Source organism: Populus trichocarpa, chromosome 1, assembly GCF_000002775.5.
Source record: "Populus trichocarpa isolate Nisqually-1 chromosome 1, P.trichocarpa_v4.1, whole genome shotgun sequence".
NCBI classification, from domain to species: Eukaryota; Viridiplantae; Streptophyta; class Magnoliopsida; order Malpighiales; family Salicaceae; genus Populus; species Populus trichocarpa.
Genome location: NC_037285.2, coordinates 33,271,646 through 33,413,221, shown reverse-complemented (window position 1 = coordinate 33,413,221; position 141,576 = coordinate 33,271,646). Strand labels below are relative to the sequence as shown.

The following is a 141,576-nucleotide window of genomic DNA, read 5'->3' as shown; positions in this document are numbered from 1 at the left end:
TATTCTTTTAAATATAATCCTTGCCATTTCAATGTGCATTTTTTCTCATTTCAACACAATTAAACACACGTCATCAAACTAAATATGTCAAATTAAACATCCTCCCTCTTTGATGCATAATAAAAACAACATATTACAATAAATTCAATAAGGAAAACCACAATTTCCCCTTTTTCTTCTTTGCTCTTCATATGGCTGGCTAACTTTTCTTGCCCCCACTCATATGACTAGCTTTTATATCAATCCGAGCAGTCCTTAGAAATTAAGATAACAAGTATAATAACATTATATAATTTTTTTCCGGCAACACTCATGACACCAGTCGTCATGTTTAATCCTGTTTTCACTCTCAAGTTTCTCATCCTTTACTATCATAAATCAATATACCACATAAACAAATAAAATTTTAGAATGTACTAATCTCTTCAAAATATAAAGACATGAGGTGGTAAACACCTATCTGTTCCTCTTAGTTGTCCTATTCTGCTAGCTTGAGGTTTCGCAGTCGATGCCTCTTCTAAAACTTGTAGACCTATTCTGTAAGAAGCATAACTTCTACATGGAGTGTTTGTTTTTAATCTCCACCTTTCAATCTAGACAACATCAGGACGAACAACATATCCAAACTATAGCCCAATCCAACGGTGGACGGAGGAGAAACGGTCGGCTATTGAGACTGTTCAAAAGTGTATTTTCACAGATATTTTTCTCCTATGATATCTCTCAAACAGGGACTGATATAAAAGATCCCTCTGGTGAAAATGTATAAAACATGGAGGAGAACAACATATCCAAATATCGTTTTGATCCAACGGTGGAAGGTGAAGTTATATCTGTTGAATTTTCTTCCATCAATATATCTTTTCTCTAGCCTCTCTCTAAACTCTCTAAACCACCCAAACATCTCTCTTTTATCACTTATTGACTCTTTTAACTACTCGAGGTTAACATTTTGGCGTGGATTTCATCAAGGAATGAGAAGAAAAGATCAAAGAACCCTAACCCTTCTCTTGCTCTTGCAAGTCACTGCAAGAGAGAAAATAAAATAGTATTTATAGTGTTATCTTCTTGTTAATTGCACCTTTACCCCCACCTCTTTTTATCATTTTTACATAAATCCCTAACCTTCTATTATTTGAATATTGACCTTTCATGGTCTTACGTATTTATTTTATCCCCACAAATTTTTTTTTAACAATTTAGTACTATATTCACTTTTCATTTCATTAATTTCATCATTTTTATCTTGATTTAAGTTTTTTTTTTAATTTAATTTAACTCATTTTACTATTGGTTAAATTTATCATATTTTAATAACCTAGAAAAATTATAACCGGGGATTTACACACCAGATGGACGTCCACCGCACTGCATAGTGGCTACGTAGGGAGCATGGGCTCAGACTCCTTACGCTAGCCCATATTTCTTAGGTATTTTTTGAGCTATTTTGTTTTTTGAAGAATTTTTTTGGGTTCGGTTTAGGAGATTTTTTGAAATCATTTTATTTGTATACGTCAATCAATCCCCACTTTGGATTATACACATTCTGCCTGGCAAAATATCTAATTAATATTAAAGCATGCATCGAGACAGGCAGCTAGCTAGCCAGAGTATCGATGGAAGAACAAATTACATGTTTTCATGACACAACGATAAGACGAAGATATTGTAGATTAAAGAGATAGGTAGATCATGGCCTTCCATTATATCGAATCTCACTATGAAATGTCAACTCCAAGGACAAGAAGCACCCACGACCTTGGCCTATCCTGTGAATGCCTTCGTTTGAAAGGCGTGTTTTTCCTAGAGAAATTAATGAACACTCGATTTGTTCAAACACGAATCTAAAGGTGTTGTGTTCTTCAAAATGAATTAATAATAATAAAAATCAATGCTTTTTTTTTCTTTCTTGATGATGGTTATTCATTATCATGGATACCATTTTACAATCACGACTTGTGCCCTGATTAAGAAATCATGATAGCTGTGTGTGTGCCTGACTCCATGCATGAATGATGACCGCTTTCTTGGCTTTTAGCCGGTCGTTTTGCGATGAAATTTGCTTTTGAATTTGAGCCCATGAGAGAGGGTGCGAGTAGGAGGGAGTAAAAAAACTGAAAAATTAATTAAATTAAGAAAATCAGAAAAAAATAACTGGAAAAACCGAATCATAAAAAAATCGATTAAACCGATTAAAATTTTAAAAAATCCGGCTGGTTCGGTTCGGTTTTGGTTTTATAAGTAAAAAACCGACAAAACCGAACTGAACCGAACCCAAACAGAAAAAATCGAGTCAAACCGAGCCAACTGGTTTGAACCGGTTTTTGTCCTAAAAACCGAACCGAAACCGGTCGGTTTGAACTGGTTTCGGTTTTTTTAAAAAAATATTTTAGTTTGGTTATTTTTTTTTTATAAAAACCGAATCAAATCGAAAATGATCACCCCTAGATATGCAAGTGGGAGAGAGATAAAAGCAGATAAACAATGTGATAATTTGGGTTATGCCCGAGAAAACTCCAGCCAAAATCATGCACTAAATTATTATTTTTTTAATATCAAACTTTAAAAGGGCTAAACTTTGATTTCATTTGAGTGATTAATCAGTCTTTTGCAAAGTCGATTTTTAAAAATCAAATCAAAATTTTGGTATAAATCAAATGCAAATAGCTCGTGTTTTGGTGATAATTTTAGAACACCACATGCCTCTTTGGGCACTAATTATTAAAGAAACAAAATCTTCTTGAACCAAAAGTCTAGTCCCAAATAACTGTTTCTTTCTTCAACTAAACATCACGAGCAAACCCTTCAAACACTCAAATGATCACGTCGGCAGAAATAACCCATAGGAAACGGCATGGATCTTAGACTCAGAAAAATAGTGAAAGCAAACCAACAAAATAAGTCTTTCGGGAGGAAACTTGATGTCAGTATACGGCCTTTGATCTTCAATATTAAAATAAAAAAAACAGCTAAAATCCCGTCTGCACACAAGTTCAAATTGATTTAACTTGAAGAGCAAGCCTAGGATCTTCGAAGGACCCACTTGAAAAATTGGTGGACTCTTCCTTTAATTTGATTTTGAATTTCTTGATCTTGCCTGCGCTCTTAGGTTACTTGGTCACATGGAGAGGCAGTACTACTACTGGGGAAGGTTAATTAATTTTCAGGGTAATGCAACATTAAGAAATACACACACACACACGCTAAGAAAAGGTTTTAAAAATACTCATTATTAAACCATATATTAATTTTAAAGTGAGATTCAATTACAAGTCTTGCTAATCTAATAGCTCACATGTGTTTTTTTTTTTTAATTTTTTTCTTAATATTTAGGATTACTCTGATTCATAATATTTAACCACCCTCTTCAATCAACACGCCTCTTTCATTTTATTTATTTTTTGGTTAAACTTATGAATTGAGATTATATTTTGGTTTTCGGAGGTTATTAAGAAAGTATACAAGGTAGATTACTTTTTTTTTTGTAAAATAATAATCCTTTCATTCCAAAAAAGAAAACCCAAAAATAATTACCCCTAAGAAAAACTTGTTTCACTCCAGACCCAAAAATAATTACCTCAAAAATAGGTTTGGGGGAAACAAATTTTCTTGCAGTAATATATATTTAGAAATTGCCATTCAGTTTATGTATTACAAATCCCATTGTTCATCTTCGTTTAACTCATAAATCAGATTAAAAGTACCATGCGTTATCAATTAATAAAATCCAAGTTCTATCGTACAAGGAGGGTCTTTAACAAAATAAAATCAAATAAATAATCAAATCAAATAAAAGGGACGGCGTGTTTTTTATTGGGTATTAGTAATAGTATACCTTCATATCATGAACTGTGCCCTATCTCCTTTTTGTTTGGTCTGATTTCCTAGCTACAGTCTGACGACCAGAGGCGAGCCTAGGAATTTTGGGTCGGGTCGTGGGTTTACTAGGGGAAAAAACAGAACAAAGTAGTTGATGTTGAACCACGTACGTCCGAATCGTGTCCACTAGATTATTTGTTTTTTAGTGATTTATGCGTTTGATTGCATAAAGGTCAGTGTTTTAATCTCTTGGATTTCCTCGTCTTGTGCAGGCCAGCTCTTCTCAACGTGCCAAACGTGGGTCTCAAGCACAGTATACGAGCGTGTGCTTCTTGACCGAAAGCACTGGTGTGTTTGTTGGCCATTGCCCTTTAGGGGTTTTCTTCATGTCCTTCTCTTTCTTGTACACGTACGCTTGTTTGCGAGTTGTGAGAGAGATGACACGTCAAAATAAAGCAAGGGTGTTTTTCTCAAGTCAAGGATGGAGGTTCCAGTAACGTAATTAGCTAGTTAGATTGGGAATTGGAAACAACTAAGGAATTTTCTTTCCTTGATCACCTCCATAAAGCCATTTATATAAATAAATGACCTTTGTCTCTCCTTGCCCTAGCCTACAAAGACAAACCAAGGCCACCACAAGTCTTCTTTGCCCTTTCTTTCATCTTGGTTTACCCTCCCTCCCCCTCTCTCCCCCTCCAGCTCTTGTTTGCATGATTTGGTATATTACAACAAGTTAGCTTTAACCTTGTTGAGTGAATGATCATCCAAGTCTTGGCTCAACTTGGTTAGGGAACTTGATTTGGAGAGCGTGTGAGAGAGATTGAGATAGGAAATGGAAAGGCCAAACTTTGTTGAGAATGGAGGGCTCAGATTGCCTATTGGATATAGGTTTCATCCAACGGATGAAGAGCTTGTTGTTCATTACCTGAAGCGAAAGGTCCTTGGTCTTCCATTGCCAGCTGCTGTCATTCCTGAGTTTGATGTATTCCAAACTGATCCTTGGAGCTTGCCAGGTTAGTCAAAAACCCATTCTCTTGAACTTGTAAGTCGGGGTATTATTTAGTGCTTACAAGTCTTCTATTAGTTTTGTTTTGAGAGAACTGGATTTTCTTAACTAAGTTGGACTATATCCTGCTTTCAAGATTTTTGAAGACTTTAGATTCATGCTCTATTTAAGCTCATAAAAGAAAGCCCTCTGAGTTTTGACCATGTTTGAGAGATCCTGAGATGGTTTAAACCTCATAATTTGTTCTGGTTCTAGGTAATTTGAAGGAAAAGAGGTACTTCTTTAGCCAAAAGAAGTTGAATGACTTTGGAACAAAATGCAAGAGATCCGCTGGTTATATACCTTCTGGTTACTGGAAACCCGTTGGGAAAGGCAAGCAAATTGTAGCTTCTGGTAGCAACCAAGCAGTTGGAATAAGGAAAACGCTGGTTTTCAGAGAAAGAAATCATTCTAGTAAGACTAGAACTCAATGGGTGATGCATGAATATTGCCTTGTAGGCTTGCCAACAGACCCCAAAACCACCCAGGTAAAAATATGAAGCAGTTCCAGTGATACTGCGTGCATATGGCACGCAGTCGCAACATTGTTTTTTTCTATGCAATTAATGGATTTTGTTTATGATACTCTCATGTGCAGATGAAAGTGGGAGATTGGGTTGCTAACAGTATATTTCACAGGAAGAGGAAACCTAAAAACCATGTGGTCATGATTTCCAACCCTTCAAACATTAACAAGAGGCAAAATGTCGAGATTATTAGTCCTAGTTTCATGGATTTTATGATGGAACAAAGCTCTGATGAAGCTGGTGCTCCTTCACAATGTTCAAGTGGAGTCACCGAGGTGTCTTCTAATGAGTTTGATCAGGAAGAAATCAGTTCCTTCATTAGCCTGTTTACTTATCCTTGTAAGAGGAAGAGGACTTGAAATTTCCTCCGAAGGAAACTCTGTATCAGATGAATCAGATATTGTACGTGCAACAGTGATCAGAATGACTAAAAATGAAAAGAAAAGGCATCCAATTTGTCCATGGACTTTACATATATTCAGGCCTGTCTATCTAATTCATGAAATTGCTTGTGGTGTTATTTCTTCCCTGTAACTGTGCATGCAGTACATGAAATTTAATATCACATTGATGATTCAGATGGAATAGTTGTAACAATGCAGGACCATTTATCATTATCATTTCTGTCAATAAAGCTCTGAAAAGGTTGTCTAATTTAAGCAATTTACTATCAAAAGGTGAACCATTTTCTGAGAAGAATGATGCAAAGTAGGCATAGAAGAGAGGAATCCAAAGTAAAAAGAAAGGTTCTACGCTATCTAAATAATAACTTCGTTAGAAAAGTCGATCCCTTATGGACAAGCACATAGAACCATCGATGCCAAAAGATTTATGGTGAAGAAAGGGCATATCTACACATGGGGCTGGATTCTCGTGCGTATGCAATAAGAGAGTGACATAGCTCCCTCCTAAAATATGATTCTCTTGATGGTGTTCTCATGACTTTTGTGTTCACTTACAATGTTTTGAATTACCAGGCCAAAGATTTAAATTAACGAAGAGATTCTCTCATTATTTCATGCTTTTGAATAGTAACTACATTCAAATCAATATGTTGTTCTCCCTCTCGTCAAGAGTGGTGTTTGTTGTGTTGGGAAAGGGAACAAGGCACAAGGCACAAATTTTCTATTCTAAATACTTCCAGCCTTGGACGACGCAACCTCTCATGGGGTGATGTGAACAAGATTCCTTGTGTCACCCAGTGAAAGCCAAAAGAAGAGAGACAATTGTGATTATTTTACCATTTCCAATTCCATATTCTAGAATACAATACCTCTCCACATGAGGTTATGCACATATAAAATATACATTTCTCCCACTTTATGGTAAGAGGGAAAAATAAAGTGATCACTAGAGGGTAGAGATTATGGATCAATTGGTTAGATATGATGCCACAACTTTGATTAGATTATAACAGGCGTGTGATCTTTAAAGAGGGATCACTATGTTTGTAGGAGTGTAGGGAGTAGGGACTCCCTCTAAGTTGGGTCAAAGACACTTCACATGTCACCACATGTAATGTGTATTCACAGGAATGCAATAAAATATTTTGAACAATATTTTTGTGATTAATTATAATAGTTTTATTAATTATTGGGGTAGCCCAAATTGTTTTATTTTTTTAATTGAAATTAAGACTTATCGTTTAAAAACTTAAATTAATTATACATGAAACAGTGGGACTCAGTCAAGTCATAATACAAGATCAAATATAATCTTACTGAGGTTTAGTGACAATCCAATCATCTCTAGCCATAAAATTTTTGGATAATTCAAAATTTGCTAATCAATTTGTAGCCGTGTTACCTTCGTAAAACACATGTTAAATCTTAACCACTTATCATCGAGACATTAACTCTTTAGCTCTGGTTATCAGAGCAAAGTTTGCATCAACCTTGCATATTACTGAGGTATGAGATTAACCGAAATTGTTAATCTTATGCTGTATTGATGGAGGATTGACTATCTTAAAGACAACTGTTTCGGTGATGCATGAAGCTTCATTGAAGTGATGCACAAGTAAATATCATATCATTGTCATAAATTGCAGTATCAAGTAAGAGATTAATGTTGGAAAGGATCTACAACGTATGGATGTAGGACATCAGCATCACACTTATCTACCCAATTCTTTCCCAAAACCAAAGAGTCAGCAAAATACATCCCGCTATATCTCCTTGCCTCAATCACGGGGCAATTAGTTCTTCAAATTTAGAGCTTTTCTTCTCAAGGGGAATTCAAGCGAATAGATTTTGTGTTCAAGTCCTACATTTTTGTATTGATGAACTGATTGAGACAAATATCTTTCCTTGTTCAGTCATGTAATTTTCACCTTAGATGTAGACTACCTACATTTAGACTAAATAGTATGGCCTCATCACATCATTATGGGTTCAGCTGAAAAGTGTGCGATGTTATGCTACAAAGTTTGATAAAGTAGATCTCATTTGAAAACAACAACAACAAAATGTCTTGCTTTTGTCAAAGAATATCCATCCTTGTAACCAAAATTAAATTTGCCCTAAGGGGAAAAGGAAAGGAGTTGCTTTTTTTTTTTTTTTTTTTAGTTTAACGTGGGTGTCCGGGCTAGCTTGCGCGCACCTCGACTAATCCCACGGGCCCTGAAGTTAACGATCATGTAAACCTCCAGTGGTCATCATATGAACAACCACAGAGCTCGAACCTGAGATCACAAAGAGAGCAAACCTCTTGATATCAAGTTTTTACTACTAGACCACTCCCTAGATGGTTGAGGTGCTTGTTTTTTTGTGTGTGTGTGCGTGTGGTGGAGAGGGAGTTGGCGGAGGAAGAAAATTGCCGACCGACCAAGGTTGCTTGTAGAAGAGGTTGAAGAATCATCCATTCATCAAAGCAATGAACATTCTGCACGTCACCTACTATTTAAGAAACAGAGGTTGAGCAAGTGAAAATGGTTTGCAGATGTACATTGCTGACTTTGATGTCTCTATGTTTTGTCAATAAAGTAGGCCTGGTCGTGTAGGTAGGCTACAACCAATTCGTAACACTAATCATTTGTACCTTTTTTCCCCGTGAAAGTCAATCATACCAAGAGATCCTAGTATTTGTTTTTTCAAAGAAAGAAAGAAAGAAATCTTAATGTAAGTTTCAGGATGATAGTAGGTTTATATGAGGACAAAGTACGTGCGTTTGTTGATGATAATATTAATACCTTATTCCAGAAGTAATAATATGAGAGCCCCCGCAGCCTGCTCTGGGGCCTTTATGGTTAAAAGAGGACAAAGGAATAAAAACGATCGAAGAGATTTTCGGCTTGCAGTTTTTGGATCCCAATCCTGATCGAACCTAAACAAAACTGGAAGAGAAGAGAGGACGAATGCTTGTCGGCCCTAAAACGAAATACCAACCCAGCAATTTTCACCATCTCATTAACCCTAGAGCAAACTAAAAGAAAAGGTCTTTGAAAAGATAACATGAAAGAACTTGGTGCACTTCATATCCTAGTTATAAGACGTAACTCAAAGGTCACCTCGGCCCAAGGCTGTGTCGTGGGTTAATCTATGAATCAACAAGTCATCATAAACTATGATTTAAAAAAAATTGAAATAAAATCATTTTGATAAATAAATAAAACCTAGTTCAAAGTCAAAACCTTGCTCAACATGTCAGGCCTATGACTACGCTTCATACCCAGCTGGCCAGCAGTACTTAATTCATGGTGTATTGCTAGAACACTGAAACCATACTGGAAGTACGTGATACCACGAGGGATCTGAGAAATGAAATGAGGTTAGTGTTCCAGGATAGGTGGTAACTGGTAATTGAAGTTTCCATTTCCTAGACATACAAGGATCACCTCGTATCCTTTTTAAGATCATCTTGACAATCTGGTTTTACTACTACATTTGCAATGCCAAGCCTTGAAAATAATATCCTTCCACATTCAAATTGTTGGTACAAAAGACACGGGATTCACGATACAATAGTCCTCAGTTTTTGGATCTCTATTATTCACGAAATTGGCTGGGAGGGTAGAGACGGCACATATTTTTGCCAGGCAAAGAAGAGGCCTAAGAGATAACCAACAGCAATAGCCACCCAGCAGTTTTCAGCTTTCACAACTTCGTTAAAACTAGAGCAAACTAAGAACGGTGTTAAAAGAATCACCTGAAAGAAAGTGCAGGGCATCGTACCTGGCTAGTGCAGCACCGTACGTCCCTTATCTCTCTCAGGAAATGCCTAGAGTTAAGCCATCACAAAATTCTTAGATGTATACAATAGGGTTCTATAACACATAATGACTAGCAGATAAGGAACTTGAACCATCATAGGAAAACTGAATGATCGTGGACCAACCACACTGAAAGTACAGTATGGAAAGCAATTAAAATATGATGCCAAAAGAAGGGATCAGGAACTGCAATTAGATCTCCTCTAAAGGCTAAAGCAGTTCCCAGATTCTTTTATAGGTGGATAACTCCAGTTCCTGTTTCCTATGATAAAATGGTCCACCATTGGCAGATAACAGACTCTGGTTTTCCAACACAAATCTCCCGACAAATCCTTGAAAATAATCTCCTTTCACATTCACAGTGCTATATCGCATCACTAAATCAACACCTCAACATGGAACATAAAAGACATGCTCATTTAAGTCGTTATAAACTCACACAGTTACATGGTCCCCTGAGCAACCTTCTTGCTAAAAAGGTAAACAATATCGAGGAGCGATCTAAAAGCAAGGGAGCCACGTGTAATAAATAGCATGCACTGGATCAAACATGCCATCAGCATGCATAGAAAATACAAAAAGAGCAATCACATTATATGTTGAAAAATCTTTACAAAGTGAAGAAACCATTTCAGTTGTTACATGGAAGTGATTGGACGAACTCAAAATATTACCTAAGCATAAATAGACCTAGCAAGACAGCACAGACCAAAAAATGCTTAAAAAAACTTGCAATCACAAGCAGCCTTGAGAGTATCTTATGTTCTATCTCACTCATTTCAAAGTCAGCTTGCAGTGTTGAGGCCCTCTTTTTCGTCAACTCCAGAAGCACCAGCTGCAGACATTTTGGAAGGTTGCGATTGAGAACATGCCTTCAGGACAGCTTCATTCTGTGTAAAAGCATGATTCAAGAGACAAGATATGAATATTTACCAAAAGGATTTAAAGGATTCAATGGCATTCATTAAAAATTAAACAAGAAAGAAATAGTACAAAAGCATGCGATGCTTCAGATTTGAGTTTGAAAGAGCACAGCAGTAGCAAGTTGTGCTTTTAAAAATATGTCTGTCATTTGTGGAAGCAAGCGCTAATGTTAAGCTCTAAACTAATCCAAAAGCATCTCAAACACAATAAATGCATCAGCATGTTGAATTTGAAAAACAAACTTCAAGTAAGAATAACACAGATGAAATGATGTGTAATTGTGTAAAAATAGAAAAAGTATCTGTATGAACACGGCCTAGTTTTAAGAATACAGAAGCCATATATATATTTGTTTTATTGATTTAAATGACATGGCTGAAGAAACTAAATTCATGAGTTACATCACGAGGCTCTGGCAGAGAATTGATAGGAAAATGTATAAAGAAGAGAAGAAAGCTCAACTTGGTCTTTGTAGATAGAAAAGGCATGTAATAAAGTATTCGGAAGAACTTTACAGTAAATCATGGAGAAGAAACAGTCTCCATACAATACATAAAATTTATAACTGAATACTTTTATTTGACAAAACAAGAATTTGTGGATAGAAAGAAACAAACACACAAAGCTAGAGTGGAGAACAAGACATCCTTCAAATGAAAAAAATAAAATTAATGACAATATCCCAAATAAAAATAAATAAAAGAACACGCAAAATCCCTCTGAATATTAGAAATGCCTCTAAAAGCACTAGCCACATTAAACCAAAAACATGAAGGAAAACTATCCTATCCTATAAATCAAGTAAAAGGACCACAAAACGGTATTCCTTGCAATCATTCTCCGCGCCGATGTCCATTAAATATAGAAAAAACATTAACCAGAAATGGGGAAAACCAAAAGTTAGATTTGGGGATCAACGATAACAACAACAACAACAACAAGCGAGTCGAGGTTTTTACGCATTTTTAACTCTACTGAAGCTATGAATAAGAGTATTAAGTGTGAATAGATTCAATTAATCAAGACTTGTCACTTTAAGTACCTACCTACCTGGGTTCGGTTAAAATTCAGTGAAATAATCTATGTTAATGAGAGTTTTATGACAAAAAAAAATTAGGAAACTGAAGCGAAAATTGAAAACTCTAAGAACATATTAAAACCCTAGGAGTGAACATGCGATTTGATTTTTCTTAGAGAGATAAAAAGAAAGACCTGCCAAACCCTAAGGAGGCGTTTCTTGGCGTTGGCCTTACGAGTGGTGGTGAGTTTAATTCGTTTCCAAACGAGACCACCAGAGTCATGCTTCTTCACTATCTCCATCACTCTTGTCCCCCAAAATGCCCCCGCCCCTACCATTCCTGTCTCTCTCTCTGCTTTCTCTTTCTCTTTTTGCTAAGCTACGCAGTTTCTTTCTCTGCTTGCTTTGTGTGCTCGTCCGCCCAGCTGCGCTACACCTAGAGGAGCATGCGAGAGGGAAACGCCGTCGTTCCAGTTAAATGTGGCTATTTTTTTTTTTTACAGGTTTTCTTTTTTACTACTGTCTTTTCTTTTCTTTGTATTTTGTTTGTAAATTATATATATAGCCTATGCTATGCTGGGGTCGATTTAATTTTTTTTTAATAAAAAACAAAATCAAAGCAATGCAAGTGTTAAAAAAAAGCTAAAAAAATTAAAACTGAGGTTATTAACTTGATAGGATTTAATAAACCCTATTAATTTAAATAATATAAATAAAAAAATACAACGACAATAAATAAAAAATTTGATAAAAAAAAGATAAAAAAATCAAGTTCATCCAAGTTAGCATGTTGAATCCATGACCTGATCATGATTTCAGGGTAACCTAATCGAAAATAAATTAAATAAAATCATGAATCTCAATTATAAAATAATTTAATATTCAAAGGTGAAATCTGGAAAAAATAAAATAAAAAAGCAATGAAAAAAATAAAATTGTGTCAACCTAAGTTAATTTGCTTAAGTTAACCCGCCAACCACGTAGAAAGGAAAGCAAGAAAAAAAAACATGAAAAATCAATTCTCAATTAATCAAATATTCAATGATGAAATAGAAAAAAATCAAATTAAAAAAAAAACCTCCAAAACATATCAAAATCAACCCATGTTAGCTTAAAAAACCTGTGACAACCAGTCATGAGCCTGAAATTCTAAAATATGAATTAAAAACAATATATCATAAAAAAAACCCTCAAGAACAAAATAAATGACAATTAAAATAATGTAAACTAAATTTAATACAAAAATAATATGATATAAAATGTTGATTGGTGGAATTAAAAACAAAATTCAATCACGAAAGTGATAAAAATAAAAAAATAAAAGAATAGGGATCAAATTTTAAATTTAAATAAAATCAAACCAAATGATGAGGGATGAAATAAAAAAGAAAAATTAATAAAAAAAAATAAAAACAATCCAAATAAAAAAAAAAAGGATTAAATTGTATAAAAAAAATGAAAGTACACATGTATTCTTTGACTAGGAGAAAAGAGAGAAAAGAGGTAGGAGAAGAAAAAAATCAACCAGGACCCAACCATTGATCCAACCACCACATGCACAGCACTGCTAGAAAAACCATGATGAGACGATTCTAACTTTGCCCAGGAAGATGTTATTTGGACACTGAATGATGTTGCACGCGTTACTCAAAGAACATGAGCATCATCCACACACGTGCCAATAATTTTTTTAAATTAATATTTAAATTATTAAAAAAACCAAACTATCCCAACTCAGTATGTTAATTACAAAAAAAAAAAAAAACAACATGAAAAGATGTCAATACCCTTGGTTGCAAGGTTTAAATTTTTTGATTTAAAGGATATGAATGTATTTATATTGTTTATAAATATGTTAAAAGATCATATTGATCTCGAAGAACCTATTAATTATAAAAAAAACTAACATGAAAATATGCAAACACCCCTGCCTGTTAGTTTATTGATTTATTTTTGCTTTTAAGTATATGAAAATCTTTACACTATTCCAAAAAAATATAAAAAGATCAAATTAACCTTGTCAAACCTTTAAATAAATTTTACTTTTAAGAACGATGTATATTGTATTAATAACAGGTTAAAAGATTAAATTATCCAAAACAAATTGAATAATAACTAATGAATCCTTAAGAAACAATATATATATATATATATATATGTTAAGTTAAATTGTTATTGAAATAAAAATAATTTGGTTTGTAAAAGTGGAACTTATTTTTTCAGCAAATGGAAAAAAATAGATGACGGTAAAATTATTAGAATTTTTGTTACTCCTTTCGTTCCAGTTTTATTGGCCCTCGTCAGTTTTGAAAAGTCAAGAAATTGACTTCGGTTAATATTTTTAAATTGGTTTTAATAATTAATATTTTCAAAATTTATGTTTCAGAAAGATTAAATTTCTATTTCTTAAAATTTTTAGCCAAGATAAAGTTTTTTTAAAAAAAAAACATGTAAAAACCGGAAGAAAAAAAAAGCAGTTAGAAATAGATTGTATAAATATAGCAATTGAAAATAAAGGTGATAGTCAAGCAATAAGAAAACCCAGGTTTTGCATTACACTGCAATTCTCTCTGCTTCTTCTCCTATCCTCTTTTCTTGCTTTCTTCTCAAATTACACTTCTTTTGTTAAGAGAATTCTTAACAATTGATACCAGAGTCAACTTTTTCTGGCCAAAAGAAAGCTGATACTATTAAACAATTAACAATGGTGAAGAATAATCGAATTAAAGCTTTAGAGCATGGAAGGAAGGTTGATGAACAAATGCAACCTATACACGAGAAACTTCAAGAAATGACAGAGGATCATAATAAGAAGTTGGATCATGTCAATTTATAGTTGGAGACTATAATGGTTACTCTCAGGCAATCATAGGAGGCCAATAAGTTGATAGAGAAGGAAGGACTAACACAGTTCCCAGGAGGTTAATCTCCAACCATAGGATGAATCAACCAGGTGAAGGCATGGGAAATCAAGAAGTAGCAAGAGTACGGTACAATGTAGCATTGCCTAAGGTGAAGTTGCCAACTTTTCATGGAGAGAATTTAATAAGGGATATTTAGCAGGGTGGTAGCGAGTGTTTTTCGTTTAGAAATAAATTAAAATAATAGGTATAATACCAATGCTTAAAATTTTCAAGTCTATAGAAGCTTTGATCAAACTAAATGATAAGAGAAATTCAATAACATCATGGCAAAAAAGAAAACATATTCAACCCAAGAACTGTTTTTTCATAGAATAACAACCAGGTGAACCTCCTTCAAAGACTACTAGCCATTCTAAAATGAAAATGCTTCGTAGTTCAAGGCAAACCCTTGAAAATTTACATGAGCAAAAAGAAGATTGGAACAATGTTTTAGATGAGGGAAGAAGTATGCACATGATAAAATTACAGCTGAAGAAGTTAAGGTTATAAGTATGGAAGAGCACATTAATCAATTTCATGATCTTTGCCTAGATTCATGAGATCACTTCGATTAATCGTGTGGAGCAAAGATTGAAAGAAGTTAGCAACCTTGTTTACGAACAAGAGAAGGCAACAATCAGCAATACCAGTAACAGGAAGCAGCACTTAGCAGTTAGAAGGGAATCAAACGTGGCAAGGAGTTAGTTAGCAGTTGGAATGCAATTAGAAGTTAGTTAATGGTTAGTTACTCTTGTGAGTGGGAAAGAGGAGAATGGATTGTATAAGTAGAGCAATTATAAAATAAATAAAAAAAAAATCCAGTTTTTGCATTAGACTGCAATTATCTCTACTTCTTCTCTTATTTGCTTCTCAAATTACACTTCTTTTATTAGGAGAATTCTTAACATCAAATTGTACATAATTGCAATTTTGATTGTTTAAAGAAGACACGTCCTTTGGGGTATTGCTTTCTAAGTATAACTTGGACGTTTTAGCTCGTGAAATTATGATTTAGCTGGTGAAGCCATGTTTTAATTAAGGGTGCTCCTGACACCGTTTGGGAATGCGGTGTAAATCGCGTTCCTTAAAAATTTAATTTTTTTTTGCTAAAATTTAATATGTTTTATATGTTTTGAATTGTTTTGATGTGCTGATATCAAAAATGATTTTAAAAAAATAAAAAAAAATCATTAGCATGCATTTTAACACGAAAAGTTATTTGAAAAGCAACCGCAACCGCACTGCCAAACAAATTTTGACTTGTTATTTATGAAAGTTAATTTTTTAAAAAAATCATATTGAAATTAACTTTATTGAAAAACAATTTAATCCGTGATTAAAATTTAATATGATTTTTAAAAAAAAAATATTATTTAAAACAATGTTAAAATATTATTATTTTATATTCATTTAATTTACTTTTATTTTTTATTATTATTAACATGAATGTTTAGATCAGTTTGTACACACCTCGACTAATCCCATAAGCTCTAATTCACCTCTAATCTTTAATTATGCATTATGTTAGGTTTAATAACAATATTGTATATATGTACAGATATAAGCTTACCGCATACATGATACATGGCACATTAATTTTATCTAATCATACCTGAGTCTAAAGAAATAACGGGGAAACATCATACAAGATCTGGATTCTAATATTAATTTGATTTCATAAAGTTAAAAGAAAAGAACATATCTCCTTAATCACCGATCATTACATCTTGTCAATAACAAGATTCAGTTAACATGACCTAATCTAATCAAACAAGATCCCGACATGGAGGATTGCGAAACGGGCAACATCACAGCAAGGAACACCGACAAAACAGAGAATTCCATAACAGCTTCAACCAACAACTTCATATGCGATTATAATGTAAAACTGAAACTCATTGCTTACAGGGCACACATTATTACCAGATTTTGGAAGTTACACTTCCTCAAATGATAGGATTATTAATCTTTTTGTTGGTAAAGAATATCCCTTTATTTACAGAGATTTTTTTAACTAAAAAACGAGTTCATTACACTCTTTCCCCCCGTAACCCTTGTTGAATTCTCTATTAATCTCTCGTTTCTCTAGAGTTATATATCCACATTACTTTTGGAACCGTCAGGGGAAAGAAGAAGAAGAAGAAGAAACTAAGAACATTATCTTAATGGAGCCTCTAGCTTAGCGAAGGAGACCATTGGTAATTCCTTAACTTCCTAATGTTGTTCAAGTGGCCTTTGTTTTGTTTCCGTCCATGTTCTAGTTCCTCTCCCCCCACGGGCCGTGAAATACAACAGGAGGAGGCTGCAGGGCCAACATGTGAAAATGTTGGATCCATTTATGATGATAAAGGTGGCTGCAAAGATGAAGAAACCAATTCTTCAGCTAGCCGTAGTCGGAAAAGCTTTTCCAGCTTTGCAATTGAAAGAGGTTTCTTGAAGTGGGTTCTTCGTTCTAATGATAAAGATAGAGGTTTATACAGGGAAAGAGAGCCTGTCCATAAGGGACGAAAAGATGTCTCTGATTCACCAAAAATGGAAAGGGAACCAGAAGCAGCTAATGTTGTTCAAGAAGCAAAACATGTGAAGACGGTCAATTCTAAGGTCATGGCGGAGGAGAAAATCATAAGGCGATGGAACCCTAGTAAGGGGGCTGGAGACAATGAGGTGATGGAGGGGGCTGCTAGCAATGGTAAGGAAAATGTAAAGGAGGACAACACATTATATTTTCAAGAACCTCCTAGTTTCAGGATATACTGTGTTCATAATGTCTCCGTCGATGGTGATAGTAATGGAGGTGAGATTTTAATCAAAAGATAATTAATTAATTAGGATTATTCCACAGAATCAACATGCCTTTCGTTTATTTTTCAGGGTGAAAAGATCTCCTGTAATTTTTAGATGCTCAAATATTAGAAAATCAAGGCAAGATGATCCTGAACTTTTTTATTCATAATTTTCTGAGAAATATATATATCTGCGAACCATTTTCTTTCCGAGACTTTGGGTTTATGAGTTTCTTTGTGGAGGGTTCTTGTTGATATGAAAACACGGAGCTCCAATTCTGAATCTTTATGGCTATATATAAATGATGCACAAATATGTGTTCTCAAAATTAAGCATGCAAGAATAAATGTTAATGCATTTTAATTCTCGAGTTTTTCCTTTCCAAACCAAACACAGGTAGGACTAATTACCTTCTGGGTTTCCTAATTATGTGATTTGTTTTCTTTTTCATACAATTTATTGAGATTAATAGGCTCTCCAGTTATCTATTTCAATAGAATTATGCACCTGATAGTTAACAACATTGCCCTTTAGCACTGCCGCTAATAAAGTCAGCTGAAACCATTCTGATCTGTATACATAGCTGCAATCCAATACTTGAAATGATTGTCTTTCCTAATGCAAGACTAAGAGCTTAACCCAACATTTCTGGCATTTTGCATGTATACGCTTACAGTACTTAATCACATCCTTCAAGCCTAAGCAGTGTGTGCATGTTGTTGAAACGGGTTCTTTGCAGAATTGATATTTACCATTTCTCTTCTTTGGGCAGGGATCAGAGAGCCAGGCAGTGGAAAGAAGAAGAAAAGTAAAATCTAGGACTGCTTTACGAAATGGTAGACCTGCAGCAAGAATGAAAAGCTTCCTGCTTCTCTCTTGCAGCTGTCCCAATCCTTCAACTCCTCAGGATAAGTGTCCATAAATCGGTTGGATAAGTTGTCTATCTACATGAGATAAAGGCGATCTTTCATTCACTGCCTTCGATTTTTTTCCCTTCGAATTCTTAAGTTCCAAAGGCAACGTTCTTATTGGAGAGAGCTCCATCTTCCCGGCTTTGGGAAGTAATATTGGGTAAACATCATCATCTTTGAGCCCCCCTCCCCCATCCCTCTCTGTAGCTGCAGTTCTGCTTCTGTTTAGAAAAGGGATTTGGTCAAGTCAGAATTACTGTTAATTGACTCTTTTGACCTGTGCGCTCCATTTGTAATGTTCAAAGGTTTTCTCTCCGCTGTATATAGGACGTTGTGCAAATAAATGCAAGTAACGTTTCTGAAAAACATCTATGCAGTTCAACTGATAGATTTTAGATTTATTTCTTAGAGGTTATTGATTCGAGTTCCACTAATCTCAGGATCATTGGAGGCTTACATGATCGTTAACTTCAGAACCCGTAAGATTAGTCGAGATACACGCATGCTGGCCGAACACCCACATTAATTAAAAAAAAAAGCACACAGAATTCCCCACCTGTAAAAGAAAAAACTATTCAGATTGAGACTAATTGCCCCGAATTGGGCTGCTGGGCACATGAAGTATAATTGTGCATAATTAGCTATCGCAGCATGCATGTCAACATCATGCGTGACTTTTCCTCCCAAATCAGCCCATAAACAAAGAAACTAGCTATCTTGGCTTGCTCCTGGACCAAGAAAATAATCTTTGAACGTGATCAGATATTCTTAAAAGTCAGAGACAAACAATAATAGATAGAAGGTCATCATGTATAGTCGCAGTAATGATGGAGTAAAGAGGAGTAAATTTCCTCGTTATCTTATCAGAAATACGCAGGCCAAATATATTCTTGCTGGAATGGTCTTAGCAGAATAGAACCGCAGCCTACACATCAAATCAAAAGGCAACATGGATTGCGAAAACGCCATCCTTTGGTCTCTCTCTTAGGCTTCAAGCAACAAACCTCTTTGACCGCATAAAATCAACGTTCAAATGACCGCGTATCTTCCATCTTTTTCTGTCCCTGTCACGCCCTATGATTCTCCTGGACATGGCTGGACCTTGCATTTACAAAATAATAATCCCTCTTTAGGCCATAAAGTAGAAAAGAAAAACAGTGAAATGATGAGCAGATTGTATATGTCTGTCTTAAATTAAATGGAAGCCTTTATTACTTTTAGGTATTAAAAGAGAATCATGTGTTCATACTTTTGCAAAGAAGGCAACTTCCTCAGCACTGGGAGAGCTCCATTCCTCTTTTTTTTTTTTTTTTTCTCTTTTTCTCAGGATATTTTTGGTCAAGGTACGCAACATCTCACGCTTCTTTATGAAGTTTGTAATCAAAGATTTAGTTGGACCGGTATGAGCCTTTTTTTAGTTAAAGATTCTCTAACCTTTAAACAGGCCTTAATTAGGTTGGATGGATTTGATTACTCCCTTTAAAATGAATATGTCTTTAACGTTTGAAAATCTATCATAAAAATAAATTTATTTTTATTTTTTTAATTAAATATATTTATGTTATCATAATCTTCACCTCTACTTTCTCCGGACAATAATCATATTCTAAAAAAACAAAAAAAAAATTATTCATCATTCTATAGAAATAAAAAAAAGGATAATTGTTGCCAATATTTTTAACAATCCCAATCCGTGGGAGGATTAGTTTAAAATTCCCATGGTTTAATTTTGTAAAATTTTATTACAAAACATCATGTTCAAATCTTGAAAAATACCTACGAATAATTGTATTAGAATGACTATGTAAATAGAAAAATTGTTCAGTATATCAGAAATTATATTTCTCTCTCTCACGTCATGATAAGATCCATGTATAACTTTTATGACAAATTTCAACCTTTTTAAAGATAATTACAACTTTTAACATATTAAATAATTTCTCGTCCACAATGCCGTATCTTGAATATTGTCTACACACACACAGATGCATCAATGCTAATATTATTGTGATGACACTACCATACTGCTAATCTATTTGAGATGGTAATAATTGTTGTGATTTAAAATATTTTTTATTTAAAAATATATTAAAATAATATTTTTTATTTTTAAAAGTTATTTTTAAGATCAACATATTAAAATGATCTAAAAATATAAAAAAAATTAACAAAAAATTTAAAAATTTTAAAAAATACAATTTGGATAACGTTTTTAAAAGAGATAAAAACGATTTTGGAGTCTTCGAGTCAAATTTATCATGTGAAAGAAACGGAAGGAAACCTTACTAGCGTCGTAGTATTGCATCACCTGAATAATTAAAGAAAATAAAAATCTTGTAAGTAGTCGGCCAAACTTGTCATGCTTGAAGAAGTGAACTTAATAAAAAATTTCAATCTAATATTTGTTTAATTAAGGTCTAAATCTTGCCTTTTACTTGTTAGACTGGTCTTTTAATTTTTTCTTTCTTTCTTTAGAATGTGTTTGGATGAGGTCATAACCTTCCTTGGCACCTTTTTTTATTTTTTTTTAATTTTGTTTTCCCCTCAAAAAGGGCATTGTAACACTGTTCTGGTGCTAGGGCAAAAATGAGTTTTTTTAAAATAAATGTTTCCTTGGCACATGATTTTCTTTTTTATTTTTATTTTATTAATGTAGGTGTTCGGGTCAGTTTACGCGCACCTCGACTAATTTCACGAGCCATGAAAGTTAACAACCATATAAGCCTTCAGTGGTCTTGTGGTTTGTGAAACTCGAACCGGTGATCTCTAGGGAGCAAATCTAGAAATTGACCAGTTAAACTATATTCCTCAGTGTTTTCTTCTTGTTTTTTTTTTATAGGGGCACATTATATAAATTTGTCAGGATTACTTCAATGAAAGATCTTCAAAATTATATGTAACTTCATCTTAGAAAAGAAAATTAATGGAGTAATTTTGATTTTTGAATCCATCAATATGGATGTGGCTTTCATAATATATTTGATAAAATAAAGTTCAAAATAAATTTGGTATTCTTTGATACCATTTCAATTTTAGATCAATTATAATATAACAAATTTGATTAAAATATAATTCATGAGCTAAAAAAATATATCATCATAGAAAAAGTTTGGATTTTTTCTTAGAATTTAAAAGTTTCAGCCTAAAATTTTAAAAGAGAGAGAGAGAGAGTAAAATTAGCTCAATAAACAACCCATAAAGATACCTCTAGTTGAAATTAAGATTGTATATTATTAAATTCATCAGTACAATAAAATACAATAGAATTTAGAGTAACACCAGATGGGAATGTACACTGCGCTGTAGGCCGATTCGATATTTTTAAAGTAAAAAAAAATATTCGTGCGACAATAGTGTTTTGAAAAAAAAAAAAAACTTAATACTCATACTATTAACTTGACTATATCTAATAAAATTAATTAATTTAATAATTTAATTTAAATTAAAAACAACAATAATAAATAAACCATGAAAAAATATAGCAATATTTAACTAAAAGAATAAGCTATTGATATCTCATATATATATATATATATATAAATGAAAAAAAATTATTAAAAACTCACCGTGACATAAAAAAATTGCATGAATCGTTAGAGAAATGTCCTTGAATAGTAAATTGAACAAAACGTAATGAAGTAAGTATCTATTTATATTTAATTAATTAATTTTATTTGATTTAAAAATACAATTTTTTTTAAAAAATAAATTTAACAAAAAAAACTCCAAATAACTAAACCAAATAAAAACACAAAAGACGGAAAAAGCATATATATATATATATATATATATATATATATATATATATATATTGACTTCAAATAAGAATTGCCCAAGCCACCAAATCCAAAATATCTTAACAAATAAGGATTAAAATGGTAAATACAGAAACTGAAGATCTGCCCAAATTCATTATCGGTCAAAACGAACGATGGTTTTAGTTTCTAGAACTCTTTGCTTCTCTTTCTTTCCTTGTCAGCAATATCTGACTTTGACTAGCCTCCTTCCTACAACCAAAACCACATACTACCCCATGAATCTCCCACGCGTCACAGTCTCAAATCACCTCATTCCCATTGAATTACCAAACTACCCAGATACTAGCACGTGCCGCCCAATAAACTGTAGCTCTCAATGCCTGCGAGAGGCATTATAAAAACCCCCTATTTCTTTGAAAAACAGCTTTATTTGCTCGTTTTCTAAATTTTAATCAGTTACAAGTCGTTTTTGACCAAAACAGTTTTTTTCCTCTCTTTCCTTTGTTTTTCTCCTCCCTCAATGTCGTTGAGACTATCGAATTGAATCTCTCTCTCTCTCTCTACCTAATTCACTCTCTTTCTAAAATCCGCTGAATTCGAATTCTCTCTGCTTCGCTTTGTGAATCTTTCACTGTAATTAGGGTTTTGAGGAAAATGAAGTCCAAACTGAGAGGATTTAGACTCAGAAGAAGCGAACCGAAGGACAAAATTGACTTCTTACCTCCTGCTCAGTTAGATGAGCTCGCTCAAGCTGCTCAGGTACTCTTTTCCTCTCTTTTCTATGTTTTTGGTGTTGATCCTTTTCTTTTTCTTTAGCTCGACCAGTTAATACTCTCTCTTTAAGCTCCTCTAAACTCTTGTTAATCTTGATTACTAATTTTTAACATTAATTCCTTTTTTTTTCCGTTCAATTTGCGAGAAAAATTAACTCCGGAAGACGTAATTTATTTTATTTTATTAAATAATTGAAATATCTGATTTTTTTTTTGTTAATTAGAAATTTAGATCGTTTTAGGTGTTAAGTTTTGGGGATTGAATTTTCCTTGAATTTTTACTATTTTTTTTGGCTGTCTCTAATTTTGATTTTTATTGTTTTTTTGCAGGATATGAAAGACATGAAGAATTGCTATGATAGTTTACTTTCTGCAGCTGCAGCAACAGCAAACAGTGCATATGGTATAAAACTACTAGTCTTTGTAGCTTTTGTTATTCGGCCGTTTCCAATTAGAATTTGTTTTGGGTTCAAATAGTGAGCTTAATTTTGAACTATTTGATTTATTTTGAGTCTGAAAATGTTGCTGGTTTTCATTAATAATATCAGAATTTACACTGTTGAAAATAATTTTTTATAACTTTACCTACAATAGTGTTCCTGTACTTTGTCATCTGGTATTACGTTTACTCTCGGTGGCTATATTGACTTTTCCTTGTTAAAGCATTGCTTATGTAATCGTGTGATTGTTTATGTTAACTGGTTTCGTTAAATTAAACTATGATATATGCATGTGGTAGTTTACATGTCATGTATAACTTGAATTATTTTATACATGGTTTGGCAATCTTTTTTATCCTTTTTTTTTGTGTCGAAGAATTCTCCAATTTGACTCCATCTGCACTTTCAGAATTCTCAGAGTCATTGCGGGAAATGGGTTCATGTCTGTCGGAGAAAACAGCATTACATGATGATGAAGGAAGTGGTAAGTGAAATGTGAAAGAGTGAAACAAGATAAATTAAGATGCAGGTTGTCCTTCAAATTTTTTGAGATGCATTCCATGTCATGGCATGCTTTCTAAATTGTAGCCTGGAATTTTATAGTTAACACCTTGTCATTGAAAGTCACACTTTTCATCAATCTGGAAAAGATATACTGTACCAATACATGCTCTTTCAAATTTACCTTGGAACGAGTTTGAACATAATGAAACAAAAATATGGACTTTGGCTTTCTCTCAAATACATGGCATTTTCTTTTTTGCAAATAAAGTTGCTGATTGCAAATGTGGGATGAGAGGGTCTATTAATTCAGTCATCCAAGTGGTCTGTAGTTGTTTTACTTCAAATTGAATGTATTTTTATACACCTGACAATCTGTCCCCTTAATAATGGTCATGTTTGTGAGCTTATGAGTGATTATTCCTTTAGTTTGAGCTGATTAGTTATTAGCTCGTCATTAATAAAATCATGTGCCATTTTTTTTCTTTTGTATTTGAGTCAGATAACATTCAACTCTAAGACATGTACATATGCCCGCAAGCAAAACTTATCAGCTAAAAATCTCTCTTTTCATTTGTGCAAATAGACATTCCAATTTTGTGGATGTGACTGTTAGTTTTGTTTAGATAGGCTGTTGTCATATTTACAAGTATCATATCAAATTTTTTATTTTGTTGGTGGTGAGGTACCTATTCAGGCAATCCATCTGTGTTTGCTCGTGGACCTTAATTTGTGTTTCTCTTTTTCCTTTTCCTTTATTTTGGACGGGGAGATTGCTTTCTCTTAGTTCAATTCTAGAACTAAGCATGTTGTCGTGATTTTAAATTTTTTCTGCAGGTAGGGTTTTGCTAATGTTGGGGAAAGTGCAGTTTGAACTTCAAAAACTTCTTGATAGTTATGTGAGTGGTTATATATTTATATTATTGATACTTTTTGATATTGTTATGGATAACACCTTCCATTCATCCTTTTATTAATTTACTGCAACATGTATTTCAGCGGTCTCATATATTCCTGACGATTACAAATCCATCAGAATCCTTGCTCAATGAACTTCGGACAGTTGAGGTTTGTTCATTTCGATATCTTAGTTGTTTGCTCTATTAATAGAGAACCCCCCCCCCCCCCCCCCAGAATCATGAAGTCTTTTATTTTTAAATCATGGAGGTCTCTAGTTATGTAGAAATTCTAAAAGTGTGTTTCTTTTAGCAGAAATACAACTTGTTTGACCTCGTGGTTGATTGTTGTTGGAAACAGTATTCTTTAGATTAAAAGCAGTCAAAAGCTTATTTCAAAGTGTTAATGGGACTAAATGGTCAAAGCAGTTCGGAAGCACCACAAGCTTTTAACTAAAGTGTCTAAGTGGTGCTTTTGCCAAAAGCATCTGCAACCAAGACCCAGAAAGGGCCTTAGACTATAGAAATCACTAAAACAAGAAAAGAAGAGCAAGGCATCTACACAATAAAAATGGAAAGAAAATCACAACACTAGGGTGCATAGGTCTTTGTGAATCTTAGCTTAGTAGACACCTCTAGAGAACCTTGAAGTAGTTCCTGAAGAGTCTTAAAAGAACTATTCTACACACCAGTTTTATTGACAGATAGTGATTGTTAGAAAATAGAATATCTTGGATCCTTCTCCACCCAAAATTCACCAAATGTCTGCAAACATGGCTTGTAACTGCAGGAACATAAAAGTTTTTCTTATTGTTGCTTATGCAGCATAATGCAGTTTAAGAAGGTGAATGTGTTTCCAACTTTGTGTGGGCCAATCAGAATATGATTTTCTCCTCATTTTGCTTTTGTCCATGTAATTTAATTCAAAATGTAATAAAATGCTGCGGCTGCTGTTCAACTTTGATGGTGTTTTCCCACTCTTACCCCTGATCTTTTGGATGAAAACAAGAAATACATGCAACCTTGTTCTTGCTTAGTTTTTTAAATAAGATATCTGAGCTCTTAGTTTGTGCATAGTCAACTTTTGTGAATATAATGGACATTCAAGCTCTGTCAACCAATTACTGGCATGGATGATAAGCTGGTAATTTAGGTTTTGAATAGAAAGTTAGATTTGCAAGAACTGGAATAAAGAGAGATTTTAGGTAGAAGTTCTGATGATGAAGGTTTAGACTTTAGCAATTTAATTAAAGAAGCCTTCTCTTTTAATATTTTGCTACTGAAGTTTTGCCTTTCCAAAGAAGGTCGCTCACACCTTTGTATCTCCTAGGCTCATTGACTCACTGGCATGTAAGCATTGTACTAAATTTTGCGTGGTGACCTTTTCTTGCTGTGTGTTGCAGGATATGAAGCGACAATGTGATGAAAAAAGGTTCGTCCTTATCTATTTAATCGTACTTTGATTTCCTCAAAGTAAAAATGTCTTCTGAATTTGGCATGTAATGTTCAGAAATGTCTATGAATACATGGTGGCACAACAGAAGGACAAAGGAAGGTCAAAAGGTGGGAAGGATGAAAGTATTACTTTGCAGCAATTGCAAACAGCTCGTGAAGAATATGACGAAGAGGCAACCTTGTGTGTTTTTCGGTTGAAATCTCTGAAACAGGGACAGTCTCGAAGTCTTCTAACACAGGCAGCTCGTCATCACGCTGCTCAGGTTTTTTTGTACATCCTTGAAAGTTTATATTTCAAATACATTCCATATCGTTTTTCACCTAGGCAGTTCAGGTTGAATTTTTATTTTTCAATTTTCTTATATTGTTGATGATGATATGCTCTTCTTTATGCTTTCAACGCAGTTGAATTTCTTTCAGAAGGGACTTAAATCACTTGAGACAGTTGAGCCACATGTTAGACTGGTTACAGAACATCAACACATTGACTACCATTTCAGTGGGCTTGAAAGTGATGGTAGAGAAGACGGCGAGGATGATGGCGAGGATGGCGGTGATACAAATGAACGCAGGGAACTGAGTTTTGATTACAGAGAAAATAATCAGGGGAATGCTGTTGTTTCTGCAGCAAGGGGTTCTATGGAGGTAAGTATATGATACTAATCAGAAAGTTTTAGTGTTAGAAGAATAATGTCCCACATTGAGATATTCACTGGATCAGGGGATGGCTTCCCTTTCCAGTTATGTTGAAGATGGAATCCATTTTGAGTGCAAGATATGTGCTCTGAGTTCCCTATTCATGGCATGTTCATGCCATCAAAATGATATAATATGTGGCCTGGTCTTCACACTGAATTTTCATTCCAAGTGTTCAGAGTGCAATCAGATCTGCTAATAAATGGATGAGGAAACCTAGTTTCCATAACCCTTTTACTCTATGTCTTGCAATAAGCCGTGGACCTTTTGTTATCTTGAGTGGGATCTTTCCATATTGGGTATAGAGGTCTTGCATGAAGGGGTTGATATAGGGGCGTTGTAGGATGGAGTGGACTATCTTTTCAAGGCAATCCAATTTCTCTCATGATTTTTATGGATGCATTGTAGGAATTAACATCCTTTTCTTTTTGTGGATAAGGATGGGCCTTCTCTGGTTTTTACTTGGAATGTTTATGGTGGTGGGGCAACAAAGGAAAAAAATCTTATTTTCTTTTGGACTTAAACCTTGCTAATTTTAAAAGATACTCTTCTGATGATGGGTAAACATGTATTGTATGAAAGGGAGTTCATGTTTAAGACAGCATGTTCTTTGCGGATTTAATTGAACTAGAGAGTCCACTCTTTTTATTCAAAGGATGAGACACATTCCCTAATTCACACTGAGACACCGTTGACTTTTTTTTTCTCAAAAAACTTTTAAAAAGCTATGTTTTTCTGCTCATGACATGGCTACTTGTTGTCCAGGTGGATGAAGAGGACCTTTCATTCCAAGTTCCAGCAGCAGAAAATGTAGAGGTACAATTAACACTTGTTTTGGTTAGGAGATTTGCTTCTGCTGATTGTATTTGTATTTAACCAAAAATAATAATCCATCACTTAATTCTGGTTATAGATATATGCATGTCGCTTGATCAACTTAACTGATAAAATTTTTGGATAAAGACTTCAGCTTCATATGCGTACTTTTAGCTTGGTGCAAAACCATCATAATTATTTTTGTTTATTGCCAGCTGCTTTTACTTGTCGGCTCTGATGATTCTATGAATTAAGGTCAGAGGTGCAAGCTATTTGGCATTTAAAATTTGTATCTTTCTGCAGTTAAACCCAGACAAAAACCATGGTGGTTTCCAGTTCCCAAGCAGAGAACCAAGAGGAGGCAGCCATTCAGCACCAATAGTTCCAGAAAGAAAACCTGATCCAGTTGAAAGAATAAGACAAATGCAGCAAGCATCAAGGAAGTCCAACACATATGTGCTGCCCACACCTATTGATGCAAAGGGTGCAATCTCTTCAAGAACAAGTTGTTCAGTTCCCAACACAAGGCAAACAGACATCAGTGGACGCGCTCACAATTTGTGGCATTCTTCCCCATTGGAACAGAAGAAGAATGAGAAAGATTCTGGTGATGGTCACCTGTCAGATTTCACTGCTTTAAAAGCACGCTCAGGACATAAAGAGAGCAACAATCCTAATGCCTCCACCCAATTACCCCCACCTTTAGTTGGTGGAATCTCATATCCGCAGCTTGATGTACACAATGCATCCGATTACAAAAAAAATAAATGGCAATCCTTCTCTGGTCCAATAACCAGTAAGCCATGGTCAATGAAGCCTTTATCATCCAGTGGTCCCATTTCCTCAACTGAACTTTCACAACAAGTTTCTGGAATGCTATCTCGTGGGGCAAATCCTCAACCTTCTTCATCCCCCAAAGTATCCCCAAGTACATCACCTCCTCTTGTTTCTTCACCCAAGATAAGTGAGCTTCATGAACTTCCAAGGCCACCAGGTAATTTAGCTGCCAAAGCTGCAAAACCTTCAGTGCTGATTGGACACTCTGCTCCATTGTCGAGAAATCCCGAGCTTGCTGGAACAAGCAAGATTTCTACAGGGGCAGCAAATTTGGCATCACCTCTTCCTCCCCCACCCTTGATAGTCCCACGTAGTTTCTCAATACCCTCGAGTAGTCAGAGAGCCATGACAGTGCACGTTTCTAAGCTTTTGGATTCTTCTCAAGTATCATATAAACCTGGGGAAGTCGATTCTCCTCCATTAACACCCATGTCCCTCGCAAATATGAGGCCAGCACCTGCCATTTCTGAACCAGTACCGCATTCTGGTCAAATTAGAGGTAACAAGACATCATGTTCATTAATTTTCTGATGCTGAGAGTCAAGCTAGCAATACTTTTTTGTCAGCTAAGAGTTGAGCATATCCCATCTTAATTTTTTCTTTCTATTTTTATGGAGTATTCCCTTGTTTTGTTTTGTTAGAATTTGTATTATATGGCAGGAAAAAAAATGCTCTTATTAGTGGATGCTCTTATTAGTGGATGCTCTTATTAGTTTCAACTTTGAACTAGGAATATTTTCTAACCTGTTCAATGTGAACCGTGCTGCATGAACAGCTAATTCATTCAATTGTGTCTATAGAATGGTTCAAGAAATGGTCCCTTATTGTATCACTTGCAGGTAACATTGAATGTGCTAGAGGACTGTTCCTTAATGTGTTATTAAGTTGTTTTTGTGATGCTTATTATGTTTTGACTAAAGACGATGAGTAGTGTTATCGAAGGTTTTATTTGGTATTTGCCAAGTGGACATGCAATTTTGACATTCTTCCCTTCTGGTGTTAATAATAAATTCTTTTCAGCATTGACACTCTGTTTTTGGTTGCCGGGTCATAAACAATCTAACCAATCTCCAGCACATGAAATAATCTCAAGGACTATAAAATCAACTTCTGAATTATTTTCAAGTAGGGCATTTTCTGCCAGTAAAGATTGATAAAGAGGGCTCAACAGATGAATTATTGGGTCAGGTTTGGTGTGGAATGTTGTTTTGACGAACATCAGTTAAACACCATTCTGGAAACACCTATCTGCCCTGCTTGTCTTGCTTTATTATCTTTTGTTTATATTTTAAGGTTCAGATTTTGGTTCTGATTGCAAACTTGCTGGATGCAGGTGGGAGCTGATAATTTGTTATGCACACTAGCTGAAAAACTTCGATTTTTTGGAGTTCTCCTGACTATTTTTTGGATATCGTCATCTACAAGCTCTGGGTACTGTAAATATAATTACTCTATGCATTGTTTAGTTTCTCATCCCAATTTCTGTTCATCGTGTGATTTATAATGATGAGAACTAAGCTCTTCATAATTGTGCCATCATTACACATCTTGTATATCTTCCAGTCGAGCAATTTTATTTTTTATTTTTTCTTTTCTTTTATGATTCTTCCCCACCAAAGAAAAATCCCAAACAAGGGTAAATTTTGATTTTCCACGAGTGATCTCGGGATTATTACTTTTCTTATCTAATTCTTCTTTATGTGTTGACTGTTGATGTTATCAAATGGTTTTGAGAGGGCGCTTTTCAATCCTTACTTTATTTTTATCTGCTTTGAGAGTTCAAATCTCTGTTCTACCTGTAATTAAGGGGGGGAGGAATGGCAAGATAATCAATGACTCCTTGTCTTACAAATTCATATCAAGTTGATGACGCCATGGGGTTTTTCCAAGGTCCAACAATACTGTAGTTTTGAACGACCTACTGTTTGTTTGTTGTTTTTGTTTTAGAAGTTTTTCTGAAAAAAAATTGATATTTTATTTTATTTTAAATTAATATTTTTAAATTGATATGTGAATATTAAAAATAATTTTTAAAAAATAACAAAAAATATTACTTTAATATATTTTCAAATAAAAAATATTTTAAAACACTATAATAATTATATTTTCAACCACCTTCTAAACTAGGTACGTAACCTCCATCTCCATGATGTAATTACCCCTTCTACTAATTTCAAGAATACAAATTGTTTTTCCCTTTTTAACCCCGAGAGGAGAAAATCCATTGTTTGACTTTGACTGATTGCAATGAATATGAGTGTGAGGCCACCGCAATGTCATAAAAATGACTGCAAGAATTTCTTAACGTTTTTTTAACGGGTAGTAGGGTGCTGATGTGGTTCAATGTGATTGATCACTTGAAATTTCGGGTACAAGGATACAGACCAGAATGAAGATTCGAATAGGGTATTTAACTAAAATAGCATAATTTGATAAAATATTTTGGGATATAATACAAGAAAAAAAATAAAATAAAAAATAGCATAATTTGACTAACTGTTGTTATAATAGGAATATCATTTATAAATAACAGTTAATAACAATAGCGGTTGTGAACAGATATTATACAACCATTAATAATAATTGTAATTGTGTTAAGTTGTCCGTTTCAATCTTAATTTTTACATAAAACAAAATCTAAATCACCACAACTGAAGTTCAAACAAGACTTAATTATCAAATAATTAAAAATGTGATATTTTAACATCAATTTTATTTATTAATAATAATCTCAAATTAATACAGGTGTTTTTTAAATATTATTTTATTTATATGTATTTTTTATGTTGTTAATGTATGATTTGAAATTTTAAACAACTTGTGCACATATTTACATGTTAATTAATAATTTTAAATCATGCTTATATAAAATAAGTATGAAATGCATGATTTTAAAATAAACATGATAATTAGTTAAAAAAATATTATAAAAATAATAAAAATAAAAATAACTTTTAACTAAAAAATAACACAATATAATAACATATCTGAGCCTATTTATGTTTTTTGCGACGAGTGAATGGACCAACTTCATCAATAACATGACTTTCACATGTCTGTGTAGTCTTATCCTCTAAGACAATATCATCTAGGCTCAATGTCTTTCCTAACAGGTTAAGCGTAGTACAACATGTCTGGAACCAAGAAGATGCATAATAGCAAGCAAGTCTATCATCATCATCATCATCATCATCGAGATCACGAAGATTAGTCGCAACACGTTGATCATCATATAACAACTATCTAACCTACTATGAAGAAAATAGAAATTATTAATCCATAGATAAAATGCAACAGTTTTGTCGAAGCCTATAAAAAGTTACAAATACTTTAATATTTTGAATCTGAAGTGCATGTGACTCATACTCCATCTCTTCGCGTGGAGGAACCTATACTGAGTTTGGTGTAATGATTCAACGTGTTATACTCAAGTACTTATCCATGTATTCCTTATTGAAAATTACAAGATGCACCTCTTTAAAAATAAAATTTTTTCATGCATCCCACATCGATATACTTTAGAGATGGTTAATCATCCAATTATAATCAGTGTGCCTACCCGAAAGACTAATAGAATGCAACTGATCGCTCGTATATATGTCAGACGAGATGTGCTGCTTAAAGCTAAATTGTCGCATTACACGGTTTAGGTAATACATCTCAACAAACTCAAAAAAATATGAGGGGTACAATTGATGTCTATAAGTCTATGATCAATGTGTAATAATAGGAGCAACTGTCATATCATCTTCTGAATAAGGATTCCACACAACCTATTAAAACATCAATAATGCAATTATTTTCCATCATTTATCAACATCAACCTATGCAATTATTTGTCATAACAACATAAAATTTCTACATCAACAATGCAATTATTTATCATCATTTACCAACATCAACACAAACAATATTTTCTCATAATTTACTAACATCAACACAAGCAATTATTTATCATCATTTACTAATATCAACATAATCAATTTTTTCTAAAACATTTACCAATATCAATGCAAACAATTATTTCATCTATGTGTAAATATACAAAAAATCAAGAATCAATGCAGGAAAATAATTCTCATCATTTACCAACATCAACACAATCAATATTTTTTGGAACATTTACCAATATCAACGCAAACAATTATTTTCCAATATTTAATCAATATCTAAAAATTAAACATCAACACAAGTAATTAATTCTCATCATTTACCAACATCATCACAAGCAATATTTTCTTATCATTTACCAACATTAATGCAAGCAATTATTTCTTTATTATAATTTACTAACGTACCTGATTTGATCATTATCTATCTAACTCACTATGATAAAATGACAGAAAATGGGTTGGATTATTTTCAAAATATATACTCTCACACTATTTGTTAATAAATAAGTATTGAAACTTATTAAATAAGGTTTCCATGAAAAATATTCTTAATCTAAACAATATAATTTGTATATTCAATAACATAGTACTTGTATCCTAATGAAAGTTCTAGATCAACCTCCAAAACCTGTATAGATATAACAGGTTTAGACTCCATTCGTTGTCGCTCCAAGTGTAAATGCTCCCACAACCATAACTTTGTGTACAAAAAAACATACAAAAAACAATCTAGGTAACTTTTCAAATGAGTCCTCATGCGTTCCATAAAGTTCCTTAAGTATCTTTTGTTTTGCAACTCATGCTTTATAGTAAGAAATTTTAAACTTGTAGTGCAATTTAATTTCTTCTCCTATGCTAGAAACAATATATGCGAGGTTATCTTGAATAAGAGTTGCAACCGCTGATGCAATAAATTTAACATCAAAACTTTGCTATCTCTAAAGGAATTTGACTTTTTTATGGTATCCCCCATATAAGTACCATTAACATTCAGGTGAGTGAACACATTATAATTAAATAAATATTTGATTTGAATGTTAAAACTTAAACACGATATTCAAGTGAATGTGCAATGTGTCACTGCTTAACAACATTGACCAAATCATCTTTAGTTATGAAATCTTGTCTAATAATCAAATCACCATTGCCAATGATTTTTTACAATAAATAGACCAATCATTACAAACGATATCATCAACTCCAATATCATGACGAAAATCTAGAACAAGAGGCCTCATCATCATCATCTAATGTTTCAACTAAACTCACAACACCCTCATCTTCATTATCACTAAGATCGGAGGAGTCATACCTACATTGATCATAATATATAGTTTTAATGCTATTTTCATCACAAATTCTCATAACCTTATCTTACAATGTCCTAGATGTATCGGCACCAGCTAAATGTAATAATTGTCTAAATGACCGAGCAAATATGGGTATAGATATATTAGTATCTCCATGCTCCACATTCTATGAGCTACTAGGTTTAGGTTGGCTACTCATAAAACTCCATCATGTTCATTCCACCTTGGACGAACATTTTCATTATATTTCTAAAATCCATATCACATGCAATCGATATCAAAAAATAATGATATTTCCCAACAAGACACCTCTAAGTAATATCTATTTCAACATCATTATAATTCAAGTTAAGTCTTCCACATATATATTTTTTGGTATCTTCAAATGACATGTCTCTAGTACCATTCAAGAACATAATATTTCCGCAAATATAAGTGCTACAATTATTCGTATCAGGAACAATAATACCACTATAATGACACAACATAAAGAAATTTAAAGATATATTTTGTAAAATAAAAATACTCATTTCATCATAAACAAATTATCTCACAATTAAATGCAAACAATAATTGCTATTATTTTGACCATAATAGTAGTAAATTAATTAATTAATTGCAAAAATTCAATTACGATATTTCTTACAAAATATCAGTTGAAAATTTTTTACAATTAAAAATATCAAGTATGATAGTTGAATATCAATTTTTACAATTAAAAATTCAATTGCAAATTAATTATAATTTTCGCACAAGTATAAAGATTTTCTTCTCTCTTTACTTTTGTCTTTTCTTTTTCAAAATTTCTCGAAAGATAGTTATTATTGTAAATTTAATACATGAGTTTAAGCGAAGGAGTCATCGATATATTAAAAAAGAGGAAATTCGCTTATAAACTTAAAAACATTCTAGGGATTGAGTATGCTCCTTCATTAGCTTTATAATTCTTAAATTATATTATAAGAAATAAAATTTACATAAATTTCTTGATTTTCATATAAATAAAAAGTCTTGAATAGAATAAAAATTAAACTCTGAATCCTTGCACAAATGAGCACCGATCACATGATCATGAAATCAAAATAACCAAATAAATCAAAATAGCAAACAACCCATGTTAAATTAAAGGGCTAATCTCAATGTTATTAAACTTGATTTGGATTAGATCATCATATTATTAGCATATTGTTGGATCACCAATATTATAATATTTTCATATTTTGTATCATATGAAGCATAAATAAAGTAAAGTGGTAAATGCATAATTTTAAAAAATAGAAAGTTACAAGTTCAAATTCCATATACTTTTTTCCTTGAAAAAAAAACTAGGTTGATCAACCAATTTAACCAACTAGTTTTAATTAGGTCTCTTACATATCCAATTTTTATTATTAACCCAAACTAGTAGGGTCATGTTTCTAATCAAACCATTCAATTCACTTTAGATCAAATAACGTTGGATAATCTATACAAACACATTTGTATTATAGGTTTTTTTATTGTCATCCCTTGAATTATTGTTTTTTTCTTTTCACAATTCAGAAGTGTTTGTTTTTATGGTCGAACCTGATTTTCAAAGTGATTTTTGCCTAAAAAGATGTCAAATTGATATTTTAGGTGTTTTTAAATTGTTTTGATATGTTGATGTCAAAAATTAAAAAAGACATCATGCACCCGCATTATCAAACAGACTTCAACTTCTAAATCATATAGCATTTTGATTAATATCTCATTTGTGGCATTTCTTCCATTTTCCCATTAAATAACATTTGATGTTTATATGTTCCATTACAAAATATTAAAAGATCATATAAAAATGGTAAGAAAAATTAAAATATTAACATACATCAATATTATGATAAAAACATCATTCATGATGAAATTATCTTAAGAAAAAATCCAGTGACTTTTCTTTTAGATTTTTAGGAAAACTTGCAACATACATATGATAAATAACAACTAAATGTAACATCATATAATAAGAAGGGAGATTATATTATATTATATTATACTAACAATTAAAATAAGTTGAGAGTCAGTTTAACATCAAACCGAGTTAATATATATTTTAATCATTTTAAATTAAATTTGTGTTGTAATTCAATGATTAACGCGTGGAAGTAATGTAAGATTACGGGTCCAAAACTTGGAGGTGCTATATTATTTTCCCAAAAAACAAAAAAAGGTTAATATATTATTTTATGTGTTCTAAAACAAAATGGTGTCTTAGTTCAATTGGTTAAAGCACGCGAAGCACCTACAAAGTTGTTGGTTTGAATTGTGCCAGATGAACAACTTGATTTAAAAAAAACATAAATGACTTGATGTCTATTTTTTTTTGTTTTTTTAAAAAGGGTGGACGACCCTTTATACAAAGCAAAAGAAAAAAGGATGGGTCAGACGTGTGGGCCTCCTTCAAGCCCATGCGTTTGGCTCTTTAGGCTAAGCCCAGCCTAATATGGCCGAACTTTTTTCCTTAATTATTTTTTTGTTTTTTTTAATCTTTTTTTTCTTCAAGTCCATCATGTAGAGGAGGGATTTTTATTCAATTTTATCTTTTAGCATTAAGTTGATGGTAAATAGCTTTTATATTTTTTGTTGTATAATAAAATAAAAAATTAAATCAACCAAGTGGAGTCCATAACTTGGGTTACGAGTTTAGCAAATTGACTAAATATTAATCAAAGAGTCGGGTTGAAATTTGAATTTCATAATTTATTTTGATTTATTTTTTATGAGGTTATTATGGTCTCATGACCTGACAAGTGGATTGGCAGGTTATTCCCGGTTGATCTGAATTAATTCAATATATTTTTGTCTCAATATTTATAAAAAAGATCTCATCATGAATATTTATTTTGAGTCAAACTATGTTTTTACTAGTTATCCAAATTGTCTTTGAACCCACTAAGTCGATAGGGTCAATCTTTACATGATTTTGTTTTTCAATTAGAAAAAACATTAGCAACATCTAGATATTTTTTCTTATATTTAAAAAAATTATCCAACTCTCAATGTAAAACATACCAAAAATCTAGTTGCAAATCTAAATTATTATGGCTTAAAGAGTGCATGCTAATTCCTATAGCCAAAGCTAAAATACATACACTAATGCTACCATCACCACCCACCCGGAACAAAATGTGCTAATTATTGGACTTCTACCGTAGAGACATGTCCAGCTTAAAAGAATAGTATTGTTTCTAGGATTCTCTTTGATATTGTATTAGCTTTTTTTTTATTATTTATTTTGCATGCAAAAACCTATCTCACAATAATTTTAATTAAATACATTTTTTAAATCTATTTTTTTTAAAATCATAACTAATGTTGTTATCCATTTTAGGGGCCCACATAAAAAAAAGGAAAAGAAAATACAAAAATCAAAACATGCTGGAAGAAAATAAAATATATATATATATATATATATATATATATATATATATATATATATATATATATATATATATCAGTGGGAAGAATATACCAGAATGCTTAGGAAAATGCCAAAGACTGGTTGACGAGGATTAAAATATATAAAATTAAAAAATTTGACAGTATATTTTCTACTAATGAAGACCTTATTAAGAAAGGAAAATTCAAAATTGTATGTTTAAGGGCTGAATTTGATTTTTTTTCAAGGTTTAATTGAAATTATTAAGGGTTTGATTGCAAAAAAAATTAATTTTTGAAGTTAATTCAAGTTTTAATTAGAAGAATTTATAGTCTAGGGGTCAAATTGTAATTTTTAAGGGTTAATTTGATCAAATCAGGGGCTTAATTGCATAAATATTAAAGTTTGATGGATAATTAGGGACTTGATTGAAGAAATCTAAAACCAAAGACCAACTTGTAAGAAGTGAGGGACTTCAGGGTTTGAAATTGGTGAAATCATGGGCCATATTAAAAAAAATTGAAAGTTTGATGGTCAATTAGGGGTCCAATTAACAAATTGAAAACCAAGGACTAGTTATGAAAGGCATTTAACTTTGGGTCTAGAAATCGAGTTTAACAGGGGTTAAACTGCATAAAATTAAGAGTTCAAGAGACAATTACAAGTAAAATTAAAATAAATTGGAAAAGGATGGATTAAATTGAAAATTTCCAAATTAAAAATTCTAATTTGTAAGGTTTATCCTAGACGACGCATTGTTCGACTGCTATGTATCTTATTCTTTGACAATTTTGACTAATCGAGTAGGCACTTTCAGACGAAGACATGTGACATTTCCGATCACCTCTAAGGCTATAACCACCATTATTCAACTGAGAAACACCCACTCTACAACCTTATTTCCATGAAATTAAACGTTTACATCCTATTTTCTCTAATGATCTCAACAACATCCTATCTCCGATCAACTATCATTACATTTTCAGACTTTTATGTTGATCAGGTTAACACCTTTAATGAATAAATATGGAACCATAGACCTCCAAATTAAGTAATAATGGATCCAATATAAAAGTATGCACCCCCTCTACCAAGTTTATGTGATATCAAGCAACAATGACGCCGGAGTTGCTCTGACGAAGTCATGAAAGTGGTCAACTCAGTCAGCCTTAATTGAGACACTCATTTGCACAAAACCACCCTACTTTTTTTGTGTTAACATTTAAAAACTCCTAGAGGGTTTTTATCAAAGTCTGAAAACACTTATCTCGAGATCAAAGGGCTAAAACACTTCACTTTAGCCTCCAAATTTTATCAAAACCACCTAGATCCAAAACCAATTATCCTATGATGAAACAAGCCTAGTTTTAGTTTGTTAGAACCCTAACAAACTCATTTAAAAGCCCTGAATCAACCTATCAAAAAAGAGGAAATCGTACCTAAAATGAGAGAAAAAAAGGGGATAAATTTGGTTAAGGTCTAAGGGATTTAATATTGAGTTCAAGAGCTCAAAAAAGGTTCAAGGGTTTGGTTTTGCTGTTTTAAAGAAAGGAGAAAGAAAAGCAGCAACAAAAATCTACTCGCATTAAAGATTTCAAGCTTAGAAGGTGTCTTTTACAAACTTTGAATGTGGCGTCCATGAGGACTGTTGGATCCTCTTTTTATTGTTTAATGCAATTTTTTAAAATGTATTGACGTAAAGATTGGTGTCTTAGTATGTTAAGATTGCATTTTAGTTTTATTTGAAATCTGCCAAATATGACAACATGATATTGATGTTTTTCTGTTTGGTTAATACATGGTTCCATACTCTCAAGCTTTGGTTTAGTCCTATGGAATGTTAAAATGTCAATTTTGAATCCTAGATTGGTTAAGCATGCTTGCTGTTTTGATTTGGCAATTTTGGAAAATGAAACTTAATGCATATTTATGACGATTTGTTGTTTTTGTTTGTTTCTTTTGTTTCAACTATGCTTGGCATTGATAATATGATTGTTGGAATTAAGAAAGCATGTTTTAGAGACTTAAAATGATCATTTTAGGTTTGACAGTAGCTGGCTTTTTTCTAGGCGAGTTTTGGGTTTCTAAGGCAATGTTCTTCGTGTTTTTTGAAAGAACATTATTTTAACTCTATGATTTGGACCGTTTATTTGCACTAAAACCTTCAAACAACTTGATTAGAAAATAATCTAGATTTAAAATGCATCAATACCACATATTCATGTATTAAGATTCTAGGTTTCTTTCGATTGTGTAAAATATATTTTGATCAAATTGTGGCTTTTGAGTGATAATTGATGGTTTTCTATGCTTGATTCTTGATCTATGCATGCTTGCGAATGAAACCATGGTCTTTTTTTCCTTTAAATCTGGTTTGGTTTAGGTTACACATTGCTGGATTTAAGCTTGAATGTTGTTCATGTTCTTCATTTATTTTATATTTGATCCATTTTATCCAATAAATTTTGAATTTTTATGTTCTTCTTATGTTTAATATGTTTTGACTTTAGGTCATTGTTTTTTGTTTGTTTTCAGGTCAACCCGGTCGGGTTAAAATCGGGTCAGATATTTAAGATTTTGTTTGGTTTGCTACTTTTTTTTATAAAAGGATTTCTGGCCTATGGAGATGTTTGACAAACACACCCTTAAACTTGTTTTTGGTAGTTTTTCTAAGAAAAAAATGGGTCTTGCCAAACATGGCCTTACAAAAATATAAAATAAAATAACAAAAATAGCAATATAAAAAAAATAATTTTTGTTTGTTGCATTCAACCCAATTCTTATAAAAATTGTATTTTTTAAAAAAAGGAAAAAAAATACCTATATAATTTTTTGCTTTTTTTAAAAAAAGTTACAACAAATTTATAAAATTCCTCAAGGATTTGACTAATATTTCAATAACCCCTAAAATTTTTAAATCATGAGAATTAATAGTCAATATTCTAGTATAAATATTGGACCTATAAGTAAGCTAGTATTTAAATATTAGGAATTGACTAGAAAATTATCATAATTATTCTTAATATTCACCAATTTTAATTGGAGGTATTTTTTTTTCCACAATATAGAGTTGTAGAAAACTCTTTCGCCTTCCAGGATAGGTGAACCCTGTCAGGGCACCTACATGAACCCTTTTATATAAGAATTTATTTGGGCTTACGAACCCATGATAAATTTGAAATGTCAGATTTATTCATAAGAGTAATTTGTTTTTCCTGAGCCATAAACAAACCACCAATTAGAAACCCATCAAAACATTTAAATCATATCTAGACCACACAATGCAGCCTATCCCAGGTAAGGTGCGCTGAAGGTATTAATATCTTCTTTAGCCACAACTAGTCTCTTGCCCTTGAAATTTTTGATAAAAACTAGTATACTTGTCGGCTCTTCTATCGACCCTGAATCAAATAACTTGATGGTAACTTCCTGACCCCTGAAGTTGCGCAACCACATATGACAACTAAAAATATATTTTTTTAAATTACAATCATGAAAACTACAATAATATTAAACGAATATTTTGTGTCAATGGGCAGCATAAAAAGCTGAAGGAGTACATCGCCGCAAATAAAATGTAATTCAATTGCTATTATTATTCACTATCTCGAAAAAATAAGTCTTGAATTTGAGCAAATTATTATTTTAGCTAATATTCACTTAAAAAAAGAAGAAAAAAAGGTGCGAAACCAAGACAAGCAGACGGGGGATGTGACCATCATTAGCTGCCACGTACTTGCTAAAATAAACAGATCAATGCAACGTGGTAGCTTCTCATCTCTCTTGATGTTGATGAAAAAGGAGCAGGACAGTTTCAAGTAATGCAATATGAAAACGACCACAATTTTAGCCTCCCACCGCTGATAATATGAGGTGCTGCCTCAACATAATTCATGTATTTTGTTTTTGATTCAACACCATTCTTGTATTCTACAAGACGAGACGGCCATAGCATGCCTCATATCTTAAAGGATAATAAAAAATAAATAAAAAGAAAAAAGAAAAAAGATCTAATCATAGTAGGTTTGGTGTGATTGAACATTTGGAGGGGTCAAAATCCACTCGATCCAGATATTGATGATTGATGACAGGCATGGGATGGGGTAAGTGGTGACTTCCACCAACTTGTTTGTTGGGTTTTTGTTTCCAAGGGTCTCCCCTTTCGGTGTTATTGAATCTTGAACGACCAGGCTATTGGAGAACTTTATTTATTTATTTATTATTGTGTCATAGACATAAACTAGGTTATTGTTTCGTATATCTCATGGGTCGGAATAAATATTTTTAACAAAAAAAAAAAAAACTAGATGATTAAAAGAATCTAAATATATGAATTTAATTTTTTTTTTGACATGATGATGTATTAAATCAATCTGGATCAATCATAATTAACATATCCAACATGCGACTTGAGTTTTGAAACTGTGATAACCATTTAAAAAACAAATTGAGACCAATTCATCATTCAGAAACCGAAACAAAAATTAAATGAAAAAAAAGACAACAATATATTGGATTGACCCGATTTTCGTAGCTTAAATCCAACGAATCCATTATTTAGGTCATGGACTTCATTAGGTCTAATAATTTTATTTTTAAAATTTTATTTTCTAGCTAAATATATGGTAACAAAAATAAAGAAAATATTTTTCATAAAAAAAGTTAAAGAATGTAATTGGAAGGAAAAAAAATTGTAGGACAAAAAAATAAATAACTAAAAGGCTAGGTGCGCAAGCCTTGCCTGGTTGGCCTAGGGCTTAAGCTCTTCTTTTTTTTGTAAAGGGCGGATAACTTATCATCCGCACCTTTTTTTTTTTTTAAGGATAGATGATTGTCATTTGCTCTTACCTAGAGTTTGGTTGATTTAAAAAAAAAAACTAATTTATCAAGCTAAAAAAATCCAAGATACGTTCTAAGAACACAAGATAGCGGAGTAAAATTGAACTTCTCTTATCGAATCAAACTTGTTGACACCAAAATTAATCTTTTTAGTGCTTATAAACGATGTCAACCGATGACTTTCTCTCTCCTTGCCGGAATCCAATGAATTTTTCTCTTCTATCTTAAACCTAACAACCGAGAAAAAATGAAATTAAACTTTTGGATCAAAGTTTAATTTTTGGTAATTATAGGGATTGTGACGGTTGAAAAGAGAAAGTAGGAGGATAAAAATGAATTTTTGAATTAAAATTTTGATTGGTAATGAATTTTTTCTAATATATATATTAATTTCAATTACATCCTTTAACATTATGTTTATTGGGGATTGAGCTATATAATATTTTTTTAATTTATTTTTTATTAGGTTATCACATACTCATGACTTGAACAACGAGTTTGATAGGTTAACTCTAGTATTTTTTTTCTTTTTCTAATTGATTTTTTTTTTGCTATCGATTTTATCATTCAACATTAAGCTAATAGCGAATTAGACTTTATGATTTATTTTGATCTACTTTCTATGAGGTTACCCTTATTTTATGACCTAAGTCACAGGTTTGACGAGTTAACCCTAATTAATCCTAGTTGTTTTTATTCCCTTTTTTAATCATTTTTTTTCAATTTTATCTTTCAGCATTAGATTGATTAAGAATTAGACTTCATAATTTGTTTCAATTTGTTTTCTATTAGGTTATCTCGGACTCATGACCCTGATCGGGAGTTTGACAAATTAACCTAAGTTGACTCAGATAATTTTTTTTTGTCTTTTTAATTTTTTTTTCCTGTTTCATCATTCAATATTGAGTTTATTAGAAATTGGTTTTGTAATTTGTTTTGATTTGCTTTTTATATGGTTATTATAATATCATGACTTGGTATGCAAATTAACAAGTTAACCCGGGTGGACTTGAATAGATCAAATATATTATCGTCTCAATGTTTATTAAAAGAAATTTCATTTTAAATATTTATTTTGAGTTAAACTATGTTTTTACCGGTTATTCAGGTTGTTTTTGGACCTATCAAGATGACTGAGTCGCATCAAATTAATTCCCATACAATTTTTTTCTATTAGAAAATGATTAATAACTCTAAGATATTTTTTTATATGAAAAAAATAATTCGACCACCACAGAACAATCATATATTAAGTTAATAGTGTTTAAGTTTTGAATAAGTAATGTAAAGTAGCATAGGTTAAGAAAAAAAAAGCATCTAAAGTAAGTTTCTTGCAAATTTTATGGCATAGGAAAGAAGTGGAAGTGAAGAAGAGGTGGCGCAAAGAGAGCTTAATTTTGAAATTACAGCCATGAAATTGAAATGAATTGAAAAGTAACAAAACGGAAGGTGGATTATGCTAATGTAATGACTCTTCTGTCTCTCTCTTTCTTGGGATTATAAACATGCCCCTAGGCATGGTTCTTCTGTTCCTTTCTTCTTCTTCTACAACTTCCTCACACCCACTTTCTCTCTATCAAAAACCCAATACAGAAAAGGGAAAAAAAAAAGTCACCAATAAATATACACTTCTCCTGTTTTAATTTTTATTTATCTGGAAATTCAGTTGCTTATAGCATATATATTGCTGATATGATCTGGACGGAGATTTTGATTTTATTGAATTATATGGAAGATCATCTTTGAAATTACTTATCTATCAGAATCCTTGCTCACCTTTTCTTTTGGTGGGTCTGTTAATCAGATTGCTGTGGCTTTCACATTCATGTGATTAAAATTTACTTAATTATGTTTTTGATAATTTTGATGATTAAACTCTGATTGGTCTCTAGGTTTTTCTTAATTTTTTTTAATAATACGCTGCTTTAACTTGAAACAATCATCAATTTTTATTTTATTTTTATTTTTTGCTTATTTGATGATTAAGCTTAAATTTTGTTCCGGGTTTGGTTATCTTTTTATGGGTTTTGATGATAAAATATGCTGCTTTAATTTAAAATAATAAATGTTGCTTGTGATGGATGGTTTCAGCTTGGGGTTGAAGTGAATGTGTGCCTTATAAGCAACCCTTTTGAGGTTTTTGTTTGTTGATCATGTCAAGGAATCAGTTTATGTGCTTTAAATATATTCTCTTTGCCTTGTTGGTTTTGCAACTCAAATCATTTCTTGTTGTTTGATCTTTTGGCTTAACTAGATTGTTGATGAGACTTTGCTTTGATTCTGGGATACTTTTGCTTTGTTGTTTTTGGTTATGGTTATGCTGCTTTAGACTACTAATGGATTACATTTGTTGTATGTCTTAGTAGTTTTGGTGTACTCGATGGTAGTTTTGTCCTTTTGGGTTCTTTCTTCTCTTATACTGGAGTTTACTATATTTGCAATTTGGATTAGATCATTAGTAGGTTATGGTGATCCGTGTTTGATCAATTAAGGATTCATTTTGTGGTCGTGCTTGAGAAATATTGGAAATTTATTTAGTTCATTGAAAATTCTGGTTTAAATCATATTGTTCAAGATAGACAACTAACTCTCTCTTTTTTTTCTTCTTCTTTTTTATCAGGCAGAGGCTATCACTCTGTTGGACTATGAATTCTAGTTGCTTCATTGCTTGCTGGTTGGGAGGTAAAAAAATCTGGGCTACCCGTTATGGTTGGATAGTGATGGTGTGTTTGGCTTTCGCTGCTCAGTCCCATAAAGGAGTTGTACGTGAAATGTGGTGGATGCCTTTGGTGGATGCATAGTACTTTCTCCTTTATAGTAAGGAAAAAGTTTGGTGGGATTCATTTACATTTGATTGTCATGCTCTTTCTGCTTTCGTTCAACTACATTGATAGGATTAGGAGTCTAGAATCTGTTTTCAGTAGTTAGTATAGAGGAGCAGTTTCTAATCTGTTAGCAAAGTTGAGCCGGTGGCAATTTATGTTGTGAAATTAAAATGCTGCTCTTGTAAAACAGAGAGAAGGGAGTGATAATTTATTCAGCTGTGCTGGATAAGTAGATATTAGTTTCTTTAAATTTTAGTTATGGGTTTGCCACAAGTTTCCTCTACTGATAGTGCTAATGAAGTTCCAGCAGCATCGTTGGGCACTTTTTTGCAAAGCCCGCCACGATATGCTGGCATAAGTGGATTGGATGGAGGAAATATTGGCCGAACAGTTGGGCATACTAGGACTTCCTCATTAGGAGATTTCCAGGGGAAACCCTCCTTGGATCTTTTGAAATATTCGGAGAATTCATTTGAATTTGGAAGGGCAGTGGATGTTGTTTCCAATTTTCATGGGTTGAAAACTGGTTCTGTGGATGAAGTTGGTCGTTGTACTCCTAAAAGTGGGAGGAATATTCCAATCCCTGCTTCTAGGATTGTGGGTTTTGAATCACATGGAATGAGTTTTTTAAATAATGGCTTTGAGATTCTTTCTGCTGATCATGTGTGTTCTTCTGCTGTTGATGGTGTCACGATTAATGAGGCTGAGTCAAGTGGATCACTTGTCAGGAAGCGGTTACTGTCATCACCTTTAAATGATATGCTTTCTGCAAAACAATTTTATGGTGAGTCTTTGGATATCAGCTGCAATACTTCTCGGATGAGTTGCCCTACTCATGCTGATCATTTCAAAAGTTCTGCATCACATGACTACAAGAAAGCAAATGTTGGCAGAAAAATTCATATCAGTGTGCCATCTCGATCCTTATCTGGCTGCTGGGAACAAAAGAATGTGCCATGTGACGATAGTGCTAGAAGGTCTGTTTGTTTGACTGATGGTCCATTATTGGAAAAAAATGATGCACTCTCTTGCATTAATTGTTTTTACTCTCCTGGACACAATCATTACCTAGAGTCTAAGGTATCCTCCCAAAAGGGATTTTCATCTCCACTCTCTCTGTCTCCTCTAGGTCCAAAGTCTTGTGTAAGTATGAAAACTGTAGGAGGATGCAGAGAGGTCAAGAGCCAATTTGAGGATTGCTATTTGAATTTAGAAAAAATAGGGCATTCATTTGACAGAAATGACTCGGGCATTAACTTTGCTTCTGAAGAAGCAGAGTTCAGGATCTCAAGCAGATCATTTGAAGATATTGGCTTCTGCAAAGGGTTTTGTCCATCTTCCTTGGAAGGCACTACTGACTCAGGTTGGTCACCTTTCTGTCGAGAATCTGCTCCAGCCCAATGCATAAGGCACCTGAGAAGTTTAGGTGGTCTTTCTGTTAGGAGGTCCTTGGTTGGTTCATTTGAGGAGTCACTACTGTCTGGACGGTTCTTTTGTGGAAAATTCACTCAGGTAAGTAGCAATGTGATGCTATATGTGTATTTTGGTGTTTGGTTTTTGTTTCATTTCTTGGAAAACATCTGATATTTTATTCTTTTGGATGGCATGTTCTACCTTCAGAGAATTGATGGCTTCCTAGCTGTGTTAAGCATTACTGGAGGGAACTTTTCACCGCAATCACAGAAGCTTCCATTTTCAGTGACCAGTGTAGATGGAGATTGCTATCTACTGTATTATGCATCCATAGATCTTAGTAGAAATTCATCATCAAACAAGTGTAGGGGACAAAAATTTAAAAGATGCCTAAGCAATGATGATTCTCAAATTGTCAGGAGTCGCTTGCATATACCCATGAAAGGTCGAATACAACTGGTACTTTATATCTCTCTGCAAACCTTTTTGGTGGTCCTGAGTTCCTTAGATAAACGATGATTTCTTAATTTCAAATTGTTTCTTCCACCTTTAATGTGGTTTTACATGTTTTGGCAGTCTTCTTTATGTTTATGCTCTTGATTTGTGGTGGAACCTTTTTCCACCTTAGTCACATTTAATGGAAGGGACCGTGATGAACCAATTTGATGAGAATGTCTTTCTTTCATCACATCTTTTAGGAGTTTGCTGTTCTAGGGGTCTATTGCTTATATTTTGTCTTTAGCAGTGAGAAGAGTAGTATTTATCTTTTATTTGTTTTACATTTTATTGGCATGTGGGTGTGCTGGTAAATCACAATATTAGACATCTTTGTTCTGTTTCATTCAAACTTTATGCAGCTGCAGATTTTTGTAGTTAATAGGTGGGTTGTTGATGTAAGAAATGTCTGTTATTTACTATCAAACTGGCTTGCTTTCTTCAGGTTATCAGCAATCCGGAGAAAACTCCTCTTCACACATTCTTTTGCAACTATGATCTGAGTGACATGCCTGCTGGCACCAAAGTAAGATGTAGTAGCACTTGGATCATTGTCTCTAGTACATTCAGGCGTAATAAGTATGATTTGCTGTTTAGCTTTATTTAAATACATATATTCTTGTATCTAGTATGAGAATTGATGCACCATGAGCAATTGGTTATTTGTTGGCATTCAGTTTCTTGAGGTTTCCTGATTGCTATCACCTTCCTAGATAATGAAATTTGTGAGTGACTAGAATGAGTTAAAATGAGTTCTTTTCCCAATCAAAAACTTTTTAAACAATTCTGTTAATTGATTGCTACCTATACTTTTGAAAATGAGCTAGACAATTTGATGGAGTTTTTTCAGAAACCAGAATCAGAAGGTTGAGCCTAATTTTTTTTCTTTTTTTACTAAGCTCCTCATTGTTCAAATTGAATATAGGGTTTTTGTTCTGATGTAACCAAAATCATGAAACAGGCTACCAGCAGCTGTTTTTTTTTTTTTTTTTTTGGGTTCTTGCATTGCCACATTCATACAAACCTAAAGGTTTATAGTTTGACCTAAATTTTTAACTTATTCTACCTCTTTCTTGTTGTTAATATCAACGCAGACGTTCCTGCGCCAGAAGGTCTCTTTGGCTTCTTCTGGACCAACTTCGACAGAACTGAAACAAGGACAGATGGGTTTGGACACAAAAGTGAAAGACAAGGTGTCACCAGTATCACAGAAAAGCCATCCTGTATACCCTGCAGCTTCTGATGGCCAGAAGAGTAAAATTAAAGGAAGTGAATCCTGTGATATACTGGATGTGGTTGATGCCAGGAGTTTCCCCAAGCAATCTCGAATTGTAGAAAAGGTGACTGTGGACTCTTTGATGCTCGAGGCCAACTGCAGTACTCCTAAATGCCAGAGGACTGCAGGGAAGGAGTCCGCTGGGGTGGAAACATGCAATAAAACTGACAGAAAACCAGCTCATTGTTGTTCAAAGATAAATGAAAATACTCCCGGTGGTGGTGCTCTTCGTTATGCACTTCATCTCCGTTTTCTATGCCCTTCACCGAAGAAGTCTTCTAAATCAGTTCAGAAATGCGTATCTGATCCTATAGCTATACCACAAAAGATGAGCTTAGGTGTGGAAGGGGAGCGTAGGTTCTACTTGTACAATGACTTGAGAGTTGTGTTCCCTCAACGCCATTCAGATGCTGATGAGGGCAAGGTATGTGATTTTAAATTCATGCAATATGTGGCTTCCAAGTGTCATCACTCCACTTAGCTGTGTGCACAAATAGTGAATGAATTGCCCCAATGTGTTGAAAGTTGAAACGGTACATATATAGGTTTGATGCTCATTTCTGGTAAATATTGATAGGGATGTTGAAGCAGCTGATTAAATTCCAGTTCTTAGGAATCATAATTGGTTGCTGGGCATCTGCAGCAAATATTATTGGCATCATTAAGACTGCTTAAATTTCTTTATTTTTTTTTCTTCTCCAAGTAGCATTGTTTTAGAGTTCAAGACATTTGGTAAATTGCACGTGCTTGATTTTATATCCTAGTTTAGTAATTCTGAATAGATAACCACGTGTGAAGAATTCTTTCAAGACTTTCTTCCATGACTTCCAAGTGAAGGTGTCCTTGTCGAGTTTCAATGGGGAAAAAGTTTAAAACTAACAAGAAACATGGGCAGTGCGTAAAAGGGGAAGTAAAAACTTGGCCACACAGTGCAACAGAAGTGGGAGAACCCCAGCAAGTTTTCCTTGTGAGTGGGAGTGAGACACACCAAGAAGCTAAAATGCTTGAGAGCAAGTTGTCTTCATTCTGAATGTGGGAGAATGCTGTAATGGACAATAAAAAAATATGTTACTATTTTCTTTCTGGTGTCTTACTAGAATTTGTTTTGCTTTCTTTGGCAGTTAAATGTAGATTACCATTTCCCGGAAGATCCAAGATACTTTGACATCAGCAACTGAAACATCTAATTCATCTCAATGGAGCTGGATTCTTTGCTGACACTGTACATGTTTCGTTTTAGTCATCTCATCTCGAAATGACTGACTGGCTGACGACTAGCCCCATACAAGCTGTAAATACCTCAATTCAATAATTAGTGGGTTAAAGTTTTACATTCTTAAGCTCTCGAGATGATTCCCATTTTTGCTCTTAGAGGTATTGAATATGCTTGATGAAGTCCTACCATACATGAAAGTGCAGACGCGATGCATGGCAATCCTGGTGATCGTCTCACGGTGCTGCATGTTGGACCACGTAATTTTGGCGGGTAGTGGTGGGTCCTTTGTTTAAAAATGAAATTTGGACTTTGTTGCAAGGAATGATCCATTGGGCCTGCCTAAGCCTAGTGCTTCTCATGGCCCCAGATGCCCAAATAAGCAATTCCCATTTGACATAAGAGGTCAGAGGTCAGAGTTTGGTAGCATCTTCATATATATGGATATATATTTAAAGAATGGATTTCAATAGCGGTTATTTTTTAAAATATTTTTTTTATTTGAAATTATATTAAAATAATTTTTTTTATTTTTTATACAAATATATCAAAACAATTCAAAATTATAATAAAATACTTTAAAGTAAAAAATTATAATAATAATTACATTAAAAAGAAAAAAAAAGAAATTATAATCAATCCTCTAACATGATGTTTATCGTTTTCTTTAACAACTTTATATATACGTTGCATTCCATTTCTTATATATTATTATTAGTTATATAAATTTTTAGTGTATATATATATATCCTAATTAAGCATGCAGCAGGATAATTAAACCTGTCACGGCACAAGTTAAAAAACAAATATAAAGTAATTTTATTTAAAAAAACAAAAATAAAATAACATTGTATTTTAACCCGGTGATTGTTAATCTAATTAGCCGAGTTCCGAGTTAGCCCACCAGCAAAGATATGCAACTCAAATGGAACTAATTAAAAAGAATTTATTTGGATGACTTACCAAGTTCGTGTTATAAATTGTAATGTCCTTCAATTAACTTCTCAACAGACTCTATTTTTTTGGCGTTGCATTGAACAGTAGTTTTGCAAAATTTTGAATTTTTTTCTGCTTTGAATTAATTAAATAAATTTTTTTTTTTTTTGATGTTATGACAAGCCAACCTAAAACAACCCATTACAGGAAACCCAATAATTCCCTGTCACATGATCAGCCATCAACCTTAAGAACCCCACTTTTTTTTTTTTTTTTTTTGGGGGGGGGGGGGGGGGTTGTTCTTGGGGGCTGAGCTAGTCACACCTCACCAGTCACTAACCGATGGAGTCACAGTACTGCAACTGCAATATTTCAGCCCATAATAATCACACCACACATCCACTCACTCAGTCTCTCAGACCTCAGTGTGGTTTAGCTGACGTGGCCCTTCATCGTTGAGAAGGGAATAATATCATTCTTCCTGCAAGTTTGAAATGTGATAAATTATATTAATAGATAAATACTATAGCTTTACTAAATATGCATGGCCACGTGTGTACATATATTTTGGCTTAACTAATTACTCATCTCGCTCTCTCTCTCTCTCTCTCTCTCTCTCTCTCTCACACACACACACACACACACACATATATATATATATATATATATATCAAATATGATAGTAAGCTATGTGAGGTGATGACCCGAAAGGGTCGAAACGCTCACCCTCGAGCTTGGATCGGTATCAAAGAATTAAGTCTAAAGATGATATATTTTATTCTGGTCAATCTAATAAGTTCACTTATCAAAACTCTATTAATTTAAAAAAAAACAATAATTTAAAATAATATTATTTTAATTATTTTAAAAAAATATTGACTTGGGTTAACTCACCGGCCATATATTAGGTTGATAACCTGAATAACTATGAAATATAACATTTTAATTTTAAAAGTTATATGTATTTAACATTCGGGTGAATACATGATTAAATTTAATAATTGGTAAGTTCAAAATCAAAATAAATAAAAAGATATAAGTACTAGGGTGGATTTATATACACATATACAAAGAGAAAATATATAAAAAAGTTTAAGCGGCGGTTTTCAAATGTGTTTGAAAGTATTTTTTTTTTAAAATGATTTGTTTATTTAAAATATTTATTTAATTTTTTTAAAAAAACAACCAATAACAAACTTTCAAATAACCTCTGAAACCCATTTTCCCCGTGTTGATTCGGCCATGGTCCCAGTCTCCCAGTCATTCCTCTCTCTCACACAGACAAAACTGTTTAGCAACTCCTTCGATGTTTGGCCTATTCAGTTTCCACCAATTTCATGTATCCGTGTGTGTGAGTCTGCTAGCTAGCTAGCATTTTGGCTCAGAAGCAGTGCCTGTTGTCATGTCTCTTAAAAAACTTATTATTTTTTATGTGCTCTTATGAAAATAAATCCTTAAAATAAATAAATAAATTTAATATATTTCAAAATAAAATATATTTTTGAAAAACAACCCATTATATATATATATATATATATATATATATATATATATAAACCCCGCATACATTGGGTAGAAATTTTGGTGATTTAGGGCTGCAGCACTGCTCAAGACTGACACTAAACACTCAATGCACTCAAGAAAGGGAGTAATAAGTACAAAGATATCAATCCTTTCCTTTTGATCCCATAATTTTTTCCTTCCAAAATAGTGTTCCCATTCTGCCCTTCTATCTCCTGCTAGCTAACCTAGGAAAATCTTTCAAAACTTTAAGATGTAGCTGTATGCATATGGTGGTACCTCTGTTGGTACATATTGATGTGTACCATCCATGGCCTATATAACTTTGTTAGTACACATCCATGGCATAGAATTGACTATTGTTACACTCTTAATTATATCATATTATTTATTTTTTTATTTCAAAAGTATTTTTAAAAAAATTTAATTTTTTTTTATTTTTTTTTTCAAATTAATATTTTTTGGTAATTTTAAATTATTTTGCTGCACTGATTTCAAAAATAATTTTTAAAAAATAAAAAAAATATTATTTTAATATATTTCTAAGTGAAAAACGCTTTAAAAAATTACTGCAATCACACTCCCAAACAGGCCCAACTCAAGCTGACCACATGCAAAGCATAAAGGATATTGTTTTTGTGTCCGATCATAGTACCATTATATTTGATTCTGCATTTCAAAAATATATTTTTTAAAAAATTAAATTTTATTTATTTATTTTAAATTAATTTTTTTATATTTTCATATTATTTTGATATATTTTAAATAAAAAAATACTTTAAAAAACAACGACTTCAACCATCACCTCAAACACTTCTTAAAACCCTAACACAAACTCAGTAGCTAACTCGTTCAACTTTTATTTTTCATTCTTTGTTAAAGCAGTTGAGAAGACGGCTAGAATGGTGGTACTTGACACTATAGTTTTTTTGTTTTTTTTAGGGTGTAGTAAGTGGTAACTACTGGCTAGCACTGCAAGAGTACACAGGAGGATTAAATAAAGAATAATAACTTCGCCACAATTCTCTCTTCAGTAGTTGTTGATGGGACAAAGAGACATTTTCTTCATGAATCAAAAAATCAAAGCCCATACACGCGTCAAATCATCATAGGTCATGTTGAGGTGATTACTAATTAATACTTTATTTTTTTTTGCCTTTATTTGTATATATACGGGTTGAGTCTAAGTTTCAAAATATTTTTTTTAAAAAATACATTATAAATATATATATTTTTTAATTTTTTAATATTAGCATTTAAAAAAAAATTCAAAAAATAATGAAATGACTGTTCAATTGTAACACCAAATATATTTAAAGATTCAACACATCGAACTTCAATCAATAAGGCAAATAGTTATGTTCAATGTAATCTAAACTTCGTTAAAAATTAAAAAAAAAAAACTATTATCAAAAGAAAAACATATTAGCCACTGCATAAATAGTTGAATTAATGACTAGTCATGATTTTTGTTTTGCTTAATTATGGGGGAAATGTTCATGTTAGCTAGCTAGACATGGAACCCGAATAAAATTAAACGAATTTTGGAATCTTTCTCACCCACTCTCGATATTCCATGCATGTCAAAATTTAATAGCATGCAACAATAATAAGCTTTAGTGCTGTGACCAATCATCACCAAATTTTAACTTTAATGTCAAGATTTATTGAAAATTGATAAAGTTTATAAGAAAAAAACATGACTAAACAATTATCAATCAACTATAATTATAAAATTTGGTGTTACTCGTGGATTCAAAGCTTATTTTTTTAAAAAAATGTTTGGGAATGTGGTTACGGTTGTTTTTCAAAATGCTTTTCACTCAGAAAAGTATCAAAATAATATTTTTTTTAAAAAATACATTATAAATATATATATTTTTTAATTTTTTAATATTAGCATTTAAAAAAAAAATCAAAAAAATAATGAAATGACTATTATCAAAAGATTCAACACATCGAACTTCAATCAATAAGGCAAATAGTTATGTTCAGTGTAATCTAAACTTCGTTAAAAATAAAAAAAAAACTATTATCAAAAGAAAAACATATTAGCCACTACATAAATAGTTGAATTAATGACTAGTCATGATTTTTGTTTTGCTTAATTATGGGGGAAATGTTCATGTTAGCTAGCTAGACATGGAACCCGAATAAAATTAAACGAATTTTGGAATCTTTCTCACCCACTCTCGATATTCCATGCATGTCAAAATTTAATAGCATGCAACAATAATAAGCTTTAGTGCTGTGACCAATCATCACCAAATTTTAACTTTAATGTCAAGATTTATTGAAAATTGATAAAGTTTATAAGAAAAAAACATGACTAAACAATTATCAATCAACTATAATTATAAAATTTGGTGTTACTCGTGGATTCAAAGCTTATTTTTTTCAAAAAATGTTTGGGAGTGTGGTTATGGTTGTTTTTCAAAATGCTTTTCACTCAGAAAAGTATCAAAATAATATTTTTTTTATTTTTAAAAAATTATTTTTGATATCAGCTCATCAAAATGATCTAAAAACAATAAAAAAATATTAATTTGAAGCAAAAAAAAATAAAAAAATTTAAATTATTTTAAAAATACTTTTGAAACATAAAAACAAAAGTTCGGAGTGGAGTTTACTTTGAAGCAATTTTTTATTTTATCAAAATAATATTATTTTAAGTTTTTTTAATAAAAAAATTATAATTTAGATTAATTTATCGGATCAACAAATTTAATTGTTGAGTTGAGATTTATACGTATCTTGTCAATAAATCAATAAATTAATGTCCATTATTTTTGTCTAACCTTATTTTCTTGTTTCTTTAATATCTATGTTTTTTTTCCTGGTAAAAATCATAATCTTAATTAGAAATCAGTTATGAACAACACCAATTGATCATCATCAACCCGATAAAGGTTCAAAACTACCCATATATGTGAAGACATAGAGGGGCATTTCCGTCCACTTGCTCACAACCAATCATATCCCTCCATTCTCTCTCTCCACATACAAACAAAAAACCTTAAACCCCATAAAAATCTCACTCCCTCACTGACCCTCACACTCTCATCCCCTTTTCTCTGAAAAATTAAACAATGGCAGACCCATCAATCTTCAACTTCCTCAACCATCAACACCAACAGTACCCTTCTTCTTCTTCTTCTTCAAAACCCACAAAGAAAAGCTCAACAAACCTACCCCAACCCTCCTCTTCTCGTCACTTTCCATGTCTGTACTGTCCTCGCAGGTTCTACACCTCTCAAGCTCTTGGTGGCCATCAAAATGCCCACAAACGTGAAAGAGCTGCTCTAAGAAGAAACAACACCACCCTCAACACTAGCATCTCAACAGACCCTTCTTTGATTATACCTTCATCATTTCTTAACCATAACCTCCCACCGCCAGCAAGTACTCCTGCAGTGCCCTTTTTTAACCAATACCACCGATATCATCAGCAGGCACTAGACCACCCCATGATGATTACCAACTACCAGTTTCCAGCACCACCCAGTACAAATGGTGTCTATGTTTCGGCTCCTCATTATGGTGGGCTTTATGGTGTCTCTGCAGCTGCTACTTCTCTTGATCATGATATTGGTAGTACTGGTAGTGGTTATGATCTTTCAACAAGTACTGATAATGATGATCCTAATGACCCTACAAATATTGACCTTACCCTCCGTTTATAAGCTATGATTAGTTTCTTGATGTTTGGGTTGATTATGGGCTCTTTGAAAGCGACGAGGTTTACAAAGTAATCAATGAGAATGGAGATGCCTTGTCTGGTGTTTCTTTTAGGGTTAAATATCATTTAGATTATCTTAAATTCCATGTTCTTGGAGTTTTAACTTAGTTAGCAGTGGTTTTCATGGGGATTAACTATTAGATTATCAGTAATTATGTGTACTGATGATGTTATTAGATGGTATCTTATAATTAATATGCATGATGTTAATGTTTCTTTATCTTGATATTCTCGCTGTCATGTTCTGATTAGGGCCCAGATAATATATGTTTTTTTTTTCTCAAGCGTGTTTTACTATCCCAAAAATGCCCTTCTGGTGACCGGAGTGGAATTTTCCGGTGGGGTTTGAGTACTAGAGAGGAACAAATAGATGCTAATCTCAGCTTGCAATTAATTATATATGTTTATCAATAGTAATCATAATTAATTAGTGTCTATACTTAATTAATAGAAATATTGGTTTACATCTTCATCTTTCATCTATCTTTTTTTCCCCTTAATTAACGGTGGCGATGTAGCTGGGTTTTCTCAAAGAAAGGTTTATGTCTAATTTACAGATCATTCCTTTCCATAGCCCAGCTGTAATTTAAATATTCTCTTCAATTTATTTTTTTCAGTTATCCTGTTTTGTTCTTTTCTGTTTTTGAAAAAAAAAAAAAACCCTAGAAGCTTTCAAGCACCTTATGATCACATGTAACAATTACTTGAAAAAAAGAAGAAATAATGTGATGTTTGGTGCGAATCCAATAGGAGTTTAAAAGAAATAATTTTTTTAAAATTTTAAATTAGTTTCATTTTAAAATTCTAATATCAAAAATAAAATTTAAAAAATAAAAGAAATATTATTTTTATATGTTTTTAAATAAAAATTACTTTAAAAAATAATAAAATGACATAGTTACTAATGTGGGTTTGGGTGTGTGTGAGTGTACACCAAAGTGATAACTCGGCTTTTGAGAATAATGGGGGCATGTTGTACTAAGTACAAGAGAGTCCCAAACCTCTTGGTGTGATTTTGAGAGCAGCTATGAGCTATCTATGTGATAGGCCTATAGCTACACGGACCACACTTCTATTCTCTGGAAAATAAGTTCTCCGCATGCATGCAGTGTACACACACACACACACACACACAAGGTATAATCTCAGCTACATGTACAGATAAGCTGGAAGAAAATGGTACAAAACAAAATGCTGCGGTGCCTATGGGATCTACGTGCTTGTGGCTGCTGCTGCTCATCTTACGAACCAATTTGATTTCCAATATTGCATGTATACACGTGTGCACTCTTTACGTGCCCTGTACGTACACATGCACACACACAATTGCATGCTCACCGTCCCAAGAGAGGGAAGCTAGCCCGAACAGAAAGAGGTGATCATAGATCGATCTTGCAGCGTTACTAAACTCCAGCAGGCTTGGTGGAACCGGCCGGGACCTAGTACAAATTAATATCGGGACAAGATTTAAATAAATAAATAAATCAGAGCTCACCAGTTAAACATTAATATATGATTTAACTAATCCGTCAAAATTATTTCTTATTTATATTCTTGAAATTAATATTTTTTTATTTTTAAAATTAAAATAATATCATTTTAATTAGTGGGTGGACATGGATTCATAACTCGGGCTTTTGTTGGAATGAAAGAGCTCAAGATTCAAGAAAGTATGATTGTTTTTATTTAAAAAACAAAAATTCATGTAGAACTAATTACGTACGGAGGAAGAAAAGATGGTGGCTGTGGGTTTTTGGCGCGCATTGGCATCCCCCAGACGATAGGTCGGTCTATCCTGCTTTAAAGTATATCTTTGCATTATGGTATTCTCGTTATTTTTTAAAATAATTTTATTTAAAATTATATTAAATAATAATTTTTAAAATTTATTGTTTATACCAATAAATCAAAATGAATTAAAAATAATTTAAAATAATTTAAAACAAAAAAAACACATTCCAATAATAAAAAAAAAAACCAAAGGGATTCTAACTGCAAGTCGTACGGCTTGACCCTCGTTGTTCAAGAAACACAAACGGCAAGTCATTGTTGGTACCCAAGAACGATAGGTCATTGGTCAAATTAAATCAAAATCAAATAACCATAGTAAGAGCGGTCAACCCATGCCCATTTTAAAATAAAACATGAAACGTTTTTCTATAAAAATAAAATAAAATAAAAAAACTCAAAATAACTTTGTTTTAATTAAAAAAAAAACAGATTTTTTTTACTAACATCTCAATTCGAGCTAGACCTTCCCAGTTCAATTTTGTCCTTTTCTTCCCAAAAACGAAGGTTGGAAAGAGAGCTTACCAGCTGGGAAGGATCAACGGCAAGGTGAACGACGTACCTTATCTACTTCATCTATCCTTTTAACTCTTTAGATGCCGTTCGGTAACTTGGTTGTGGGTGAACACGTTAATAAATGTTTAGTAATCAAAATAAAAGTACTTTCAGTGAGTAGGACCCACATAACACCGCAGGTTTCATCAACAGCGAACAGTGGAGCCATGCTCCACTGTAGCACTGTTCACTAAAGTGAACAGTTTTTTAAAAAATTTTTGAAAAACCAGTGCGAGTGAATTAATTCACTCGCACTGTTCACATGAAAAGTTTCACTGGTTTTGTTTTTTTTTTTGAAAAACCAGTGCAATTAAGTGATTTCACTCGCACTATTCACATGAATGTGAACAATATTTTTGATTTTTAAAAAAAATATTAGTTTAAGGTGAATTAAATTTACTCGTACTGTAATCTCAATTTTATTCCTGATAATATTTTACCTAATTTTATTGCATGCTCAAAAAATCATAAAAACTGTAGTTCTTGTCGAATGAATTTTGCACGTAATGAAATTGTAATTTTTTTTAAAAAATTGAGTTTTACTCGGAAAACTAGTATTTAATATTATTTAATAACACTACATAAATTAGAAGGATATCGCATGATGACGTAACATTTGTGGAATTTGATTGCAATTCCAATTATGTTCTTGCCGGGTCCGACCCAGTTAAAAAAAAATCAGTTTTTATTTTTATTTTAATTGTGTTTTATTCAAAAACAATTAGAAGGAGATCGCTTGATGACGTAACAAAACTTCAGTTTTTGTTGTTGCGCGCTTAAGAAACCATGTAAAATATAGTCCTTGTTGGATAGATTTCATATGTGATGACATTGCACATTGTTTAATGGAATAATAAAAAATATTTGATATCAATATTATTTATTTCATGATGTAATAACAGTAGTTAAATCTATAATATTTAAATTAAAAATCATATATATATTTTTTAATTATTTTATAACCTCAATTTGAAAAGCATTTTTTTAACCAAACACATTAAACTATTTTTTGTTCAACTTCAATTTCAACCACAGTTTTAACCAAACATATATTTTTCCAAACCAACCTCAACTAAAAGTACTTTTTATAAAACAACTTTTTTGAAAACACAACCATAACAGCAACCTCAATACCAAACACACTCTTAGTAGAGCACCCAGCCTTTCATTTTTTTAATTTATTATCTATTCTTGGCCTACAATTTTTTTTTCAGCACATTGAAATATTAAAAAATAATATAAATTATATTTTAAGACCTAACAGCTTAAGTTATTGAATTTAGATGGTTCTTTGATAAAATAAATCTAATTATCAATTGAATTCAACAACTGAATTAATATATATTTAATATTACAGAAGCTTTTGCTTTTATAGTTTTGAAAATAAATTTTAAAAAAATTATTTTTCTCGAGTAAAGTTTTAATATAAATTTTTCATTAAAAACCATGCAAAATTATAGTGTATTAATTAATAACATATTTTTAAAATCATATTTATAATAAAACACACTTTCCACCATGCTTCTAAATATAACCTTAATTATCAACTTAAAAGTTGTACCAATAAACAAAAAATTTTTAGCTAAAATAATATTAATATTAATGTCTTTTCTTTCAAAAAGCTGTGAACTTTTTCTTTATAATAAAAACAGCTAAAAAAATCCATCCATATTAAATTTCTGTTTGTGTTTTAAGAAAAATCCACCCATATTATAAAAATCTATCAAATCATGCTTTTGAAAACTTAAAAAAAATATTTTAGCTTCAAATTATTATTTTATATTTTTTAGATGGTTTTAATATTCTAATATCAAAAATAAATTTTTAAAAATAAAAAATATAAAAAAAATAAAAAAAATATATAAAAATTAACATCTATGGCATTCCGAACACTCCCTTCAAAGCAGGAAGCAATAAACTATTCTGAAGACTCCTCAAGAATTTGTGCATCTTAGAGCCATCAATGGTCATCGAATAATCAAAGAAACAATACAGCGTGTGAGAAATGAAATCTGTTTCTTTATCTTATTGTCTTTACGTGAAAGGAAAAGGGGATCACTCAAGGTTTTGCTTAATCCTCGTACGTACACGTGGCCACACAAGGAGGACTGATGCCAAAATCAAATCAGGTGGCTTGACTTGCAAGCTTTACAATTAGACTAGAAGGGCCTGCTAGCTTTATCCATTTATATAGGGTCCCATTCTTGTATCATAAATCTCCCTGTTAAGGCTGTAAGATAGGACTCCTGCACCTCACATCATCATGGAGATGACCGATGGAGCAGGTGTTCTGACCCAAAAGAATGATTATTCAGTGTGGGCGATTCCACCTGAAGATGTGAGAGAAAGGCTGAAGAAGTTGATGGGGGGTCTTAGATCAGAGTTCGGTGGGCCTGAGATATTCCAGCCACATATAACTGTTGTCGGTGCTATGAGCTTAACGGAGCAGGAAGCTTTGGAGAAGTTCAGGTCAGCTTGTGAAGGGCTCAAGCCTTATCATGCGAAGGCTGATAGTGTAGTTGCCGGGGCTTTTCCTTCTCAGTGCCTTTATTTGCTCTTTCAGTCAACGCCTGAGGTGGGTCTTTAAACATTCTTTAGAGTTTGATGGCAATGTTAATGCTCTTTTTCTTGATACTGTCCTCTCGATCTGATCTTGTTTTAGATGCATCAAGGTTCACATCCCTGTTTGCTCATAATTTCTTTAACCCTTCCAGGTCATGGATGCCAGTGCACACTGCTGTAGGCATTTTGGATACAAGAGGTCTAATCGTAAGTGTTCTTCACTTTCAATTGTACAACTTACAGTCATGACGTAAGAAAAAGGAAAGCTTGTATAGATGATCATGTTTTTCTACGTATATTTGATTATCCTTGTAGAGTACATGCCCCGTCTTAGCCTTCTTTACGGGACTCTAACAAAAGAAGAGAAGAAGAAGGCTCAAGAAAAAGCTTATCTTCTTGATGAGAGCATCAATGGCATGAACTTCCAGGTAAGTCGCCTGGCTTTGTGGATAACAGACCGTGAAGACAAAGGAAATTTGGAAACGTGGAAGCTGATTGCTGAGTGCAGCCTTAGCCCCAACTAGTTCTTCAATTCTTCTTTCTCAAGGCATATAGTTAGAATAAGACATACCACCAAGTGCTCTTCAGCTGTATGAGCACTTGGTTGGGTATGCAAATTTATTACCAGTGGACTTAGCTGGGCAGGAAATTTGCTTTTTTATGTACTAGAATGCTATATATCATGACTTTAATGAATACAGTATAGATTTATTCAGCAATCAGTGTATCCATCATCGATGTTGTATCAGTGTGAATAAATGAATCTAACATCACTAATTTCACTCGGCCAAAGCATCCAAACATGATGAATTATGATTATTTATATATAAATTGGAGGATGCAGCAACAGTTTGGATCATATCGTGAGGCTCCACGCGTAATATGCAATTTCCCGATCTTATTTGACAATCTGGATTGATTAGCAAACCAAACTGCAGTATGTATAATGCAGAAGAATCAAATTTCAAATGTTCGAACTCCGAGCGAACTTCACCAAAATCATCTTCTCCAACAGCACCAAATAGCACAGTTTTTGCTCCAAACCTTGCTGCCAATCTAACTAATTCAGATTGTTCTGGCCAGATGATTAACTTGTATTGTTCACTCTGAAAGTGGTATGCATGGAGAGTTGAGTTCAGCAAAGCTATTTATGCTGCACTGAACTCACTCTAGAAGATCAAGAATGAATGGCAGCCACCAGCTACTCACTAGCAACTAGCAGCCACCAGCCGCCTTCATACTGCCACTAACCACCATCATTCACACTTGAAACTTTGAATTTTTCATGTTGTCATCTCGTATATAAATAGACAGCTAGCTTATGGTTGTTTTACGTGGAAAAATAAAAAAAAAGAAACATTAGAGAGAAAGAAAGGGTAAGAGCATGAGGTTTTTTTTTTCAATATATGGAAGATTGTTTTTTTTTTTAATGAGAGAGAAAGCTTGTTTTATCTCCTCTAAGTGTTTGTAAGCCACTATTAGTAGTTTCTCCACGATGTAGGATCCTTCATTATGAACCCAACGATATTTTTAAGATACATCTGAATTTTCAAAGTTGTCCAAAACACAATTTGATAATTCCACGATGTAAGGTTCTTCATTACAAACCCAACGATGCAAATAATTGCCCTATCAGAGCCTGCGGTGAACCACATATGCAACCCGAAGATTCTGCCTTGTTCACCACGCGCAGTCCACACATTCCAAGGAAGAAGACGAGTGGAGTTCACGCGCTAAACCATAATCAAGTCGAGTTGCGCGCCAAATCCAGGATGCCAAGCCATTTAGTCGAGCTTGCAGTTGAGTTGATTTGCCAGCCAGAGACTATTCCTAGAATATTCCCGGATCAACACCAACGGACCTTCCTAATTCTAAAACCATTTTTTTGACCAATTCCACCCATTTTGACCCATTTCTAACCGAGTCAGACTGATTCCTTACTATTTGGACCAAAAAGATTTGAATCCAAACTTTGTGAGGTGAATTTGAATCATTGCAAATGAAGTCCTCAAAATCTATTTCTGATTATCATACAAGAATTATGGTGATAATCAATTAGATGAGAAGAAATGGAAAAGCCTTTACATATACTCGAATTACCAAGAAAATCTTAATATCTCTAGATCCAAGATTTGATTGTGTTGTTGTGGCTATTAAAAGGTCCAAAGAATTGGACAAGTTAATAATGGATTAGCTTTTAGGTTTTTTGCAAGCTCATGAACATAAGATTATGAAAAGAAATAGGGATAAATCAATAGAGCATGCCTTGAAATCAAAATTATCCCTCAAAGAAGACAAATACCAACAAGAAAGGACTTCAACAATTGGATATACCACTAGAAAAAGAGGTTAACAAGGATGATGAGGACTTCAATGATCTCAAGAAAGAGGATCTTGGAATATAGGATTTAGAGGCAGATATGGTAGAAACACCACTAGAGTAGGATGAGGTCAGCAAACATATGCTCCTAGAGGCATAAGAGGCAGTTACAATAAACACGACAAAAAGAATATTTAGTGTTATAGATGCAATTAGTTTAGGCTCTATAACACTGAATGCCAAAAAAAGCTCTATCAAATGTACATGAACAAGCCAATTATACAGAGAAAAAGAACACCATAAGAGGTCTTACTACATTATTTGTCCAACAAGGATTATGTGAGAACTAGTAGGATGTTTGGTATCTAGATTCTAGAGACAGTAATCACATATATGGATAACAAGAGTTGTTTGTTAATCTAGATGAGACTGTGCAAGGAAAAATTACTTTTAGAGATACCTCAAAAGTTCCAATAGAAAGTAAAGGTAACATCCCAACCAAGTAAGAATGGAGGTCATAACTACATCGCAGATACTTACTATATTTTAGCCATGAAGCACAAAATGTTGAGTTAGGCCAACTTTTAAAGAAAAGTTATACTCTTTTCATAAAGGATTAATCTTACAATTAAGAATGACAATGAGAGATTAATTGCCTATATGAAGATGTCTAAAAATAAGATGTTTCCTCTAAACATTCAATATGATACAACAAAGTATTTGAGAGTCATCACCAACACTGAAATGTGGTCCTGACACCTAAAACTTGGACATCTAAATTTCACAAGTTTGAAGATGCTAGTTTGGAAGAAGATTCCTATAGAGCCAATGTTAATTGGATATAATAAGTAATTCCTCACTTTCATTTATGACTATAGTAGTTTGATATGGGTGTACTTTTTAAAGAGGATGTCAAAAGTGTTGATAAATTTTTAAAGAATATAAAGCAATTGTTGAAAAGTAAAGTGGCTATAACATCAGAAACTTGAGATCTGATCAAGGTGAAGTATATGCATCAAATGACTCTAAAGTTTTATGTAAACAACAAGACATCAGACAACACTAGCCTATGCATCGTAACTGAATGGTGTTGTTGAGATAAATAATCGAACTATTCTTGATATGACAAGATGTCTACTCAAAGCAAAGAAGTTGTCTAAATAATATTGGGCTGGAGTTATATCATGTGTAGTGTATCTATTGATTCAATGCCCAACTAAAAGTCTGTAAGTTGTCACTCTAGAAAAACTATGGAGTGGCCATAAACCAAGTGGTACTCATCTTCGAGTCTTTTTTACGTGGCTTATGTAAAGATCCCAGAGGCAACAATGACCAAACATGATGATAAAAGCGAGAAATGTATCTTTGTCGAATATGGTGATAGAAAAATAGGATACAAGTTGTATAATCTCATAACAAAAAAGGTCATTATGAGTAGAGATGTTATCTTTAAAGAAGATATAACTTGGCAATGAAATGAGGATCAAGAATAAATCAAATAGATCGGTACTGGTATGATCCTTGAAGATAAAGAAAAAGTATTAATAATACTTACAAAAAGTCTAATAGTACCAACAAATGAGCCATAAACTTTGGTACACATATTCCCTGTATTTAACAAGAGAAACACATCAATATTAGGATCATCACCACCACCACCATCAGTATTCTTATTAGAAGAACCAAGAAGGATGAGAAACTTGGAAGATTTGTATGATGTTACTAAATTCATTAAAGATATGAATCTGTTTCGTTTCTTCATAAATAGTAACCCACTTAACTTCAATGAAGCTAATAGAAAAGAAATGGATATAAGCAATGGATAGAGAAATATATGCTATTAAAAAGAATGACACCTAGAAGCTTACTAATCTACCAGAAAGCAAGAAAATATTTGGTGTTAAATGGGTTTATAAGACAAATACAAAAGGCAAAGTATAAAGGTACAAAACAAGATTAGTGAAAAAATGCTACAAGTAGCGAAAAGGTGTTGATTATGAAGAAGTATTTACTTATATAGCCTGGCTAGATACAACCAGACTAATAATCTCACTAGTTGCACAATATAGATGGAAGATCTATCAATTTGATGTGAAGCCAACATTTCTAAATGACTTCTTAGAATAAGAGATATATGTTGAACAACCACTTAGATACGCTGAAGCTAGTAATGAAGACAAAGTATACAAGTTGAAGAAAGCCCTATATAGCTTAAAACAAGCTCTGCATGCTTGGAATACCAGAATTGACAGGTATTTCTACAAAAAATAAATTTGAAAAGTGTCCATATAAACACGCAATGTATATAAAGAAAGAAGTTGATGGAAGCATGCTATTTGCATGCTTATATGTCGATGATCTGATTTTTATCGGCAATAATCCTACCATGTTTAAGGATTTCAAAAAAATATGGTACAAGAGTTTGAGATGACAAACATTGGCTTGGTGACACTTTCTTGACCTAAAAGTGGTACATAAAGAAGATGAGATTTTTTGTGTCCTAGAGTGGTTATGCCAAAGACATTCTTAAATAAGTTCACTATGAAAAACTGCAATCCGATATTAACTCGAGTTGAGAGTGGATTGGAATTGATATATACCAAATTAGATATACTATATGGTGTAGGATTTATCAGCAGATATATGAAGACACTAGATTAGTCTCACTTGAATGTAGCCAAAAGAATTCTTTGTTTCATCAAAGAAATGATGAATAAAGGTATGTTCTATACTTCAAGCAAAAACTTCAACCTTATTAGCTACTCATATAGTGATTAGGGTAAAGAACTGAATGAAAGAAAAGCACAACAAAATTTATCTTTTTTATGAGAGATATATCATTCATATGGTCATCCAAGAAGCAATTGATAGTGATGCTATCAAGTTGTGAAGCCGAGTATGTTGCTGCCAACTCAGTTGTGTGCCATTTAACATGGTTAAGAAATATGCTGAAGCATTTGGGATTTCCTTAACAAAATCATACGAAGATTTATATTGATAATCAGTTGGCGATTGCATTGGCAAAAAACCCAGTGTATATATATATATAAGTTGAATTGATATCTTGCAAAATAAATAATCAAGTTGCAAATATTTTTACAAATCCATTAAAAGGTGAGGCATTTACCATATTGAAGTTCATGCTTGGAATCAAGGTTGTTAAAATCGCGATTTTGACACGGCACGGAAAATACAATACAAACTCGGATCGTAAAAACGGATCGTAAAATCGTAAGGAATTTTAAAATACATTAACAAAAAATTCATGTTTCAAATAAAAATTCATACATAGTTCAAGAACCTTAAAATACATGCTTTTGCCTCGTTTAGAATAATATTAATTTTTTTTGTTATTAGTAATTTACTATGAAAAAATTAATTTTTTAAAAAATATAATCGCACTTAAAAACATTTCTTTTCTTTTTAATATGTGTTTGGTATTTATAATGAGAACGTTTATTACTTAAAAATACATAAAAATAAATTTAGATTTTTTTATTTTTAATATTATGACATCAAAATTATTAAATAATACTAAAAAAATATTAATTTTATTTGTTTTTCATATCAAATGTAATTTTAAAATATATCCCAACACAATTTTAAACACAAAAATAAATTATCTTTAAAAATATGTTTTTTTGTTTAAAATACTTTTTAGAAAAAAAATTATTTTTTTATTTTAAAATTTTTAATATAATTTTTAATTATTTTAATATACTATATCAATATTCTTTGTGGTCCCTTTGGTAGGCAGGCTGCTACTTGTACCATGTATAGACTGAAGAGGGAAGAGTGAAGACAGTTGCTACTTGTACCATGTATAGACTGAAGAGGGAAGAGTGAAGACAGTCGTGTGACTGTGCAGCCAATTGGCGCATGACAGCTGGACCGGGGGATTTTGTTTCAGCACATCATTTTTGCACAATCGCAAAATCGGTCCTGAAATCGCGATTTTGCACGATTTCATCCGATTTTTGTGATTTCACCCGATTTCAACCCGATTTTACCCATTTTCGATTTTTTCAAGCGATTCAACCCGTAATGCATGTTTTGACTCGTAAAATCGTATGATTTTACAAGTCAAAACGCGATTTTAACAACTTTGCTTGGAATGACTTCCCTCGATTGAGTTTAAGGCATGAAATTTTTTATAATAAACTCACTCTAGAAGGTCAAGAATAATAACCACCAACCATTAACTAGCAGCTATCAGCCGCCTTCACACTACCACTAACCACCATCATTCACACTTGAAACTTTGATTTTTTTTCATGCTGTCATTTTGTGTATAAATAGGCAGTTAACTTATGGTTATTTTGTGTGGAAAATAAAAAGAAAAACACTAGAAAGAAAAAGAGAGTGAGAGTCTGAGAGTTGTTTTTCCAATATATGTAAGATTGTGTTTTTTATATAAAATAACTTGTTTTATCTTTCTTTAAGTGTTTCTAAGCCACCATTGGTAGTTTCTCCCACCAATAATTTAAACACTTTAAATATAAAATAAATTTCATCCTCATGGCAAAATCATCCTAGATCATATAATTTAGCTTCTACTTCTTGGATTTTAGCTTCTTGCTTGCGGTGCAGAATAAAAAGAATGGAAGGAGAGTACTGTTGGCAACATTGCTAGACAGATTTGTGATTTAAAGAAGCGTCTGGAGGATTTTCAGTAACTATCACAATCAGAATATAATGTACTTAAACAGAAAAATATTGAGAGGGAATTTAGAGGATTCATTGTGAAAAGAGGAGATGATGTGGTGCCAAAAATCACGGATATATTGGCTAAAAGAGGGGCACAAGAACATCTTTTTTTCGTACTAAAGCCTCAAATAGACAGAAGCGAAACAGAATAATGTGACTTGTCGAGAATTCATAAAGAGACTAAGTAGAGAAAGAGGACGAGATGACAGGTGCATTGGAGGACTATTTTAATAATCTTTTTACATTTTCAAGGCCTGATAATCTAGAGAGAGTGACAGATGCAATGGAAACAAGGGTGACAAGAGATATGTATAATTCGCTTACAAGGAAATTCTCACGAGAGGAGGTCCTTGCAGTAGCTCTTCACCAAAGCATCTGGTACTGAAGGTCATTTAGCTCTTAAACTAGACATGAGCAAAGCATATGATAGAGTAAAATGGTCCTTTTTAGAAGCTGCAATGTTGAAGGTGGCTTTTCATAATGATTGGGTATCTTTGATTATGAATTGTGTAACTACTGTATCCTATGTTGTTCTGCTTAACGAGTCTCTAGGGAAAACTTTTTCACTATCGAGGGGACTGAGGCAGGGGGATCCACTCTCTCAATATCTTCCTCCTCCTTTGTGTAGAAGGTTTTTCGGCACTACTCAGAAAGGCAGAACATGAAGGGAGATTGCATGGAGTTGTCACATGCAGACAAGCATCGACAGTTCCTTTTTTGGAGAATGATAGTCTTCTTTTTGCAAGAGACATGGTTCAAGAAACTGATACGATCGGTCAAACTTTGTAGTGTCATAAAGAGGTTCCAGGCCAGAGGATTAATTTTGATAAGTCAGCTCTCTTACATAGCCGAAATGTGCCACAATCTCAATGAACTTTAATCCAAGGGAGGATGCAAGTAAAGGCAGTTATGAGTAATGAAAATACTTGGTCCTATCGATTATAATAGGAAAGTCAAAGAAACGTGTGTTTTCGACGCTTTGTGATCGAGTTCTGAGGAAGTTGAAGGGGTGGAAAGAGAAGCTTCACCGGTGGCAGGAAAAAAAGTTTCAATCAAAGCTGTTGCGCAATTCAATGTCGACCCTATTTTATGAGTTGCTCTTTTGCTTCCCATGGGCCTATGTCAGGATTTGAAGTGGTTATTGCTAGGTTCTGGTGGGGACAAAAAATAAAGAGGAGAGTTCACTTGTGGAATGGAATAGTTTATGTTTGCATAAGAGTGTATTTGATATTGTGGTAGTTTTTATAATTATGATTTGAAAAAATTTATTTTATAAAAAATATTTTTGATTGAGGTTGGTTTGATATTTATATATATTTTGTTAAAACTATGGTTCAAATTGAAGTTGAACAAAAAGTAATTTCATGTGTTTGATTAAAAATACTTTTTAAATTGAGGTTATAACTAAAAAAGATATATATTAATATTGATGGTTTTTAATTTAAATATTGTAGATTTAACTACTGCTATTACATCAAGAAATAAATAATACTTTATATAAAATATTTTTTATTGTTCCATTTAACCATCTACAATTCCATCACGTACGAAATTCATCCGACAAGGACTACAATTTTCTTGGTTTTTTGAGCGTGCAACAAAATCAGGTAAAATATCATCAGTAACAAAATTGGAATTACGATTAAATTCTGCAAATGCTACGTCATCATGCAATCTCCTTCTAATTTATATAGTGTCATTAAATAATGTTAAACACTAGTTTTTCTAATAAAGCACAATTAAAAATAAAATAAAATCGAATTTTTTATTGTTCGCATTAACAGTGTAGAGTGAAAATTCACTCTGCACTATTCACTTTTATGTGTAGAGTGAATTATGAACAGTGCAAAGTTGTTCATAATTCACTCTGCAGTTCATAATTCACTCTGCACTGTTCACTTCTCAAAAGTTCATTTTATAATTCACTCTGCACTGTTCACTTCACAAGAATAAACAGTGCAGAGTGAAATAAAAATCAAGAAGTAGCTTAGAGCTGCTTTCGATTCACTTGCGTTTTAAACGTAAAGAATACCAGGTCCCACAAACAGTAAACCATATTTTATACTTTACAAAACACTAACTTTTCTGTGATTTGCTTCAATCGCATAAGCAACCACAAAAACAAACACACTAAAACAAAGGGAGGATTAGGATTTAGGATTTAGAGATTTTCATTCTTCCAACTTAGCTATGCTGGCAAAGCAAGGGAGGTGATTACTTCAAGGTCCCAATCTTCTGTTATATAGGATATTGTCTGCAAAATATTTTTCAAATTGCTCATTGGCAGATGCTAAACCTAAAGATCGTATGAGCTATACATGGAGGAGTTTGTTAGAGGGTAAAAGGATACTCGATGCAGGATGCAGATGACGAGCGGGAGATGGGAGTTGTATCAGAATTTGGGGTGATAAATGGTTACAAGAGCAACATGGTTTTCAAGTGTGGTCAGCACCTCAAACTCTTGCAAAGGTTCAGAGTCTGATTCATGTGAATGGTAGCTGGAATGATACTCTTATCGAGCAATTTTTCCTACCTTTTGAGGCAGCCCAGATTAAACAAAAGTCCGATCGGTATAAGAGGCATTGCAGATCGACGGGTATGGATGGCACTCTACTTCTTTCACTGTTAAGAGTGCTTATCAGGTGGCTTTGAATTTACAGCAAGGACATGAACCCGGCACAAGCAATTCTGGTGAGCGAACCAGAAAGATATGGAAGCGTGTGTGGTTACTGTCAATAACTCCAAAAATTAGACCCTTTCTACTTAAATGCTTGCATAATTCGTTGGCTACAAGAGAGAATCTGTTCAGACGCAGTATAGTGGGCTCGCCAGCTTGTTTTCGATGTGGAGCACCAATGGAGTACTCTCTTCACTTTCTCAGAGATTGCACTCTTTCTCGATCAGCCTGGAGTATTCTTCTCCCTTCTCTTTTAGCTGCCTCTACACATAATACTGATGTTATGAAATGGCTTGTTGATTCCATTTTAAGCGAAGATGATAATGTAGCTGAGTTTGGAAATATGATTACGTGGGCCTTGTGGTATTCCAGAAACGCTCGGCTGTTTCAACACCGAGATTGTGATGCAGCGGGTTCTATTCATATTGCTCAATCAACTTTGCAGCACTATAAAAAAGCTACTACTATGGTCTGGTCTTGCAATCAAGAGACGTCAACATGACAACCACCACCGGAAAACTTCATCAAAATCAACACTGACGCTGCCTTACTTGCCTCCTCATGTGGTTTAGGTATAATCATTCGAGACCATAACGGATAGGTTCTACTAAGTGCTTGCAGATCAATTCCTCTACAACAATCAATCCCTATTGGCGAAGCTCAAGAAGCAGGTTTCTCCCATATTAAGCTAGATATGGATTGCGAACCTCCTGAAAAAATGCAACTCTGATGATGATTGCCTCTCAGTTATCTTAGGGACATACTCTATATTGCAAATTCTTTCCATGAATTCCTTGTGGGCATAGTAGAAGAGGGTACAACAGACTAGATCATTCTTTAACTAATTTAGCCAAGTATGAAAGTCTGGCGACTACTAGTATGGAGGATGTACCTCCCTATTTGATAGACCTAGCGGACAGTAATGTACCTGTTTCTACTCTTTGAATGAAATTCAGAAAGTTGTCAACAAAAAGAAAAGGAAATGAGTAGGCGGTTGGGTTATTTAATCCTCATCGTCTCAGGTGTTGTTTCGGTAGCAACAACAATTAGTAACAGAAATCCAAACCAACTCCTCTTTCACTCCTATGATGGAGGACGCAATATATGACACGATACAACGATAAAAGAAGAGAAATATGTTTATATGAGATGATTGGTAAACTAGCATGCATACGGGATATCAACGAAGAGGGGTTTGAAAACTAGTATGCAATCCTATGAGACAATTGGTGTGACATTAAGGAAAGCAATCCTATCTATGAAATGGTAGCTTCATGGAACACAAGATCCATGTATAATGTGTGATGACCACTTAAATGTTGTGAAGCTACCAAACATTACTCAGTTGTGAGACAAAAAAAAATGGTGTTTAAAACGTTTAATCCAGAAAAATGGGAGACATTGATGAGTTCTTGTATTTTTTATTGAACAATTGTTTTTCCAACGTTGTATATTTTTGTATTTGTAAAGACTACATTAAACAGTGAAGATCCTCAAAGCTGCCAAAGAGCCTTTGGAGAATCTGTCCTTTGATCAAAATGTTATACAGATGGTGTTCATCCAAATACATACAGTACAAATTCATTCAGAAATCTGAGTTCCCCAATCAAGGCCTCTTGTTTGACTGTCATGGATGCGTATCAATGCGGAATCAATGAATGTAACATCATGGATTGTGTGATATACCATCTAATCAAGACATGGAATTATGATTATTTATTTATCAATTGGAGGGTACAACAATGATTTGGATCATACCGTGAGGCTCCAGTATGCCATTTTGCTGAGCTTATTTGAGAATCCAGCTTGAGTATCATATCAAAATGCATGTGTAGACTGCAGAAGAATCAAAGTTCAAATGTTGGAACTTCGGAATCAAACCCATGCGTAGACTGGTAAGCTAGCCGAGCCAATAAATTTCTATAAGGATCACTTTCTCTTTTCTCCTGCAAAAAAGCTAGGCATTTCTCCACCTCAGACTTGACTTGCATGTATAACTCGTGCGCATTGTCCTTGTCTCTTAATTCACTCATCCTTCCTGCGGAGCAGAATTTGTGATCGAAGTCAATCTTTTGTATATGAATTATCCAAACTTAAATGACCACTTTACATAATCAGTAATTCAAGCCAATCTACCAGTGCATGATTATATTTAATACAACAGGTTGTCCAAAGATCATACCTTCTGTTTCAATTGGTTTCCCAAAATAGTAATAAAACCTGCCTGGAAATTTTGGCAAGACTACCGGAGAATGAATATCTTGGTTCACCTCAGAATTCAATCCAGTCCTATAATAAAAAAGAGGTACGATAGTTTTTACTGAGAATAAGGAAAGTTAAAGGAAATAAATTTGGAAATACAAATAAATTAAAGTAACATAAATTGTGATTTAATAAAAGTCAAGCAAAGATAACGTACCTCACTGTGTCAGCCTCCTCCGACAGTGATTTAATAAAATCCTTAAGGAAAGGAATCTTCATTTGATCATCATAATCAAAAACTATCTGAGACAATAGACTCACAGTCATTCACCAGCATCAAGTCAAACCACTGTAACAGAAAGAGACTTTGACAAAAGTGGATCATATACAGCGTCTTTAAATGGTGTAGATGTCATGTTTGAGATCATAAGTCACAATTCATCCACGTTATTCATGTAAACACACAGACTGATGTTTATATCACTACCAACAACACTTTTCAGCCACACTGGCTGTGAGTCACAAAGCTATTGCTTCCTTCGTGATCATGCTTGTGGATCTTTATCATTATTAAATGCTTTGCACATGCTTAACGACATTTGCATGGTTACTATATCTATTCCCCCAAAATCTCATGTTTTGAACAAGTTTTGAGAGTGAGAAAATAACAAACCAGTGAACGTTCTACACAAAAATAAACTGAGGGAAAAACAATAAGAAAAAAAATGAATCACTCCAGACTTACTTCACCAAAATCATCTTCTCCAGCAACACCAAATGGTACAATTTTTGCTCCAAACCTTGCTGCCATTCTAACAAACTCAGATTGCTCTGGCCAGATTAACTTGTATTGTTCACCCTGAAAGGTACACATGAAGAGTTGAGTTCTGCAAAGCTATTTAAACACTTTGTATCTTCATGGCCACATAATATATAGAAATGAAGCCAAAGAAACTGAGTTTCCATCACGCTGTATAAATTAAAGCTAATTCCATGCGCCCTCCTCCATATTGAATTTCTAAAACAGTGGAAGGTAGTTCTCTTTGGTAACATATATCATGTTGGTGATATGACTTGAATTAATTGGTTATGTGCATGATTATTGATCAGCCTACACCAACCACACTAGTCCCTTGCTTAACTGGCTTTTCACATATAGTATCATACCTTGTTAAGAAAGGAAAGCTCTTTCTGTTTTCTTTTTTCCCCTCTATGACTGGACTTACTAGCTGACCTATGTCATAGTTTTCCTAATATTTTATACTATTGCGAAGAGGCAATTCTTGATATTCCCTCACCATCTGAATCTTCCGCAATGTTTTGTTTAATTTATTTGTTGGGGTTTGTATCATTGCCCCATATGTTCGACATTTACTCATATCAAGGAATTGAGCCACCTGCCACTTTATTTCAGACAATTCCCCCCTACAAAGCAAGTGGCATCCTTGCAACAATTAAAATCAAGATTCAATTTTCTTTATTTTGAACAGTATCGAGATTCAAATTTTTGACCAGTCTGAACGTTGAATTTACTACCAAATACGAAATGTTTATTATGGTAAAACATAACCATTCAAAGCATTACCTTTCGATGACAGGCCTCACGCAGGCCTCCTGGGTACAGTAGCACATGGGCCTTCGAAGATAGAAGTTTGTACAAATTGGTTCCAGAAACAGGAACTGCACCCATTGTTCTGTATGTGTCAAAACTTGATAATTCAGGTAAATAACCTTCTTTCTTTCTCGTAAACATCATTGGATGTGCCATCCCTCTCATAAGAATGTTTCTTTCCAACAAAAGGTTCATGACCATTGGCACCAATTCATATCCCAATAACATGTGATAACCAATGAACAAGACTGGTCCCTCCGAAGGAATTCCTGCAAGGCCCTTCACAATCTTCCCGTCTTCTAAAGTTGACAGCATTACAGGGCTGGTAGCACGCATAAACAACCTGAAACATGATAGTTATGAGAATATTATTCATAATAAATATGATTCTACTACAACTCAATTAATCTTAAGAATACGTTTGAGCTTTAGCCGCAGCTGCTAACCACTGACTGGTTATAGGTATTTTTAAGATAGTAAATAAGGCTACCTGTTTGATTCACATATATTTTTGATTTCAGAGGGGGTTGGAGGTATATAATCAAAAACGTAGTCATGGCATTTCCCACGGCGATAGAAACTAGCACCTTTGATGACAGTCACCAAATCAACTCCATCTTCCTGCACAATGGGGCTTAACTATAACATATATCAAAAGAAAACTTGCTATATAACAATTGAAACATAATATCTTTTTGATGTATATACAAAATATAGACAAGAAGAGAGTTTACTGTACCAAGAAGAGGTAATGACCGTTGTCATTAAACCTACGAATTTCACATTTTGGAAGTGCACGGCGAAGTCTTTTGCCTTCATCTTCACTTGGTAGTAACTGATCCCTACCACTAAAAACAACACAGCCAACTAAACCTCATCATTCTGGAAAAATCAAATTGAAAGCAGAAAACATTCTAACATCAAGCAGGAAAAATAATGTTGGCATTCCTTCAATAAAGATAACTCGTAAAAGTTCAAACCATGATAAGACAGTGCATGTAGATTTTTCATCAATTAAAGTTCAAGTGGATAATTCAGATCATAAAGCCAACTTCCTAGTCATATTGTCTTTTTATGCTTAAAGCTTTGAGATAAGAACTGTTTTTAGCATTGGGGAAGAAGAGAGAACTTCAATTAGTGAAATTGGAAACCTTTTTATTTAAAACTAGCTATCCATTAGGGGTTCATATTGTAGATCTAGAACAAGCTCCTATTTCTTTTCTTCTTTTTTGGGAGGAGGTGGAAGGGAAAGAATTCTTGTGCTTTTATTGTTGTTAAGCTATTGGGTGAAGTGACAGAAAAAATAAAAATAGTTCCATGATATCTATATCTACTCAAATGCTGACATGGGATAGATTATGCAAAGAGTAGGACCTGGTGAGAAGCAGTGTTTGAGCTTTCACAGCATGGAGGCGTGAATTGGCAAATGCTGAAGCTGATTTAAGCATCTTTAGCTTCCACAGAAGTGTTTCTTCGGGTAAGATATTAGCTAGAACCTGTGACATAAATTATCAATTTCTTTAGCTTCCACAGAAGTGTTTCTTCAGGTAAGATATTAGCTAGAACCTGTGACATAAATTATCAATTTCTTTTTTACGAGTTTTAAAAAAAACATGGCCTAGTATCAGCATCAAAACAAGGAGGTACAGGGCATCACTATCATCTCCACATAAACTTCAACAGACCACAAATTCCAACAGATGTCCAACATGATTATTTTTTCTGAGGTCTGGAGATGCATGGATCATAATAATGATAGATCTGTCATCATAAGAGAAGCTAAAGACAAGAGTTCTTGATATGTTGAAAAAAGTGTCTTTGACATCTTATGGATATGCATACTAGATTTCAGGAGTTAAATATGAATATAGTTATTTTAAATAACCTAACGTGGAATCTTAGTATCTTACATAGACATATGATGACATTGCAGCAACATCTTTCAATAATCCTTCGGCTGTTTGTTGTAAAGGAAGTCCCTTCATTACCTTGTCCATTGCCATCCTCAAAGGATCACCTAAACGCATGGAAAGGCCATAGCTGGTATCCGTTGGGGATAAAAATGTGTGTAATACTTAATTTGAAATGTTTTAGCATGCAAAATTCAAATATACCAGGGAACTGACCAGAAAAATAAATAGCAACGGAAAGGGATAAATTTACCATAATCCGTTCCTTGCAGCAATTTCAGTTTGAAGACTATGGCATCTTACTCGATTTCATTCTGACTTTTCAAATGCATACTATTTATTTTAAAAGGAGAAAAACGCCATTGGGCATCGACTTTGATTGATACCTTATAGTGTCATGAAAATCAACAACACAATGAACAGACCTCTCGTGCAAATTTCAAATAGGCATAGCATTGATCTCAAATCAAATGTTCAAGATCCGAAACCAAACCTATCATGATTCACTTGTGGAATCATATTGTGACAGTGATAAAAACCAGTGTAAAACGACAATAACATGCAATTACTTAACTATTTACACCCTCAATCTCTACCAAAGAGAATAACAAATGAAAAGAAAAAAATGGCCATGCAGAAATCAAATGGTTCATTATGCTTCTGGCAACATACCCAAACAACTAAGATCTGAAAGACTATCGTAAGTAAAGGATTAGGAAATAATCTTCTATCCGTAGAGTTGGAGATATTCACCAGGCAATTAACCGAAACTTCTTACAATATGCAGACTATAACATGGCTTTTACGCTCATTTATCACAGTCCAACTTTTTTATCACAATCTGACATAAAGAATTTTTAACTTCATTTTCTTATCAAATGTTTACAAACGAGTCAACATCATCCCCCTTTTAGAAGCAAGCTTGGCAGTGCCCAAGCATCGATGTAACCTAAGTTATTTGTTATAAGAAAAAATTCACGTAGTAGCAAATACTGTGGCTCTAGTAGACAATAAAGATGAACCTGTCATGGAGCTCAGCATATAAGAAAGGATAAGCTGGTACTGAACGGGTATGATTCCCAATAGATGTATGAGAGGTTGCAACTGTGACTTCTCAAAAGAAGTTCCTGCAATAAAATCTTGAACAAATTAGTGCAGAGACCTTCCAAAAGCACATTTATGTGGTTGTGAAAGTATATCTACGCATTTCATGAAATTCTAACAGAGGCTTGTGCAATAAATCCATCTCTTTGGTTCTCAAGTGTTAAACCAGCCTCTTGCATCAATTCATTTTTCAAAAAATTAGTGCTGCCGTTCCAAACGTTTGGATAGTCAAATGGACCATTGAAAAATCAGTATGATAAATACACATGTTTTTCATTTAAGTACTTGTATGGATTCTTGCTTTTAACTGAAAAATCTACTATAACATCCAAACACTCATAAGTAAGGACAATATCTGTCAAACTTTGTGTTTAGTTTTCAATGCGAAGCGTACCTGGATTGGCCAAAATAAGTGAAAGATCAATATCAGGGTTACGAACTGCAACGGCTAATGCAAGGCATGCTCCAAGAGATTCTCCAACAAGATATATGGGTCTATTGGGTGAATGACAGTTCTCTGATCTAACTGTTTGTTCTACCAACTTCACTAGGTCTGAACCAATAAGATTAAAAAAAAAAATACAAAGGCAAGGGTGTAATTATACTTGCTGTTGATTACATAAAATGAGCTAACTAGTGATAGAATGAGATAGAAAATGACCAATAAATGATGTTCTATCCTTAACTGGAATATGCAAGCACCATATGTCGAAAATCCTATTTTCAAAGGAAAAAAACATATTAGGTAGCAAGATTCTCATTGCTAAAATTATGGTACACTTGATCAGAATACTTACTCTCCCAGAGATTGATGATGCATAATAAGTCCTAGCCCAACACCATCTATCCCTGCAAAATTCAGATTTTTTCTAGATTAATATTGCAATAACCACGAAATTTTTTTTTAAAACTTGAAGTGACTACTGCAATTTATTCCCCTTCTGAAACAACAAACACAGCAAGAATTGAATCAGAAAATTAAGCTCAAGAAATTTTGCAAACTTCGTTTTTAGAGAAAGCGACAATCTACTTCTACATAATTGCCATTAGCAGAGAAAGTGCATCTGTACATGCCCCTTTGGAAGCCACATTTGTCCACATTGCAAAGGTTGCATACAAGTCAATGAACTCCTAAACGTAGCAAACAGGACAAACTTGTATGCTGATCATTCCACACTAAGAAAGACATCTTATCTTTCACTGGTTCACCTCCAATAAATACCATCTTCATAGAATGACAGGTTTTGCAAAATAACCACGGATATGCTAGTGAGAGGGCTAAATTTAAAAAAAAAAAATCAAAATTTTGAAGATTTAGTTGGAGAAAAAGGTTAACTTCGTGAATGCTAGTAAAATATAATCCACAAGTATAGTTTTAATTCCTTTGGAAGTGGATGTTATGAAGCCATCATAGATTCCTGGTAACATCTTTTTTTGCATTAATCATCCAAATTCAAACCTCACCATCCCCTCTTCATGCTACGTATCCCATGTATTCCTTACTGGGGTTTTTCTCTGGCACATATGTCATCGAAAAACACATTTACTACGTCCTTTTTTTTGTGTGTGTGTATTTTGTATAGTAGTGTAGAGTATCTTGTTAAAAGTGCATTCACTTAAAAAAAAATTTCAAAATAATTTTTTTTTAGATTAACACATCAAAATCATCAAAAACACTAAAAAATAATCAATTTGATATTTTCTATAAATGAAATGTACCCAAAAATAGAAGTTACTTCACTCTCAAACACTCACTAAAATCAAGCATTATAAAGGTTTTGCCGTAAGTTCATGTAATTTCAAAAAAAGAACTATAAGGAGAAAAGTCTCCATTATCTTCATCGCTTTTATATAACCAAACAAACTCAAATTAGGGATATTCGTGGATATAATGAATTGGGTTTTACTCCATAATTATATTCAATCCAATTTCTGATATTTTACAAAATATAAACCTAACTCATTTAATTTTTTTGAACCCGAGCAAGTTAGGCTAAAATTTGTATAGGTATTGCAAATATCCGTGGGTTGGGTATATTAATTCTTTTATTCTTTAAGGATCCTAAAAAATTATCGGGTTGTAACTGATGAAACTAGAAAAGACCTCTAAAATACATATATTATGGACAACATCAAAACTATAACAATTTTCACGTAAAAACAAAACAAGAATCACAGTCAAACATTTTATCAAACAATTAGAGAGCAATATGATATAAAAAAAAACTATTAAGAATAGACTATAAAGTACTTTTAAATTTGTGATTTAACTAAGAAAATAAAAGTTTAATCAAGATTCTTGAAATTTTCATTTTTTATCTCATGGTCTCTTGGTTACCGAAAAAAAATACTAGAATTATAAAATGCATTGTCACTATTTTAGATCAAATTTTAAAAGGAGCAACTATATTTTATGTAAAAGTGGGAAACATAGAGAAGAAAAAAAATAAGAAAATAAGAGACGGTTGTTACAACGAAGACTAGAGAGGAAAAAATGAAGAGAGAAAGGGAAAATTATTATTTATATCAACAACTTGAATTACTTGGGTTACTTACATTGGGTTATATAGGTTAGGTTGGGTCGGGTTGAATGAGTTTTAAAAATCTCAACCTGCATCGGACCCATTATATCTATTTATTAGGTTTTTTTTTCTATTATCATCTATAATATCTATAATATTTGACTTTAATCGGGTCAGATAATGTAAAAAATATAAATAAACTGGTTTTTTTTAACACACCTAACTTAATATTGCCAGTTAATTAAGAGAAAATAAATATTCGTCCGATAGATACAAACCAAGGTTGTCAAAAACGCTTTTTTTGACACGACACGAAATATACAATATAAACTCGGATCGTAAAATCGTAAAATCATAAGAAAAATATTTTAACTAATTATATATTGACAATTTCAGTCAAGTAGTAAATAATAATATAACACAATTAAAATAAAAGTGAATAAACAATACAAATGTCCAAACACCTTAAAATACATAATTCAAATAAAAATTCATACATGGTTTAAATAACTTAAAAATACGAAAAGAAAAAAAATAAGATTGAACAACTATGTTTTATTAATAGAGTTTCAGAATATTTTCTAGAGAACAGGTCTTGAAACACATTGCAGGCAACTAGTAAGATGATACAACATTCTAAGGTATATCACCAACTTCAAAAAAAAATTAACAGAGACCAATACAGTGAACCCGTGACAACGAGAACAAAAACGTATAAAATAACATCAATTTAATCTCATGCCACCTCACCTTCCACCTTTTTTATGTTAGTAACAAGTTCTAAAAATAATGTTCAAATATCCCACCAAGCAAGCCATGTATTTCAAGTTCTCTTTGAGTCTTTGTCGTCTCTCTTTGTAGTTAACAAATGGTTAGTCTAAAACACAGTATTTCTCTCTATATAAGTATTCCTATCTTTTATTTTACTCCTTTGATTCCTCACAATCTACCTCTGTTTTCCCGTGGTTTCGATCCTCCGATCATTCCTTCCCGACCTAAAATATAGTATAAGGCTTTCTCATACCCAAGATCCTCTAATGTTGGTGTTAGTCTGCTAAAATTGAAAATTTGAGATTTGGGCAACGGGTAAAGAGGAGACTGGGGAGTGGAGACTATATAGTGGAGTGTCAGGGGACTCGGACAGGGAGACAGTAAATTTTTTAACTTTTGCGGGTTAAAACTCGAAATCGGTCAAACTCGGTCAAAATCGATCAAACTCGTAAAATCGGTCCGATTTTACCGATTTTAACCGAGTTTGACCGATTTCGACCGAGTTTGACCCGATTTGACACGTTATATACATGTTGACTCGTAAAATCGTAAGATTTTAAGAGTCAACTCGCAATTTTAACAACCTTGATACAAACTAAATCGTAAGATTTTAAGAGTCAACTCGCAATTTTAACAACCTTGATACAAACTATATTTTTTGTAATAATAATTCTGACCAAAAATTAGTTTTTTTTAAAAAAAAAAACATTTTTACATAAATTAAATAGATTTCGAAGTAATAACATATAAGAACGCATTGTCATTAATAAAATTCTCCCGTGGAACCTATTATAAAATGTAGTTTAACCTATTAATGTGTGATTGATTAATTCTCAAATAATATATATTATTTATTAATGTGTGATTAACCGTTAATTTTGTGTGATTAGGACCGCAAATAGGAAAAGGTGGGGGTCTGTATCAGACCAAACATAAAAATAAAGAGAGAGTTATTATTACATCCTTTATATCTCTCACAACCAATCAAATCTCGTAAAAGCCAAGCTCGAAAAGATAAGTGAATCTACTAAAAGCTTAATTTTTTTAAATTAACAAAAAAATTAAAGAGAGAGAGAGACTGACGGACTGACCAGGCAAATAGAGGAGGAGAGGAGAATCGTCCAGGCGGGAACCACAGTCTAACGGAGAGAACCACCGAGGCGGACCACCACCACCACCACCTTCTGATCTGATCAAATCCTTTGACTCCTCAAAGTAATCTTTAAGGCTCTTTCTACTCCTATCTTCATCACTTTCATTTCTCTCTAACCCCAGCTCGTAAGGATTTTTTTGTTTCTCTTTTGTTACTCCCTCCCTCGCTTCTTCTTTGTGTTTCTCCTTGAAAATCCCGTTCTCTCCAAAACTAGTCGTTCTTTTTGTTTCACTTTTTCTAACTGTCTTCGTGAATTGACTCTCGCTGGAAACAGCAAATTGCCTTAGACTCGGATTCGGTCTCAAATTACCGGATGATGGTGACGGTGTTACTTGGCAGGAGCGAACCACCGTGGAAAAGGCAACACAACCACCGGTGGCCGCCATGAAGTTTTTGAGAGAATATGTGAAGGATGTTTTGTACTTTACTGATTATGACTTAATTTGTCCAAAAGAAAAAATGATTTGCTAATATATATAAATATAAGCACCTGAAATTATAATAATGCTATTAGATCTTTGGATTATTAAAAAAAGGCAAATAAGAGAATAAATAAATAAATATAAACGATTAAACCAAGGAGGAGGGGTTTTTGGAGTTTGAAAGAGGGCATAACAAGCTCGCAATCATGAGAGTGTGATGGTTAAAAAAAATCATTAGGAACAAGAAGGTTATAGCTTAATTTGAAGTCCTATTTTTTTAGTTTTTAAAGAAACATGATTAAAGCTTAAAAGTTTTTAGTTTTTGGTTGTGGAAAAAAAAAGACAATAAAATAAATATTAAAACTTGTTTAATTAAAAAATAAATAAATTTGTTTTTAGAATAGCTATAGAGCAAATAAAGAACTAGATAATTCCACTTAAAAAGCATTATAATTTTCACTTAAAAATATTAAAAGTAATTATTTTTTGAAGTAAAAGACAACTTATTTCAATTAAATCTTAATAAAATTATATAATGTTTATATTTATTAAAAAAAAAGACTGATGCTTTTTTATTTTTTATACTTATATTGTAAAAAAAAATCATTTTAATATTGAAAGGATTATTTTTTAAAATTAATTTATATTAATCTCTTGAAAATATTAAATTTAATCTATATAATGATGATTTACCTCAAACAAAATATAAATAAATTAGAGGTTAAACAAATTATAAAAAAAAATTCCAATAACACACTCCCTAAGCTTAGATTTAATTAGATTTAAATGTTAGGAACTCCTTAGCAGTAACCAATAAAATTACGATATAATATTGAAATTTTAAGTTATTAGTGGAATTTTAACACCAATTTTATATTAAACCATCAACAAACTGTTATTTTCTTTAATCAGATTGGTTCTGATAATTGCCTCTTTTTTTTTTTATAATGTGGTTGGAAAGACTTTCTTAAAATATTTTTTATCAAAGAGCATTTTCAATTATTTTACTAAATAATAACTTGATGTGTTTGGGTTCATTGGCAGATGGATTTCTGTTATATTTTATGTCTAAGATTAAGATTTTATTTGGGAACATTGTTGAAATCGCGTTCTCTTATATTTAAAAAAAAAATACTAATTTTTTTTAATGTTTTTAGATCATTTTTATGTGCTGGTCACAAAAAAAAATTTAAAAATAAAAAAAATATTATTTTAATACATTTCTAAACGAAAAGCAATTCGAACCATAATTTTTACTAAGGCAAGTTATTATTGATCGTTTACAAAAAAATTTAGAAATAAAATTTATTCATGTAAGTCATTCAATTATAACTAGCTTCGATGTTTGTGTTTTTCAACAAGACTAGAATATATATTTTTTTTTGTAAAAATTAATGTTTTGATGCCAAAATAAAATAAGAAAAGACAAAATAAAACTTGATCATGATAAACCTATAAGCCATGATAATCAGGGCCAAGCAAACCTGATATATCACGTCAAACTCTTGATAGAGATCATGAAATTAGAACAACTTAATAAAAAATAAAAAGAATTATAAAGTTTTTTTTTTAAAAAAGCATGTGTTAACTTTTTAAACCTGTAACCTGGGTCATTAGACCCAAAACATCCAATATAAAAAAACCATGAAGTCCAATTCTCAATCAATCAAAACTTGAAGGATGAAATTGAAAAAAAATTTCAATTATACAAAAGGTTTAAAAAATAACAATTAAAAAAAAAAGAATCATCAAAATTAAAATACAGAGAAAAACCATGTGTTAACTTTTTAAACCTGTGACCTGGGTCATTAGACCCAAAACACCCAATATAGAAAAACCATGAAGTCTAATTCTCAATCAATCAAAAGTTGAAGGATGAAATTGAAAAAAAAATTCAATTATACAAAAGGGTTTAAAAAATAACAATTAAAAAAAAGAGAATCAAAATTAAAATACAAAATAGATTTAATATCTGATTTAAGGGTGAAATTGAAAAGAAAAATCAATTTAATATAAGGACAAAAAACAATCAAAAGAATAAGGGTCAAAATTAATATATAAAAAATAAAAACAATATTTTGATTAAATATTAAAATTAAAAAGAATAATAACTTTTACAGAAGGCCCAAGAAAACAAATTAGAAATCAAAATAATGAGGACCAAATTGAAAAACATAATACCATTAATTTCAACTGAATGATGAAATTGAAAATCAATAAGACTTTTACAAAAGAACTAAAATAAAAAATAAAAAATCTAAAGAATGAAGATCAAGTTGGAGAATATGATATTTGATAATTTAGGATTGAAAGATAAAATTGAAAACAAATAAAACTTATACAAAATAGTCAATACCAAAAACAAGAAATTAAAAGAATAACAATTGAAATTGAAATATCAACAACTAAAAACGTCAAATTATAATTTTAAAGGGAAAAGAGAGAAAATTTATTAAAAAAAATACGGTGATGCTTTCACTAAGACAATAAAAAAAATATTTTTGAATGTTGAGAAGTACCGTAAGCATAGCTTAAGCATCTCCCATGTGCCTTTAGGTATACAACAAATGCATTTTAAACTAGATGACTCTTCATTCTAAACAAAAGTTATAAACCTTAGCTTAGTTCAATTCAATGGCTCTTCATTCTAGAGCTCGCATTTTAAACTAGATTTTTTTTTCTTTTTAAATAAAAGGATAGGTTGTTTTGATTAAAAAAAAAAAAACAATTGAGTTGACTCTACCTATAAACAATCCAAGCTTGAATCATATCTTGGTTTTGTAACTAAAATTTAAAGCAACAATCCAAATTGAACCATGCTATAAAATTTCTATATGCATCCTTGCAGTTGATTAATGTTCTATAACAAAAATATCAAATTTAAAAAGAGATATAAATGTGTATAATGAAAGATATATATATATATATATATATATATATATATATATATATATATATTAAATTTATCTTTTAAATATTTTAAAAATAAATTTATATATTTTTAAAGCATGGAGAACATTGAGACTTGTCTAATTTATTTGTCTGCTAAATAAATTAAATAAATGCTACCTCAACGTGTGCTATATTGGGCTTTAAATTATCTTTGCCTGATGTTCAAGTTAAGAAAATATTAGGAATAATAATAAATATTATTTTCTAAAATATTTTTTGTTTAAAAATATATTAAAATAATAAAATTTTTTATTTTTTAAAATTGATTTTTAATATTATCAGATCAAAATTATTTAAAAATATATATATAAAAATGTTTTTTTTAAAAAAATTAAAAATTAGCAAAACGGTGCAACCGCCGCTCAAAACAATTAACAATCTATTATACTCATGCCAATATATCATATTTGGTATTTCTTAACAGACACAGAAGCTAAAACCCTAAATCATCGGATGACAAACAAATTACAAAACCCTTTAAAACCCAACTCATATTTTTGATAAAAAAAAAAAAATGATAAGGAGAAGATTACTCTCTTCATTGCTCTCATCAACCCCACTCTTAACTCCCAAAACCACCTCAATTTCCACTTTCACTGCAATTCAAACTCTCAAAGACTCAAACTTTGCAAATGGGGCATCTGGATTTATGGGTTTTAGGGCTTATAGTTTGTTAAGTTTGAATGATTTGAGGGACAATGTGCCAAGGAAGCAGAAGACAAGAAAGGGTCGTGGTATTGGGTCTGGTAAAGGAAAGACGGCAGGGAGAGGTCATAAAGGACAGAAAGCTAGAGGGACTATGAAGTTTGGTTTTGAAGGTGGACAGACTCCAATGCGAAGGCGTTTGCCCAAAAGGGGGTTTAAGAACCCCTTTAGTCTCACTTTTCAGGTATATTTTCCTAGTCTCTAAGCTCCCCATTCTGTCTATTGTTTTGAATTGGAAAAAAAAAAGGGAACCTGGGGTCTGTTATCTATTGGTTTTTAGTTTTTATTTAGAGCAATGAAGCCTAATTTGCATTTGATATGAAAATGTAGCTGTGGTTAAGTGATTGGTAATTGCAGCTTGTCAAAATTCAATTTTTTGTTGTTTTGAGGATTCGCTGCTGAGATTGATTAGGAATGAAAGTCCTTTTTTTTTTCTTTTTCTTTTTCTTTGTAGGGATCATAACAGACACGAGGTTAGTCTAGGATTATATGCTAACCTGAAAGAATGCTTAATTAGACGCCCAGAAGAATTTTTGGAGTCGTGTTTTGAGTTTATAGTTGTGCTATTCTGTACTACGTTTAAAATGAGCTGTGCTTGCTTTATGGATGCTAGGATAAAATGTAGGGATAAAGAAAGTGAAATGGAAAAACTCTTCTTTGATGGGATGCAATCTACTGAAAATAGTTGTATTTTGCTGAGTTGATTAATGGCTGTTGTTTTCTCTGGTATTAGATAAAGAAAAACAATCCATAAACATTATTTCAAATTTGTTATATTTATTGACTGTTTGAATATTGCTATTGATTTCATCCCTTCTTGTAAGTATATTGTTAATGGTCTCCATTCTTTTGCTCATGCCTTGATCGTTTACTCCTGTGCTTTCTCTGGCAGCCAGTAGGTTTGGGAAAGATTGCAAAACTTATCAATGCAGGGAAGATAGATTCCCATGAATTAATCACAATGAAAATCCTCAAGGTATGTTAGTGTCCCTCTTTAGATCTCAAATCTAAGCCACTGTGCCATGGTTGGCCTTGGTCTGTGCTGATCATTACAATTATTCCAACAGGATACTGCGGCCATTGGGAAGCAGATAAAAGATGGAGTAAGACTGATGGGACGTGGCGCGGAGAAGATCCAATGGCCTATTCATCTAGAGGTAAATTTTATTTGAAAAGTTTCTGCATTTATACAAACTTGACTAGAAGCCTTGATTTCAAGTATTCTTGAGGCAATCCAAAGTGCCCTGAGTAATTTATAGTTTGTGTCCAAATCCTCTGGAATTTAGTTTTTGTTGGTTCAATGATGACAGCATCAAGTATGCAAGCAAGCTATTAAATAAAGAAACACTGGGGTTTTAGCTGCGGTGGCACTATAGGCATAACATTCCAGCAAACTGCTAGGTTTTCCCCTTGCACTTGAATTTTTTTCCCCTCTATTGTTATTGTTGTCTGAACTTAATGAACAAACAAATTTCTAGAAAGCTGTCAAAAATGTGCTGACTCACAGATTCTACTTCTTTTACTTGTTGTTCAAATAGGGGAAACAATTATCCAAATTATAAGAATCTGCATTTTACATTAATCAGAGTGTTTGAAACAGGCCACTTAAGCATATATCAATATTGTGTGATGGAAATTATATGTTTTACATTTTAAGTACAAGTTAAGATCCAGAATTCAGAGCTAAAACTATTAACTCCTTGGGGATGTGATACAATCCAATTATTGAGAAATTGGATTAGCTATAAACTATGCTAATTCCCAGGAGAGGAGATGGCTTGCTACCTGATTCTAACCATCTCCCCTTCCAAGATTACTAACTAACTAATTGAATCTTCTCACCTATACTGCTTTTCCTACTAACTATACCAATTTGTACTGTAACAATGCCCCCTGCTTAAAGAACCTTGTCCTCGAGGTTCATTCATTGCTCGAGTTCTGTTTATAGGTACATTCCATTCTATGATCATACATTTAGATCTTCGTCAATTGGATCCTTGATTTAAGTACTGAAACTCCAGCTTCAATGTCTTCAAGTTTCCAATCCACTTGGGGCTGGGCTGTTACTGCAATGTTGCCCCTGTTAGTGTAGACAGTAGCACAACAACCTTCGGGAAAAAAAACATTTGCAGCCATGATGTATGTTCTGTGATCAAATATTCTGCAGTTTCTTTTTCTAATCTTACAATTCCATTGAACCAATCTAGTGATTAAGAGGCTCCAAATTTTCAGGAACATTTCGTATTTTCCAAATATTTCAAGGCTTCCAACATAACAGTAAGGTTGTCGCTGCATAAACCCATGTTCTTGTCGAGCTATAACCCATTTGAAGATAAAGATTTATTGCTTGTTTATCACTGTCAATCGTCCAAAACAAACAAGCCTGCCTGATTTCCTTGATGTCCAAAAACAGTTGCTTTTGGAGTGTAAAGCAATTATGCAACCAGAACATTTCACAGAATTTCATTTTGACAACACAATTTGTCAGGGCTTGATGTCTGATAAAATAATTGATTGATATTCCAAGCAAGTCACTAGCCTCCAAAGTCCATGTTTCTACAACTTGCCATAGAATATGTATCGAATACCTGATACCATCCAATTCAATTTTCCCCTTTGTTGCAACCTTGAATACAAAAATGTTATGATTACATAGACAAGATCACAACCACCTTTTATGCCCGCAATCACTTTTCTGAAAGCATTCCCCATGTTGAATTCTTTCACAACAACAGTCGTTGATTCTTTCATAATTTTTATCCAAGCAATTCATCCACTTAGTTCCAGAACCAAGCTATCATTTTTTTTTCCAATAAATCTTCCAGCTGTAGCAGGTCACTGCCTAATACGGAATGCCTTGCACAATCAAATGTGTAAAAGCAGACATAAAATTCTTTTGATTTGGAAGAGAACCCATATGTGAATTGGTATACAAGGCTGTCATTGCTCACAAACAAAGAATCTGATGCTTCTTTTATACTCTTTTGTGCACATGCATAACTAGACATAGCCTCCACTTCTTCATGACAATCCCCGATTCTAACACCATTCCTTGTAAAATCTCCACCAAAAAACCCATCCTCCAAAAATTACATCCCTCAGAATACCACAAATTGAACCCCAAAATCATCACAATGCTGCCATTGATTCCTAATATCAGTTAAATGCTCTTGATTAGCTTTATCAATAGCATCAAGAACAAATTGACCTTATCTTGATTAATCACTACATTATCTTCGACGTTTTGACAAACTTGTAGCAACAAACCTTCACCAAATTATTCTCAATGGATAATTCAGTTTCCAGGCATTTCTTAAACTGAGTTTCAACAGTTTCTTTGATATCAGACCCGGTGCAGTCAGTTCCTAAAGAAATCCCATCCATGTTCTGATTTTTAGCAAAGAACTCAGAGCAATGATCATCTTTTATCCTGTATTTCATCAAGGCCCACAAAATTAATCGAATCAACAGCTGTAATATAGGACTTGGATTCAATCTGACCTGATTCTTGGGTATGCAAGGAAGGTTCTCATTCTCTAATCTCTGTTTCCTGTTGATTCATCAATGGCAGCATCTCCTTTTCATCTGTAGTGCTTTCATCTTGCAATAGCCTCTCCAAACTCTCAAGAATCTCATTCTTTAACTGATTAAGCTTCAAAGTCAATTCTTGAGTGGTCTGCTTCGAATCTTTATCGAACACTGCTGGGTTGCGAGACTTTGGTATGGTGCTTGCCATGGCTTGAATTCACTTCAACGCTTTCTAATTGTGTCTCCCCAAAACCAGGTTGCGAAATTTAATATCTAATATCTAATCTACAAAACCCATCATAAATGCACCTTCCATGAAGGGAAGTTGTAGCTGATAGTGCATTTTGAAAGGATTGAAAATAGACCAGAGAAAGCCCTTCAAACTCTTCAATTCAGGGCACACAACCATATGGATTAAAGACCTGATGCAGGACATCTCTTGTAATAATCTGGTAGTGAACCCTTACTGTAGGAACTTCCATTCTGGCCTTCAAGATTCAAGATTTATGGACAGTAGAGATGTTGAGATATGAATAAAAAGGAATTGAGCAATTAATGGCCAAGGATGAACTGCTCTGCTACCAATTGATACAATCCAATTATTGAGGAGTTGAATTAGCTATAAATATGTCCCAGAAGAGGGGAAGAGGAATATCAACCAATAATGGTAGGAAACAGGAAGAAATCTTATTGGTTGAAATAGAGAAAGTGACAGGAAAGAGAATTCAGAGAGAGGGAATCACAAATGCAAAAAGATACCTAGAACCCTAAGCTAAAGTCCTTTCAAGACATGTAGGACTTGATAGTTGATTCTAACCGTCTCCCCTTTCAAGACTACTAACTAACTAATTGAATCTTCCCATCAATACTATTCCTACCAGCTAACTATACCAATTTGTACTGTAACAGTGTCATGGAATTTCTTGACATGTTTGCTGAAATTGATTAAACTTATGCTCATAAATGATGTATACAGGTGTCAAGAGTTACTGTCAGGGCAAAGGAAGCAGTTGAAGCTGCTGGTGGATCCGTCAGACGAGTGCATTACAATAAGCTGGGTTTCCGGGCATTGCTTAAGCCTGAGTGGTTTGAAAAGAAGGGCAGGTTGTTGCCAAAGGCTGCCAGGCCTCCACCAAAGCTGAAAGATAAAGTTGATAGCATAGGCCGCTTGCCTGCCCCGACTAAACCTATTCCCTTTTACACTGAAGAAAAGGAGGCAGCCTCTGCTCCTACCTAGTTGATCAAACAATCATTTTGGGGTCACTTAAGAGTGTATTTTGATGAAGAAGTACTTCACAAGCATATTCTCTCCCCCACAAGGTCTTCAATAGCATTCTATTTTCACATGCTTTCCATGAATCATGCAGAGTGTTTAACAAGTGAATCCGTGGAAACTCCATTTTGATGAGCTCTTAAAGAAATAAGGGAGACTTTTTGCGATGTAATTCTAGTTTTGCAATCTTCTGGAACACAGATTTTTCATCCAAACAAGAGCAACTTGTGAATGGGTTGAAGTAGTCCATTGGTTCTTAAGTTATCATTTTGTGACAATTTTGACTGGTTTGTTTCAAAACCAAAGGGTCCATTGGCCTCTTGTTTTGCAATTTATTGTTTCTTTAAATCTTGCATCGAACATAACATAAAGGACACTAGAAATACAGAAAGTGCAATCCCATCTTCATTTGCTCGTCATATCAGCTGTTAACTTTTCTTTGGAGGGTATCAACAATTCAACATCCAATCCCCACCACCTCTCCACCCATATCTTGGTCATGTGACTAGCTAGCACCTTATCATCTTCAAACCGATCAGTCTATCGACTTCATGGTTTTACCAACCGCGCTGGCACATCAGTGGATGCATTATACTTTGGTCTAGCTGGAAAAAATGAATCATATAAGCTATGTGTATGTTCTGCTTCTTGCTCTTTCCAATCATTGAGTTCATTTACCATCCAAAATATGAAAAAAAAAAAAACCCCTCGTTTTCATTGATTTTCCGAACAATGCTGCGTAATTTCTTGTCATCAGCAAAAGAATTCCACCAAATTATCAATGAAAATGATTTCTTTTGTAGTTTAGAAGTTAAACAGGCTCCAACCACTAGCACACAATGATATATAACTAGACACCAAGTCGTTTAGGCAAATCGTTCTTCATAACAAGGACCAGACTCTTTATCTTGCAATCCTGTGATCTGTTTTTGTGCATAAATCCTGTGATCTGTTTTGGTGCATCTGTTTTCCAAAGAAATAATTTTATGTTCCCGTGGATTCAGGCGACTGGCCACCCAGAGTTTAGTTCAATGATCAAAGTCACTGTTAACTTATCCTGATTTAAATGCTTTGTCAAAGTCACCGTTTTGTAGCGTCTGTCCACGCTTCCAAAGTCCAAACACCTATAAATAGAGTTGTTCAAGAAGAAAAATCTATCAATTGAGAACTTGTTCCATTCCATGCATCGAAAAATAATATGCTTAGTGGTATGATAAAACTGAGTTCGTACTTGAGCTCACCAATTCCACCACCCCAAACTCAGCAGATGCAGCTTCATCAGGAGCTCACAGTGGAAGCATTTTCCCGTTTTGGGGATTGAAAAAGAGGTGAAGTTTCTTACTTTTCAATGCATAGGTAATGCGAACATTTTGACGTTGTAAATCCAAGCATCTTAAATGCTGCATACATAGTTTATCTACATAAACTTCAGTGCAGAAAAGGTTTCTGCCAATAATCAAATACACTTATCAGATACCTATGATCAATCTGAAGGGAATAAACTATAAGAATCATATGTAGCTTTGCTCGGCAAAGGCACCCAATAGGGAAATCAGAGTTTCATACTTTTTTCTCCTTTATTAGAGAGTGAAACATTTGCCAATGCTGAGACTGTAGTTTACACCATTCTGTGAGGTTTAGTGCCTTTATGCCCAGGGAAGATTTTCAATTTTCTTTGAGAACACGAGAGAAATTCAATCTTCAATGAGCAAGAATGAATACTCAAATATCAAATGTTGGAACTTCAGCATCAAAGCCATGAGAGGCCTGGTAAGCCAACCGGGCCAATATATTCCTGTAAGGATCACTTTCTCTTTTCTCCTTCAGAAAAGCAATGCAGTTTTCCACCTCAGATTTGACATGCAAGTATAATTCATGAGCTTTTTCCCGGTCTCTTAATTCCTGCTTCCTCCCTTCAGCACAAAATTGAGAATTCAAGTCAGTACTCCACTGGCATTAAGAATATGTATAAAAAAATATTGCAAAATTTCTACCACTGTTACTCAAATGCTGTTATTAATTGAACATTCTTGGACAAGTTCATAAAACAGTTTTAGCAGCTTTCTTTATAATTTTAGTTCAGAATAAGGCACTTTCATTACTCGGAGCTGATCTTGAACTTCTTGAGAAATGCGGACATGAAGCAGCAACAATAGTTGTGGGTAATGTTTTAGACATGATATTGGCAAGGTGCAGAAGCATATAATTAGGCTGGCTGGAAAGCCTTAGGTGTATAGTGTTGACACATGTTTTTTCTGCTACATCCATGATTATTATTACTATGCAGATAGTCAATGGTAACGAGTTGTCCAATGACCATACCTTCTGTTTCAATTGGTTTCCCAAAATAGTAATAGAACCTGCCTGGGAATTTTGGTACAATTCCTACCTGGTGCAGATCTTGTTGTCCCACCTCACCATCCGCTTCAGTCCTATCAGCAAAACAATATGAAAGATCTAAACATTGAAGCAGTCAAGTAAAAGAAAAAAAATTGGAGCCAAGAAGATAAACTCAATATGGGTGAGATTTAATGGAAGGAAATCAAGGAAAACAAAGATTCACATACCTCAAACTCACAACCTCTTCTGATAACCCTTTTATGTAATCCCTAAGGAAAGGAATCTTCATTTGATCATCATAATCAAATACCACCTGAAAAACCATGAATACAAGCAATCAATTACTATGAGACTAACCCAGCTTGATTTTAATTGACTGTAAGAGATTGCGTGTCTGATATGAGCCGAACACAAGGCTTAGTGTTAACATAGATACGCCAGAGAGGAGACAGCAAGAAAAAGTTCATGCACAGAATTTCTGCAAGCGCACACTAACTGATATTGAGAAATCTAGCCTTATACTACATTGTTATAAAACTTGTGAGTTCTAAAAAAAATTAGTGCTTTCTTTTTAATGTCTCCTTTGGGTTTCCCAAATAATAAGAAGTCAAACATGCTCTGAAGACAAATGCACACAAAAATATGCATGCCCTTAGTGTCAAGATTTTGAGTAAAGAGCATTCGTCACAGAGCAAGATATATTCCATTAGCAAGATAAAAATAAATAAATCATAATGTGGCGCATCTATATGCAAAAAAGTGATGTAAATCAATCAGATAGAAATGAAGTCCTTAAGACTTACTTCTCCAAAATCATCCTCTCCAACAACACCAAATGGCACAATTTTGGCTCCAAACCTAGATGCCATTCTGACAAACTCTGACTTTTCTGGCCAGAATAACTTGTATTCTTCACCCTGAATAGCATGAAGAGTCAATCATTTGCAGAGCTATTTCAATTTGTTTATATATATTAAGTCCGTTTTCTCTTAGTGGCCAAATGGACCATTGCCACTTCATTATATTTTCATAGTCTTTGAAACAAATTAGTTCTCTTTTTTTTCTTGGAAGGCAAGTAGAATAGTAGAAATATGTTACTTTATTCTTGTATAGTCTTGCGATTGTTAGATTCAAGATTCAAACTTAAAAGAATATAAAATTAAACTTCTTTTGAAATGTAAAACCACCTATCTCAGTAAAATGTATCTATCAGAAGCATTACCTTCCGATGATAGGCCTCCCGCATTCCTCCTGGGTATAATAGTGCATGAGCCTTTGAAGACATAAGTTTGTAGAAATTGCTTCCTGAAACAGGAACTGCACCCATAGTTCTGACCACATCGAATTGTTGCAATGGAGGCATCATCCCCTCTTTCTTCAATTTCACGTACAACATTGGATGTGTTATCCCTCTTATAAGAATATTTCTTTCCAACAAAAAGTTGGATATCAATGGGATCACTTCAAATCCCATTAGCATGTGATAACCAACATACAATACTGGTCCTTCTGAAGGAACTCCAGCAAGGCCCCTCACAATCTTCCCATCTTGAAAATATGAGAGCATCACAGGACTTGTGGCCAGCACAAACAATCTAAAACATAGTAATAATTATGAGAAATTGTAGTTAAAGCAAACATAATTTCAGGACTCATTTAATGATGAGGACTAAAGCAAATTTCAGGTTGGCTTTGACCATATACAAATCAATGTTGCATGATACATTGCACAAACCCTACCAAGAAGTGATCTTCAAATTAATCCTTGAGAAGAAGTTGATATAAGCATAGTATTTCCCATACCCACTAATGTCATGCCAACAATAGACTGATGAAGTTAGAGAAATTGTTTCCCTGTTCAACTGATAGAAAATATACCTTTAATATGTTAGACAGTAAAATAGGGCTACCTGTTCGAATCATATAATTTTTTGAATTCAAGAGGGGTTGGTGGTATGTAATCTGATATGTAGTCAAGATACTTTCCACGACGATAGCAACTAGCTCCCTTGATGATATTTGCCAAATCAACATCATGTTCCTGCCACAAATGGGTATAATTACAAGGAAACTTGAAAGATAACATATTGAAACATGATATCTTTTCAGTGCATAGCCAAGGATAGATGAGAGTGGGAGAAATTATCTTACCAAGAAGAGGAAATGACCACTGTCGTTAAACTTGCGAATCTCACATTTTGGGAGTGCAACATAAAGCCTTTGACCTTCTTCTTCACTTGGAAGAAGCTGATCTCTTCCACTGAGAAAAGGCAAACAACAAATCAGACTCTAAGCAGCAAAGGTGCTAGTATGCAGGAAACACAACGAAAATAAATTTATGGAAGTTAGAACTCCAATTCTAGAAGCAAATGTATTTGGATTTTCCATCGATTTAAATTCCAATGATATGGAAATGACAATGCCTAGTTACTGCGTATGATGTCATAGTTTATATTATAGACTTCATAAAGGAGAATTTTTTTATTGTTCTAATCGAAAATTTTATTATTCATGGATTAGCTAAATAAAGATGCATTTAGTAGAGTTAAAGCTGGGTGCTAAATAATAATTCTCGCCCTTTTGTTGCTATTTAGCTATTTAAACGAGTTTGAAAAAGAGTTGAAACATTTATACAACTGACATTTGATAAATTATGCATGAGAAACAGACCTAGAAAGGACAAGTGTTTGAGATTTCACAGCATGGAGGCGTGAATTGGCATATGCCGAAGCTGTTTTAAGCATCTGTAGCTTCCAAAGAAGCGTTTCTCTAGGTAATATATTAGCCAGAGCCTGCAACAGCTACGATCAGTTTCTTTCCACAAGAGTAACACCACATGACTTGGTGTAAGCACCAGCATAAGAAAAGTGAAGACGGGATGACACCATCATCTTACATAAACTTTTAAATGTCAGCTAGGCTATATATTTTGATTAATTTCTCTTTATGATCAATTAGAAATATGGCCTGTCAATGCCATGTTCATAAATATTACAGGAGACACTTAAGAGTTGATGAGAAGTCAAGTGAAACCAGTCTTTTATAGTTTCATTAAGACTGTACTATCGTTTTTCAAACAAGTGTAATTTATATCAATCAGGTTAACATGTCCTAAAGTGAAATCTTACGTTGAGGTAAGATGACATTGCAACCAAATCTTGTGATAATCCTCCAATTGTTTGTTCTAGAGGAAATCCCTTCACTGCATTGTCCATGGCCATCCTCAAAGAATCACCTAGATAGATGGAACATAATTGCTGGTGTAAGCAGGATAAAATATTGTATACACGACACTTTATTTTCCATGATTTATTGAGTTATCAATATTCAGATAATAACAAGCAAATGGGAAAAACAGAGGAAAATAAAAATCCACCAAAACTGCAAAACAAGACTGTAAACCACACTGTAAATCAAATTGAGCTTATTAAGCTTGATATTTAGCCCTGTATCTTTTTGGTGGATTCCATTGGGTGGTGAGCTATCCTAAACTCTAATCTCTGAGGTGATTATTTTTTCTGTATCTCTAAAGGGTTGAAAAAAAAACCTATCCTTCATTCATCCTTCCTCCACATTTTCATTTCCACCATGCAAACTAACCAGAAATTTGTTGGCACCGGCCTCTGAATTTTTTCGGTACCAGTAGAGAAGCATAATAATATAAAACTCTTCAGCTACACCTCCATGCCCAATTTTCAGCTCACTTCCAAGTAAACCCTCTTTGATTTATGGATTTACATAACTGAGCACCTACTCTCAAGTTTCAATCAATAGAGGACCATGTAAATTGTTTCCCAATTTTCATGATGAAATCGGATAAGGATAATGCAGGAAGCCAGAGCTACTAAGGGTGGATTGCAAGGTTATTTTCAGGAAAATCAAAAGATTCCCCCAATAAATCAAAAGATTAACAGACAAAATCTTATAGAACTAATCAGAAACTTGCATTGCAACTGACACCAAACATCAGTTCGTATGCAGAACAAAATATTGCATAAAACGTTTACTTTTCAAATATTTTGGTATGGTCAATATTACCCCTTTTCTAAAAAATAAACAGGTTGTTTTACCTCTTAGCATAATCAAATATCTATTTGAAGCAACAAAAAATATCAGGAAATATAACTCTAGTGGACAAGGTGAACCTGTCATCAAGCTCAACATATAAGGAATGGTAAGCTGGTGCTGGAAGGGTAAGACTTCCAATAAGGGTATTAGAGGCTGCAGCTGTGACTTCTCAAAAGACGTTGCTGCAATAAATCATCAAACAAAAATCATATGTAACTGAGCAAGGTGAACAACCTCTTCTAAAAGCATATGTGATTATTGGACTAAATCTAAGCTTTTCTTCTCATGATTTAACAGAGAGCTCTGCTTTACATTAATTATCCAAAGTTAAAGATCCATTTATGTTATTCATCGGCATAAAAAAAATCCATTTATTTGTTCTGTCACATAGGTCCTTGCTCATGTTGATTCTTCTATTACCTCATCCCATAGATATGGGGAAAGTACTGAATGTCTCAAATTTCATTCGATGATAGATAAGGTATCAATTTTTCACCTGGATTAGCCAAAACAAGTACAAGATCAACATCAGGGTTACGAGCTGCGACAGCCAGGGCAAGACATGCTCCAAGAGATTCTCCAGCAAGATATATAGGTCTATTTGGGAAACAGTAACTCTCTGATCTTACTGTCCTTTCAATAAGCTTCACTAGGCCTGAATCATGAGAATCCTTTTAAAAATTGCTTATACAAATACAAGAGCTCATCTCTATTACAAATAACACGTATCAAACAGGTTACAGGGTAAAAAAAACTACCTAGAAAGGATGTTCTGTCCTTAACTGGAATATGCAAGCACCATATGTCGAAAATCCTAGTTCAAGAAGAGAGAAAAATCATATATTAACCAGCATAGCCATTAACGTAAGGCAGAATATGTGGACAGGAAATAGAAAGTCATGTAATGATTATGTTGGTTTTGGATGATCCACAAAAAATAAAATAAAAATAAAAATAAAAATCTGATGTAATAGTGTCAAGGTATCTGAGGAAATACTTACTTCCCCAGAGTATTGTGCTGCTTGCTAAGTCCTAGTCCAATGCCATCAATCCCTGCAAGATTCAGAATCTTTTACTTAACAGTTAAAGTTTTTTTTTTTTGGAACAGCAACTGTAGAAGTTTGAACTGACTAATTTGAAAGTGAGAAATGAAAACCCAGTACAAACAGGCTGAAAACTTGAAAATGGAAGTGCCATCAACATTGCATAAACTTCACAGTCCTAATCTACAAAATTTTAAATTTAGATATAAAAAAGTGAAATTTCAAAAAACAAAAATAAAAATGATTGAGGACTAATATACAATCCAAGGTCCAGCAAACCTTATTAACTAAACCAGAGAAAAGAAAAAAGGTTTGCATCATTCAACAATCATTAAACCTTGTGTATTTTTGTAAACCAGAGTTAAGTCCATGTCTCCCATTACTTTTTTGTTCTTTTTTTCCCCCCGACAATATGGGGTATCATCTAACCAGCTTGTCCATCAACATCAACTGAAAATAAATTCTCTTTTCAAATAATTTTAAAGATGCGGTGATTAAGAGAGAGAGAGAGCAAAGCTCTCTTACCGTAATGAAAAGGAAACTATAAATCTTCTAAAAGGATGGCAATCGGATTTCTACTATATGTCTACCTTTTTCGTTTTAAAAAAAATAAAATATTAAGATTTAGGTATTCATATAATTATTCAAATATCATTTATATCCAATATAAAATAAAATAAAATAAAATAGTGATATCACCCACACACGTGATTTTAAATTAGGTTTGACAATACATATACTCTATCTATTTACCTATTAGCTAAGGTAATTATCTACAAAAAAAACCCCATCTATCAAGATCAATTTGAGTTGGCATCCGTTAGGTTTGAATTAAATTTACATTACTATCTTCCAGTAATTACTTTTATTAATAAAAAAAGGGTTAAATTGTTAAAAAAAAGCCTTGAATATTAGGGAAAAAAACAAAAACAAAACCCCTTAGAATAAAAACAAAATCATAATTTTTCATTTTCAACAAAATATATATATTTTAAAAAATACCTTTTGCATTTGAATTTTCATGGGCTTTTCCATCCATTTCTATTATTTAGGAGTAAATTAAAAAAAATTAAACATCATCAAAAATTAAATATCAACATTGAGAAATTGATGAGAAATTCTTAAAATTCTTCTAATCCCTCTCCTTTTCTCTATGAGAAAAAAATATTAAAATCTATTTTTAACTAAACATAATCAACATCAACCATTCAAATCAAAATTCAAATTAAACCAACAATCAATAAAAATAAATTATCTTTTCTTTTTTATTAGGAGTTGCAAAGAAAGACTAGATTATTTACCCATGGATCATTTTTTTTAAGTTAAGAAATATTCAAGCATTGATAACATGTTTTGAAAAAAAAAAAATAAACAATGTAAAGATCAATTCGATATGACTCGATCAATTTAGGTTTAACTTATCAAACCTGAATCATGAAACTGTGTGAATCTAATAGAAAAAAAATTAAAGCAAACTATGAAATTTAATTTTTAATTAATCTAACATTGAATGATGAAATTAAAAAAAATCAATTAAGAAAATAAAAAAACCCTGAATCAACTCGGTTTAACTGATCAAATTCATGACTCAAGTAATGAGACTAAAATAACCTAATAAAAAATAAATCAAAATAAATTATGAATTTTCCAATAACCCATCCCAAATAATAAAGAATGAAATTAAAAAAAGAATTAAAAAAAAGAATTGAAAAACCCTAAAACAAAAATAAAAAGAAAGAGAGGAGGGGAAGACATCTACTCAATTAGTTCTTGATGATTGTGGAATTAAGAGGAATGTTTTGGGCTTTTTCATCAATTTCTATTATTTAGAGGTAAATTCGAAGAATCATATTGTTTAGGATGAAAAATCAAGAATGGTTTTGGTTCAGCGAGATGTTCGTTTTTTAAATAAGTACGGTTCAGGGAGCATTTTACGATTTGACGAAGTTGTTATTCTTATAAAAGGAAACTTTCCACTTTCCAGTAAATTCGTGATCTACTTATGTAAATAAATATTACCTAATCTACTAAAATAATCAGATAATAAATTGGCAAAAAAGGACTGACCAGGCAAAAATAGAAGAAGAGGAGAGTTATCCAACCGGGATCCACACTCCAACGGAGAGAACCACCGTGGCGGGCCACCACCACCACCGTCTGATTTAGCAATAAAATTCTTCGACTCCTCAAAATAATCCTCCAGGCTTTTTCTACTACTTCTCAACTCCATCTCAGTTTTCTCTAACTCCAGTGCATACGGATTCTTTTGCTTCTCTTTCATTCCTTCTCCTTCTTCACTCTCCTTCAACCTTCCATTGCTTACATGATTCCTCATCGTCGTTTCATTTCTCTCCGTTGTCGTTTCAGTTGATATCGCTTGCTCTGTTGAAACAGCCAAACGACGAGCCGTATTTGATACATGGTTCAGTTTCAATCTACCGTTTGACAAAGGCGATGTGGACGGCGGTGCACAGCAACGGACTGACGGGAAAAAACTACCTACGGTGGTGACGGTTGACATGGTGTAGTACCTTCTTCTATCTTTCTCTGTTTCTCTTGTTTGGAGGTCATTACCTCTAAATTGGTGTGATGTTTTCACTAAAATTTTATATTTTTTCAGTTTGGTTTTTTTTTTGAATGATTTAATTTTAATTAAATAATAAATAATGATTCTTTAACTTAAATAATTATGTAAATTATACCATCTTGGTTTTTTAATGTTTTTTTAATTTTATTTTATTACAAAATTTTATTTTTATTATTTTTGTTATTCCTGGTTGAGAGAAATCGCTGAATTCCAGCGATAAAGAAAGAAATATATTGTGGACATCGATTTAGCTACCAAAATAAACGATATTTGTGTCAAATTGTTTCATTTGATGAAAGGAGTTCATATTAGGTATTTTTGTTTCTTAAAAGTTTGTGAAAAAACATATTTGAGTTAGGGTTGATTTTTGATTTCGAGTTGAATTCTTTTTTTGGAGAAGGTTTTTGAAGTCATAGATAAGTTTATCATAATTTCTAAGATGTTTTGGATAAAAACAGCTTGAAAAATGGGTTTTTAGGTTAAAAGAATATTGAGTTTGATTTTCCGGCTAGTGGCTGAAATTTGGACAAAATAGATGACATATCGTCTAATTTTTTTTCAAGAAAATGAGATGGGTGACATGTCATCCTCCCAGGTGCACTTAAAAATAAAAAGGCTCAATCATGCGGGTCCTAATGAAATGGTTAGTGGGTAGTTAGACCCAACAACGTCTAATCTTTTTTTTTTTTTAATTATTTTTTTTAAAAAAAAGACATAATTATATTTACATTGATACCTCTTCTCTATTTTATTTTGTTTGGAGAGTCTCTTTTAAATAATAATGATTTTTTGATTATGCGTTTAATTTTTAAAGAAGTTTTTCTGATTTATCTATTTTTTTTAATCTTTTGTACTGATGAGCTCTATTTTTAAAAATAAAAATATTTATTTTCAGATGATATTTCTAATACGTGTAGCTTTATATATTATTATTTTTTTATTTTATTTAATCATTTTAATATATTTGTTTATTTTTGTTTGATTAAATAAAAATATTTTAATAAATAAAAATTAGCAAACATGATCGGATAAATGTCTCGTTTTGCGAGATTAAATATTTTGATCTATATCTATCTCTCGGTTTTTTAAATTTTATTTTTAGATGTTATTAATGACTTTTTATTTATTTATTAGTGCATATAGTTTTTAGTTTATTTGATTACATGTGTGTATAAACCTTTTGATTTATTAGAGCGGAAGTCACATAACTAATTATTTAGCGAAGAGAAGGGCAAAATGGCGAAATAGTATAATAAAAAAGCCAAACTAATTATTTTATAATAAATAAAGTATCGCTGTATTTATTAGCAACTTAGAATTAAGTTGAAAACGTAGGCATGACAAATAAAACAAATTGTTTTTATTGATTTTGACACCCTTCATGCACTGATTTGATAACCCTGGTTTTCATTTAAAAATTGACCGTCTAGAATGAGTCGGGTTTAATAACCCTGGTTTTCATTTAAAAATTAATGGATGTGGCATCTACTAGTACAATTCATGACACGAGGAGAGCATTTGATATCACTTTTATTTTTTTTAATTATTATTTTTGGTTTCTTAAAAAGTGATGATACGTTAGATTGTTTGGTATTATAGTAATTTCTGTTTTTTTATCCAACAAAAAAAATTAGTTAGTTAGTCAAATAGTTTTTGTTTTTTATATTAAACCTCATATATAATTATGTTTCAGATCTTTATTTTGTAAAAACTAAAATAACATATTTTTTATTTATGAAAACCTAATTTTCATTTATTTTACATATAAAAATTCATTTCATATTAGTTTTAACTAAATACATATTTAAATAATTTTCTTTTCATTTTTATTTCTTGAAAAATAATGAACCAATGGATCACCTTGGCCCAATACATAGGTCTTCTAGATCGTACGGTGACACATGAGTCATTTTAGATCCCATTTGGTATTGCAATCTAGCTGTGCTTTAGAAATTTTATTTTTAGTTTCAAATTAATTTTTTTGGGTGTTTTTAAATTATTTTGATGTACTAGTTTTTAAAATAAATTTTAAAAAATAAAAATATTATCTTGATGTATTTTTAAATAAAAAATAATTTAAAAAATAACTTCTACCATTCTTTCAAATAGGTTTTAACCAAACTTAATATGTAGCATAATCAACAAGGCCCTTGCCAATACCTAGTCCCATCACGTAGATCAACTTTGGGGGCACATGGCTTCTAGTCTAGACCCTAAGTCCATCGGCAATATTCTTAATTGTCCCTAAATTGCTTGATTTTAGCTTAACTTTGGTTAGCGCTATGCTATATATTTATTAATTTTTTTTATTGTAGAAAAGATATTAAGATAATGTAAATATTTTTAAAAAATATATATAAAATTTTGATCATTGACTTGAGATAAAAAAATTAATAATTAAAGTTTTTTATTTAACATGAGCGAGTAAAGTTTTTGTGATTTAACAAAACTAGCTAATTCATCTTAATATTTTTAGAAGTTATATTTTTAATCCTTGTATTTTTGAATTGGTTTAAAGTTTTTATGCGGTCAATTTCATTTTTTTTAATTTACTTTGTTGTTTTCTTTCTTGAAAAATAGAAAAAAAGAAAAAAAAATTGATGTAATGAAAATATTTGATTACAAAATAAGGTATTTTTGAATAAGAAATTACTAAATTGATGATGATCAACATCAATCAAGGGACTATTTAATTATTTAAAATTCTATAAAAACTAATTAATTAGTTATAATTAGCTCATTAATTAATCCGAAGAAAATGAATCAAATGATCTAAGAAGGAAATAATCCTTATAAAACAATTATATTAAAGGTTAAAATCAATTTCAATCAGGCAAGAAGTAAATAACAAAAAAGTTGAGCATAAAGAGGTGTGGCAAGTTGAGGCAACTCCCAACACTTGATGCCTTCCTCGCTTTAAGATTCTAGAGATGAGTGGAATGGGTAACTGTAAACTATATAGGCAATGAGTTCTATAGTAGTAGCGGCAGTGTAGCAGTATTGTTTCCAGCACTAAAAGAATTCAGTCTGTTCGACATGGATGGTCTTGAAGAATGGATGGTATCAGGTGGAGAAGGTGATCAAGTATTTCCTTGTCTTGAAAAGTTGAGCATATGGAGGTGTGGCAAGTTGAAAAGCGTTCTGATATGTCGTCTTTCATCTCTTGTAGAATTTGAAATTGAAGATTGTGATGAACCGAGATGTTCATGTGGTGAATTTCATGGCTTCACGTCTCTTCAATTCTTGAGGATACGGTGGTGTAAGAAGCTGACATCCATTCCAAGCGTACAACACTGCACAGCTCTGGTGGAGTTGAGAATAGATTGCTGCCCTGAGTTGATCTTAATTCCTGGTGATTTCTGAGAATTTCTTAATGATATTTATTAAAAAATAATTTTAGATCAAATTATCATCAGATTAGATCGAGATATCATTTAATAAATAGATTAACGAGTTCAAAACATTATAGATTTTAATTCATAAAAAATGTATACCAGATCGGAGCCAATAGTGAAATTGAAAATTTGAAACTTCATTTTTTCTCCATAGGAGAAAGGAAATACATTTGTTCGTCACCAAGTATGATTTAGACCACGCATCTAGTTATCTTTATGCCAGTGAAAGCTCTTTGATCTTCTTTATAGAAAGCAAACTTTCTTTGAGCAGAGCAATCAAATCTCAAATGTTGGAACTTCAGAAGTAAAACCGTGCATGGCCTGGTAGGCTAACCTGGCCACTACGTTCCTGTACGGATCGCTTTCTCTTTTCTCCTTCAAAAAAGCAAGGTTTTTCTCCACCTCAGATTTGATTTGTAAGTACAGTTCTTGAGCTTTGTCCTTGTCCCTCAGTTCCAGCTCCCTGCCTTCAAAACATATCAATTATTCAAGTCAACACACTGCATTAGCTTCGACAAGATGAGGTATGTTCGTTTTGCCTACGTCCACAACTGTCTCTTCTATTAAAAGAAGATGTTTTTCTTGTGTGAAGATGGCCATACCTTCTGTTTCAATCGGTTTTCCAAAATAGTAATAGAACCTGCCAGGAAGTTTTGGTAGAATCCATGGATAATGCATATCTTCGTTTCCCAGCTCACCATTTATTTGAGCCCTGTCATCACAAGAAAGTGAAAAATCTGAAACAAGCTAACAACGTAAAGATAAACATTTAGAACGAGGACAAAGCTTTATTTATAAGGTAGTGGGATGTTCTGATTGAAGTAAAAAGAAATGAAAATGAAAAACTCAGCACCTCACTTTGATTCCCTCTTCTTCTGTGTATCTTCTAATGTCTTCTCTTAGGCAAGGAAACTTCATTTGATCATCATAATCAAAAATCACCTGAGATGATGAACATGCGATCAGTTATTCATTGAAGGGTAGAAATAAAGTAATGGAAAAGAATGAGACTAAGACTGACATTTAGCTCCCAGCAGGACTTACTTCACCAAAATCATCTTCTCCAACGACTCCAAATGGCACAATTTTGGCTCCAAATCTGGCAGCTGTCCTAACAAACTCAGAATGTTCTGGCCAGAATAACTTGTACTGTTCACCCTGAAAAGTATGAAAAAATTTGATTGTTCCATAATATAAAATGTTATAACCTTTTGAGCGTCAAGCACATAAAGTCTCAATGCCAGAAGATAGTCACAAAAGCTGCGAGCAAACTTTGGTTCCAATTTTACTATGTGTATGAATAAATGCTAAATCACTATATGGAGCTGGGATAACACAAATGTTGAAGCAACTATTTCACAATGTAGGAATGTTAATCGAGATGAAACCTTGAAAGCTAAGCTACCTTCCGATGAACAGCCTCGCGCGCTCCTCCTGGGTACAGTAGCACATGAGCCTTTGAAGATAGAAGTTTGAATAAGTTGGTTCCTGAAACTGGAACTGCACCCATAACCCTCACTGGATCAAAATCTGACAATGGAGGTAGCCTCCCTTCTTTCTTCTTCCTCATGAAAACAAGTGGATGAGCTAGCCCTCTCAGAAGAATATTTCTTTCCAACAACAACTGGGTTATCATAGGGGCCAGTTCATGTCCCATTAACATGTGATATCCAACGAAAAGGACGGGTCCATCTGAAGGAATTCCTGCAAGGCCTTTCACAACCTTCCCATCTTCCAGAGTTGAGAGCATGACAGAGCTTGTAGCTAATAAGAACAACCTAAAAACACAATAATTATTAGAAAACAATATTTATCGTAACATGATTCTGCTGCAATTTCAATCACCTCAACACCTATAATACTGGAGGATGTACTAAAGTAGTTGGCAGGCTGGTGTAAATATTGTCTACCATAACATAATTACAAATTAAGGTGGCAAATCACATTGGAAAAAGTCCATCGAATCTATATATTTCTTGAGAGGAAGTTGAAATAAGCATAATTTTTCCATTGCCCACAAATATTATGCCATTGATGGACAAGCTAAGTGATTAGAAGTTTTTTCATGACCTGATAATAGAAAATGATCACTTGTTCTTGTAAGAGAATAAGATAATGAACCTATTCGATTCGTATAACATTTTGAGTTCAGAAGGGGTCGGTGGTACATAATCTGAAACATAGTCATGGTACATTCCACGGCGATAGAAAGCAACGGAACCTTTGATGATTGTTGCCAAATCAATGCCATCTTCCTGCCACAAACAGGCACGGCCACTAAATGGAACATAATATATTTTATATGCAACACAAAGACACACAAAAGCTGAGAGAGATTATCTTACCAGAAAGAGGAAATGTCTACTGTCATTAAACTTACGATTCTCACATTTTGGGAATGCACGAAAAAGTCTTTGACCTTCCTCTTCACTTGGTAGAAACTGATCCTTTCCACTAAAAAAGACAAGCAACGAACCAATCATTTATACTTGGAGAAGCAAAACTCACAATTATCATGCAGGAAATAGTGTGGGCACTACTTGAACGAAAACAATTTGTAAGAGTTAAGACAATAATTCTTAATGCAATAATTGTTGATTCCCTGTAGTTATTTCAAATTCAAGTGCAACGCGAATGTCAATGCCAGATTACAGCTTTTGTTGTATGCTTTTGATTTTCTTTTTCTACCACGCAATGGATTCCAAAAGAGACAGACCTGGAAAGTACAAGCGTTTGAGCTTTTACAGCACTGAGTCGTGAATTGGCGAATTCTGAAGCTGGTCTAAGCATCTGTAGCTTCCAGAGGAGTGTTTCTCTAGGCAAGAGGGCAGCTAAATCCTGTGGCATAAACCATCAACTTCCATTAACAAGACCGACTACACATGACAAACCATGAATATCTCTAATAAAAGAATCAACTAAAGGCTTTTTGTTGATCTGACGTTGAGGTGAGAAGACATAGCAATAACATCTTTTGATAACCCTCCAATTATTTGATGCAGAGGAATTCCCTTTACTGCATTGTCCATTACCATCCTCAAAGAATCACCTAAATGTGTGCAACACAGTGGCTGGAGTCAATTGGGAAAAATAATGTATAGGTAGTTTACTAAAATCAATACTGTAGCAGGTCCAATCACAATGAAGCTGGTCTAAGACTCATTTATGCAATATCCAACATAAATGATTTTTTTTTCATTTAAAAGATACTTTTGTTCATGTCAGTATTATCCCATTTTCTAAAAGCTAGTAATTAAATTGTCATTAACTATTAGCAAAATGAAATGTGTATCTCAATCAAGTAGAAAAAAAGGCAGAATAGGCAATGATCCTATATAAGAAAGGTGAACCTTGTCATGATATAAATTATATATTCATAATTTACCTAAAAGCTTAAGTTTTTAAATCGAGATGGTTATTCGACAAACCTGTCATTAAGCTCAGGATATAGGAAAGGCTAAGTTGGTGTTCGACGGGTATGATTTCCAAGAAAGAGATAAGAGGTTGCAGTGGTGACTCCTCAAAAGATGTTGCTGCCGTACAAACATTAAATTAATTAACAAGCATCATTTTGAATCATAAACTACATAGTAATAAGCTGCCACATCTTTTTTGAGAGCAAACTTTCATTGTTGTTCAAGCAATTTTTCACCTGGATTTGACAAAACGAGAGAGAGATTAATGTCAGGGTTACGAGCCGCAACAGCCAAAGCAAGGCATGCTCCAAGAGATTCTCCAACAAGATATATAGGCCTTTTCGGTGAATGGTAATTCTCTGATCTTACTGTTCGCTCAACAAGCTTCACAAGGCCTGGTTCATTGAATTTTATTAAGTAATTAAATGCATATATGGCATCAATCTTTCCCACCTGTATTGCAGTACAAAACAAGTGAAAGAGTAAACATAGAAGCTAACCTAAAAAGGGCGTTCTGTCCTTCACTGGAATATGCAAGCACCATATGTCAAAAATCCTAGATTTTCAAAAGAGGAAAAAGAAGAAGAAGAAATCATATATTAGGCAGAGCATTTCGTTCAGTAATTAGAACCTCTCTATCATTAATCAAGATGGTTTCGATTATGCATTTGTCAAAAGAAAAAAAAACTATCTGAACTTAAAAACTCAAGTTATTTTCATCCCTACGATCGTGGTAGTTGCACCATCAAGAATTTGGATTTTTTTCCCTTCTATATTTACAAACAATGGGGTATTTGTGGATCATTTCAAGCCACCACAACCAATTACCTAGGGCTTGGGATTAGCCGCGCTAGGTTATGCCAGTCCTATTTAACTTGAAGGAATACTCACCTTCCAAGAGTATGGTGATGTTTACAAAGTCCTAGCCCAACACCATCAATCCCTGGATATATATAATACACTACTATTAATACTTATAATGGCGAACAAAGAAAGATGTTTTGAAATTTTCGATCAATAAAAGAAAAATAATAGAGATTGATCACCAGGCAAAAAGAGGAGGAGAGGCGAATTGTCCAAGCGAGAACCACACTCTAACGGAGAGAACCACCGTGGCGGACCGCCGTCCGATTTAATGAAATTCCTGCTGCCTTCAAAGTAAGCATCCAAGCCTTTTCTACTACTTGTAAACTCGATTTCTTTTTTCTCTATCTCTAATACATATGGATTTTGCTTTTCTTTTTTTCCCTCTGTTTCTGCTTCTTCTTCCCGCTTCTTTTTAAACCTTCCATTCCCATTTAAATTGGTCGTTGTCGTTTCAGTTTTTGATGGTGTCGTTTCCGCTGATATCTGACCAGAAACAGCAAAACGAAGAGTCGGTGTTGGTGTGGGCTGTAGTTTTAGTTTACTTGTTGACGACAACGATGAGGGCACTACACAACAATGAACTGCCGTAAAAAGGCAACCTCCGGTGACCGTCGACATTCTAGTAACCTCTATAATCTCTCTCTCTTTCTTTCTATATATCTTGGTGTTGGAAAATTTAAAAGAAGTTTGATTGAAAGCGATAAGGTTAAAAAAATAAATTAATGACAAGAACGAGGAGAGCGAAGAGCTGTCCAAGATTTAGAAAAAAATTAGAAAGGTTCGAGATTCAGGTGCGGTGAGTTTGAATTTTTTTTTTATGGAATAAAAAAATAAAAAACATGTATTTTTAGTTTTTTTTTATATAAATTATAGTTTATGTTTTAAGATGAATTTTTCTTAAAAAAACCATCAACCTCAACTCATCATATTTTATTCCTAAACACACACTTAAACTAATCATGTGATTAATAGTATTCTAAAGATTTAAATATATTTATTAAACCTGGTTCAAATTGATTAGTACAAAACCCAAGTTATAAATTAAAACGATCTTTTTTCAGCAAAAATAACTAAAAAAAAAGTTGATGGTTTCCATCGGGTCAATCATTGTTGCAAGTCAACTTGAGTTCTTGATCAAGTTACTCGGATTATTTTATTTTTTTATTTTTTAAAACATAGACCAATCTAGACTCTAAAACGAATTTTAGACTAGTTCTAGTTTTATAACAATGATTTTAATACTTATAGTGGATATGCTTTCTAGTTATCATTTTAAGTCTTGATTTAAAATCTAAGAGGAAATTATTTTTTAAAAAATTAATAATGTACTGATTTAAATATAAATAGATGGTCTGAAACACAAGATGAAAAAATTTAGTTTTGATATACGAAAATTAACTTAAACATCTAAGAAACTTGTGAGAAAAAAAATTACCCAAAACATTAAAAAAATCAACTTAACTAATGACCTAAGGCTTGAATTTCTTTTAACCTATCACTTTTTTTACATTTAAAAAATTTTGTTTAGCCCACGTGTGTGCAACATATATAGTGGAAATCTGGAATTTAAATATAATAATGTCTTTCCAGAAAAATACTTTGAGCTAGTTATTTGAAATTCCAAGGGTGTTTTTCATTTTGTTTCCTTTTGTTGTCAGTAATGAGTAGTTTATGTTTGATTGATTGTCTTATAACCGTACGAATCTTGGATCTTTGGATAGACTGTCCGCTCTTGATGTCTCTTTGGAAGCTTATTGATGTATGTATGCAGGCTGGTCCTCCTTTCTTTCTTCTTAGAATTTACCAATTGGAAATTAGTAGATTGCAAAACTAATTTATAGAACCTTCTATACTCTTATCATAAATAATAATAATAATAATAATAATAATAAAACGTAGCACGAGGCTCATGCATGAGCTCTTGGTAATTGGTATGATGACCCAGATATGATTGTTTCACCCACAAATTGATGTTACGTGGAGTTTTCTTTCTGTCTCATATATATTATTTTCAATACATAGCATAAGAGATTTATTTAGCTTTATCATCTATACTTTATTTAATTTTATCTATTTTTTATTTGCTATATTTTTATTTGAGAATCTTTTATATATATATATTCCTTCAATTATTATTAAAATTTCAATCAAGTTCCCGAATGACAATTTTCTATATTAAACCTCAATTATTAACAAACAATGAACAACATTAGAATCATAACAATCCAAAATAGTTATAATTATTACAGAAAACTCTAAAATGTATGGTGTTTTCTCTATATATAAAAAAATATTATGTTGCACTGATAAGAAACTCATAATTGTGGATTTACTATACATTTTGTTTTTTTAATTTTTTTGTTTTCATTTTGATCATAAAACTTTTATTTTGAATTATATAATTTTAATTAAAGGTCAATTGCTTCTGATTTTTTAAGAAAAAAAACAATTAAAGGACAAATGGCCAAAGTTAAACAATCGCCTAAAATGGGTGGCATGTCCAGAGTTAGCGTGAAATGTACACTTTGGTCATACATTTTTACAAATAATATCATTTAGGTTCATTTAAATGTCAAAAATTCAATTTTGATCCAGAACTTTATTTTTTTTTATTTTTAGTCTATTGTTAAGAGAAAGGAGAGAGAGAGGGGATTGCTAGATATTAACAATACGATATAGAGAGAGAGTTGTCATTGACACCAATTCCAACTACAAAAAAAATCAATCTTGGATTTTACAGGTTTCATTTAATTAGGAGAGTTTAACTTGAATGTTATTTAACCCTAATGTTGTCTAAGAAAGTAGAACTAGCCTTGAGACATTTTTTGGTTGATTTTTGGTTTTTAGATCAATGTTTGGGTTGTTTGAAGGTATAAACAAGTTTATTTAGGTCTCTTGATAGTTTTCTAGGTATTTTTGAGGTCATAAAAGGGTTGAAAAACTACTCTTGTTTGTTGAAAACCCACTACCTTATTTTTCCAGCGACTCTTCAGTTGTCAGATTTTGATAGCGCGTCATCACCTATATATATAAACAACACGTTGTCTGCATTATCTTTTACTATAAAAAATGAGAGCGAATGACGTGTTGTTTGTCATATATTATTTGAAAAAAATATAATAGCCTGGTGCTAAAGCTCTAGGCGCGAGGACGCGCCAATGAATGCACACTGCTTAGAATTCGACAGCGATGGACGGCGGCAGCCTTGCATAGACAACAACGAATTCGGCAAGCAACATGTGATGGTTCGTGCAAGTCATTGAGATCCTGACTTGGCGTGGGCGTGAGGCTTAGATCATGGACCTTCTAAGTTAGCAGCAGACGCAGCAGAAACTGGCAGTTGGGACTACCAGGTGGATATGTAGATTGTGAGTTAGTGGTGACAGTTATGGACATCTAGATCATGGGTACATGGGGGCAGAACGTGAGGCAGAACTGGGTTGCTCTACAAGCTACTAAGATCATGGGATCATAGGGGAGAAACTGCCCACTACTTGCTGGAAAATAGGCCACTAAGTTCATAGAGAACATGAGGGAGAAAGTGCCCCACTATATCCTGAAAAATAGGAATTATGGTTGTGCCTTGTAACTCATATATCTTTGTCTATAAATAGGTTGCAAAGCCTTGGGTGTGTAGGATGTGATTTCTGTGTATAATACACACACTTATATTATGTAATTCTTTGTTGACGAGATTAATAAAGGTTGAAAGATCTTCTTGTATTTTCGGTATGCTTTGCTTGTGTTTGTTATTTGCTTACGATAAGATAATTATGGGAACCTCTTTGGGTGAGCGAAACACATAATCGTAGGAAACACGAGTGAAAAGGATGAGGCAAGGCTTAGTCTAGTAAGGACTAGAATGCCATATAAGGTTGGATTTCGGGGCGAAAAATTTAATCTTGTGACACCTAGCATCGTGGCCAAGCCATTTGTATGGGCTAGGCGCGTGGGTTGACCCACACACCTGGCTTGTTTTTTTTTTTTTATGTATTCTTTATAGTTATTAACCCAACCTAAGACAAGGACTGAAGGATGGTCTAGGCAGGTTAAAGAAAAAATATTGTGATGTATTGTTAACACACTCACAGATTACTGTGGATTCACTATGCATTTGTGATTTGATCCTAATAAAAGATAGATTGCTTCTGATTTTTTATGAAAAGGAACAGTTGAAAGATGAATGGCCAAAGTGAAAATTTATCCAAACTGGGTGGTGTGTCCAAAGTTAGTGCAAAATGTACACTTTGATCCTTCATCTTTACAAGTAATATCATTTAGGTCTATTTAAATATCAAAATCTCAATTTTGATCCACAAATTTATTTTTTATATTTCTAGTCCTTGGTTAGAGAAAGAAGAGATAGGGGATTGTATAACTTTATTTTTCTTATTTCTAGTTCTTGGTTAGAGAAATGAAAGATAGGAAATTGCTAAACATTGGTGAGAGAGAAAAAAAAATTGTTGTTGACACCGATTTTAGTTAAAATATATATATATATAATAATCTTGCATTTAGGTCTAGACATTGGTGATAGAAAATTGTTGCCAGCAATTTATTTATTTTTTACTGAAAAAAATGATCTAACCCGGGCTAAGCGATTGAAAGCTGGATGGATTGTGCTGGGAATTGAGGATGTTGAAATGAAGGATGAGACTGGTAAGTAATTTTGTTTTATGTGTTTGATTGCCAAGAAATATTGAAGTTGAAAGCTGTTCATTTGCATCTGTGTTGGTCTGGTCAGAGCTAGAACTGAACAAACTCAATGCAATACGAAAACAAGAAACAAGGAATCAGAACAAAACTTTGACTAGAAACTATTTTTCTGGATTTCGGTTTTCTTTGAGCTCTAACATCAGTCATCATGTGATACAGGAGATGATTTGCTGACAATATCCGACAACAGTTCTAAGAAAACCATTGATACAGAAGCGATGACATACCAAAACCTAGATTATTCACTGGAGGAGAGAAGAAAAATCAAGCATGAACTTCAAGAAGAGAGCATCATGATGAGTACGAAGAGGAAGATCACAACGCAAAACAGGAAATGGGTTCCGAGAAAGGTTTGTTTTCTGAATTCCTTTTGTGATTTACAAAGAAACTAATGTGTTTGAGAGTTAATAAATATATCTTAATGCTTGGGGCAAGTGAAACATTTTATTATTAGGAAAAAAAACCAGAAAGGTGATTGGAAGTCATTTTTCAACTATATATGAAATTTCTTATAACTCCCTGTAAGTTACATCATACCCCAGCTACCATTATCCCACTGAAAGATCTTGAGCTTCTTCGAGATCAGCATGGTGAAAATCAATTTTCATTTTAGCAGAAGTATCAAATATCAAATGTTGGAACTTGAGAAGTAGAGCCGTTCGTGGCCTGGTAAGATAGTCGGGCCAACATGTTCCTGTAAGGATCGGTCTCTCTCTTCTCCTTCAAAAAACCAATGCACTTCTCCACCTCAGATTTGATTTGCAGGTATAATTCATGAGCTTGCTCCCTGTCTCTTAATTCATGCCTCCTCCCTTCACAACATATATGATCAAATATTCAATGAAACCTCCTTGCATTAAGAATTTTAAGCAAAAGTTACAAACTTTCAATGACACCTACCCTATTTAAGTTAATTATCAGCTACCAAAGTGAACTGGGTCCTTGAAATTGGTCACAGTGATTGATTGAATTTATGCTATGCATTCTGGGGTTTAAATACAAGGGGTGACCAATGAACATACCTTCTGTTTCTATCGGTTTTCCAAAGTAGTAATAGAACCTGCCTGGAAATTTTGGTAAAATTCCCAAACGATGCATATTTTGATTTCCCACCTCACCATCTTCTTCAGTCCTGTCATCACAGCAATATGATATCTCTAAAACGCAAAGCTGAAAAGGAAAGGAAAGGGAACTCGAAATAAGGATATGGTACCAAAATGATTTAATGATCTCAGTAAACATACCTCACTCTCACGCCCAGTTCATCTGTTACTGCTTCTATGTAATCCCTAAGGAAAGGAATCCTCATTTGATCATCATAGTCAAAAACAACCTGAGTTTATGAATATGGAGCCGATTATTTCTTAGAGAATAGAGCTTATTTCAGAGCTAGTTTAAGAGATTTTGAATTCGACACAGGTGAGTTATGCATGGTGTCAATCCCCAACATAAGTATAAATACCAGTAAACTTGAGATCACAAGCTCTTATGCGACTCCCTTGCAGCATTAGTAAGTTCATGAAGAGATTGCTTTCATTTTAGTTTTTGCTTGTTCTACCACATCAAACATTTTTAGCACACTTTGATGACAAATGCCATTTTGGATAACGATTAAATCATTCATCATTCAGCAGGATATATTCATATAGCAAGGCAATTATAAAAAAAAATCGCTACACAGAAGAACATTGCTCGCTAGAAATGAACAGATGGAAACAAATAAAGTAGAAAAGAGAGTCTCATAGGGCTTCTTACTTCACCAAAATCATCTTCTCCAACAACACCAAATGGCACGATTTTTGCTCCGAACCTAGCTGCCATCCTAACAAACTCAGACTGTTCTGGCCAGAACAACTTGTATTGTTCACCCTGAGAAGTATGAAATGATTAGAAATCCAAACTATTTGAGGCTTGAGCTTTTCGAATCCAAAATACTTTATCATTTTAATAGCAACACGATACACACAACCAACTCGAAACAGACCTGAGTTTCCTTTCTGTTTAGTAAATCAATGCTAAATCACAATTTTTGTGGAGTGGAGGACAATATACAGTTGAAATCGGCAACTTGACATCATACAGGATATATTAACTAAAAAACATTAGCAATTAGAATCTAAGAGGAGGAAATATATCATGAAAGAACCAATGGTGCCATATCTCAATACAAATTAATCACGAGGTTCTTCTCATCTTGTGTGAGCTAATAGAAAAGGAGAAGAGCCATCATTACTTCACTGTCTTCCTATTTTCTGAAACAATTTCCTTCAGGAAGGAAGGCAGAGTACTAGAAGGATGGTATGATGCTATGCTACAATAGGATTGCAATCATTAGATGAAAATTCTAATTCATGAACAATATGAATGTGGAACTTCTTTCAAATTTTAGTTTTGATTACGATGACAAAATTCAACCATTCAAAGTTACCTTGCGATGAGAGGCCTCACGGCCACCTCCTGGGTACAATAACACATGAGCCTTTGAAGCTAGAAGTTTGTATAAATTGGTTCCTGAAACAGGAACTGCTCCCATTGCTCTAAATGTGTCAAACTGTGACAATGGAGGTAGCAATCGCTCTTTTTTGGTTCTTATGAATAGAACTGGATGAGCTAAACCTCTCAGAAAAATATTTCTTTCCAACAAAAAATTGGATACCATCGGGGCCAGCTCAAATCCCATTAACATGTGATAACCAACGAACAAAACAGGTCCCTCCGAAGGGATTCCTGCAAGGCCCCTCACTATCTTCCCATCTTCTAAGGTTGAGAGCATGACAGAACTTATGGCAAGCAGAAACAACCTAAAACATCACATTTGAGAGAAAGGATTACTCATGATAAACCTTATTCACTGCACCTCAATTACAGAAACTTGTAAAATGACGATTACTGAAGTAACCATTATCTACTACAAAATATACTACCATAGCACACGATCCTGTATGGTTTTGAGAAACAGGAATTATAGCTTATCTCTATAAAATGGCAAAATGATAGTACCTGTTTGGTTCGTATATTTGTCTAAATTCTAAAGGAGTTGGTGGTACATAATCCGAAACATAATCTTGGTGTGCTCCCCGACGATAAAAAGCAGAACCTTTGATGAGTGTTGCCAAATCAAAGACATCTTCCTGCCAAAATTGAGCACAGGTACCACTTTTTTCTTAAAAAAAATTGGAAGGCAACTGCTGACACGCGATATATTTTAGATGCACAAACAGGAAGAGAGACTTATTTATTTTTTTTGTTACCAGGAGAAGAAAATGACCACTTCCACTATAACTGCGATTCTGACACTTTGGGAGAACACGATTAAGTCTTTGACCTTCCTCTTCACTTGGTAGCAACTGATCCCTTCCGCTAAAAAGGACAAACAATGAACACAACCTCATCATTTTGAAAATTATCGGACTTGAAGGGGCAAAAACAAAAAGCACCACCACATCCAGGAAACATGACATTTACATTCATTAAAGAAAAAAAAGAAATGTATGTGTGGAAGTTCCTGCTGTAATTCTTCATGCAAATGGCTGTTGACTTCCATTGACTCGAATTCTAATGCAATGCAATGATAAAGAAATGTTGCTGTTTATGAATAAAAACAACTGCGGATGTTCATTCTGCAATTCAAATGATAAGGGTAACTTATGGCCTCTATTTAGGCGTTCACAAACGAAGCTGTTTATTTATAGCATCAGAGACCAGTGAGCGAGGATACCAATTTAATGTAGTCTGAGATTTTTGATACTTCAGGTTTCTTCTATTCAATAAAGATACAGTCAATAAATCTACAACTAAGCATTTTACAGACCAAAAAAACAGGAAACAGAGGAATTCTGGTGTTTTTGTTGTCTTGAGCTATTTCAAAACATTATAAAAATCTCAACAGATTTACACAGAGATTATATATTTCCAAGAAACAATTGTAACACAATGGATTGCCAAAGAGAAAGACCTAGAAAGTACAAGTGTTTGAGCTTTTACAGCATGGAGGTGTGAATTTGCAAATTTTGAAGCCACTTTCAACATATTTAGCTTCCATAGAAGTGTTTCTCTAGGTAAGATAGCAGCTAAAACCTGTAGCAGAAACAATCACTCTTTTTAGTTTCACAAGAATGACAAGACACTCCATAGCATGCCAAAGAACATCAACAGGTGGTTTAGCAATGCCTATGTTTCATTTTTCAACAGTTTAGATGATTTTATGCTAATCATGTCTACCATCATTGGACAAATAAAGGAGTTCTTCACAATTTGAGTAAAAAGTGTATCGTCTTACATTGAGGTTAGATGGAATCACGACAGCATCTTGTGATAATCCTTCAACTATTTCCAGTAGAGGAACTCCCTTTCTCGCATTATCGATTACCATCTTCAAAGGATCACCTAAATGTATACCTCACAATCAATGGTGTGAACTGGGAAAACTAGTAGCATGAATAATAAAAAACAAGCTCCTTTTTCTGAAAAAATAAATTATTGACTTCTGCAAAATCACCCGTACAAAGCCTACAGATACATCTCTCACGGGGCGGACCCACGGCAAGCTTTGGGGGGAGCTTGGCACCCCCAAGCTTGCTGTAGTTTCCTGTATCTATGCATAATAAAACTACCGGTGATGATCATTAGGCCTGTAATTTTTTACTTTGAAACATTAACCTTCATTCGTTAACTTCCATTGCATTAAAAGAAGTGGATGTTTTATTTACTCCCTTGAAACCTTCTCCACCTGTAAGCATGGAAACCAGCTAGGTGCATTGGAGGTGGTCCAAGTTCATGAAGATGCATAGAATTTCCTAACGCATGGGCCATCATCAACTGTTTGCCACTGTTTATCAAATTTATAGCACTATACATATAAATTTTGTCTTCAAAGTGTTTTTAAGATTTAATTTTAGTCCTTAAATCTTCAATTTTTCATAAAAATTATGCATTTAGCCCCTCTAAAAATAAATTATTTGCTCTCCAACTTTATAGTTCTTATGACGACACCCCAGTTAAAATTTTATTTTCTAGTTCCGCCACTCACGCCAATTATGAAAAGCACAAAGTCGATCGAAGACTTAGATTTTCAAGAGTCGATGTCTTGTAATAATCTACCACTTCTGCACTGTAAAATATTGTATCAAAAGCTAGTAGAAGCTATAATAACATGAAATTGTTAAATAATTTATATTTTGCTCCAATTCTCTTAGAATAAATAAAAATAAAATAACAAGGAGATGGCTTGCAGAAATACGCTCAGCTTGCCTCCAGGTGTGCGTTGATACTTGATCACCTAATTTTGCACCTATTCCTAATCAGATAGTAGAATGCCTTAATTTTCATGAAATAGCATCAGAATCACCCAAAACTAACAATTTTGTCATGAAACTCGATATAATAATTTAAATTTAAAAAATTCTATGTGATTATTTGCTTAATGTGAAAGTTATTTTAATATAACCTTGTTTACTAGGTAAATCAAAGAAAACAAATCAACTCAATATTGAAAGATAAAATTAAATAAAAACCTCATATTAAATGATGAAATTGAAAATAAAATTAAAAGATAAAAAAAAAAGCAAAAAAACTTTTATTATATGATAAAAATTAAAAAATACTATAAACAATTTACCCTCAACTCAAGTAAAGAATAAAATTAAATAAAAACCTTATATTAAATGATAAAATGAATAAATAACAAAATAATAAAAAAAACCTTATATTAAATAATAAATTTTTTTAAAAAAACAACTAATTAATTAAGCCATAAACATATTAACAATAGCCCGGGCATGTGGGCTTGAGCAAGGCTTACAAGCAAGCCTGACTTGTTTTTTTTTTTTTTTTCCATCCTCCCTTTCTATTTTCTAAAACAAAACATGTTAATAAAAGCTCAGATACGTGGGTTTAAACGAGGCCCACAAGCCAGGGCTTGTATTATTTTTTATTATTTGTTTTTTTAAAGAAACAAAAAGATTTATTAATAAAAGCCTAGACATATATGGGCTTGAGCGAGCCTCGCAAGTCTAGGCTTGTATTATTTTTTTTGTCATTCATTTTTTTTTAAAAAAAAATTAAACGAGAATATTAGTGCCGCTATTGATCCAACCCACAAACTCACATTATTTTCACAAAATAATTCATAAAGCATGTTGTTCATACCCACATTCTCGGGTTATTACCGCTACACGGGAACCATTGAGCTAATATATAAATTTGTAAACTAAATATATAAGATAATACATCAAGCTATTTTATTATTCATATGAATAGTTAAACCGATTCCAGGCAAATTAGTTGTTTTAATAATATTGAAGGTGCCACCAGAGGTGGAGCAAGAAAAAAAAATTATGAGAGGCCAAGGGAGAGGCATTTCCTTGCAGTATGTTACTTTTATTAAATATTTACAAGGGAGGGGCATTTCCTTGTAGGGGCCGGGGCCCTGCCAGCCCCCCCTCCCTCCGCCACTGGGTGCCACCACCATCTTTGTAGCACAAGACCTACATGATATTAACCAAGCAATGCACACCAAGCTTCTGAAGGTGTGCACCACAGCAAAATAGTTCCAACACTCGTTTATCCCTTGTCCAACCTAAGCAATTTTGAAGACTATTGTTTTTGAATATCTTGAAAAATGGTTCGAGCACCCATTAGCACATTTTGAGACCAAACAATTGTTGTTAGCTCTTGGTAAAATCAAATATGCATCTCAAGCAACTGATAAAAGCATAAAATGTAATTCTATATATGAACACTGAAATTGGACCTGTCATTAAGCTCAGAATATAAGGCAGGCCGAACTGGTGTTGGATGGGCATGATCTCTAACAAAGGCATAAGACGCTGCAGTTGTGACTTCTCAAAACATGTTGCTGCAGTGAAAAGATCAAACAAATACAGAGTAAATAAAGTATTTACTAACGAACAACACCCTCTTCAATTAACTAAACTACGTCGAAAATAACTGAGTGTCAGAAAATAATAAAAATCATATCTTGGGATCTCACTTAACAATTTAAGTTTTTAAATTAAATTGGTTTTTTGACATTATATCAGAACTTTAATAACCAAGCGGTCACGAGTTCGAATCTTATTATCCCTGTTAAGCATAAGATAATATATATCTATACAAGTTTTAATCCCAAAAAACTTCCACTTCCAGCCTAAAAGAAGGCATGCTACATGCAAAGTGCCCCAGTGCAGATTCCATTCATTCAAGTCTTTGATACATCCTACAGATTTGTTTCACATGATGCCATTGTTGGCCATTTCCCTCTATCTCCAGACACTCATAAACACAGGAAAAACACTGAATTTCGAACTCCCACCAATGATACACAAGGATGCAAGGATCTTCACCTGGATTAACCAAAACAAGGACGAGATCAATATCGGGGTTGCGAGCCGCCACAGCAAGCGCAAGGCAGGCTCCAAGAGACTCTCCGACGAGATATATAGGCTTACTAGGTGAACGGTGATTCTCCGATCTTACTGTTCTCTCAACCAGCTTCACTAGTCCTGAACCATGAAAACTTCCCTCAACATATATGCATAAAGAAATCCAACCAGGCATACAAAATTTAATGTCTGTTACACAGTTATGTATCAAGTTAGTGACAGGGCAGGACAAAAGAGGACCTATAAAAGATGTTCTGTCCTTGACTGGAATATGCAAGCACCATATGTCGAAAATCCTAGTTTCAATGTCCAAAACAAGGCACCCAGATCAATACCATCATTAACATTTCATCATTAAACAACAAAAGGATACGTAATAATCCTGTTATTATTTCTATGTTTTTTTTCATTTGGATAATCCAAAGAAATCTAATAAATTTTCCCATTATTCCCGGCAGCAGTTTCAAGCATTAATTACGGTCCTTTTTTCCTGGTTGAAAATTATACCCGCAAAATCTATAAAATAATAATAATAATAATAATTTTGAGGATAATTTTAAGCCGCAGAATCTATAAAATAATAATAATAATAATAATAATTTTGAGGATAATTTTAAGCCGCAAAATCTATAAAATAATAATAATAATAATAATAATAATAATAATTTTGAGGATAATTTTAAGCCGATAAAAATTTAATTAATACTTGCTTTCCAAGAGTTGAATGATGCGTGCTAAGGCCTAGGCCGACGCCATCAATCCCTGCAAAATATTATTATTAATAATAATATAAAAAAAAACTACAGAAAGAATAAAATGGATTAAAGGAATTATCATTATTAATTAAAATAAGGAGTTGATTAAAAGGATTGACCAGGCAAATAGAGGAGGAGAGGAGAGTTATCCAAGCGCGACCCACAGTCCAAAGGAGAGAACCACCGAGGCGGACCACCAACACCGCCGCCGCTTGATTTGATGAAATTTCTGGATTCCTCAAAATAATCATTCAAACCTTTTCTACTACTTTTATACTCCAATTCAGTTTTCTCCAACTCCAAGACGTATGGGTTCATCTTTTCTCCATCCACCACCTTCTTCTTCAACCTTCCATCCTCTACAAAATCCGTTGTCGTTTCAGTTGTTATCGATTCCTCTGTTGAAACAGCAAAACGACGAATCGTATTTGCCACCGCTGGATTCCGTTTGAATTTACCGGACGACGATGGTTTTGCACAACAACGGACCGTCGTTGGAAAACCGGCCGCGAAAAAACAAGCTCCATTTACAGCCATGGTACAGTAAACTTCACACTGATCTCTTTCTCTTTGTCTGGTTTTTTAAATTTATTTATAACGGAATTGATTATTATTAAAAAAAATTGACAAGAACTAGCAAGCAGATTGCTGATTTTCTTTAAAGTAATTTCTAATTATAGAATAATACAAAAACTCTCTACATTTTGTCATCTATATAATTCATCAGCTCTTGATTTCACCGTTAAAATATTAAGATAATCAAGGCCAAATTATTATTTATGATTGTAGAAATTTCTTGGTGGCAATCTTTCTTCTTCTTCTTCTTCTTCTCTTGTAATTTATAATATCAGCACAAAACTGAAGAATAAATACGAGTGAACTGGTTTATTTTTTTCTGAACGGTTATGAATTGAAATTACACAATTTATTTGCATGATTGAGCTAGGAAATTCAAATTTGAGTGGGTTTTTTTTATAAATATATGACAAGATGTCAATGATTTGAGGAAGCACAGCTATGGTGGATCGACCTGATTTAGCTCAAGTCTAAAAAAAGAAATTGATTTAGAGGCTAGACCTGTGATTATCTGATTAAGATTTATTATTTCTTGAGCGATGTTATTTTAACTCATAAAAAATAATTAATCTAAATTAACATATCTGATCCATGACTTGGATCTTACGCAGAGAACACCCCAGGTCGGTTTTAATAATGACAAGCCGGCTCAGATGTTTAACGTTTTACCTCTTTAGAATTTATGATTAAGAGAATCATCTATTGTTAAAGGCACAGGACAGGCCGTCACAAGGGTCCTCTGCGATGACAATACCAAGATAGGTCTCAACCACATGCTGCCTGATCTGATGTGAGGTAGGATTGTTATTTATTAGTAATTAAAGTTTTGATTTTTGATTTTATTTTTTTATATCTTTATAAAAAAATATAAAAAAACTAACAAAAAAAGCAACAATAAAAATAGATAGAGGTTTCCAAAAAGAGGATTGAATTATAATTTTTTTTTAAGAGAGAGATATCATAGCCTTTATTGCATTTCAAAAGCTTTTGGAAAAAAATAATTTTTTTTTGTTTTATATAATTTTTTTTTGTTTTTAAATAATTTTAATGTAGTTATGATAAAAATAAATTTTTAATATATGTATATATTATTTGAATGTATTTTAAAAAAATATATATTTTATAAAGTAATTATTACCATAATATAAAACGGACTCTGATATTAATAGAGTTATAACATTAAAGCTAAGAATCTTGTTTATGCGGTTTTAAATTGATGATTTTGTATAAAAAAAATTTACAATCTTAATGTATTAGTATTAAAATAGTTAAAAAACACTAAATATTTTATAAAATAATTATTACCATAATATAAAACAGACTCTAATATTAATAGAGTTATAACATTAGAGCTTAGAATCTTGTTTATATTGTTTAAAATTGATGATTTTGTATAATTTTTTTTTATGATATTAATGTATTAATATTAAATTGGTTAAAAAACACTAATTTTATTATAAAAAAATGAAAGGAAAAGGAAAAAAAGGAAACATCAATCTAAAAATACTTATGGAAAAACACCTACAATTTATTATCAATTAAGTGTTAGAACTATCTAAAATAGAGAGTTACATACAAGAAGTCGAAATCGAGAGCATTTATTAACTTGTGTCGTATGTGGAGACATAGCAGATGGGATACAACCAAATTATGGTGTCGAGCTCTCATAATGTCCAGCTTGATGTGATTTATGCTTATTATTTATTTACTTATTAATCAAACGAAGGAAAGCTCAGCCTGACGAACAAGTAAGCTCACATTGAAAAGACAAAGTTCTTCCAGATGGTTGATAGAAGGTTCCATGCTTCGCCCTCTTATTTTTGGTTTATTATATAGTTTTGCTGAAGGACAATAACTAGTGTGTTGAAGAAAGATGTTAATCACATCGCTTTTATTTAATTTATGCTGCTCATTATATAATATTTCAAAAAGGGTCATCCCTGCTATTGAATATAGAAATTGTTAGTGATATAAAATTGAAAATGTTGAAGATAGGTTGAGGCAACTGGTTTTAGTTGACAACAATCATAGTTTGTTCCATGATTCAAGTTATAAGTTCGGTGGGATAATTTGCTGGCTTAATGGTTTGGCCTGGGTATATTACTTTCTTCTAAAAAAATACATTTTTTTTCCAAAACAATGATGTTTTGGACAATTTTTTTTTTATATATAAAAAATTGAATCAATGTCATTTTGGATAAAAATTTAAAAAATATTCTTTTAAACTTCATTATTTACAATATGTATAGCTTATATTTACATGGATTTTTTTCTTTATTTTCTCACATGAAATATTAAAACTTTAAATATTTTTTTATAATTTTTCCAGGTTGATCCGGGTTGACCCGAGTTGACCCATGAAACTTGGGACTTGGTCCCTTGGCCGGTTCAACCCCCGGGCCGGGTTTAATAACTATGATTTAAAAGAGCTTCTGATTTTCTTATTCATCTTCTCACAAGTTATCGTGGATTCATATAGTAGCTTGGTTTTTCTCAATCTTTCAATCTTTTTTGTATTTGATTTTTTTTCAATTTAATCATTTGATATTGTGTTTGTTAAAAATAGAGCTTTACAATTTGTTTATATTTGTTTCTATGAAGTTATCACGATCTAAAAAAATCTCGGTTTTGCGTTGGTACTTGATTTGACAAAAAATAATTTGATTTATAGTTTAGGAAAAATTGAAAATTAAAGGACCAAAATCGAGAAACAATCCAAATGGTAGGCTTTTTATAAAAAAAAAGATTCAAAAAAGTCCTCGTAGTTTTTCCCCATATTTTATCTTGGGGATTTGGAAAAGGTACTTTTTGATCTGTTTCATTTTTCTATTAAACATTTTAGTCTACAACTTTATTTTCTTTATTTTTTAGTCTATGATTTGAGAGCGAAGAGAGAAAATAATGAGGAGAGAGAATGTCGTCCATTAACCATATTTTGGTTACTAAAAAGGTCGTTCTTGGTGTCAAAGTGTTCCAATCAATGAGAGAAGTTCCATTGAAGTGTTTTTTTACCATCTAAACTCCTTGAGAAAATAGATCAGGGTTCAGGAAGTTTTTAAAATTCAGGTTTATTTTTCATTTTTAGATTGATTAAGTAATTATTTAAGACTATAAATGAGTTTAATGAGGTCTTTAGAGTGTGTTTATATGATGTTTTTTGGTTAAAAATGGCGAGAAAATGGGTTTTTAAGCTAGTGAGGTCTTTCTAACTTTCAGCCACCGGAGATAGCCATAAAGTGCTCCCGTAAGTAGTGTGTCGTCTATCATAGTAGACAATGTGCCGTTTGATATCATTTTTTTCAAAAAAAATTAGACGAACGATGCATCGTATGCCTAATATATTAAAAGAATAATAAATCAGGCCAGGTGCGCAAGTCTAGCCCGCTGAGTTGGGCCAATAGTTTCCCTATTGGCCTAACTTTGGTGAGTTTTTTAATTTGCATTTCTTAAAAAATTTTAATTTAGAAATGCAATTGTTTTTTTTTTTGGATATTAGATTTATGGCCCGCACTCCGTCATGGGCTAAACAAAAAAAATTTCAACATAAAAAAGTAGTGCCAAGGAAAAAATCTAAGACCCGAGTAATTGATTCAATTAGTAATTTAAATAACATGATTAAAAAACAGACAACAACAATAAATAAATTAAGAAAAAAAGTGACAACAAAATAAAGGCAAAAATAATTCGACTAAGAATTTCTGTATTATCAAAGGACTTAATGTTGAAGGGTGAAACTGAAAAAAATAACAAAAAAACCAAGTTAAACCAGGTTAACTCGCAAATTCTATGACCATGGACATAAGATTGAGATAATCTCATAGAAAGAAACATAGGAAAAAGAAGTTCTAATACCAATTCCTAATAAATCAAATGAGAACATGATAACTCAAAAAAAAAATCAAAAGAAAAAAAGTTAAAGCTCAATAAGATGAATTTATTTTTTAAAAAAATTATAGAATTAAAAGAAGGTTGAAAAAACTTGATCCGAGGCTACCCGGGTCAAGATGCAAAATATTTGACTTGGTCGTGATACTAGGATAACCGTGTTCAAAAGCAAATTGAATAAAATCATAAAATTTAATTATTGAACAACTCAATGTTGAAAGATGAAAACGAGAAACATAATTTCATTTAAAAAAACAATGGAGAAAATATAAGAGTCAAACCAGGTTAACCCGCAAACCTCGCAACCATGGGCACGTGATCGAGATAACCCAATAGAAATGAAAGGAAAAAAAGTACAAAGACCAATTTCTAATAAATCAAATATTAGAAGGATAAAATTGAAATAAGTCAATTTTAAAAAAAATATTTAAAAAAAGTCAGTATGCGTTAACCTTTTAACTAGTGACTCTGGTCATAAACCCATAATTAAACCCATAGCAACGAAAAACAATTTGAGTCAACTAGGGTATCTTGCAAACCCCGTAACCATGGATACAAAATTAAGATAACTCAATAGAAAGGAAAGGAAAAAAGAGAGTAGGGATACCAATTTCAAATAAATAAAATGTTGAAAGATGAAATTGAAATAAATTAATTTTAAAAAAAGAACCTATAAAACAAAAAGTCAACACATATTAATCTTTGAAATCAGTAACTCTGGTCATGAATCCAAGACCAATTCTAGAGAAAGCAAACCGTACAAAGAGAAGCAAAACCCTAAAACAAGAGTGAAAAATACATTAGTTTTTTTTTTAAAAAAAAACTTAAAGCCAACCAGCACAAATCTTCTAAACTCGGTCTAATCTCTAAAACTCACAAGCCGTAAAATTCTTGACCTGAGTTCAACCAAAAAGCTTAATTTCCAACTAATTTAATTTTAAAGGATGAAATCGTGAAAAAAAATCAATTTTAAAAAGTTGCCATAGGAAAAAACATATCAATAAAAATAATGGGATCAAATTTGATAAAACAAAAAACCCATAAAGGATGAAATTGTAAAACAATATCTAAAAAATGAGCCTAATCAAGATAAATAGCAATAAAAAAAATGATTACAAAATTGAAAGATTAAAAAATGAAAAGCGGATGAAATTAATGTTTTTTATAGCTAATTCAAAATAAAAAATAGAATTCAATATAATAAAGATCAAATTTGAAAGATTAAAAATGAAAGGGAGTAAAGTTGAAAGAATATTTGTAATTTCATAGCTTATTCAAAATAAAAAAAACTAGTAATCAAAAGGATAGGGACCAAATATGAAGGAAAAAAAATTGAAGGGGCTTATCTAAACTTTTGAAGGGGCTGACATTGAATTCAAGGAGGAGAGAGAGAAGAAGAATGAAAAAAAATAGCAGCCAACGCTAAACTAGAGGCGTGTTAGGTCCAGGTACCACGCCATCGCGAAGGGGGCGTCGTGACCTTTCTAACACCGCTCTGAAATGTGATATTTGATGGTCAGACGATTCCGCACACACCATCCAAATGACGTGGGGGCCCCACATGTCATCCTGTAATTTTATTGTACAATAAAAGGAGAAATGAGTAAGAAATAAAAATAGAAATGAGTAAGAAGCATTATATTTTTTATGTTATGTTAAATTAGTAATTTTATTGTACAATAAAAATAAAATTGACCAAACTAACCCCATACAATTTGTAAAAGATAATTGTGTCATGGTGAAAATACGACCTTGCCTCCAATGCTTAGTTCAAAGTTTTTTTTGGGTCAGGGACAATTGTGTTATTTCACTATTCCAATGAATAGTGTAATGTCTTTTGGACTACAATAACTTCTCTTAAGTTTTTGTTTTAATTATTTCATTTAAATAATGAACTTGTTATTTTTCTTGATTTATTTTCAAATGAAATTATAAGATTTTGTGTTGCATTATCAACTGCTTTTTTTGTACAATCCTTGTCATGTCAAGGTTTTCAATTAAATCATATAGGAGTTATCTTAGTGTGAACTAATTAATTTGACCGGTTCAAAAACCAAAAAAAACAAAGAAAAAAACAACAATATAAAAACAAAGATTAGACGCGTGGTTTTAAAGGCAACCTAAATAACCATAAAAAAAAGGGATTAGGATTAAAAAAAAATACTTATATTTTTTTTTAACACTGAGACGATAACATATTGGATCGATTCCTGTTAACCTAAGTTAACTCTTTTAACTCATAGAAATGACATGTTTCCATATTTGTATTATTTTAAAATGGAAATTCACTTTAAAAAAACAAATTTATTTTATAATTTTCTTTTTATTTCTTTTCAACCAAACATATTTATACCTCGTTATGCTTTAAAATAATTACTTGGGCTAATTTGTTTTATTGTGCTTTGTTTGAGATCGGCTCTGAACAATTGCCCTGTAGCTATCTACATGTTTAATCAAATTCAATTACTTTTATAGTGTTTTGGAAGTAGCGTCTTGCTTGAACTTGAATAATATATATATATATATATATATAAAGAGAAAAGTACGGGTTACCTTCATTTTTATATATTTAAAAATATTCTTTTTCTTGATGGGCTAAGAGTTGGAGGATTTTTATTTTTATTTTCTTTTGAATAAGAGGATTCTATTTTGGATATTTCAACTCTTGCTACAAACCTTTAACCCCTAATAATAATAATAAATTAATAGTTTGTCAATAATTCATCAAAAAAATTTCACCACTGAACAGATATCCTGTGAGCACAAATTGGATAAAAATAAGAAGAAAAAAACAAATCAAAGTTGGTTTATCACATTAACTAATAAATAAATAAATAAATCATCAATCATACTAATCAAGAAAGAAACACCATAACTAACTTTTATTAACAAATGTGTCCTTCAATTATTTAAAAATGTGTTCATGAGTAATTTATTATTATTATTATTATTATTATTATTATTATTATTATTGAAAGGATCGTTTTTGGTATTTAATCCGTATCATAATGTTCAATCTATAATTTATATATATATATATATATATTAAATAAGTGATATCATTTATTTCTATTCAAATAATTGATTTTTTTTTAAATCATGGTCCAACAACCAATAAAGTAAAATAAATATATTGAGATAGTGATGTTCAACGGTTGACCTAAGTCTCGGCTCATAAGAGAGAGAAAAATGATACAATGATTAACATCTCACCAAAACATTTTTGATTAAATATTTCAAATATTAGATTTATAATAAACACTAATAAGATCCACTTATAATTCCACGCATAAGACTTTTTCTATAAAGTGATTTCCCAGAGATTAAATATATTTGGTAAGATTAGCATTTACCCATTTCATTATTACAAATTAATGTTCTTATGAGTTTTTAAACTAAATTTTGATTATTCTAAAAAAAACTGAATTTTGTTTAATTGGAAACAGAAAAGGATATGCAGTTCCGAAAAATAGAGAGACAATTCCTTCTTCTTTCAGGATTCCTTCTGGGCTGGCATCTGCTTTGATTTTCCTGACCTGTCAATTAGTGGGTGGGTGGGTGGGTTTTCTTCACATATTTATTACTGATTGCAGACTTTAGATCAAACTAAGTTCCCTTCCTTAGTTTTTAACCAAGAAGCATCCCCATAAAAACACCTTTTTTTCTCTGTAGTAACATCCCCTTCTGCTCCCTTGATTTCATCCTCTATTTGCTCTCGGGCTTTTTTGTTTTGTTGTTCGGAATCTACAGCAGAGAGGGTTTTTTTTTCCATGGCTTCTCCACAGAATACTTCAGAAAAAAGATTTTTCCAAGCCAACTCTCCAGGAGGCATGCCAACCGCAAGTCAATCACAGAGAAGTCGCATCCTGGCTCAAATTACACTAAGGTTCTTAGCCATTGCTTTCACTGTGACTGCTATCCCCGTAATGATCACTGCAAAGGAACCAGTCTCTCTTCTCGGGCTGGCCATTACACCAAGCTACAAACAAAGTTCTGCCATGAAGTAATTACACGCTAAACATTATATTCTTTGATTTTGTGGGGTTTAAGAACTTTTAAGCACGTATTATTAGCTAGACAGGAGATATGCTAAGCTTTTTTGATTCTGGGTTATCCTGCAGGTTTTTGCTTGGTGTCAATGCAACTGTGTTTGCCTTCACTGCGTTGTCAATGCTCTTTGTTTGGCCTCTCAGGCGCTCAGGATCAAAGCCTATCAATTATTTTTTTCTTCATTTGCATGACATGGTAAGTGAATATATGTTGATTTTCTAACACATGAATATAAGCATAATTGTACAAACATTCATTCATTGTCACCTTCTTCTATAAATATTTCAAGGTACTACAAAAAATTTGTTGCCACCTACCTAATTAAAGTCATTCACCAAAAGTTTTTTTTTTCCACACAAAAAACGGATAAGAAGTTTAAAGAAAAATAAAATACTTTTAATAAAAACAGTTGACTGAGGTTAAAAACAGTTTACCTGTAAATGGACTCATAATGCAAGCTCTTTTATTTGTTTTTATATTTTAAAAATATTTTTAAAAAAAACTGAAATTTTTTTATTTTTTTGTTTTAAAGTAATACTTTTTTGTGTTTTCAGATTATTTTGAAGTGTAGTGTTAATGTTAAAAATAATTTAAAAAAAATAAAATTATTTTAATATATTTTCAAGTAAGAATTTTTAAACATGGTTAAGAATAGCTAAAATTGACAGATTCTATCGATTTACGTCCTGCATTCGTGCAAATTTGCTTCACGAGAAAAGATTCTCCCGACAATATAACATGTAGAATGCTATAAAATGCAGATAATAGTGTATATACCGCAAAGCAGCCGGTCTCTCTTCTTTTGGTTTGGTATTAAACTTTATATACTCCTTTTCTTTTAAATTTTCTTGGTTTAATTTTTGCTAAAAAAATGTTTGATTACATTCTATCCACCACCATATTGTAGAAACAACGTTCTTTAAAATAGCTAAACACCTCTAGCTTTAAGTCGTCCCACGAGTTGATGCGAGGATGAAATTTGTATCCATTGCAGGTGATGACGCTGTTGTTGATATCTGGTTGTGCAGCAGCAACAGCTGTGGGTTATTTGAGTCAATATGGGCAACCAGAGACTTATTGGTCTCCTATTTGCGATATTGTGAAGAAGTTCTGCCACCAAATGTTGATATCTACTGTGCTATCTTACCTTGCTTTCTTTTGCTACTTGGCACTTAATATTCTATCTGTGCACAAACTCATGTCTCGAGCAACTGAGTGAATTGTGAGCAGAGAAGAGGAGAGGCTGACCAAGAAGATTAAAAAATAAGGTATTAAAAAGGAGCCTCTGATCAACAACCCATTGATTTCTGGTCTGGGATGCCTCTCTTTGTTTTACAAGATGAAAGAGGGATGGGGTAGAGCAGATTATAGGTGTCTTTCTTTCTTATGTTTGTCTGTCATTGGAAGCTACAGTATTGCTGCAGAACACACATTTTATAAATAGAATATAAGACAGACACATTTGTGTTTCGGATAGTTGTAAATTTTTGTTTCGAGGGTAGGTGGCTAGAATGTCACGAGCCTTTAAATTTAAGGGCATTTGGATCATGCTTTATCACCTTTAAATTGAATCTTTATTCTTAACCACTTTTGCAGTCTCCACCATGCTCAAATTATATTTGCTAAGAAAGAATGTTATTACACAGGTTACTGTTTATCGCCAAAAAATCAGGACTGTAGAAATCATTGGAGCTCTCATATCCAACTTCCCCTGCTAACGTTGCTGAGAAGCTCTCAGTTTATTTGGTGATAATCACAATAAGCACTAAAAGATGAACACTGATCGAAAACTGGCTTCCGTTGCCTGTTTGAAGCGTACAAAAAAAAAAATGTTCTTGATTTTGTCTTGAATCAAAACAGAAGACCATGTTTCTAAAGATATAAAATCTTGCAGGTTTTATTAGACAGTATTTTAAAACCAGAATGTACATAGATGTGGAAATGGAAGAGACAGACGAAGAAGAAAGTATCTAGTTGCTATTCCACGGTAAGGTATGGTACTGTACTAGCCTTGCATGGCATAGTTTTCAGTTCATCAGAGTACATTGCAATTACACAGAAGAAGAGGTCATAGAGGGTTTCATTCAGTTTCAGTGTCATCTTCAGAATCTTTGGGGTGCTCTTTTAAGGGCTGGCTCTGGATTTCACACTTGTTGCAATCCCATGCTGAATCTATTTCAGGCAATAAATAGTCATCAGGTGCTAATGACAATTGGAAATCTGGTAGGTCAGGCGGTGCTTGTAGAGCCCTGCAACATTAACAATGTTAAAATTATAGTTTCGGACAGTAATTGTAAACAAAAAAAAAAAAAGGTGAACTGAAATACAAATAAAGGTCAAGTAGAAAGCTGCTTACTTCTCTTCTTCCAAGAGGTAGCCATACATCTGAGACTTCCTTGCTGCAACTTCAGGAATTTTCTGATGCAAGTGCTTCATTGCACCCCAAAGTGGAGGGGATCTTCAGGAAAATTGGAGAAATAAGCGAACATAAAGGATAACAAAACAAATATTATTCTCAGGTACTTCTTACAAAAGACTGTCAAAACCAACCTGGTAACAGGAGTAGTGAGGCAAAAAGTTAAGCAGGCCTTCTTGCTCTCTGACAAAAGTCCATCTGCAGCTAGAAAACAGCATACAGCAGTAACATGACAGGCTGGTTCAGTGCCCTTGTCAAGGATCAGACCATGGTAGTAGTAAGCTGCAGCCTGATAGGTTATATGGAATAATCAGAATTAGTTGACGCAAAATTGTGATATGCAGCTCTAAGATTGATTTAGTAATCAGGATTTAAAGTTTATTGCGATGGAAACCTTTGCTTCAAGGAACTTCCACTTGATGAAACAGAGATGCTTCTTTCCATGCATATTACTCGTGTTAGAAGACTCTGACAAGCAGTGATAAGCCTGAACAAGCACAGAGACAAAAACTAACGATGAGACTTGAGAAACAACGAAGGTTGCCAAGCTTAAGATCTAAACAAACAAGGAAAGTTTACCAAATACGTCCAAGAAAAAGTATTTCAAAAATAGTCTTCTAGTATATTTCAAATGAAAGTTATCTGTTCCTCCTTGTTGAATGATGAATACTACTGAAAGAGGCTTCTAAAATCACAACCCACAAAATAATGCAATAGAACATTGTATCGGAGCTTGACCAGTTCAAGTCTTGGGGAGAATAAGAGCGTAATCACAAACCTGACCGAAGTAGATCAGCTGCTCACATGCCAACCTCCTCTTCACCGACAATGAAGCCTTTTGACTTTCGACAGCTAAACCAAGCTGAATTTCAGTTCCCTGAATTTGACGATAGTATTAGTTTCCTCTAATTCGCATTTGATGATAAAATGCCAGTCACCTTGCCTTAGAATTGATTGTTACAAAATAGTAGAGGTAACCAAATGTCTGTTAGTCTGCATTTTGATGGAAACACTTAGGCATAAGACAATGTCGGAGGTCGACTAGCATTATACCTGGCCTAGTGCTTGAATTGATATAGCCTCCAGGACACCATCCTGAAAAACTTCTGAAAACTTTTTCCTGGACACACAGAATCAATCACAAACATTTACATATTGACTTAAAGTTCCAGGAAAAATTCTTAAGTCTGCATCTTCCTTTTTCTTACTTGATATCGGGTGGTAAATGAGCCATGATTTCACGGACGCAGAATACCAAGCATCCTGATGCCTTAAGCAGTAAATCAACAGAATCCCTCTTACAATCTGAGTTTTATGTTATACATTTATCACAATCCCTTGAGATTTTGACATAAAGATCTTTGTCATAATAATTGAAGACTAAACATAGACCATTAAGGATACGAATGCGAACCTGAAGATACAACCCTAATGCCAGAACCAGAGTGATCCTTAGGGATCATCAACGAGTTAGCCTCCGACAAATTAAGCATTGCTATCATGTGAATGACAGATAGTAATTCAAACCAGGAGTTTGCCACAGAGTTTTCCTGCTGAATCATATTTGATCAATTTCAAATTACCAGTCTACTACCAACCAAAGGTATTCCAGAAGTAGCTGAAAGCAGAGAATCGATAGGCTTACCAGCCGGCCATCTTCCAGATTTTTCCAGTTGAATTCCACCAAGCCCTCAAGTCCATGTTCTGCAAGATACATAGACAATTCATTAGAAAAATAGATGTGAAAGAGACTGACGAAAAGATTAACCTAGAAATGAACCCTTAAAACCTTTCTTGGTGAGCCCAATAAGAAGAGGCAAGTACTCTTCCAATGCCCTCCTCAGTTCAGCTACAGCAGATCCACCTGCATTGACCACAATTTGTATTGCAATTTAATCTCCTCTTCAATTCTTAAAAAAAATTCAAAAATCCCTTCCAACAGAAAAAATGCACAATTCCCAGATACTATAATGTATGTCCTTTTCCTATTTCTCCACAGCAACCAAAGAAAACACAAACTAATGAAACACTATAAGCAGGATTGTGAGAAACAACAGACCAGTATCCTCAGCCACTAACACAATCTGATTGCGAAGACAGGCCAACCTATCAACAAGATCTTGAAGAATTAACCCTCTAAGTGGCCTTTGAAGATCAGATTGTGCTGGTATTCTCATAGAAGGAACGTACACCACCACTTCTGGTATGCATGTCTTCTTTCTCTTCCCGACTGCGTACATAGAAGCACTGCACCCCATTTTTTCTTCTTTCAAGCTCTCTCCAATATAGCATTCTACACAAAATATATCACGTAAGAAACTCTCTATATATATAGCTTCACTTTCAATAAAAAATACGTTGCAAGAAAAACAAATAGCACTATTTATACAAATACAAGATAAGTATGAAGTAGCATTGGAAGATAACAAGAAATGGAAGTGTCAACTAATAACGATTAATTAAGAGCAATAAAGACAAACATTAGTAATAAAATAATAGAGAGAGGAGCATTAATGGAGTAGTGGGATATATAAGAGCAGGAAGATTCATAGTTAATAAAGAAAGCAGACAAGTGATGAGATCTTGATCACTCACAGTTGGTGCAGAGAGAAGAGGAGGAGTGGATGAAAATGTGAAGCTTCGAGGATGCATTATAAATGTTGATGATATTAGAGAGGGAGCGAGAGAGAGAGAGAGAGAGAGAGTAGGAAGCTCAGGAACCGAGACATGGCTCACATGGAGTCGTCGTAGAAATCTCTGCAGGAGCTCTTTGAAAATTTATAATCAACTTGTGTTACTATTATTTCTTTAATCCAAGTAAGCTTTTCAGTTAATTACTGGTTAATTTGTCCATTTTTACTACCTATATTTTCCTTTTTATCTGATGGTAATTTCTTTATTTTACTTGTATTTTTTTCAAGCTACAAGCATGGCCTATTTTGTTCATCAGGCGGACAACTCCCTTATTTCTTACAAATGTTAATGATCAGTCATCGGGCCACCGCTACTACAGTATACATATAATAACAAAAAAGCTAAAACGGAAAGCAAAACCAATGTGGTTATAGATATATTTTACTTCATCACTACAGTATAATTAATTATATTTTTATTTTTTTGAAAAAAAATCAATAAACTTGTCTTTAAATATAATTCATTCTTAATTTGTACATCGTACATTAATCATTTTGAAATTGTTAAACAGAACAACTCGGTCGTTTTGCATATTTTTTTTTAGCATAGTTAAGTTATTGAATTACCTTTAAAAAGAAAAAAAATTACCAAACCGTCAAATATTGTCATTTTCATCCTTTCTTTTTTCTTGCATAGTGAATAATAGCAGGAGTGCCCTTAAAAAAGCAAAAATGAAAAAACTCTTTTCAAGGATTGTTTTGTCTTTTCACTCTAGCTTTTTTGTTAAATTTAGGTTGGCTTAAGAGCAATTTAATATTATACTAAATAGATTATAAACACATTTTACTAGTCACCACTATAGTATAATTACATTTTTACCAATTCAAAAAAAAGTTAATGAAGTTGTCTTTCTATACAATACAAGCAGAAACACAACAAGATAAGAATAAGTATTCAAAGACTGACAAATTTGGGTTAAACACAACAGATCCTTAAATTTTATTCTATTTCCCAATTAATATTATGACGAAGAATTTGGATCACATCAATGTCTTTTTAAATTCAAATGAAAAACTAACACATGTAAGACTCTAAATTGTGGGTTTTTCATATGAATTCACCGAAGGAGATTTAGTTTAATTAATAACTATGTCTTAAAGTTGACCCTTGTTCAAAATAAACATGAAAGTTACTGGTGGCTTTCGAATTATGGTAAGAACAATAATTGTTGAGTATTTATTACCTATTAAAATATTATTACATGAATCCGATTATGTAAACAAAAACTGTTTTGACTGCTTGGTGCATTTGTCTAACAGCTAGGGTTATCTGTTGATCAGATGGCTTATCTACGCTACATCCAATGAAATCACAGGAGCCATTGTTTCATTGAAATACTCTTTTTTTTTTTTTTTTTTATCGATAGCTTCCAAGTTTCCCCACATGGCTAAACACAATAATGATGTTTAAGACTTTTAGGTGGAATTATGCAGATTACCGTGATATGGGTTCCTGGGCTATGTGGTCCAGCCATCATGAAATCATAGATCACAAGGAAAAACCCTCAGCTCCATGGCCATGTTGAATGTGTTCAAACTGTGTGTTTGCTTCTCATTTTTCGTTTTTAATCTTTATGCTAAAAACTGAATTTTGCAGTCAAATGATATTTAAATAGAGAAGAAGTGCTGCTGTGGTTTTGGATAGATCTGCCGTCAATGGCGCTAGGTTAAATAAATCTGGCAGCTTCCTGTATACGTGCGAGATGAGATAGGCAGGGTAGTTCTCATAAAGAAAATGAAGTACAAGCTTCATAGATGCAGCATGCATGTTACTTAGGACAAGACAGCCTGGTTCATGGATGACAGCAATCAACGTTCTTCACTAGGCTTAAATCCCAGACTCATCGTTGTCAGAGACTAATAATTATCAGCAATGCACAACTTAATGACAGCCGCCGCTGTGGGAGTAAATGGAGTGATAAATTTCAATTTGGTCTTTTTGTTTCAATCTGAGCTCAAATATCCTTAATTGAGACAAGACTGATTAATTTTATGCAATTAAATCCTTGTCAAAAATCAATTAAGATCCCTTAATTCTAGCACCTTTCACAAAGTAGCCATTGTTTTCCAATTTGTTTGTTTCGATCTAAGCTCAAACATCATTAATTGAGACAAACTGACTAATTTTATAAAATTAGACCCCTGCTAAAAATCAATCGAGAACCTTCAAGTCTGGAGCCTTTTACAAAGTAGCCCTTGTTTTCTAATTTGTTTAATTTCATCCCTAATTAAGCCTTAAACTTTTATTTTCTTCAATTTAGTCCTTGAAAAAGTTTGTTACAACACCCAGTGTCCCTAATCTTCCAATCTTTTGCAAATTGATTTGAATTAGACATTCAAACTTGATTTTTTTTCAATTGAATCTTTAATTGAATTCATAAAATTCATTAAAAGTTTAATTAAGTCCTCAAACTTAATTAATTCTTTCACTTTTGGTCAAGTTTGGATTTCAACCTCAATTTTCTTTCTTTCTTCATCTCATATTGTCGAAATCTCATAATCTAGCTATTCTTCTGATATTTTGGTCTTTTGCAACTCGAATCGAAAGCTTATCTCCTCAAGTCTCAAAAATATTTTTTGGATTTGGAATTTATGATTTTTTTTTAATATATATTTTAATAAAAATAATTTTTGAAGATCCAAAATTGGGTTATGACATAATTATACCATTCTATAACCTAATTTGATGAGATTACTCGCGAAATTATAGTAAAAATATCAAACTAAATACAAAGTTCATTTCAAAAAGCAATACAAATAGAATTTGATCTCCTTTCATTTCTTTGTTTTTGTTTTTTCTTTCCTTTCCATTTTCCCTTTTTTTTATATTTCATTTTTATTTTTTTCCTCAATTTCATCCATCAACAAGAAAATTGGTCTACCACCTCATCTATTTATATATTCATATGAACAATGAAGTAGGTTTTTTTCCCCCCTTTTTTTTCTTTCCTTTCCATTTCCCCCTCCTTTTTCTTCCACTTTTTCTCAATTTCATCCGTTTATATTTTCTTGATTTTGAATTTTTCTTCATAATTTGTTTTTGTTTGTCACATTGTCTGAGTCAATCAAATATGTTGGTGTCCCAATACTAAAATAAAATGTTATTTTGATTATTTTTTTTAAAATTCAAAACTCAAATCATACTTTTTACTGGTCATTTGGATTGACTTTAGACCTACAAAGTTGATTGGGATACATTGAAAAAACTCCAACATAGTTTAATTTTAAACTCAAGTTAGACAAGAAGTCAGGTTAGGAAGTTTCAAAGCTAACCTAGATTTAATAAGAATGTTAAATAATTTCTTGTGGCCTAGATAGTTTTTTTACTTTCAAAAAAACTTTGATCTGACTTGCACTATAGCGCAACATGTAAACTAGTATTTACTAAGATCATTAACAAAAACTCTAAAATACATGGGTTTTTCACTGTATCAATCCACAATACCTATAGTTTTTTTTCCAATTTGATCCTAAATCTTTGTTTCTCTTCGATTGCATCATTTTATGCCTAGATTCATGTCTGATTTATCAAAACTTGTTAATGAGGGACAAAATTAAAACAAAGAGGACCGAAGTGTAAAACAAGAAGGAAACAAGTGGCAATTTAAAAAATGGGATAAAAATACACTCTGATCCTCTTACTTTTTAAATAATAACTTCTTGATCCCTAAATATTTTAAAAATTCAATTGTGGAACAAAATTTTATTTTTGCTATTTTTTAGTCATTAGTTTGAGGTAAAAAAGAGGAATTCATAGAGAGAGAAATTGTCAGTTGATAATGATTTCGACCACTAAAAAGATCTATCATGATGTTTATGGGCTCCATTTGATGAGAAGAATTCAAATAAGATGTTCTTTCACCTTTAAATTGCCTAAAAAAGTAAATCTGATGTTGAAATGTTTTGGGTTTTGAGTTGACTTTTATTTTAATCCTTTTTGGGTTATATGAAGATATAAATGGGTTTATTTAAGCCTCTTTAATGTTTTTAGATGTTTTGTTTTATCATAAAATGGTTAAAATGGATTTTTTAGGTGTTGAGCACCCCTAGCCTAACTTTTTTCAATGACATTTAGTCATTAGAATTTAGACAAACCAGTCACTTCTATTTTTTTTCTATAAAAATCAAAGGTAGACCACTAGGCATATATCCCAGGATTTTTTTTTCCTTCTTTTTTTTTTGGCTTTTATATTTTTTTCCAATTTGATCCTTTATAATTTGTCTTTTTTTTTTCTTTTGAGTTTTTGGATTGCTTTTTTCCCAATCTGATAATTCATAATGAGATTTTTATTGATTTTTCTTGCTTAATTTTCTTTAATTTTTTGTTGATTTTTTATTGGGCAATATAGTTTGTTTTTGTTTAATATTTGTAGGTTTATTGCGATCTCAAACAAACAACCTTATATTTAATTAGTTCTCAATTTTACGATCGTTTATTTTTTTACCATATAATTAAATAAAAAAAATTTAAAAAATTATTGAACTTGATTAAATACATGACACTAGTTATGAGTTTGATTAGTTAACTTCGATTGGTTAGGAATCGAGCTTTATAATTTGTCTCGATTGCATAAATACTTCTTAATTTATTTAATTAAATATATACATAAAATTTTCAATTTAGAATTGAGATTTTTTATATAAAAAAAACAAGTAACAAATATTGAGATATTCATTTTTCATGTTGAAAAAAAAAAAAAAATCGACCCACGTATCAACCCTGGGCAATATAATATATAGCTAGTTTGAGCTTAGTTTAAGTAGCAACCAATCTCAAACTTTTTGCAAGTCAAGTTATGCCTCACTCAGAACTTTCACGGAGTCACTTTGCTGTCCAAAATGACCTTCTATCAACTCTCATTCACTTGTGTGTGTTAAGGTTGATGTCATCTTTTGAAGCCATCGAACTTCATCACACTGAACTAATTAAATTTTAAAGTCATGTATGTAAGTTACAAACATTAAAAAAAAAAAAAAAGTGATTACATTAAACTTGACGAGGCCAGAAAAATCCTTAGTAGAAAGATTAGAGGAACCTTTCATGGACTAATAAAACTAAATTTTGAGAATTTGGTGGCCGACACACTAGTAAAAAAAACACTCAAAAGCTTAAATCAATATAGTATATGTTCAGGTGATGGGAGAATAAATATTTTATGGGTTTAAATATTTCTTAAATCTTGTATTAGATGTGTATTTTTTTAGATTTATATTGCCTAGAGAAATAAAATCTAGAGAAATGAGTTATAATAAACCTTTTAATTAGAGAGATGAAGTTCTATTTATATAAACTTTATCAAAATAAATATTTTAAGAAATACCTAAGATATTTTATATAAATATTTAATATAAATATCTTATAAATATCTAGAATATAAATTTACGAAGGTGTATACATTATATAAAAATATTTGTATAGTTTTTTTCATGTATCTTTATAAAACAAACTAATCATATCAGAAGGATTCATTACAATTGTCACTTTTGATCCACATAAACTTGGCCTGTGTAATAATTTATTGTACGGGGCAGGGATAATTCTAGCTCACAAGTAATTAGCATATCAATTCAATAAGATCATCTAGTTTCCCATGCTTCAAAATTTATAGAAATTACAGCATTATAATATCTACTGGGTACGGTAGCCATTCAATCTTATTGAATATCAACATTCAATTTCTCTACAACCTCAAATGAAGCATTGTCACTGTCATTGTTGAAGCAAAGGACAATGAAGCATTGTTACGGTCAGAGTAAGAACTTCTCTCTAATGACTTTTGCAGAGAATGTTTATTAAAGCTCCACTCACCATTAATGTGGTCCAAAGGATTGCAGGTCACAACCAACTCTGGCCAAAGCATCAATGGCGATGCTTTGCCCAAAAACACAGGTTTTCCTCTGCGTCGACAAGGCATGTCTACGACGCTCAAAGTAAATATTCTTCAAAAATGCACTGATCTGAACATATTAGCCTCTCAGCTCTTCCTCAATCGGGAGATTTTATAGAGCTATGGAGATTTATTGCCTATACTGCAGGTAGCCAAATATATACATATTTCTTCTGTGAACTCCATCCTCATTTGATACCACTACTATAGAACTTTATTCAAGTGAAATGAAACTGCTGCAAGGCTGCAGATTTTAGTGGGAAAATCTAAGGAAGATGTATATCATTAATTTTCTATTGCCTTTACGAACCGCCCTTTCACTCGCTTTCTCGTATCAGCTCTAGCCTTCCTTGATTCATAACGGATACGTTTATCATATCTGTTCATGGTTTAACACACCATTCAGTGACACAAATTGGAATGAGCTAAAGAGAGACAAGATACAAACAGACGAGTAAAAGGTATTAGCGTCATGCCTTCGATTTTTCTTCTTTTCCCTGTACCGCAACATGGCGTTGCCTCTGTTCTGTGCAAAAAGTCCCGCATCACCCTTTTGTCTCACCTCATTTAGAGTTTCAAACCAAGTGAGAGAAGGCTGCTCCATGACCTGGATATGTGCGTTAGGCTCACCTGGCATGGATCCTGGAGACAGTCCTAGCAGTGGTGTATTGTTGCAATTTTCTGTTGGTGGTTTGTACCTTGACAATTGCTGGTTGGAGCAACTCTGTAATTGACAACAATCTCATTGACACTTGTTATTCATGTTTCAATACAATCAGGAACAGATAAGCTGTGCAAGCAACATCAGGATTCAGGTTTAACTATCTCAACGCTGAAATTACAATAGAAAATGGCTAGAACCACAAATATAAGATATTACATTCTGCATATGTAGGCCAAAGCTAGTGCATCGGATCAAATCAAATAGAAACGTTTCTAGTCAATTATCAAAAGCACTGGGATATCTTATGTTCCCGTTTATTCTGAATGATTCTCTATCCCTAGCCTGTTCTCATAAGAACTAGAAATCTATTTCATCGATGCAAATATTCGAGTTTGTTAATTTGATTTCAAGAGAAGAAAAAATATGACTTGAGTGCTACCATCATGAAAAAAATTTCTTTCTGACTCCAAAAGGGTAAAAAATAATTCCATTAAACATCCCTCTAATGATTTCCCACATGCCTGCCTCTCCCTAAAAGGCCAAGTATCAGGACAAAGGATATTTGCGTTGGTGATGGCAAGCCAAAATGATTTCGATTTGCTGGTCACTAGTCCCACAATCTAATAGTAGTTGAATTCATTCATACAGAAATACGATATGTAATTTCTGACTTTATCTTCAGTGGAGTGACTTACATTTTTTGACAAGTTATCCTCACACGTTGAAGAGCAGCAGCTCGTCACATGACCATCATCCAATACTTTCTGTGTAGCGAAGGCACCATCTTCAGTGAAGTCGACATAGTTCTTGACCATGAAACCAGGATCCTTTACATCATATCCTTCTTCTTGTGGACCAGGTATTGTACAATCTAATGATGTTCCAAGTTGGAAATCCCATGCCTG

The 141,576-nt window shown here is 32.8% G+C and overlaps 15 protein-coding genes and 1 long non-coding RNA gene across 24 annotated transcripts in view; 9 read left to right on the top strand and 7 right to left on the bottom strand.

Annotated features, from left to right (window-relative positions):
* Nucleotides 1-4,247: 4,247 nt before the first annotated feature.
* Nucleotides 4,248-5,866, top strand: LOC7495810 (NAC domain-containing protein 83). Its single transcript, XM_002298616.4, has 3 exons — nt 4,248-4,832; nt 5,081-5,352; nt 5,463-5,866. The coding sequence occupies exons 1-3, from the start codon at nt 4,652-4,654 to the stop codon at nt 5,748-5,750; spliced, it is 741 nt and encodes a 246-aa protein (XP_002298652.2). The 5' UTR covers nt 4,248-4,651; the 3' UTR covers nt 5,751-5,866.
* A 4,308-nt stretch (nt 5,867-10,174) lies between these two features.
* Nucleotides 10,175-11,976, bottom strand: LOC7495811 (uncharacterized). Its single transcript, XM_002300097.4, has 2 exons — nt 11,738-11,976; nt 10,175-10,491 (listed from the first exon to the last, which is right to left on the bottom strand). The coding sequence occupies exons 1-2, from the start codon at nt 11,879-11,881 to the stop codon at nt 10,387-10,389; spliced, it is 249 nt and encodes an 82-aa protein (XP_002300133.1). The 5' UTR covers nt 11,882-11,976; the 3' UTR covers nt 10,175-10,386.
* A 4,244-nt stretch (nt 11,977-16,220) lies between these two features.
* LOC7461625 (uncharacterized) lies at nt 16,221-18,702 on the top strand. 2 transcript variants are annotated; one of them, XM_024583298.2, is made up of 2 exons: nt 16,221-17,240; nt 17,318-18,702. In XM_024583298.2, the coding sequence occupies exons 1-2, from the start codon at nt 16,664-16,666 to the stop codon at nt 17,320-17,322; spliced, it is 582 nt and encodes a 193-aa protein (XP_024439066.1). In that variant the 5' UTR covers nt 16,221-16,663; the 3' UTR covers nt 17,323-18,702. The 2 variants fall into 2 exon arrangements, with proteins under 2 accessions (XP_024439066.1, XP_024439059.1); XM_024583291.2 differs by having other exon boundaries at nt 18,003-18,698.
* Nucleotides 18,703-22,320: 3,618 nt separating this feature from the next.
* On the top strand, nt 22,321-29,911 carry LOC7495812 (uncharacterized protein At2g33490). Its single transcript, XM_024587661.2, has 11 exons — nt 22,321-22,658; nt 23,003-23,075; nt 23,522-23,596; nt 24,451-24,512; nt 24,613-24,681; nt 25,913-25,941; nt 26,020-26,227; nt 26,370-26,609; nt 27,426-27,476; nt 27,780-28,812; nt 29,647-29,911. The coding sequence occupies exons 1-11, from the start codon at nt 22,554-22,556 to the stop codon at nt 29,655-29,657; spliced, it is 1,956 nt and encodes a 651-aa protein (XP_024443429.1). The 5' UTR covers nt 22,321-22,553; the 3' UTR covers nt 29,658-29,911.
* A 13,146-nt stretch (nt 29,912-43,057) lies between these two features.
* Nucleotides 43,058-49,443, top strand: LOC7495813 (uncharacterized). Of its 4 annotated transcripts, none has more exons than XR_008056989.1 (7): nt 43,224-43,536; nt 44,370-46,086; nt 46,195-46,446; nt 46,928-47,008; nt 47,577-48,182; nt 48,880-49,049; nt 49,178-49,443. XR_008056989.1 is itself a non-coding variant. In XM_024588844.2 (6 exons), exons 2-6 carry the CDS (start codon nt 44,833-44,835, stop codon nt 48,934-48,936), a joined length of 2,250 nt encoding a protein of 749 aa, XP_024444612.1. In that variant the 5' UTR covers nt 43,058-43,213; nt 44,370-44,832; the 3' UTR covers nt 48,937-49,098. The 4 variants fall into 4 exon arrangements, 2 of the variants coding, with proteins under 2 accessions (XP_024444612.1, XP_024444610.1); XR_008056988.1 differs by having other exon boundaries at nt 49,131-49,443; XM_024588844.2 differs by lacking the exons at nt 43,224-43,536; nt 49,178-49,443 and adding an exon at nt 43,058-43,213 and having other exon boundaries at nt 48,880-49,098.
* A 5,042-nt stretch (nt 49,444-54,485) lies between these two features.
* Nucleotides 54,486-55,361, top strand: LOC7495814 (protein LATE FLOWERING). Its single transcript, XM_002298620.3, has one exon. The coding sequence runs from the start codon at nt 54,518-54,520 to the stop codon at nt 55,109-55,111; it is 594 nt and encodes a 197-aa protein (XP_002298656.1). The 5' UTR covers nt 54,486-54,517; the 3' UTR covers nt 55,112-55,361.
* Nucleotides 55,362-59,695: 4,334 nt separating this feature from the next.
* On the top strand, nt 59,696-60,791 carry LOC7495815 (cyclic phosphodiesterase). The gene is made up of 3 exons (XM_002298621.4): nt 59,696-60,085; nt 60,225-60,279; nt 60,388-60,791. The coding sequence occupies exons 1-3, from the start codon at nt 59,774-59,776 to the stop codon at nt 60,594-60,596; spliced, it is 576 nt and encodes a 191-aa protein (XP_002298657.2). The 5' UTR covers nt 59,696-59,773; the 3' UTR covers nt 60,597-60,791.
* Nucleotides 60,792-71,252: 10,461 nt separating this feature from the next.
* LOC7495816 (phytyl ester synthase 2, chloroplastic) lies at nt 71,253-121,036 on the bottom strand. 2 transcript variants are annotated; one of them, XM_052450090.1, is made up of 14 exons: nt 120,619-121,036; nt 77,402-77,453; nt 77,266-77,321; nt 76,999-77,157; nt 76,523-76,627; nt 75,501-75,607; nt 74,965-75,086; nt 74,330-74,438; nt 74,081-74,211; nt 73,564-73,933; nt 72,724-72,837; nt 72,196-72,281; nt 71,959-72,065; nt 71,253-71,814 (listed from the first exon to the last, which is right to left on the bottom strand). In XM_052450090.1, the coding sequence occupies exons 1-14, from the start codon at nt 121,034-121,036 to the stop codon at nt 71,624-71,626; spliced, it is 2,127 nt and encodes a 708-aa protein (XP_052306050.1). In that variant the 3' UTR covers nt 71,253-71,623. The 2 variants fall into 2 exon arrangements, with proteins under 2 accessions (XP_052306050.1, XP_052306049.1); XM_052450089.1 differs by lacking the exon at nt 120,619-121,036 and adding an exon at nt 80,989-81,712.
* LOC7461626 (uncharacterized) lies at nt 84,825-90,261 on the top strand. Its single transcript, XM_002298622.4, has 4 exons — nt 84,825-85,313; nt 86,022-86,105; nt 86,197-86,286; nt 89,634-90,261. Exons 1-4 carry the CDS (start codon nt 84,939-84,941, stop codon nt 89,892-89,894), a joined length of 810 nt encoding a protein of 269 aa, XP_002298658.2. The 5' UTR covers nt 84,825-84,938; the 3' UTR covers nt 89,895-90,261.
* On the bottom strand, nt 91,288-100,060 carry LOC7495817 (phytyl ester synthase 2, chloroplastic). 2 transcript variants are annotated; one of them, XM_024588012.2, is made up of 14 exons: nt 99,449-100,060; nt 97,340-97,391; nt 97,097-97,152; nt 96,835-96,993; nt 96,416-96,520; nt 95,399-95,505; nt 94,941-95,062; nt 94,422-94,530; nt 94,181-94,311; nt 93,493-93,865; nt 93,074-93,187; nt 92,498-92,583; nt 92,253-92,362; nt 91,288-91,843 (listed from the first exon to the last, which is right to left on the bottom strand). In XM_024588012.2, exons 1-14 carry the CDS (start codon nt 99,900-99,902, stop codon nt 91,653-91,655), a joined length of 2,169 nt encoding a protein of 722 aa, XP_024443780.1. In that variant the 5' UTR covers nt 99,903-100,060; the 3' UTR covers nt 91,288-91,652. The 2 variants fall into 2 exon arrangements, with proteins under 2 accessions (XP_024443780.1, XP_024443784.1); XM_024588016.2 differs by having other exon boundaries at nt 91,685-91,843; nt 92,320-92,362.
* LOC7495818 (phytyl ester synthase 2, chloroplastic) lies at nt 103,477-108,322 on the bottom strand. Its single transcript, XM_024582486.2, has 14 exons — nt 107,826-108,322; nt 107,671-107,722; nt 107,280-107,335; nt 107,016-107,174; nt 106,792-106,896; nt 106,306-106,412; nt 106,080-106,201; nt 105,709-105,817; nt 105,485-105,618; nt 104,769-105,141; nt 104,408-104,521; nt 104,217-104,305; nt 103,966-104,075; nt 103,477-103,830 (listed from the first exon to the last, which is right to left on the bottom strand). Exons 1-14 carry the CDS (start codon nt 108,262-108,264, stop codon nt 103,640-103,642), a joined length of 2,160 nt encoding a protein of 719 aa, XP_024438254.1. The 5' UTR covers nt 108,265-108,322; the 3' UTR covers nt 103,477-103,639.
* LOC18095251 (phytyl ester synthase 2, chloroplastic) lies at nt 112,835-116,819 on the bottom strand. Its single transcript, XM_024586691.2, has 9 exons — nt 116,642-116,819; nt 116,318-116,439; nt 115,614-115,722; nt 115,363-115,493; nt 114,791-115,163; nt 114,118-114,231; nt 113,607-113,695; nt 113,385-113,494; nt 112,835-113,174 (listed from the first exon to the last, which is right to left on the bottom strand). The coding sequence occupies exons 1-9, from the start codon at nt 116,732-116,734 to the stop codon at nt 112,984-112,986; spliced, it is 1,332 nt and encodes a 443-aa protein (XP_024442459.2). The 5' UTR covers nt 116,735-116,819; the 3' UTR covers nt 112,835-112,983.
* Nucleotides 120,890-123,069, top strand: LOC112328799 (uncharacterized). 2 transcript variants are annotated; one of them, XR_002983979.2, is made up of 3 exons: nt 120,890-121,037; nt 121,687-121,870; nt 122,708-123,069. It is a non-coding gene; the product is annotated as an uncharacterized LOC112328799 (long non-coding RNA). The 2 variants fall into 2 exon arrangements; XR_008058351.1 differs by having other exon boundaries at nt 121,687-123,069.
* A 5,464-nt stretch (nt 123,070-128,533) lies between these two features.
* On the top strand, nt 128,534-130,597 carry LOC7461629 (CASP-like protein 1F3). The gene is made up of 3 exons (XM_002298625.4): nt 128,534-128,963; nt 129,082-129,205; nt 130,005-130,597. The coding sequence occupies exons 1-3, from the start codon at nt 128,731-128,733 to the stop codon at nt 130,227-130,229; spliced, it is 582 nt and encodes a 193-aa protein (XP_002298661.2). The 5' UTR covers nt 128,534-128,730; the 3' UTR covers nt 130,230-130,597.
* A 282-nt stretch (nt 130,598-130,879) lies between these two features.
* Nucleotides 130,880-134,185, bottom strand: LOC7495820 (uncharacterized). 2 transcript variants are annotated; one of them, XM_052452946.1, is made up of 12 exons: nt 134,022-134,185; nt 133,486-133,719; nt 133,216-133,290; nt 133,072-133,130; nt 132,841-132,979; nt 132,635-132,731; nt 132,480-132,546; nt 132,205-132,303; nt 131,821-131,913; nt 131,561-131,715; nt 131,367-131,468; nt 130,880-131,259 (listed from the first exon to the last, which is right to left on the bottom strand). In XM_052452946.1, the coding sequence occupies exons 2-12, from the start codon at nt 133,682-133,684 to the stop codon at nt 131,091-131,093; spliced, it is 1,254 nt and encodes a 417-aa protein (XP_052308906.1). In that variant the 5' UTR covers nt 133,685-133,719; nt 134,022-134,185; the 3' UTR covers nt 130,880-131,090. The 2 variants fall into 2 exon arrangements, with proteins under 2 accessions (XP_052308906.1, XP_052308908.1); XM_052452948.1 differs by having other exon boundaries at nt 132,841-132,976; nt 134,022-134,184.
* Nucleotides 134,186-139,618: 5,433 nt separating this feature from the next.
* LOC7461630 (zinc finger protein CONSTANS-LIKE 13) overlaps nt 139,619-141,576 on the bottom strand; it is a 3,418-nt gene continuing 1,460 nt past the window's right edge. The window contains exons 2-4 of the mRNA XM_024607020.2: nt 141,367-141,573; nt 140,484-140,731; nt 139,619-140,386 (exon numbers count right to left, since the gene is read on the bottom strand). Coding sequence (XP_024462788.2) covers nt 140,293-140,386; nt 140,484-140,731; nt 141,367-141,573 — 549 coding nt within the window. The 3' untranslated portion in view covers nt 139,619-140,292. The remainder of the gene's footprint in view (nt 140,387-140,483; nt 140,732-141,366; nt 141,574-141,576) is intronic.

Excerpts from the sequence above, each read along its gene's own strand:
- LOC7461629 (XM_002298625.4), top strand. The coding sequence starts at position 128,731 with ATGGCTTCTCCACAGAATACTTCAGAAAAAAGATTTTTCCAAGCCAAC. Across the intron at positions 128,964-129,081 it reads AAACAAAGTTCTGCCATGAA|GTTTTTGCTTGGTGTCAATG; the intron begins GTAATTACACGC and ends GTTATCCTGCAG. Across the intron at positions 129,206-130,004 it reads TTCTTCATTTGCATGACATG|GTGATGACGCTGTTGTTGAT; the intron begins GTAAGTGAATAT and ends TATCCATTGCAG.
- LOC7495811 (XM_002300097.4), bottom strand. The coding sequence starts at position 11,881 with ATGGTAGGGGCGGGGGCATTTTGGGGGACAAGAGTGATGGAGATAGTG. Across the intron at positions 10,492-11,737 it reads GCCTCCTTAGGGTTTGGCAG|AATGAAGCTGTCCTGAAGGC; the intron begins GTCTTTCTTTTT and ends GCTTTTACACAG.
- LOC7495814 (XM_002298620.3), top strand. The coding sequence starts at position 54,518 with ATGGCAGACCCATCAATCTTCAACTTCCTCAACCATCAACACCAACAG.
- LOC7495815 (XM_002298621.4), top strand. The coding sequence starts at position 59,774 with ATGGAGATGACCGATGGAGCAGGTGTTCTGACCCAAAAGAATGATTAT. Across the intron at positions 60,086-60,224 it reads TCTTTCAGTCAACGCCTGAG|GTCATGGATGCCAGTGCACA; the intron begins GTGGGTCTTTAA and ends TAACCCTTCCAG. Across the intron at positions 60,280-60,387 it reads TGGATACAAGAGGTCTAATC|AGTACATGCCCCGTCTTAGC; the intron begins GTAAGTGTTCTT and ends TTATCCTTGTAG.
- LOC7495817 (XM_024588012.2), bottom strand. The coding sequence starts at position 99,902 with ATGTCAACCGTCACCACCGTAGGTAGTTTTTTCCCGTCAGTCCGTTGC. Across the intron at positions 97,153-97,339 it reads CAGCACAATACTCTGGGGAA|GATTTTCGACATATGGTGCT; the intron begins GTAAGTATTTCC and ends TTCTTGAACTAG. Across the intron at positions 92,584-93,073 it reads GAGAGGATGATTTTGGAGAA|GTGGTATTTGATTATGATGA; the intron begins GTAAGTCTTAAG and ends ATGGTTTTTCAG.
- LOC7495812 (XM_024587661.2), top strand. The coding sequence starts at position 22,554 with ATGAAGTCCAAACTGAGAGGATTTAGACTCAGAAGAAGCGAACCGAAG. Across the intron at positions 24,682-25,912 it reads ATGAACTTCGGACAGTTGAG|GATATGAAGCGACAATGTGA; the intron begins GTTTGTTCATTT and ends TGTGTGTTGCAG. Across the intron at positions 26,610-27,425 it reads CAGCAAGGGGTTCTATGGAG|GTGGATGAAGAGGACCTTTC; the intron begins GTAAGTATATGA and ends CTTGTTGTCCAG.
- LOC7495818 (XM_024582486.2), bottom strand. The coding sequence starts at position 108,264 with ATGTCGACGGTCACCGGAGGTTGCCTTTTTACGGCAGTTCATTGTTGT. Across the intron at positions 106,897-107,015 it reads TCTCGTTTTGTCAAATCCAG|CAACATCTTTTGAGGAGTCA; the intron begins GTGAAAAATTGC and ends TTTGTACGGCAG. Across the intron at positions 105,142-105,484 it reads ATGTTATACGAATCGAATAG|GTTGTTCTTATTAGCTACAA; the intron begins GTTCATTATCTT and ends TTGTGTTTTTAG.
- LOC7495813 (XM_024588844.2), top strand. The coding sequence starts at position 44,833 with ATGGGTTTGCCACAAGTTTCCTCTACTGATAGTGCTAATGAAGTTCCA. Across the intron at positions 46,087-46,194 it reads TTTGTGGAAAATTCACTCAG|AGAATTGATGGCTTCCTAGC; the intron begins GTAAGTAGCAAT and ends TTCTACCTTCAG. Across the intron at positions 48,183-48,879 it reads CAGATGCTGATGAGGGCAAG|TTAAATGTAGATTACCATTT; the intron begins GTATGTGATTTT and ends TTTCTTTGGCAG.
- LOC18095251 (XM_024586691.2), bottom strand. The coding sequence starts at position 116,734 with ATGGTAATCGATAATGCGAGAAAGGGAGTTCCTCTACTGGAAATAGTT. Across the intron at positions 113,495-113,606 it reads GAACTGGGCGTGAGAGTGAG|GACTGAAGAAGATGGTGAGG; the intron begins GTATGTTTACTG and ends CTGTGATGACAG. Across the intron at positions 113,175-113,384 it reads AAAACCGATAGAAACAGAAG|GGAGGAGGCATGAATTAAGA; the intron begins GTATGTTCATTG and ends TATGTTGTGAAG.
- LOC7495810 (XM_002298616.4), top strand. The coding sequence starts at position 4,652 with ATGGAAAGGCCAAACTTTGTTGAGAATGGAGGGCTCAGATTGCCTATT. Across the intron at positions 4,833-5,080 it reads TGATCCTTGGAGCTTGCCAG|GTAATTTGAAGGAAAAGAGG; the intron begins GTTAGTCAAAAA and ends TTCTGGTTCTAG. Across the intron at positions 5,353-5,462 it reads CAGACCCCAAAACCACCCAG|ATGAAAGTGGGAGATTGGGT; the intron begins GTAAAAATATGA and ends TCTCATGTGCAG.
- LOC7495820 (XM_052452946.1), bottom strand. The coding sequence starts at position 133,684 with ATGGGGTGCAGTGCTTCTATGTACGCAGTCGGGAAGAGAAAGAAGACA. Across the intron at positions 133,131-133,215 it reads TATTGGGCTCACCAAGAAAG|AACATGGACTTGAGGGCTTG; the intron begins GTTTTAAGGGTT and ends TGTATCTTGCAG. Across the intron at positions 132,547-132,634 it reads CATTTACCACCCGATATCAA|GAAAAAGTTTTCAGAAGTTT; the intron begins GTAAGAAAAAGG and ends CTGTGTGTCCAG.
- LOC7495816 (XM_052450089.1), bottom strand. The coding sequence starts at position 81,436 with ATGGCGGCCACCGGTGGTTGTGTTGCCTTTTCCACGGTGGTTCGCTCC. Across the intron at positions 74,439-74,964 it reads CAAACACTGCTTCTCACCAG|TGGTAGGGATCAGTTACTAC; the intron begins GTCCTACTCTTT and ends TGTTGTTTTTAG. Across the intron at positions 72,838-73,563 it reads GTGAGGCCTGTCATCGAAAG|GGTGAACAATACAAGTTAAT; the intron begins GTAATGCTTTGA and ends TGTACCTTTCAG.
- LOC7461626 (XM_002298622.4), top strand. The coding sequence starts at position 84,939 with ATGATAAGGAGAAGATTACTCTCTTCATTGCTCTCATCAACCCCACTC. Across the intron at positions 85,314-86,021 it reads CCTTTAGTCTCACTTTTCAG|CCAGTAGGTTTGGGAAAGAT; the intron begins GTATATTTTCCT and ends TTTCTCTGGCAG. Across the intron at positions 86,287-89,633 it reads AATGGCCTATTCATCTAGAG|GTGTCAAGAGTTACTGTCAG; the intron begins GTAAATTTTATT and ends TGATGTATACAG.
- LOC7461625 (XM_024583291.2), top strand. The coding sequence starts at position 16,664 with ATGTTGTTCAAGTGGCCTTTGTTTTGTTTCCGTCCATGTTCTAGTTCC. Across the intron at positions 17,241-18,002 it reads CGATGGTGATAGTAATGGAG|GGATCAGAGAGCCAGGCAGT; the intron begins GTGAGATTTTAA and ends TTCTTTGGGCAG.